The sequence below is a fragment of the Eurosta solidaginis genome, chromosome 3, assembly GCF_040869045.1.
Source record: "Eurosta solidaginis isolate ZX-2024a chromosome 3, ASM4086904v1, whole genome shotgun sequence".
Classification (NCBI taxonomy): domain Eukaryota; kingdom Metazoa; phylum Arthropoda; class Insecta; order Diptera; family Tephritidae; genus Eurosta; species Eurosta solidaginis.
The window spans coordinates 234,874,714-235,018,892 of NC_090321.1; positions in this window are offsets into that span (position 1 = coordinate 234,874,714).

Here is a 144,179-nt window from a genome sequence, read left to right on the forward strand (position 1 = left end):
TCATTGACGAAATTACTCCAAGCGAATTTTTGACGCTTCTTAGTAGTGAGTGCGTAGTACATTTTACTTGCGCTATTGAGTGAAACGACTTTTGTGTGTCAGGCACGAGTTTGGTGTTATTGGCGCTACTGGCAGTGATGACACTGAGCTGTTGACGGTAGCGCTGATAGTTCAGATTTTGAATCAGAGAAAGAATTGATGACCCGTGTGAATTATTATGGTTTTGGCCGTGTATATTATTATGGTGTATTTGTATATTTTAGATTTAATGCACAATTAATATTTGTGTGTTTGAGCGGCCAAATAATAACAGTAGTATTGCTAAAGTGCTGCTTAGTTGATGGAATGTCGCTAATTTCTTAGCGATGATCAGCAGATTGTCAATATTTCGTTCAACGGACGCGCGAAATTGCCACATCTGCTCAAATTTTCCAAAGATTTTCCATTCTTGATTTAACTTAAGCTGTTATGCCAATATTTTTCAGCCAGCTTTTTTAAAAAGGTAATTTTTCCAAAAGCAAAATAAATTACAGAAAAGATTACAGGGTTAAACAGCCCTAAAAATTCAGCTATGTTGGTTATACACAGAAATACAACAGAGGGTTGTGTCTCCGCTTTTCGCAAGCGATGAGATTCACCACGCGTGACACGTGATTCACCACGTCCAAATATCACAATCCACGGATAGGTACCGGCGTGTTTGTATGGGACTTAGGCTGTTATGCCAAAGTAAATACAAATCTTTACCGATAACTGTGTTATCGATTAATTTATCGAATTCTAACAAAGTAATATTGCATTGTCATCGGAGTTATACATGTGTGCAAAATTTCAGCTCAATCGGACACCGGGAAGTGTATCAAATTTAACTTGCAAGATTCCATTACATACAACAAAAGTGAAAGTAAATAAAAGCTTATAAAAAAGCAAATAAAATGTGCATTTAATACATCATAAACAAAAGATTATTAAGGCTTATTTCATTTCACAGTATAATATTAATTTATGGTAACAAAAACTCCTCATATGTGAAGACGTTACTTATTGCGATTAAAGTAATCTTTTAAAAATAAAATACAGTTCAAATTTTTCGGGCTTACTCTCTTTTTTTTCTTTATGAAACTTGAGACCGAAAAAGCTCTTTCACTCAATGTGCTAGTAGCACTTATTGTCAGTAATGCGTTATACAATTTTTCAAGATTTCCAAAATACCTTTGCCGCACTTTTTCGCTGAATGAATTGGATTTTGAATATCGCGAATGGTCTTAGCCAACTCACTCTTTAAATCATTTTCTGAATCCGACGCACTTAGCTCTGTACTGGAATCAGATGTGTCAACTTGATTCTTCCCAAACAAACGATCATACAATGCTACAGCGTATATTTTTGTTTCACTTTGAGAAGCGTAATCTGAAAAGGAACCATGAACGGGAAATTAGCCAGATTTTAATTACAAAATCAATTTTTGGAGAACATGAATTTAACTTTATTGCGATAAACTTTCAGAGGCCTTTATAGTCTTTCTGAAAAACCGGTTAACCGAAGAAAAAAAAAACGGATTATTCGATATTCAAAATTAGGATAAACAGGCCAGAAAATTAAGAAAAAACCGGCTTAAAACCGGTTCGACTAAACTGGGTCGATCACCCTAATATGTATATGTAGATGTGCTTATTTAACTCTTGCAATGGCGATTAGGTCATGCTTAGTAGTGCGACACATCATGGAAATCTGACCTCTAACCTCAGCAACAACCGAATAAATGACTTGCGTGTGTGCTCTTTTTTTTTGGTATTGCTATAGAAACCAAGCACACAGAAAACTGTCTGTATAAGGACATACATATATACATAGTATAAAATAATTAAAATTTACATATACATATGTAAGCACTTACATGTCCAAGCACATTCGTCGTATGCTTTGAAGTTATTCCTGGGAAAAGAATCAAAAAGCAGGTTAAATTATGTCTAACTTGACACCAATGCCCAGTATGAGGGTGCCTGTACTAAGGCTGCAACAAATGCAGATGTTTGCACATGTGTTGCTGTGTTATGTCCGTACGTATACACACGTATCTATACATCAGCGAACAGAAAAAGAGCAGTGGCGATTTTTATCAGAATTCGTCAATTAATTCATCCTCCTTTTTTGTATTACTAAACGTGGAGCGCCTTTATTGATTTTAATGTAAGAAAACAATTTTTTTTTTGTTTTTTATTTCCGATAATTTAAAAAATATTCTTCATGAATTTTGTTACTGAAACTATAAAAAGCCAATCTCAAACACGTTTTCAAAAAAATTCGAAAATTCTAATAAAAATTTTACGAAAGTTTCGAACTTTTTTTTAGTTTTTAAATTTTTTTTGAGTATAAAACTTCTTAAAATTCGTTTTGAATTCTTAAAGAAATTTTTTCGAAGGGTGTCGTAGATATTCCTTCGTCGCATAATTTTATTTTTTATCTAGAAGAAAATCTAAAACACCGTTCGGGAAGAAGTTGTCAAAATTCAACGCCGATTTTGAGAGACTTATAACTTGCACTTTGACAAACTAAAGTTGATTGTGCTTCAAAATTGCTTACTCGAAAAAATTGGAAAACTGTAAATAAAAAGTTCGAAATTTTCTTACAATTTTTCCTGTTTTCGAATTTTTCGAAAGTTTTTTTTGTTTTTTTTTTTAAACGGTTTTATTTAGGTTGACTTGACAGGCTGTTTGGACAGCACTTAGGACCTACCTAATTAGTTTCTAACTTGCAGTATTATTATTACTTCATGTAGGTAGTGTTTTCAATAAAACTGTTTCACTTAAAAAATTTTTTTTTTAATTATCAAAAGAAGAATAATACATTTGAAATTTATTAAAAACTGCCACTGCTATATACGTATGCGCTGCTGTATATATGTTAGTATGTGTAGCCTTTACTAACACCATAATTAAGAACACTCGTGATATTTTCAATTTGCTTGCTGGTAAGTTACTTACTGTATCTCAGGCAAGGTGGTTAATTTTGCAGAGATTTGAACGTAAAGTTAAGGGTAAGTTAAGCAAAACCCCATTTTCTCGAATTCACATACTTTGCACATAAAATTCGAAACTAACATTTAGCTTACACCTGACTTCACAAGGATAAGAAGCTGAGGCATAACCAACTTCAAACTAAAATAGAATTTTGTAACGAATGTTAGCAGCACTGAGCGATGCTATCATCTCTAAGCCGATGCTAAGCAGTGACGTGAATTCACATCCATAGAACAATCATTATGTATCTACATAAACGAAACAATAATTGCGTCTACACATATGTACCATGTACGTATACGAGCAGCGGAGAGTCAATGCACAAACACATGCATATATCTGAGATACTCCTATAAGTATGCAATGAGAAAAACTATAAAATTGTGCAATTGTAGTTACAGCTGAGAAGTTTGAGAACTGCTGGACTAGTAAATTCTGGAAGCGCCTAGAAGATGCGAAGGTTGAAATCAAAGAGTATAAACGGCGGCAATTGTAGAGGCGCTGGAATTCAGTTTGATTTGAGTTTCGATTAAGACGATATCTAGCGAGCAATAGCAGTATTATTTTGAAATTCAGTTTGATTTGAGCTATCAATCAGTTTGGTTATTAAACAAGCTATTCGTTGCACAGTTTGAGTGTTATTGTGAAATACTTTAATAAAGGCCATTTTGCATTATTCAATATTGGATTTATTTATTCAACAGTTTAGTGATACGAACTTAGAAAAAAGGCAAATAAGAGGATTTGCAAGTAAATTCGTTACAATATTGTATAATAGTAAACCCAACAAACGCTGTTCTGCCCGTATAAAGATTTATTTATGTGTATTATTTTATGAGGTTGTTATAGGTCTCTTTCTCTCCTGTCATCTCCAGCTCACTCACTCTCCTCTGCCCACTCTCTTTCCTCGATCCTCCATCTACATTTCTCTATATCCACTTATCTTCCTACTTCTTCGTCTCTTTCTCACCCTTTCTATTTATATCTGTCTCGATCTATCTTTCCAACTTCCTCTCGTACTCACTCCTTTTATCCCTTCTAGTGCCATATTTTGCTGTTTTTCTCTTTCTCCTTTACTTTCTCTCGATTTCTTTATAGAAATTTCTAGCCACCCCTCTACCAAAAAAAATAAGCAGATTTCTTTGTTTAAACTCGCTTATATGGGTCCTTTGTCCACTACCTGGAAAAATTGTGTGGGGGAAAGAATATAGCAAGCTGCGCAATCACGTTCTAAATATATTTTATTTTTTTTGGAGTTGATTGGTTTTGTTTCATTTCCCCAAAAACTTAGCTATGGTTGCCTCAGCAACTTTCTTGGAAACTTGAAAAATATCACTTAGTGGCGTCGTAGGACTTACAGAAAATTTTGTCTTTACACATCAGCATAAAAGTGTGTATTAAATATCTTGTAGCACTCAGCCCTCCATAGTAAATTAAGATATACACTTAGATATAAACACTCGAAATGCTAATACGTCTGTTTACAACTTTTTACAGAAAAGTATGTTTCACAATATGAATTTATGTGAATTTAATCGATTTTGTTGCTTTACAGCGAACAAACACAAAAACTGTTTTTTTTTCTATATCATTTTTGCTTAAAAAAATTTGATAACATGTATCTGCATATGATAATTTAGCGCATTCTATTGTAAGCCAGAAATAGGTTAAAAATTAATTCCTGATTTTTTTTGTCATGCGCGTTATAATGCTCTAACTAAACTCTTCTTTGAATTTACGGTTCATTGTACTATTTAATTCAAAATGTTTATATGTGATGTGGTGGAATCCTTCCGCTGAACGCGTGTTTCAATGTTTGGTTCTCAGCGAACAAACACTGAAACTCCTTTTTTTTTTTGTTTTTAATCTAACTTTAATACCATGAAATGATTTATTGATGCTTGGTCTTTTATTTTTTGTTGGCGAAACTATTTGCTGCAGAAATTAGAAAGTGTTAAGCGAATTGAGATTAACACATTATTGCCCCAAAATTTAATACGCTGCGAAACTGCATACTCAGAAAAATATATGCAAATGTGTTTCAACAAAAACAACATAAAAAACAGTTAGCTGTTAACAAAACATTCAAACACACATTGAAGGAGAGCGCTCCACCACATTACAAACATAAATGTTGAATTAAATCAAATAGTGAAAATTTGCTTGTAAGTCCACCTAGGTTGGGTTTGGTTGCACTGGCGGGTATATGAGAGATAGCGGTTATGCACCATTTATTTACTAGCGGCATAGTGCTAAAATTCGGGACATTATATATTTCTTGCGTTTTTATACACCCTGTAGAAACTTTTTAGTTTATATAGTAATTACAGCATTCGAACAACCTAGTATGCTAAGCTTCAGTTTTGATTTGAAACTTTCTTTCATTAATTAAAGTTAAGTGTTTTTCTATGCATATATGAAAGGAGTTTGGGCAAACCATAAGAGTGGTCTGAGGTTTTGATGGGTCATCAGCAGAATCAAATTTTACTTACTATCCACTAAATGGAAACTAAACAAGTTTTATGAGTGTGAAAAACTCATATCCTAAATAAATTTCACATTGCATTAAATATAAATTCATTCGAACTGACGAAATGGGAAAAAACCGCAAATTTGCTTTGAGTTTCAGTTATTTTCATTTGACCGCTGGTGTAAGGCAGTGGTGAAACAAGAGAGGGTTGCAAAATAAAGTTTATTAAAGAAGAATCTTAAAATAAAAATTTACACAAAACATTTTAGTTAATTAAATCTAAGTTCGAAATTAAAGTTTTGCTTTCCTGAATGTACCTGCAATAGAAAATAAGAAGAAAAATTGCAACATTCAAAATTTTATGCATTTTGTATCAAAAAGTTGCAGTTGCATTTGCGCAATTTAAAAGCACACACACATGCAAAGTAAAGGCAATCGTTAGATTGCGCCATTAAATCTCAACTCACTAAAACACTGATAGCAAATTGTATTATAAATCTGAAATTGGCACGCGATCAAGATTAACCCCTACGGCATATGTACAGCATATTCTACAAAAAAGCTAATAAATAACAACAATAACATGTGTAAACAAGCTAATGCCGAAACATACTATCGACGAAACTTCTATTTCGCCCATTGCAGCATTATGTTACGGTAAAAGTTTGATGAAGATATTCTGACGAGTTTTGAAGGGTTCCTGATAATTATGCACCATCTGCTAACGTTCGAATAGCTGAATTGTCGAATAAATAACTCCAATATACAGTGTTGCAAAATTGTCTTTATTTAGACTACTTTGGGAGTAGTAATTCACAATTATACTTCATAACTAATAGCGTTTTAAATCAAAACTGATTAGTTATTCCTCAGCTTGCGCTGATATTATACTCTGTGTTGCTTCGTTCGCATATTTTACCTAAGGTATACACTTTTCACGAAGATGGAACAGTTGTATCGCATACTTTGTTATTTAGCTATGTGCGTGCGTATGTGTGAGTAAGAACTTCGTCTCTTAGCTGATTAATACATATGTATTTATGTGTATGTGAGATAATTTCTTTGCTTTAAGCTGCTAGTTATGTGTGTGGAATGTTCTTCGTTGCCTTGTACATAATTGTGGCTGCTTGCCGTTTTTGTTATTGTGATTATTTACTAACACCATAGTGATGTCAACATTCGCCACATTATTTTAAAGATATGAAGAAAGTATTTAAGGAATATGTTAAACAAAATTGGAAAATTGTACATAAAACTTATGATCCCGCACATTACTCTGAATTCCAATATCATTTGAAGAAGTATAACTGCTTGAACAAGTTTTATACAAAAGTCATATTTAGGGTTGTGAAAAGAGCATAGTTTTAAAATCGAAGGCATTTTAACGCTTCATAATTTCTAAAAAGGTTTCCACGAAAGTTCCAAATAGTGTATTCCTTGACAAAACTTTTGCAAATAGTTCAGTACATTCTGCTTATTTATTTGCAGATTTTTTTTTTTTTTTTGCTTAAACTTTAAAACTAATCCCTTCCTTGATTGAACTTTTACTTTTTTGAAAAATTCGCCATTAAATTTTGTATTGTTGTTTGTATCCTTTTGGTTGTTGTCAATGGCATTAATAAACACAAACCCTCAACGAAAACTGACTCAGATGGCGTCTCAGTCATTTTGTTAACAAACTGTTTGTGTTTGGCTAACCCTCTTACAATTTTTTTCAATATCTATCCAGCGAATGGTCTTTTCGTGGATGACTTGGAAATTTATAAAGATTTCTCCTTTCTTTAGGAGTGGAAACAGAAACGGTGTCCGCAATTATCGACCAATTTCAAAGCTCTCTTCTGTCTCCAAATTTTTTAAAATAATTGTTAATAACAAATTTTATATTGCGATTAGAGCATAATCGCTATAAACAACTACTTTCCAAATCGTTCTGCGTAAGCAGTTTATCCGTTTTAGCGCATTTTGTGTTTCCAGTTTCCAAAATTAATTCCAAGTTGATACAATTTATATTGACTTCTCGAAGCCATTCGACAAAGTGTCGCACGGGATTCTTTTGTCTCAGCTTGAAGCCTTGGGTTTTTACTCCACGTTCTTAAAGTAGATCAAGTCTTACTTATCCACCAGACACTGCGTCGTAAACGTTGATCTGCTCACATTTCGATAGGTGTAAATTTTATGTAAAAACAAGTAAGGACGGGACTGCCGAAGACTTCATACCTTTCATGAATGGGGCTGAACAATAATCTTATCCCGTTCGTTATCTCCAAATAATTGGATGTATAAGATAAGAAATATATATTGAACAGATGTACATACCTAAATGATTTTTAAGATAAATATAAAATAAAAAATGGCAAAAAAACCCCTTATCTGAACGATCGGTTGTATGGGATACATACTATATATAGCTCCGATCGAAATGATTTGTACAGGAAATCTTCTATGATATATTAGAATATATATCACCAAGTTTCACGTTTTTATATTGGACACTAAGGGAGAAATGGCCTAAAATCTTTCTATCTGAATGATCGGTTGTATGGGATAGGTATATACTATATACATATAGCTCCGATCAAAGGGATTTTTTCAGTAAATCTTCTATGATATATTAGAATAAATATCACCAAGTTTAACGTTTTTATATTGGAAATTAAGGGAGAAGTTGCCAAAAATCTTTCCACCTGAACGATCGGTTGTATGGGATATATACTATATATATATAGCTCCGATCCAAGTGATTTTTTCAGAAAATCTTCTATTATATATTAAAATATATATCACCGAGTTTCACTTTCTACTTTCTAAATTACGGGAGAAATGGCCAAAAATCTCTATCTGAACGATCGGTTGTATGGGATATAACTATATATATCTCCGATCAAAGTAATTTTTTCAGGATATTATCTATGATATATTAGAATATATATCACCGAGTTTCACTATTATACTTTCTAAATTGCGGCAGGAATGACCAAAATCGTCTTATCTGAACGATCGGTTGTATGGGAGATATATGTTATAGTGGTCCGAACCTACCCGATCCGACAAATGTCTAATATAATACAAAAATACATCCTTGTGCCGAATTTCATTGAGATATCTCAAAATTTGAGAGACTAGTTTGCGTTCAAATAGACAGACGGACAGACGGACGGACGGATAGACGGACGGACGGACAGACGGACATGGCTATATCAAATCAGTTCGTCCCCCTGATTAATTCGGTATACTTAATGGTGAGTCTATCTTCTATATTTCTCAACGTTACAAACATCGGACCAAAGTTAACATACCATTTCGTGTTCATGAAAGGTATAATGAATATTTTCGTCGGGTTGCACGTGATTGCGAGGAACACTCGATCATACTTCCGAGGAACACTCGATCATACTTGGGCGTGATACCAGTCCACGTGTGGAGTTCTGCTGCCTATTGATCGTCCAAGTATGATCGAGTGTTCCTCGGAATCCCCCTCTTTGTAATTCACTTCCAAATTTTCTTCAAATAAGGAATAACTTAGTTTGTGTGAGGTTAAACTAGTGAGGGCTTTACATTACTGAATGTGCCTAAAATGTTACTAGAAATTTGCTCAACGAACAATATCAAAAAACAGCGCCTATGTTATAAAACACTTCAAAAACATTAGAAGCTTTCTAATTTTTTACATAATATGGTATTGAAATTATTTTGGCGTATATTTGCGACGTCGTCAAATACAATTTTTCGTCGTTAATGTGTTCTGGCCTTAAACATAACTAGAATTTGGCGATTCCTCTTTAGCGAGGTCTTTTTGTTTTCCATTGCACGTTTTTATATTATTCTCCCACTAAGTGTCGCTGCTGCAATCAGCACAACAACAACTTTTGTGATTTGCAAAAAATTTTAGTTTTGTCACAGTGTCCATCGTGTTTTCTCCTTGTTTACATATAATATGTTTTGTATTTTTCTTAGCTTTTATTTACGCAATTGTTTCTAGTATTTTTATTTTACAGTTGGACAACGCTCTGCTCACGTAGTTGTTATTATGTTGGAACAAACTGTAGCAAAATGGCGTCTGAAAGTCATTTGAAATACAAAAGAAGGATGTTAAAGTGTGTGTAAGCTTTAAGCGCCCGGTTATTTTATTACAACCGGTTACCTTCTTGGAACCAATTACTTATATAAACCACTTACTTCATGCAAGCCGATTTGTCTCTTTTTAGCACCAGCTACTTTTTTGGAATTGATTATTTTAATTAAACCGGTTATTTTAATAGACTACTTTATTAGAATCGCCTTTATATTGGATCAAGCTAATCTTCTAGACTCGCTTTTTATTGAATTCGGTTACTGTGTTAAAACCAATTTAGTTTCAATCCGGTTACTTCATTTGTAAAGGATTGCTTTATTGAAAGCGATTGCTTATAGGACACCGACATTTTTTTTGATGTGGTTGCTTTACCGAATGCGGAATCCGATATTTTATCGTAACCCGATTCTTTACCGAGCCCCTTCTTTATCAAAACTCGATACTATGGCGGATTTGATTTTTTTGTGGAAAACTATTAATCATGGGAACCTGATCCTTTATCGAAAACCGATATCTTATCGGGTCGGTCCTTATATATCGGCTTATTGATACTTGCAAAACTGGTTGGTTCTTTAAATTACGCGGTTTTAAGAAATTTATGTCAGGTTTTTTTCTTTATGGACTTGATTTACTGACGTTGTTTGATAGGTGTTGGTGTTGTTTTAGCTGTGCTTCGCCCCATCCAATAGGTGCGACCACTCACTAACTGTCATCAATGGGCTCTAACCATAGTCCGAGGAAACTTGCAGTTTCGGGTCGTTGGTTAAACATTGCAATTGAAAAAACAGTTGGTGTCATGTGGGAACACATTACAAGCGGGACATACATTGCGCTTTTTAGCGTTGATTCTGGAATAGTAAGAAATTAACCTATTAAATTATCCAGATCGAAATTGGGCTAAAGTGACGTGCGTCTCTCTGAGGAGTTTGCTTTATTCAATTGCGAATTAAGGGCGTTTGTCTTTAAGAATGGGGCTCACCGGGTAATCCCTGCCATAATGGTTCGATGTTTTTTATGGATGTTTCTGAGAGGCTTATCATGCTCCTCTTTTTTCATATGCCTGAATTCTTAAGTGCCGGATTTCTTCATAGTGCTTAGGGAGATTATTTCTTAAATTAAATTCCTGGGAAGCGGGTCCCCTTCAATCGGATGTCTGAGATGCTCAGATTTCTGGGGTTTCAGCAGAAACTGTTAGTTCAGCATTTCATTTCTCTCCTTTATAGGAAGTTTTATCGCCTCGCTGTGTGGGTGATATTTTTTGCACATAATAAGACATCGCTTGGCAGTTCTTAACGTATTGTTTTGACAGGCCTTCAGTGTCATCCAGAAAACAAGCGATCGGCCAATTACCTGAAAGGTGGTTATGTGCTTTTCTTTATCTTTGCCCGAAGTGTTTAGGGCAAGAAGCTTGAGAATATGATTGCGGCTTGATCCTGATCGAACGTTACACCCAGTTTTTTTGGACGCAGGATAGTCGGTAGCGTAGTGCGATCGACGTTGGTGCCCACATACACCATTTGCTTTGTGTATGTTGTTCATAAAGTCGCCGATGATTTTGTTGCTGAAAATGTCCGTTTTCGCGAGGTTAACAAACTGGAAATACTAGGGAGATGACATAGCTCATCGAAGGATGGGCCGGAACCTGATGCCATTTTCGTGCACTCATCGGTTTAGGACACAATCATAATTCCTCTTGGTGGGGAAGGGAGTTGCGATATGTAAAAGTTGAACAAAAGTGCGTCCAAAATACCATCCTGAGGAACCCCTTGTTTAATTTTTCTGGACTTATATATTACGTTTCTGAACTACTGACGACTACGGCCGAAAACACAGATAATTTGCAGTTTATCTTTTGAGACTCGCAGGAAGGGTGGACCCCTCCAAGTCTTGCATTATCTTGCCTTGGTTGACTGTTTCAACGACTTTTGATAAGTCTAGCGCTATGAATACTGCACTATGGCGGAGTTATTGATTCATCTCACAATTAATCGGTATGTTGATGGCATTTTGCGCGGTGCTGGTGCTCTGTAATTTACATTGTTTGGCATCACTTTTTGGAGTTTTAGTTTTGTAAGAGGGCTGCGATTTTTTCGAATATTTTCCTTTTAAATATAAACCTAGTAGATTCTTACACAATATATACAATTTCGTTAGCTAAGGAATAATTTCTGTATTTTGGATATTTTAAGAACCATTTTTAGCTTAACCATTGCCATACAAAGCAAGTTACCTTTTTTCAAAGAAACCAAACAGATCATTCCTTGCACGTTATTATATTTTGAACCAACTTGTGGTCAGCTTATTGTTAAGCATATTTACGATCAAATTCAATCAACACTCTGCTTTCAACACTTCGCTTTCAATGACCACCACTTAAGCTTACTTAAATACCTTAACATCAAAATCTAACAGCAGCTAAAATACAACAATTTAATCATCCCTGCAAGACAATGTACATAAGTACATAAGTGCAATAAACAAAAGCCAAGTTATTGCCACACAATTGTTGCTACAATCAACATTTACGCTTATCTTCAACTTCATCGCTCAACTTGAGTTGCGAAACTCAAGCAGATTCAATTGAAGACAGTAACGATGCTTAGAACTTCTTAAGCTTACTACTTGAGCACATCTTGAAAGAGAGTGTTATGCTGGCGATTAGCTTTCGTTTGCTTGCACTACAGCCAACGGACGTTAAATGCATTTTGATAGGTCGCATGCCACAGAGCTTTCACGTGAGCGTGAACAAATGAAAAGAAGCAAAACAAAAGCAACGAATTGACAGATGAGAATAAATTGAGAGAGGTAGATGAATAAATAGCAAGTTTCTAGCAAAGCCAAGTAGATTGCAATTGACCAGATTTTTTGCAGCCTCTTTATTTACAGTACTACTATGGTGGTAGAATTTCGTAATTATATATGTGTGAGTAATGTCGTATGCTCTCCTTGCAGCTGTATATGTGTGTGTGTGTAATTTCGTATGCAATCTTTGTTGATGTGTCCATGTGTAGCTGTATACTGTCCCACCTGCTTACATTGCTGTTATGGTTGCGCAGCATTTATTGACTACCGCTATATTGATGTACATGTATTGCTTATGATCGCCTAATTGCACTCCAGCTAAGTCTTTTTCAATTCAAATGCTTTTCCAAATGAACCACCCTTCTTATTTTTCATAGTTTCCTAGTTTTTTGTTTGCAGTAGACGAATTTTGCAATTCGTTTTACAACTTTGTATGGACCTTACCAGCTACACGGAAATTTTGTTGAATAGCCTATCTGCTGGCGAGGGTTATATGCCAGCACCAAATTTCTCTCCAATATATTTTCAGAAGTTTTGTTCCTCTCGTACTTGTGTTACATTCTTTTTGCGAAGCTCTTTCATTTTGTGGGATGAGTTCATATGGGTTTGTCAAATCCGGAGTTTATCTCCAAGGTGCATTCTGTTTTGGTTTGTTTATTCCATTTTCCATCAATCTTTGCCCGGTCTTCTGCCTTCCACTTTGGTGCGGTTTTGTCGAATCTCCGCCAAAAGTTTTACTGCTAAGCTCCCTAGAATAGGTGCAGTCTTTTTTATATCACATAATTCTTATTTGCATGTCGATATTGATGCCTTCGTCTACTAAGAAATCCACTTCCAATATGATTTCACCAACAATATTTGCCACTATAAAATTGTGTTTAGCTGGGACCTTCGCAACAACGACTTCAAATGTCACTCCTCCATTGACTTGGTTGTACTCCCCAGTGACCGCACGCAATATTGGTGCATGTTATGTCTTTACTTTCCTGTTGACCATATCAGATCGGATTACGGAATAAGATCCACTCGTGCCTACATTCAGTAAATGCTCCTATCTATCGACATATAGCTCGACATTGAGACTGCTCGATTTTCCCCCAACTTGTGATACGGAAATAAAAATGTAAGGCGCGATAACTTTTATTTTAAGAGATTTTAGGCCGAGCTTCTCTTCCACTTTGCGTCGTGCTCCTCTTAATTTCTCCTTCAAATTGGCGGGACGGGACCAATTTTTTTATGCCAACCCCGAACGGCATCTGCAAGCCAGATGAGTTTTCACTGAGAGCTTTGCATGGCAGAAATACGCTCGAAGTGCTTGCCAAACACTGCCGAGGGGCGACCGCGCTTAGAATAATTGTCTCCTAATTGAAAAAAACTTGTTTCTAAAATTGTGGTGTTGCTTTACCCGGGCGTGAACCCAGGATCTTCGGTGTGGCGGGCGGATGGCTGTCACACACCACGGCGGCTGCCGAGATGATACAGAGACATCAAAAGCAGGAGCCAGTTCTCGATCCTTGAATTTGGCTCGTCTTCTTTAAATTTTTAGTCAACATTTAACAGATATGATAACGTTAACCAATAAATGTTGAGCATATTGCCCTAAAAAACTCCCAAAAATTCTTAAAAACGAATAAAAAATGAGATTGATTTAACGCCGTAGAAACGCTTACTTTAAGCTAGACAAGTAATTTTCTCAAAAACTAAGATGTTTTTTCCTTTGTTATAGAAATAATTTTCTTAAAAATGGAGAAAATTGTATAATACTAAGTACAAAATAAAATTGTGCAACTCTCACGGCCGTGAATTTCCAGTCGAGGTCCGCAACTTTACATTCGGGTAAAGAGATATTCAATCAAGTATTCTTGATTGAAAAAGTAATTAGGAATTTTTTTCTTAAATTAATGAATATTTTTTACTCAGCTGAGAATAACTCACAGAGTATATTAATTTTGTTCGCATAACGGTACCCCGCAAGGGCATAAATTAATCGAGATAGATATAGAGTTCTATATACATATAAATGTTGTGGGCGAAAAAAGAAATTCATTTAGCCATGTCCGTCCGTCTGTCCGCAAACACGACAACTTGAGTAAATTTTGAGGTATTTTAATGAAATTTGGTTTGTATGTTCCTGAATACTCATCTCAGATCGCTATTTAAAATGAACGAAATCGGACTATAACCGCGCCCACTTTTTCGATATGGAAAAATCGAAAAAGTGCGATAATTCATTACCAAAGACGGATAAAGTGATGAAGCTTGTAGGTGAATTGACTTTATGACGCAGAATAGAAAATTAGTAAAATTTTGGACAATAGTTGTGGCAACGCCCACTTTTAAAGGAAGGTAATTTAAAAGTTTTGCAAGCTGTAATTTGGCAGCTGAGTATGTAATGTTCGGTTACACCTGGACTTAGCCTTCCTTACTTGTTTAAGGAGATATTTTTTTCAAATTTTAAGTAAGTGTATTTTCTGAGTGTACGATCGTTAAAGTTTTATATTTTCGGTACTTTTTTTTTATATAGCTGCCTTAAACCTAAAACCTAACAAAGTGTGTTAATTGAAAATTGGCACCATTTACTGTTGCGCACTCTTACACCTTTATATGAGGCACACATATAGGGCTGGCATAAATAAATGCACAACATCACCTTTCAAACTAAATAATTGACATGTATGTTTGTTTAAAGGTGTGATCAGTTTATACTTATATTTAAGAATTCATGAGCTTAACACCGGCTTATAATAATTGAATTTCAATTATTATGTTTTCTAAGAGAAACTGAAAAGAAAAAAACATTTACTGGCATATTGCGATGGACCCATTTCGAAAACCGCCAACGTGATCATCATCAGGCAATTTTGTAATGTTATCAAAGGTTTTACCGGGATTCGAACCGTGAATCACATGGTGAAACTGCAGTAGCCTTTAACCACTGGGCCATCCTGCTGGTATTTAATATATAGAGACAAAATATATAGAGACAAAATGTCTCAATTGTGTTGCTAGTGTAGAAATAAGAAAAACTGAATTAAGCATGAAAACAAATACCAGCAGGATGGCCTAGTGGTTAAAGGCTACTGCAGTTTCACCATGTGATTCACGGTTCGAATCCCGGTGAAACCTTTGATAACATTACAAAATTGCCTGATGATGATTACGTTGGCGGTTTTCGAAATGGGTCCATCGCAATATGCCAGTAAATGTTTTTTTCTTTTCAGTTTCTCTTAGAAAACATAATAATTGAAATTCAATTATTATAAGCCGGTGTTAAGCTCATGAATTCTTAAATAATTGACAGTTGACATTTTGTGTAGCGCCACTATTGATGATGGCGTGACGTCGGTAGCGCCCAACGTTGTGCTTTAACAAATTGACAGCAGCAAAACAGCAGCAACCGTATAAAAGTGTTACAAGTTGCTGCAACTGCTTTGAAAATTGCCCAACAAATTTCGTTAGTGATGCATTTGTTGGCTTTATTTTACTTTTTAGTGTGCCAGTGTTGCATTTCTTACAATAAGTACCAAATAATGGAAGTGTTGCAAAGTTGATGCTGCGGGCCTTTTTTTGTTTTGCCCCCGCTTTGTTCGATTCGCAGATTATAAATGCTGAAAACATAATGGAAAGCAATTTGTTTTGAGTGTGCAACAACAAATGTAATATAAAAGTAATTTTTTTCTCTAGTTATGCCGATTTTAAATTATATAAGGAGGGTGTTTGCCAAATAGTCAAAGTGTTTTATTGCCGCTGCATCACATAAACACAATTTTTGTTACATTTGTTAGACATGAGCGATTGACCGGCTAGATGCTTTTTACCGTTGCTTCGGTAGCTACGCCGTCCACCGCTATCTCGCGATAACATAGTCCAGTTTGAAACACCAAATGATATCAAGTCCTCCTTCACCTCTCTCTCCCAGCTCGGTGGCGGACTTCACCGTCCTTTGGTCCCAAATACTGATGCGGATGCGAATACTTTTGGATAGAGGCAAGAGAGTGGACCTTGCTATAAATGAAATAATACGAAGTACCTGCTGTAATCGAAGAAAGGATTGCTTCAATTACGCTTTCGCAGCCAAGTTCGTATTGGCGGATATGAATTCGAGACCTCGATGGCCTTTGTCTGGCTGAGAACCAGTGTTAACAACGAAAACAATATCAGCTAATAAATCAAACACTTGCCAATAAGTTCCACTTATAACTGATCAAGCAATTGAAAAGCAAAGTGACCTCAAATAACTCACAAGACGCTTTTATAATATCATTTCCGATGTATGGCTCGGAATCATGGATGGTGTCGAGAGAATATGAAATGGCTTTTGGAGTGTTCGTGAGATAAGTTCGGAGAGAGAATTATGATCCGGGATGCCGATGGTAAGGACCAAAGTATAAGCTTTACGCAGATTTGAAGATAGTGCAGCGAGTTAAAGCTCAAAGGTTTCAATGGCTAGGTCATGTTATCGAGTGAACAAATACGCTCCTGCCAAGAAAGCATTTCAATCGATTATATTTGTGTTTGGATGTAATTATTACGTAAATTTAGTCTTCACGAGTCCAGATCAACGGCTCCAGATAGATCATGCACTTGTTGAGCGCCTCCATCGATTGTCGGGTTTACGCAGCAGCAAAACAAATGTTTCCAAAATAGCTTCCTTTGTCAGCATGTTGTTCAGCTTCAGGTCCGGGAACCTATCCTAACAAAACTTGGTTTTTGGCTCTCAGATCATTTGGCACTCCAATGTATTCATACACTAGTTTTGTGCAAGACTGCAAAGCACGTAAGGCTTTCTGGATGTCTAACATAATGAAGATATTCCTTGAGAATAAGCCCCTTCGTCGACATTCTATGCCGAAAACTTATATTGCATATATTTTTTCCTGGAAAATAGTCGGATACCATCCCATTGGTATCGATTTCTTGAAGTTGCTTTTGCTCTGATATTTGGCCCTCCATTTTAAAAAAAGGCGTAAATCTTTTTATGATTTTTTGGGTCAAATTTAATATTCGAAATCGAAATGAAAGCAAATTTAGCTTCATGACAATGGGACTAAAATCAGAAGAGAAACTCTTCACGACACAGGTATAATATTCGTAGAAAGAGAACAACTTTTTTTAAGACTTGTACCATGTAATACATACCTACCAGCAAACTCGGTAGCCTTGTCCTTCACAAAAATTTAATTGTCCACATTTAATAAAATATACTTCTGCCTGTCCTTATAACTCACTTTCGCTTCCACTTCTTCTTTATCTTCCAATTTGTCTTCGGTCTGATTTGTGCCCTTATCCCATTCCATCTATCTCACTACCACTACTAGTATCACTACCAGTACCACAACCACTAGCACCACCACTACTACCACAACCACTACCGCTATCACTACCACTACCACAACTACTACCAAAACCACTTAATTGCCCACATTTAATAAATTATCCTTTTGCCTGTCCTTATAACTCTCTTCCCCTTCAACTTCTTCTCTATCTTCCAATTTGTCTTCGGTACGATTTGTGCCCTTATCCAATTCCGTCTATCCCACTACCACTACCAGTATCACCAACACTACCACAACCATTTAATTGCCCACATTTAATAAATTATCCTTCTGCCTGTCCTTATAACTCTCTTCCCCTTCTACTTCTTCTCTATCTTCCAATGTGTCTTCGGTCTGATTTGTGCCTTTATCCTATTCCATCTATCTCACTACCACTACCAGTATCGCTACCAGTACCACAACCACTAGCACCATCACTACTACCACTACCACTACCGCTCTCACTACCACTACCACTACCAAAACCACTTAATTGCACACATTTAATAAATTATCCTTCTGCCTGTCCTTATAACTCTCTTCTCCTTCAACTTCTTCTTTATCTTCCAATTAGTCTTCAGTACGATTGGTGCCCTTATTCCATTCTGTCTATCCCACTACCAGTATCGCTACCAGTATCACTACCAGTACCGCAGCCACTAGCACCAGCACTACTACCACAACCACTACCACTATCACTACAACTACCACTACCACAACCACTACCAAAACCACTATCATCATTACTACCACAACTACTACAACAACCACTCCCACCACCACTACTATCACAACCACCACCACTACTGCCACAACCACTACCACTACTACTACCACTAATACTACCAGTACCACTGCCGCTCCCACACCAACTCTCACTTCTATTCCCATTCTTGTTCTTACTAACCATAATGTGCGACTGCCGTGCCAAAGTTATATTAGCATATTTGTTTTCTAACTGTTCTGGGTCTCTGCTCAGAAGTGTTAGGAATTTTCTATTGAATTCATGTGGACGTTCAACAATTTTGCCGCTTAACAATATTACAGATTAACGACTCGCAACAGCAACTAGCAAATGCTTATGGTTACATGTGAAGCTTTAACATTTCCCTATACATGTTCACCTACACGCACTCATATATATGCATGTGTGCGTATTTTTGCCTAAACCCATTCAAATTTTATGTATTTTCTAAAACATCGCGTTGATTATTACTTCTTCTGTATTAGCGCAACTTCCAATTTTGGTATGTACAAAGATATGTAACCAAATGTGTATGCAATGTAAATACATATCTCTGGTTGGATACAGGTAAGCAAGTTAATTGGTGTTTCAAAGTTGTCATTTTGCGGCTGAATACCACAGTATGCTTACACCTACATATGCACCGGCAATTGCAGCTTATTTAAGGACATGTGTGAATCGGCTGTTGACCACCAGTAGAATGGCTGATTGCCTCATTCGTGGTTTGGCGGCTTGTCGCCTGTTTTGAAACAGCGATTGACTGATAGTTTTGCAAAGCTGAGTGTTTGCCGCTATTGATGTTGTCAGCGGCTTCTTTTGTCGTTTCGTGTTGCATTGCTTCAGTTAGTGTGTGTATGTATAAGTTTAGGTAGCGGCGTGTTAGTTATGATTTTAATGGGTATTACATATAACGTATATTGTATGATTGTAATATGTCAGTATCAGTCATTTTAATTATGAGTTTTAGTGATTTATCTTATTTGAACTCGTTTCATGTTAGAATGAAATTTTGATATTTAAGTTGAATTTAAGAGATAATTAACGAACAGAAAATTGATTTAAAATTTTGAAACTTAAATATTAAATCTAACAAGTAAGGAAGGTTAAGTTCGGGTGTAACATACTCAGTTGAGAGCTATGTTGACAAAATAAGGGAAAATATCCATGTAGGAAAATGAACCGAGGGTAACACTGGAATGTGTTTGTATGACATGTGTATCAAATGACAGGCATTAAAGAGTATTTTATGGGGGAGTGGGCCATAGTTCTATAGGTGGACGCCATTTAGGGATATCGCAATAAAGGTGGATCAGGGTTGACTCTAGAATTTCTTTGTACGATATGCGTATCAAATGAAAGGTGTTAATGAGTATTTTAAAACGGAGTGATCCTTAGTTCCATAGGTGGACGCCGTTTCGAGATATCGCAATAAAGGTGGACCAGGGGTGACCATAGAATTTGTTTGTACGATAGGGGTATCAAATGAAAGGGGTTAATGAGTATTTTAAAAGGGAGTTTGCCTTAGTTATATAGGTGGACGCCTTTTGAGATATCGCCATAAAGGTGTACCAGGGGTGACTATAAAATGCGTTTGTACAATATGGGTATCAAACGAACGGTGTTAATGAGTAATTTAAAAGGGAGTGATCCTTAGTTCCATAGGTTTCGAGATATCGCCATAAAGGTGGACCAGGGGTGACCCTAGAATTTGTTTGTACGATATGGGTATCAAGTGAAAGGGGTTAATGACGCCTTTTCGAGATATCGTCATAAAGGTGGACCAGGGGTGACTATAGAATTTGTTTGTACGATATGGGTATCAAATTAAAGGGGTTAATGAGTATTTTAAAAGGGAGTGGGCCTTAGTTCTATAGTTGGACGCCTTTTCGAGATATTGCCATAAAGGTGGACCAGGGTGACCCAGAACATCTTCTGTTGGATACCGCTAATTTATTTATATATGTAATACCACGAACAGTATTCCTGCCAAGATTTCAAGGGTTTTTTATTTCGCCCTGCAGAACTTCTTCTTTTTCTTCTACTTAATATGGTAGGTGTCACACCCATTTTACAAAGTGTTTTTCTAAAGTTATATTGTGCGTCAATAAACCAATCCAATTACCATGTTTCATCCCTTTTTTTCGTATTTGGTATAGAATTATGGATTTTTTTCATTTTTCGTAATTTTCGATATCGAAAAACTATGCGTGGTCATAGTCGGATGTCGGCCATTTTTTATACCAATCCAAAGTGAGTTCGGATAAGTACGTGAACTGAGTTTAGTAAAGATATATCGATTTTTGCTCAAGTTATCGTGTTAACGACCGAGCGGAAGGACAAACGGTCGACTGTGTATAAAAAATGGGCGTGGCTTCAACCGATTCCGCCCTTTTCCACAGAAAACAGTTATCGTCTAAGAATCTAAGCCCCTACCAAATTTCACAAGGATTGGTAAATTTTTGTTCGACTTATGGCATTAAAAGTATCCTAGACAAATTAAATGAAAAAGGGCGGAGATACGCCCATTTTGGAATTTTCTTTTATTTTTGTATTTTGTTGCACCATATTATTACTGGAGTTGAATGTTGACATAATTGACTTATATACTGTAAAGATATTAAATTTTTTGGTAAAATTTTACTTAAAAAAATATTTTTTTTTTTTAAGTGGGCGTGGTCGTTCTCCGATTTTACTAATTTTTATTAAGCATACATATAGTAATAGGAGTAACGTTCCTGCCAAATTTCATCATGATATCTTCAACGACTGCCAAATTACATCTTGCAAAATTTTAAATTACCTTCTTTTAAAAGTGGGCGGTGGCACGCCCATTTTCCAAAATTTTACTAATTTTCTATTATGCGTCATAAGTTCAACTCACTTACCCAGTTTCATCGCTTTATCCGTCTTTCGTAATGAATTATCGCACTTTTTTGGTTTTTCGAAATTTTCGATATCGAAAAAGTGGGCGTGGTTATAGTCCTATATCGTTCATTTTAAATAGCGATCTGAGATGAGTGCTCAGGAACCTACGTACCAAATTTCATCAAGATACCTCAAAATTTACTCAAGTTATCGTGTTAACGGACGGACGGACGAACGGTCGGACATGGCTCAATCAAATTTTTTTTCGATCCTGATGATTTTGATATATGGAAGTCTATATCTATCTCTATTCCTTTATACCTGTACAACCAACCGTTATCCAATCAAAGTTAATATACTCTGTGACCTCTGCTCAGCTGAGTATTAAAATAATGTAATCTGTAAAATTGGCCTAAAAACACAGATCTGTAAACAAAACTAAAAGTGTATGGAATAAAACTTCTATAGACTGACTTAAGTAGGCGCTTTGGCAGAGTCGCTTTGCTTTGACACTTTGTTAACATTGAAACACCTTGACACATTATTGGCGCGATTTACCTCAGACGTGATTTATGCCCAGCTTCTCTTGCAATTTTTGTCATGCTCCTTTTTTAATTTTCCCTACAAATAGGCGGGACCGGAAAAACATTGTTTTATTCCGACTCCGTACGTAGCTGCAAGACAGTCGGACATTGACTGAGAAGCTTTTCACTCTTCTTAGAAAACTTCTGATTGAAAACTTTTTTTCAAGTTTTTGATGCTGCTTTGCCCGAAACTTGAACCCAGGCCCTTCGCCACCACAATGCCCAAAAATTATATGGATTTAATTGCTTATATCTTTCAAGTAAGCAATTCAAGAACAACTAACGATATAGAGTTTTTTCTTAAAAAATAGAATAAACTGCCCTTCGTTTATTTTGCTAAATCTTCAAATTTTTTTTGTTTAAGGAGCTAAGAGGATTTTGGACATCTATTTTGGGTCAAAAGTAGCAGGATCAAACCCTTAAAAGGCGCAAAAAGCTTACATGAAGGCCAGGTCAACAGAAACCGCTCTCCGTGAGCTCCTAAGTACTGCAGAAAAGTCAATCCAAACATTACACACTAGCTGCCTTCCTAGACATAGAGTATGTATTCAATAATATAGAAATTATGCGTACATAATCAATGCTGGTAAACAGAACTATAGGGAAAGATATGAACTCGATGACATCGACAAACGACTCGATGACAACGACAACGACGAAAAATGGGAAGAGGAACACCCCTTTACTGAGGGTGTAGTACTGAAAAAGATACTACTCGAGCTTGAAAATAATGGCGTAAAGGTAGGAGCATATGAGAACGAAGATGTTGTCGCGGTCTCGGAAGCTCTTCCCGCAACATTAAGCGAAATCCTACAGGGCACGCTTAGCAGGCTACATACCAGGGTACCATCGAGCGGTCACAATGTTTACCCAAGCAAGACGGAATTGATAAACTTCAGCAACAGAACCAAAATATCACAATATTGCCTGCCTTCACTAAACGGCACAGAGCTCTCATTGTTAACAGGGGTTAAGTACTTGAAGACGAAAAAGAAAACAAGCTATACTAAATATTGAGAGAAGCGTAGAAAAGGCGTACATTGCCTACTACTAGTGTAAGAGATAAGTTAACATAAACTGTGGCCTACGTACAAAATTAACGATGCGACTTTACACAGTAGTCACCAATCTCTCCAGCGAATGTTCAGCCCCGGGCATATATATGGTACCGAACTCTATGCAGTTTCGTGCTCTCCGATCTAAGAGAGGCTTCATAATGCTCCATGAATGACATCAACAACTTTTTCGAACTAAGAAAATACTTAGAGTAAAAACAAGCTGATTATGCAGTAATTTAATATACATGACAACTAATTTATTCCAAGAGGAAGTGCACCAAAATGGCACTTAGAGCGCTATTTGAGCCCGGTCTAGCCGCCGGCCAGGCGGCAGAGGAAACAATCAACCAACTAACTATCACAGTAGTGGATTTTTCATAGATGTGCTTAAAGTCGTGTGCTCTTATTCACTAAGTTAACTCGTTCATTTGTATATGTGAAAAATAAGAATGTTTGATTGAAAAAATTAAGAAAAAATTTTCCTTAGTTATTGAAAATTTGTATACAAAAATTAGAAATTTTTTCTCATTTAATTAAAATTTTCTTCAATTTGAAGACAGTTTTAAAAAAATGTCTGCCGTATTTAATTAACGCGACAATTTCATATGTATTTTTATTATTTATTTTTTTCTGTTATTGATATAAGCATTGTGGATTCATACAGGTGAAAAATCTTTCTATCCATTGCGATACGTACCTATCAAATGATAGCTGACAGGGAGAACGGCTATAGCAAATGGTTAGATAATGTAAGAAAGGTTTGTTTTTTGCTCGCGGTTAATAAATTGAAGTGCCATGAATTGCCCATTCGTATTTCAAATCAACTTTTCTTTTAATTTGTATACAGAAAATCAGACTATATATTAAAATTAATTTCTAAAATCTAGTTAACAGATTAAATGGAAACAGCCAGTTAACCAAACATTTTAAAATATGCAAATAATGCAAAATACCAGTGGTCTACAAAAATGTTTGAAAAACACTATTGAGCAAATTATTTAAGTAATCGAATAGCGATTGAACAGGTGATCGAGGCTGTTTACTATTGTGAACTTTTTTATCAAACATTCGCCACTTGTATGAATTCACAATGGATATAAGAGAAAAATTACAAATTACATTTGCACACATGTTTCTTAATTTCACTTCTTAATCAGTTAGCTTTTCAGGAGCTGAGTTTTGAACCCGAATTCTTCATAGCAGTGTAAAGGCATCCACTCTCTATCCACTCAGCCATAATTTGCAATTTGTCTCTAGTTCTTGTTGTTTTTTCCTTTTCATACATAATTACGTACATATATGCCCTATGTTTTTAATCCAAATTGTGTGGAATAATTTTAGGCTCGTTCAACGGAACTTGATCAGTAGCATTGGAATATCGAGCAGTGAGTGCCCTGTTGCTCTGTTCTGTTATATCAATATTATTTTTAAGTATTTGATTGGCGGCCACCGTGGTGTGATGGTAGCGTGATCCGCCTACCACACCGTATGCCCTGGGTTCGAACCCCGGGCAAAGCAACATCAAAATTTTAGAAATAAGGTTTTTAAATTAGAAGAAATTTTTTCTAAGCGGGGTCGCCCCTCGGCAGTGTTTGGCAAGCGCTCCGGGTGTATTTCTGCCATGAAAAGCTGTCAGTGAAAACTCGTCTGCCTTGCAGATGCCGTTCGGGGTCGACATAAAACATGTAGGTCCCGTCCGGCCAATTTGTAGGGAAAATCAAGAGGAGCACGACGCAAATTGGAAGAGAAGCTCGGCCTTAGATCTCTTCGGAGGTTATCGCGCCTTACATTTATTTTTTTTTTTATTTGATTAGCGACACAAGCTCATATTGATTTATATAATTTTTATACTCAGTTGAGCAGAGCTCACAGAGTATATAAAGTTTGATTGGATAACGGTTGGTTGTATAGGTATAAAGGAATCGAGATAGATATAGACTTCCATATATCAAAGTCATCAGGATCGAAAAAAAATTGATTGAGCCATGTCCGTCCGTTAACACGATAACTTGAGTACATTTTGAGGTATCTTGATTAAATTTGGTATGTAGGCTCCTGAGCACTCATCTCAGTTAGCTGTTTAAAATGAACGATATCGGACTATAACCACGCCCACTTTTTCGATATCGAAAATTTCGAAAAATCGAAAAAGTGCTATAATTCATTACCAAAGACAGATAAAGCGATGAAACTTGGTAGGTGGGTTGAACTTATGACGGAGAATAGAAAATTAGTAAAATTTTGGACAATGGGCGTGGCACCGCCCACTTTTAAAAGAAGGTAATTTAAAACTTTTGCAAGGTGTAATTTGGCAGTCGTTGAAGATACCATGATGAAATTTGGCAGGAACATTACTCTTATTACTATATGTATGATTAATAAAAATTAGCAAAATCGAAGAAGGACCACGCCCACTTTAAAAAAAATTTTTTTTTTTAAATAAAATTTTTACAAAAAATTTAATATCTTAACAGTTTATAAGCAAATTATGTCAACATTCAACTCCAGTAATGATATTGTGCAACAAAATACAAAAATAAAAGAAAATTTCAAAATGGGCGTGGCTCCGCCCTTTTTCATTTAATTTGCCTAGTATACTTTTAATGCCATAAGTCGAACAAAAATTTACCAATCCTTTTGAGATTTGGTAGGGGCATAGATTTTATGACGATAACTGTTTTCTGTGAAAATGGGCGAAATCGGTTGAAGCCACGCCCAGTTTTTATACACAGTCGTCCGCCTGTCCTTCCGCATGGCCCTTAACACGATAACTTGAGCAAAAATCGACATATCTTTACTGATCTTAGTTCACGTACTTATCTGAACTCACTTTATCTTGGTATAAAAAATGAACGAAATCCGACTATGACCTTGCCCACTTTTTCGATATCGAAAATTACGAAAAATGAAAAAAATGCCATAATTCTATACCAAATACGAAAAAAGGGATAAAACATGGTAACTGGATTGGTTTATTGACGCGAAATATAACTTTAGAAAAAACTTTGTAAAATGGTTGTGACACCTACCATATTAAGTAGAAGAAAATGAAAAAGTTCTGCAGTGCGAAATAAAAAACTCTTGAAATCTTGGCAGGTATTACATATATAAATAAATTAGCGGTATCCAACAGATGATGTTCTGGGTCACCCTGGTCCACATTTTCATCTGGAAAACGCCTTCACATATACAACTACCACCACTCCCTTTTAAAACTCTCATTAATACCTTTAATTTGATACCAATATCGTACAAACATATTCTAGAGTCACCCCTGGTCCACCTTTATGGCCATATCTCGAAAAGGCGTCCACCTATAGAACTAAGCCCCAAGCCCTTTTAAAATACTCATTAACACCTTACGTTTGATACCCATATCGCACAAACATATTCTAGAGTCACTCCTGGTCCACCTTTATGGCGATATCTCGAAAAAGCGACCACCTATAGAACTAAAACCCACTCCCTTTTATAAATACTCATTAACACCTTTCTTTTGATACCCATATTGTACAAACGCATTCTAGAGTCAGCCCTGGTCCACCTTTATGGCGATATCTCTGAAAAGGCGACCACCTATACAACTACCACCACTCCCTGTTAAAACCCTCATTAATACCTTTAATTTGATACCCATATCGTGCAAACAAATTCTAGAATCAACCCTGATCCACCTTTATGGCGATATCCCTAAATGGCGTCCACCTATTTAAATATGGCCCAATCCCTCATAAAATACTCTTTAGTGCCTTTCATTTGATAGACATGTCATACAAACACATTCCAGGGTTTCCCTCGATTCATTTTCCTACATGGTTATTTTCCCTTATGTTGTCACCATAGCTCTCAACTGAGTATGTAATGTTCGAGTACACCCGAACTTAACCTTCCTTACTTGTTTTTTCTATTATTGATATTAGAGAAAATAACATTTTGCTTGTTTTTTGTTTTACCCATTTTGGATAAGTGATTTTTTTAAGTGTTTATCTTTTACGTTTTTGTAAATTTTTACAGCTACATATATGTAGTTATATTTTTTATAGAAATAAATCGAAATCCGATAAAATTATATGCAAATAGAACGAAATAAAGAAAAGGTAATTTTTTATCAACTTTTGAGTTTTTTTTAACAAAATTTTATAGCAAACTCACAATTAAACTCATTCAGCCCCAAGCATAACAGCATATGTTTACATTCACGCCATGAGTAAGCATAACCAATTTTCTTTGTCATTTATGATTCTGGCAAGTACATACATACATACATTCCTATGTACTGAAGTACGAGCATGATTCAATAAGTCACAGAAGTTAACATACAAAATTGAAATAATATGCGCATTAATAAATTGTAAAATATATATGTATTTATTTGTGTATTTATTTATGCAAGTGTATGTATATGTTTTGTATAACGTCGTCTTCAAAACGCTTATCAAAATAGAGCACTTGGTTTCAAACTTTATTTGAGTTTCTACTAAAAATCTTCATGGTTACTTATGACTTCTCTCAGCATTGCGAAAAGACACAATCATCTGAAATTCACATAGTAGGGGGACTCATTAAAGCATATAAACTTATAAGGTGTAAAATTATATCCATTTCCACACGCTGTTATATGAACGCACCTATTAATATTCTTGATAAACTTAATTGTCGATCAGCTGTATCATTCCCAAAAAAATTACTTGATTGTTATACAAATTAAAAAATGCCAAGATTAAGTGAAAAATCAAAACTAAAACGTCTTTACTAAGATATTCTTGTAAATGACTTGCTGATGGGTCCTATTAAGGTGGCAGACACCCTATAGCAAACAACAATATTATATATTAAATAATTTATACCTCATTTATTGGCAATTTAATACCACAAAATAAAATTTAAAGCTGCGTCCGGTTCACAAAATGCTTACGTATATAGCATATATTGTTGTCTGAAAAAATCATAGAGATCGGTGGTATATATATTATATACTTCATATAAACTGTAATTTTTGCCCCTTTTTTACTGCTAGAAGCTTCAAAATTCATCAAATTTCATAAAATAGTTACGTTTACGTCATATATTGTTGAAATACGTGATTCGTAGTCATAGATTTTACACGCAGGCCACAAAAAACCTGAAACTTTGCATCCTCACACAAAGTACCTACCTATTTTTTATTTTATATTTATCTTAAAAATCGTTAAGGTATGTAGATCTGTTCACTATATATTTCTTATCTTATACATCCGATTATTCGGAGATTACGAACGGGATAAGATTATTGTTCAGCCCCATTCATGAAAGGTATGAAGTCTTCGGCACAGCCGAAGACAGTCCCCTTCTTACTTGTTTTTTTTTTTTTAATAAAATAGAAACATTTGAGAGCATAGAAATTGGAAACTTATTTTTCTCGGCACATCCTAAAGCACATATGTACATACATATGTACCCGTTATCAGAAATCCTGCGCGCAAGCGGGAAAATACAAATACGAAATATGTACAAACTTGTCTCTGATTCTCGAAAGAAAGAAGACCGACATGTATTTTATAAACCGTTATAGTTGCAAACATCATCAACACAAAAACAATCAACATATTGATTCAACTAAATTTACGCATTACTTAAATCATTGTATGCGCGCTGACATGTACATTGTACATGTGTACATATGTATGTATGTATGTTCATACGTGTTTTCGCGAAGCGCCTGCTGGCATCAGACTTAAGGGCCCATTACTGATACTTAGCATAGACTTGACTTGACTTGGCGTAAAATTGGCAATATGGCACCGATTATACTCCACTTAGCGCATACACTCGGGCATCATAATCAATAAATGTCAATGTGTATGTCAAAATGAAATGGAAACAAACAAATGGCATCTCAAAATGTAAACGTCACTTAGAACTTACATAGAAAATCAAAATTCAACAGACTTCTAAGTCAAGTTAAGTGTTGCTAAGTTTTGAGTAATCAGTAACATGCAACTCACTGATTTTCAAAAGTTATAATTTATGTTTATTAGGGTCGGCAAAATATAAAATTTAATTTTTCCTTTTGGTATAGTGAAAATATTTTTCAGGACAACGAAACATTTAGGCAATCAATAAGGTATAAATTATTGTAATCGTTAAGGAGATGTACGTCGTGTTGTCACGCAGTCTCTGCTGGCTTGAGTCTAAGCTAGCAGACACTCCCGTTTCTCGGAACCGGACGCAGCCTTAAATGTTTTTTGCGGTATTAAATTGCCAATAAATGTAATATCAGATATTCAAGTCGTTCGGAAGTCGTAGGTCGTGTTTTCACGAAGTGTCTGCTGGCTTGAGTCTTAAGCTAGCAGACACTCAAGTTTCTCGGAACCGGACGCAGCTTTAAATTTGTTTGTGGTATTAAATTGCCAATAAATGTAATATCAAGTATTCAAGTCGTTCGGAAGTCGTAGGTCGTGTTTTCACGAAGTGTCTGCTGGCTTGAGTCTTAAGCTAGCAGACACTCCCGTTTCTGATGTTGGAGATTTCTGATGAAAATGCCTGCTGCAATATCTGCAAGGTTGAATTCCTTTCAGTTTACCGCGTTTACACCATAAAATGTGCGCGTAAATTTATACAAATTGTGTAAATGATTTTTCATACAAAATTTGACAGCTCCTTTACGCACTAGATACATTTATACGTTTACACACTTTATAAGGCATTTATAAGGTTAAATGAGTCCCCCTAGTATCTTTTTACATGTAAGTATTTAGATGTTAGATTTAAGTAAGATTCGTTGAATAATTTTGTAAACGATCAAGCAACAAACAGCTGCTTGAATGTCAGTAGGTGAGAAGTAATTTGCAGTCAAGTTAATAAACAAATATATTTAAATAATTTATTTTGAGTTTGTAAGTCTGACAAAAACCACATTTTGCATGTAAATTTAAGCATGTTTTGCATGTCATCTACATATTTTACAAGCAATGATAGTTTATCCAAAAAACGTATAGTGTTGTCTCTGTGATTGGGTGTCTTTCCTTGTAAATAAATACACGCATTCATATGGAAATGTTTGTGATTTTTCTTTTTTTTTCTAAAGCATTAAGATTAGTTTTTTGTAACCTTAACTTCTCTTACCATAATTTTTTTGTTGTACTAAATACCGTTTTTTAATTTCTTAATTCATTCAACAGATTAATTCACATGCCCTACTAGAGTGTGTGGTTACGTTCAAGCACCCAAAGTATGCATATATATGTGTATGTTTGTATGACTTAATGTATATATTTCTTAAAGTGTTTGTAACAAAAATAATACATTTGCATTTTAATCCAAAGTGTATCTGTGTTTTAACACAAACACATTTATAACTCGACGCATCGATTTCGTGATGACTTTTTTATCTTTAGAATAGCAATAAGGTGATTGGTATTGTGGTCTTGTGATTTTGTTTTTTGGGTCATGTGCTTTTGGAGTCTGGATGTTTAGAAGAAAATGGTACTTTGTATTGAGATAGTAAGTTATTCTTGATATAATTTCTATTTCTCTGTTTAATCGTATGTCTTAGTATTTTTATCGCGTTATATGCTATCTTAAATTAAGCTAATTTATGTTGTTGTCCGTTTTCATGTTATTCCAGGATATGTTTTCTTATGTTATTTTTTTCTACATCAAATGTTGTTGCTGTAGCGACAAAGACAATCCCCTAATGTAACAGGCACCATTAGGGTACAATACTGACCATCAGGCCATCCCGCTTGCCATCTCTTACTTCTATGAGAAACTTGGCGTAACCTGAAACAGAATTCGTCAAAGGCATACCTGCCGCGGGTGTATTCTAAGCCACCTAACCCGCTGGGGGACACTTTTTTATACTCACAGTGCTTTGCACATATCTTCACCAAATTTGGTACACGAGCTTATCTGGACCCAGAATAGATTGGTATTGAAAATGAGCGAAATCGGATGATAACCACGCCCACTTTTTATATATATAACATTTTGGAAAACACAAAAAACCTGATAATTTAGTAAATAATACACATAGAATGTTGAAATTTGACGTGTGGACTGATATTGAGACTCCTGATAAACATTTGAAACAATTTTTTAAAATGGGGGTGGCACCGCCCACTTATGATAAAATCAATTTTACAAATATTATTAATCATAAATCAAAAATCGTTAAATCTATCGTAACAAAATTCGGCAGAGAGGTTGCCGTTACTATAAGGAATGCTTTGAAGAACGAAATCGGTTAAGGACCACGCCCACTTTTATATAAAAGATTTTTAAAAGGGTCGCGACGAATAAAATAAGCTATATCTTTGCAAAAAAGAGCTTTATATCAATGGCATTTCATTTCCCAAGCGTACTTATAATAAACTACAAATTTTAAAATATGGGCGTGGCACCGCCTCTTTTATAACTAAGCAATTTTCTATGTTTCGGGAGCCATAACTCGAAGAAAAAGTAACGGATCGTAATAAAATTTGGTACACAAATTTTCCGTATGACAGGAAATATTTCTAGTAAAAGTGGACGGGTTCGGGTAAAGACCACGGCAGCTTAGGCATAAAACAAATTTAAAAGGGTCGTAGACTAGAATAATAAGCTACAACTTAGCAAAAAATAGTTTTGAATCAATGATATTTCACTTATCAAGTTTTACTGTAATAGGAAATGGGGAGACATTTTTCTTTTAAACGGGCGGTGCCACGTGTGATGTAGAAAAGTAATTTAGCTGAAATGAAATGTACAATTGCTTGGTTTTTTTTGTTTTTCGTGGAAGGAATGCACTGACCGGGATATTTAAGCCTCACTGCGTGACTCTCCAAGTGTAGGAATCCCTTCTTCCATGAAGACCTACCCACTAAAACCTAACCTCCCACGGCCCGCGGAAATCCTCGCACCTGGGCCCGCGTTTAGCATTACTTCGGGTACGAGTGCGCGCGCGCTACGTGAGCTCTATGGCTACTCTCATGCTAATGTGCTAGGTATCCGTCTTCTCGTTGACTGACAAGTATATGCCTCTCATATGTGCTGACCGTATTCCATCTGTATCTTCGACAGGTCATGTTATTGATGACACTGCCCGGGGATAGGTCGCCAAGTACCTCTTCTACCCTCTTTCGCTGATCGGAGAAGTGCCTGCATTCGAAGAAGGTGTGGCGTACATAGTCTATTTTCCCACAGTACAGGCAGCTCGGGTTATCAACCTTTCCCATTCAGTGAAGGTATTTGCGGAATTAACCGTGACCCGTTAGAAACTGGATCAGGTAAAAGTCTATCTCTCCGTGTGGTCGCTTCAACCATGGCTTCAGTTCAGGGGTTAGTTCCCTAGTCCACTTTCCTAAGATACTGTTGCTCCACTGATCTTGCCAGCGTCGGATCGATTCTTCTCGCGCCTGCATGGCAACAGCAGCTCTACTTGCTTGCGATCCGTTGTCGTATATTGCTTTTCTTTCCTCAGCAAGAAGATTTATCGGTATGGTTCCTGTAACGACCAGGACAGCTTCAGCCGATACCGTGCGGTAAGCCAAAGATATTAGCAGCGTCCCTCTGCGTGGACCGAGGTGAGGGCGACTCGGTCCTTTCGGTATTTCATTGCGTTCGCCCAGATTCCTGCACCATATAAGAGTATAGAATCCGAGGCTGATGCAAGCAACTTCCTTGTGCATGGTTTTGAGCCACCTGTGTTTGCCATTAATCTACTCAAATTCGGTATTGTGCGCGCAGCTCTTTCGCAGGCTCCTCTTATGTGATCCGAGAAGTTGAGTTTGCTGTCTAACCTCGCTACCAATATTTCGTTGAAGCGAGTGTATCTATTGGCTGGTCCCCAACCATCATGTTCCTGGTAGTGGGAATACGTCTCTTTGTGAGGACGACGATCTCCGTTTTTGCCGTTGCTAACTGGAGACCGTGCTCAGCCATCCACCTATTTACATTTCGCATGACTTGGTTTAATTTTAGCTGTACCAGCTCGCATCTTGGTGCTGTTATCACAACTGCCACGTTGTCTGCAAAATCAACGAGGAAGGTGCTTTTTGGCATGTCTAATCGAAGAAGACTGTCGTAAGTTATATTCCAGAGATCGGGACCTAGTACCGAACCCTGGGCTGCTCCACCTGTTATTTTTACCTTTTTTTGACCGTGAGTGGTTTCATATATTAGATACCTGTCTCTTAAGTAGTCCCTTAAAATTTCTAAGAAATACTGCTGGAGGATACTAGGTCAAGTCATGTTATGTTAAGTTATGTTGTGTTGTGTTTTGTTAGTTCATGTTTTTTATGTTATGTTATATTATGTTTGGTTATGCTTTGTAATGTTATATTAACTTAGGTTGAGTTATGTGTTATTTAAAGTTGTCTTATGTCAGATTAAGTTGTTTTATTTTATGTTATGTTACATTAAAACGAAACTTTGCAATTAAGAACATTGTTGAAATGTAATCACATAATATCACACAAAATTAAAATAATACAGCATAACTGACAATACAAAACATAACGTTACAAACCATAACATAACATGAAGAAACAAAATATAACATAACATACACAACATGACAAAACATAACATACCATTACATATTATAACTTAACATAACACAACATAACATAACATAACACTACATACCATAACATAACATGTTAACATAGTATACATAAATCTAAATTACGTGTTGTGGGCTTATCCCAAACTTCGTACATGAAAAGTGGCAAATAATTTGACCTCTTTCACATACATTTTCTAACTTTCTAAAACACATGTAAAAATATTTTTAGCAAAGTTAAGCTGCTGCACTATATATACAATGTAAGTACCTATGCACATACATATCTAAATACCCAACTTGATTCAAATATCTGATTGGTTGACAGCAATTTGAGCGAAACACAAGTAGCACAAGCAAAAAATCCCTGTACAAACTCACATATATACATACATGGTATGTTTGTATGCATGTAGTCTAAAATCGTTAACAACTGTAACAACAAAAAGTGGAAACCCACTCAATTTCAACATAACAAACAGAACTCAATTTAATTTGATGACAAACTGTAAATGAATTGTGTTGATTTTTGTGATTGATATCCGTTGTCTCATACTGAGCTGACACTTACCGTATATGTGTATGAATGTATGTAGTACATATGAGTATACAACATACAAGTCATATGTATATAAAAACTTTTTGTATCGCTGAGAGTCATATAAATCTGTATTGCATGTATTACATATACTTACATAATGTTAAAAAAAAAGTGCGTGTTGATCTAGGTTTAAATTTTTGTGCTGTATTTTATTTGAATTTGAGCAAACGAAAAAATATGTAGGTTTAGTAAATAAATAAGGTTATCCAACATGTCAAGTAATAACCATTTGAAGAAGCAGTCTGTAAATTTACTTAATTACGGAGATTCCAATTAATTTGCCCGCGTTTATTTCTAAGTAGAGAGGGAAACTCCAAGTAAAACTTGTCGATAAACAAAAACGTGGGGAAAAAATGTTAACTTTAAATCTGCAAAGCATAGCAAAGATTGAAGTCAAAGTATAGAAAATATTAAGCCTTAAGCGCTGTAATGCAGAAAGAAGATAGCATTAGTGGCACAAGAAGTAAAAACGAAAAGGTTAATAACCTAAAGGGGGTAACAATAAAACTCCAGCTTACTTGGTGATACTAAAAGAGCCAATGCTGAGACTACGGTTTTCACCGAAAAGAAGATGACCGAAGTTGCGAAGAAGTGCCTTACTGTGGCACTAGTAGATTGCAGCAACTCCATTGTGCATATGTCTGTCGATAGATGGAGTTCCGTAGGAAGGGAGCTGACGCATAATATGATCAAAATGATGAATAATGAGCTGAATAAAGCTCTACCAGCCTTCGAAACATTTGGATGGTAAAATAGGGTTGAACTGATGACCTGTATCAAAAAAGCGACTAGATCTTCAAAGAGAAGAAGGCACAGACTGATGGTGGTGGATGGAGCACTGATTCCCACGATACCAACGGCCAATGTGGTGAAGTCGGAGGATACACGAAACATGCTGCGGCGTTAAATTTGAATATACCAACACGGGGTTGGATTGTGCTTCATATACAGTAATAATATAGAATTCTCTCTATGTTTCGTCCATATAATATCAAAATATTACTCTGCCAAAATAAAAAGTACCACAAACAAAAATTAAAAATAACTTTTAACCACAACATCTAGCCGACCGAGAAATTTCTCAATATTGCTTAAACGGTCCTATGTGAGAGATATGTATGAAAGTGTAATTTATGATGGCGTTCTGAGAGATTTTGGGAAAAATTTTCAAACATTGCCCATATATAACAAAACATCCAAAATAATATATCTCAATCGTAGACCATACAAAGGTTTATTATAACCACAATGATTTCAGTCACATTATCACATAAAAAATAAAATAAACTAAAATTAAATTAATTAACTAAAATAAATGAAAATGAAAATAAACTAAAAAAATGAAATAAATTAAAGTAACATTAAACAAAAAAAAATAAAAATAAAAAATTAAAATAAAATGAAAAAAAAAATGTAATAAAATAAAAAAGAAAATTAAACAAAATTCGAATAAAAAAATTAAGAAATATAAAATAATACAAAATAAAATAGATAAAAAATTAAATGAAATGAAATAGAATAAATGAATTCCGGGTTCTTATTCGAGCTCAAGGCCTGTAATAACAATTTTTATGATAATTATTGTTTGTATAATGTTCTATAATTGGACAATTAGACCCCGAAATCCTTATGACCAATAAAATTAAATCTACATACAATAAAATCAATAATACAAAAAAATCAATACAATAAAATAACAAAAAATAAAATGAAAACAAAAATTTATAAAATAAAAAAATAAAATAAAGAACAAAAGAAAATAAAATAAATTAAAAAAGAAAACAATCTAAAGTTAAATAAAAAAAATGTTTAAAACTAAAATAATGTAAAATAAAATAAAGCAATATAAAAGAAATTAATATAAAGTGAAATAAAACAAATTAAAATAAAACAAATTTAAAAAAATCAAACAAAAAAAAAAATAAGAAAAAAGAATATAATTAAAAATGTGCATACTCACATTTTAAAATAATCATAACAAACATCACGCTTTGAATATTTTCACTTTTCGATAGATATCATTATGTTTAATAGCATATCTACACCTGAAAAGATTTATTAAATCTCATATTTTATCCTGCACTATCTCCGTTATAGTTTTATTTAACGTTTTAGTTTTTTTTTAATGGGGCCACAGGCACAGTTTTAACTTTTGTGAAGTTTTTCAGCCACAAAAAAAATTGCGTTTTCGAATAAAACACACATATTTTCCATGTTTCGCAAAGCAAAAATATGTTTGAGTATTCAATTTTTATACATTTTTTATTTTACTCATTAATTTTACTCAATAAAAATCAATGAAAATCTTCAAAAACCATCTGTCATCCATGAATTTAAAAACTGTTCCTACCTTAAAATATTTTCCTATCAAAAAATTATATGACACATGAGTTTTAGGTTGCCATACCAGAAATATTGCAATGACTGGACAAATAATTGAAGCTTTAATGAAGATTTAACTTAAATCTTTTTTGTTTCGAGATTAAATTGTGTATGATAAAACTTGCAAGATTTAACGCTTAATCCCTTCAGATGCCTAAATCTCGAATAAAGCTCCAAGTGGAGATTTGCAATAAGACTTTAGAACATAACGCAAAGCAACTATTTCTGATGCCTTTATAAATTCTGCAGCGTACATTCATGTAGCTCATGCACCTTTACTTCACATTTACCTCGTTGTAAAACTATCATGTGTTTTGAACTATTACATTTCCAAACTTTTCATTCCAGCTATCGTGTTATATGTTTCACCATTACTTCACATGGCTTTCACTAGCAATTTGTCGAATAAATTTACAATTCATTCGACTGTCACCCAGTTTGATTTTTTTAAGTCATATTTTTTTCTATTTGCTTGCATTTTCTGCAATCCATTACTATCAATAGTATAATTGACAAGAACTGTTTAGTAGCTGCAAATAAAAGAGAACATTCAGCAGTATATAGAAGAATGTTTTCCTACTTTCATTTATACGAAGAGATAGTGCTTGCATTTTAATTTTGTCTAGTTTCACATTTTTGTACCGCACATGCAGTTACATATATGTATGTTGGTATATGATAACCTACACAAAATGTGAAATATGTACATACATCAGCGTACAATAAGAGTGATAAACATACATACGTAAGGAAACATGCATATGAGTTTGTTTGTAAGAAATAAAATGCTAAAAAAATTTATGAAGAGTTTTTGGTGGCAAACGAACTTTGAAAACTGACGAAAATTTTGCAAAACTAAGTAGTACACATGTCACTTACTTACCTGTTTCACGTTCAAATTCCTGAAATTCAGTTGAACATAAAAAGCTTTCAACTCAGATATGCAATTTGTAAAATAGGTGTAACGTGCAGTGAATTTTTTGATGTGAAATACTACTTACGTGTGTACATATACATATATGTGAAAATTAGTTTCAATGTAAATGTATTTGCTTGTTTACAAAAATTTGGAAATACCATAGAAAAGTGTTAAACTGTAGTGAAATTTTAGTTGCAAACAATTAAAACGCAACTTTTAATTTAACTCTTTTGGAAAATTCTGTGCAAAGTAAAAGTTGGTCATACGCCATGGCGCTCTGATGTTGTTATCGAATAACTTTGCATACACTCGACGGTATGTAAGGTTTGAGCAGAATAATGAAAATGTAGTCTGAGTCTGTATAAAAGCACTTCTATTCACGTATTATTTTAAAACTGTTTGATGTGTGAACGATAACGATTTGTTATCGATCAGTTATCGCTTTCTTATCAATGGGATATGGGGGTGTAATACATTTCTTATCTACTCGTTATCGGTATGTAATCAACGGGGTAAAGACGAGACATCAATGTGTTAACATAGTGTTATAAACTTGCTTTAAATAAAAATTTTTATCGATAAATTATCGATTCCTTGTTGACGACTTATCGGGTTTCAATCGAAAACTTATCGATTTAATACTTTGGAAATTATCAAAATATTATCAAAAGATTATCGATTTTTGTCGGCGTGTTAGATTTGCTACTGGAAAGTTATCGATTTGTTTTCCAAAAAGTAATGATTTGGTATCGAAAAATTTCAGAATTATCATCCTTTACTTATATAAAAGTAATAGGCGTGTTATCGTAAGTTTAACGTTTTTTTATCGAAAAGTTATTGATTTGTTCCAGCTTTCCTATTATCCTTTTTATAAAAATTTAAATCTGATTTACGTACTTACTTCAATAGTGTTAAGCCGTTTTAACGGTTTTAGCCGTTACGAGTTTTGGGCTCCAAATACCCTAGATTCCGACTGGTGTTCCCCTGCGGGTAAGGCGTTGTAGAATATGACCGATGTAGGTATACTAGTTGTAAAAGGCAACTATAATACGATAACTATATACTCCAGGGTTTTAATCGAAAGGGAGTAATGTGGATACTTGTATTACTTGCGCTACCCTACCACGGTCCATAAAAACTGTACCGCGGGGAGCAGAAAGGGCCACTTGTGACCTATATATAATTTATAACATTATGCTTGTATACAGGTTTCATCTCCTGTCTTTGGGATTGGCCCCCTAGTGAGACACTCACTTCCGCTACGTTTTGTGTGACAATTAAGCATACTTAACTAAGCCATAAATTCTCTTCGCCGCTGAAGTCTCTTTAGCTTTCGAAGTTAAAAATAAAGCTATCTCTTCAGTGTAATGCCATATCTTAGCTGGAAAGTCTTTACTTGTCTATAAACTTGACATGCTTGGCTTTCAATCTAGCCTCACTCGTTAGATTTCGTTCCATCTCTGCGGCAGAACACATAGAGAAATCTTTAAAAATATGTTTTCTAGTATCAATAATTTTCCCTACGTTGTTTCTCAATCCAGCTATCTTGATGCGATTCGGTTTTTGCTCTTTATAAACGATATCTCTGCAAATATAAAATATTTTAAAATCTCTAGGTATGCTGATGATGTAAGTCTTTTGATGACTTACGCGGCGCTTAAAGAACGTTCTTTAATTAAGACGGATTTAGGAGAAAAAATGTACTGCAGTTTTAACTCTCATATAAATGTTACTGTGAATAAAGCTACAGTTGTTTTAGCATTGGTGAGAAGGTGGTCAAAATAGTTTAGCGACCCTTACATTACGAAATTTCTCCTCACAACATTGGTTGGACCGATATTGGAGTATGGATCAATAATCTGGAACCCGTGTTTTCAAGTCCATACAATTATGCTCGGATCAATACAAAAACAGTTTTCAATATTTGCCTTAAGGAATTTTCAATGGAGCCCCTTTCATAATATTCCATCTTATAATAATCGGTTAAAACTAGAGCTTACGATTTCTTCTCGAACACAAGCGAGATTTTCGAGACCCGAGAAATCGAGAATTCGATTTCTCGCCAGATTCTCGCGTCTCGAAGTATTCGTAAATCTCGCGAGATTCTCGACATAAATTTAATTGCTGTATGGACAGTATTTATATACTTGGTTTTTTTTTACTTGTGAATTTTTTGTTGATTATACTGATTTCCAATTACATTTAACTCAAAACATATTTATTATACATATAATTTTGTTCAGAATATTTTATTTTTTAACATTTCGGTGTTTTTAGTTGTGGTTTTGTGGAAATTTTCGCTTGTGCTCCAGAATAAATCATAAGCTCTATACAAAACAGCCGATGAATCGATTAAATTGAATGTCGAGAAGCTCGTGAGCCTTACGTGCCTTATGAGTAATTCGAGGTTCGAGAATCTCGCGAGAAGGCGAGACTCGCGAGAAATCTCTTCTCGAACAAGTTCGAGAAATCGTAAGCTCTAGTTAAAACTTATCAATCATCCAACTCTTTCTAGTCGAAGGGAAGTGCTTGGCGTAGTATTAATGAAAAAACTACTGAATGGATCGATTGTATGACTATTTATTCTGAGTGAAGGGAACTTTAGTGTTACCTCTCGCCCCTTACATTTTTATTTTATTATTATATATTTTTTAATAGTTAATGTTGTATGTGTATGTTTCTATACTATAACTTAAGTTTAACACTCGCTTGGTGATATTTCTCCTATAGCCGAGTAGTTTTAGATCTCGACGCATAGCAAACCACTGGACTGGAAAAAAATTAACAGTAATAGCCTGGTTACATTGGGCCTCTTGAGGACCGACTTAACGTCCAGTACACACATATATATATATACTATATTTTTTACTACAAATTGTGGGAAATGTTTTTAGAGCTCTTCAACGGAACTTGTTCACATTGATTTTATGTATTTAATATAATTATTATTTTTTTTTTTTTTTGAAAATTATTTATCATGGAAGCTTAATATATCCCAGAAAAAAATATGTACTTAACATTTTATACTAAGTTTATTTATTGAGTATGCGCTTATTTGATTAAGAAAGATAAGGGTAATCTTGTTGCTGATTAAAAACTGTTTATCTAAAACACCAAAATTATAACTACATTCTTACAACTTACAAATTCGCAACAAAACTAAACACTAAAATTGTATCAAAATTTCAAAATATTTGTTATAAAAAAATAAATTTCACTTTTTATCTTAAATCGCATTTTTCTGCTTCTTCTTATTTATATGCGTCAACCACTGCCATCAAAATTCTGTGGCATTAAGTTCCATAAGCCGCAAACTTTTGCCGCTTTAAAAGTTGGCAATAGTGTCAAAAAGTTGCTTTCAAGACAACACTATAACTAAAGTGTTTCGCAAACTACCCCTGCAAAAATCGTTGAACCATGTGGTCCACTGGAGTACTTACCATTGTACTCCACTGTAATGCAGCAATGGACCAACTCACATTTCTACACGAACATATTGTAGGCCGATGATTGCTCGTTTTTAACGATTGTAATCACTACACGATGTTTATTGGACTGTGGGTACTCCACGGATTACTCTGATGTAATGCGGAGCTGGAGTATATGGTCCCGTCCTAGGACATCGCAATGTTAATTGGACCATATTTTTTGTATGAATTGTGGTTAATTTTGGAGCACTCGCTTGGTCCATAGCGAGTACTCCATACATGCATGCATGGAGTACTCGCGATTTTTGCAGGGACATAGCAGAAGCTTAAAACAAAAAATAAATAAATAAAATTCGCACATGCACATAAGACACAAAAACAACACTGGAGCTGTAAGTCACGCGATTGTTTGTGGGCACGTATGTGTGCTCAAATATGTAGAGTAATTCTCAGTTTTTGGAAGGGAAAACTAATGCAAAGTATTAAGTATGAGTATACGCTTCCATATGAGATCGCATGTGTAGTACAAACATGCAAACTGATATATATATGTATATAGGAAAGTTTCTTGCTATATACCCTGCAAAAAATAGTAGGACTAATCCCTACAGAGAGCGGTCTCCGATTGATCTCTTTTTTCTACATTGGGACATAATTGATCCACTCTACTCCATTTTGGGTGCAGTTGGGATTAGACAGGTTGAAATTTATGTAGCCCATTTGAAGAAACATAAAAAAAGCGGCAACGAAGTGAGTTAATTAAAAAGCATTATTGGTAATTGATTTTAATTATTTATGAAAAATTCGGAGCCCTATAACGAACCTGAATTATTTGGACAATATGTTCTATTTTCGTCGACCCATATCTCTTGGAATGAGTTGGCGACTTTATAATTTTTTATATAAGTGTATCTAGAACTTTTTTGCACGTTTTAATATTGCCTTTAAAATGTACATAACCTCGTATCATACGAAAATTAACACTTTTTTTATTAGAAAAGAGATTAATCTCCATTCGTTCCCATGTGGGTACAAAGGGCAATGGTCCTATCATTCCCGTTCGGGAATAACTGGGTATAATTGGTCTCCTCGTAGGACACGCTCAAACAAAAGGGAACAGTTCAACGCGAACAAAGAGATCAAAACTGGAAATAGTCGCATAATCCTTTGCGACTCATCATGGACTCAACCTAGACTAATCGTATTTTTTGCAGGGTATATGTGCTTGTTAATCTGCTCCAAGTCATAATGCACCTTACGACATAAATCCCTTTTGTGTTTTACTTATGTTAGTTAGATAGTTCAAAAATCAAGGCACATATTGGCGAGAGTATGCATACGGATATGAAAAATGTTGCAGTTTCATATGTTATGAGAAAATATAGAAATACTTAAATATTTTCGTATAGTATATAAGCATTTTTATGTATTTTGGAAAAAAATAAATAAAAGCCATTTTTACTACAAAGAACCGATTAACTGCCATCTCCTTATCATTAACTGAAGATAGGCCATCTAATTGATGCACATTGAAACGTTTTTCCGTCATTTTTGAAAGAAAAAAGAACCTGGAGACGTCTGAAACTCGAAAACAAATGTAGGGCGCAATAACCTCCGAAGACATTTTCGGCCGAGCTTCTCTTCGAATTTGCGTCGTGCTCCTTTTAGTTTTGCTTACAAATTGGCGGGACGGGACCAACTTGTTTTCTGCCGACTCCGAACGGCATCTGCAAGGCAGATAAGTTTTCACTAAGAAGCTTTTCAATGGCAGAAATACACTCGGAGGGCTTGCCAAACATTGTCGAGGAGCGAGCCCGCTTAGAAAAATGTTCTTGTAATTGAAAAACTTATTCCAAAAATTTTGGTGTTGCTTTGCCAGGGGCGTGAAACCAGGATCTTCGGTGTGGTAGGCGGAGCACGCTACCACACACCACGGCGGCCGCCAAGTTTGAAAAAGGATGACGGAAATTCGTAAAAAATATCGATTTGTTATTGATGTATTATGAGTTTGTTATCAACGTGCTATCGATTTATTATCGGAGCGTTTTCATTTTTTCATTAGCGTATTATCGATTTGTAATCGAAAATTTATGGAGGTTTTTCAAAATTTTGTAGATTTTTTATCGAAAATTAATCGATTTTCTATCAAAAAGTTATAGATCTGTTACCGAAAGGTTATCGATTTTTTATGTGTAATACCAAATTTTTATCGAAAATTTATTTTGTTTTTTATTAAGAAGTTTTCGACTTCGAATTAACCATTTTTACAGTCAAATCAACAACAAAAAAGTTCATAAAATTTAAGTCTTAGCTCTCTTAAAAGAAGTAATAAAAGCAAATGAAAAAGTTGCTTCCAAGGATTTTGATGTTGCTTTTTCCTGATCTTGATCACAAGATTTTCAGTGTGGTCCTTCCATCACACTACGGCGGGCGTCCGTATTTTATAAGCTTTTATTTACTTTCACTTTTGTTGTCTGTAATGGAATCTTGCAAGTTAAATTTGATACACTTCCCGGTGTCCGATTGAGCTGAAATTTTGCACACATGTATAACTCCGATGACAATGCAATTTTACTTTGTTAGAATTCGATAAATTAATCGATGACACAGTTATCGGTAAAGATTTGTATTTACTTTGGCATAACAGCCTAAGTCCCATACAAACCCGCCGGTACCTATCCGTGGATTGTGATATTTGGTCGTGGTGAATCACGCGTGTCACGCGTGGTGAATCTCAACGCTTGCGAAAAGCAGAGACACAACCCTCTGTTGTATTTTTTTCTGTGTATAACCAAAATAGCTGAATTTTTAAGGCTGTTTAACTCTGTAATCTTTTCTGTAATTTATTTTGCTTTTGGAAAAATTACCTATTTGAAAAAAGCTGGCTGAAAAATATTGGCATAACAGCTTAAGTTAAATCAAGAATGGAAAATCTTGGAAAATTTGAGCAGATGTGGCAATTTCGCGCGTCCGTTGAACGAAATATTGACAATCTGCTAGGAAATTAGCGACATTCCATCAACTAAGCAGCACTTTAGCAATACTACTGCTATTATTTGGCCGCTCAAACACACAAATATTAATTGTGCATTAAATCTAAAATATACAAATACACCATAATAATTTACACGGCCAAAGCCATAATAATTTACACGGGTCATCAATTCTTTCTCTGATTCAAAATCTGAACTACCAGCGCTACCGTCAACAGCTCAGCGTCATCATTGCCAGAAGCGCCAATAACACCAAACTCGTGCCTGACACACAAAAGTCGTTTCACTCAATAGCGCAAGTAAAATGTACTACGCACTCACTACTAAGTAGCGTCAAAAATTCGCTTTGAGTCATTTCGTCAATGAGCTACCATTGAGCTGGCACCGCATTGGCGCTGGCGCTATGCAATTTACATCACTAAAATTGCGCGAATGCCCAGGCTCATGACTTTGTTAATCCAGATGGTGAAAACAAACACTCAAAGGAATGCAACCTTGCAAACAACAGCCGTCATTTTCAAAGTGTAAAAATTCTGTGATACAACGAACGCTAACGCGGTTAGGCTCTTATCGGTAAGTGTTGCATACTTTTCTGCGCACTTGATTTTGTTTTACAGATTTTTGGCGATGGAATTTTAGCTAAGCGAAAGTTGGAATATTAGCCGTGTTTTTTTATACACGCGTATAGGTTTACGTTTGCGCGTGAAAAAAAACGCCTATCCTCGCTTACATAATGCTTACGAGACCCATCTAGCGGCAGTGGTTAAACAACTAGCTACAGCGTGTACCTAAAAGCGGAGACACGACCCTCTGTTGTATGCCTGTGTATAACATATAGCTAAATCAGTTGCGATGAATTGTGGACACACATAGAATACATAGAATTAGTGTAGGGGGTGAAACAAAAACACATATTTCAGTTACAGCTGCGTATAATGCGTATTGAAATTTATTAGTACACATTTTATGCGCAGCAATTTTGCTTCGTATTTCAATGACAAATTTCACACGAAAACAAACCAAACACGAGAATAGTTCGTGAGAGACCGTTTTAGCTTGTATCCATATGCATCATAGCTTATACTTACACAATAATTTTTGTATGTCAACGAATAGATCAGGCTAGCTGCGCTTGGTTGTTTTATACGTACTCATACTCAAATTGCTGCGGATATATTAGAGTATCAAAAAAGTTACCTGATGCCGATCTCTGCCACAGAGAAAATTTGTTGGTTATGAATGTGGATTTTTTCTGATTTATTATTAGTATTTATGACCCAATGCCAAGGTGAGCACGTGCCGAGGGCTGAATGATATGAGGGTGTATAAAAATTTCATACCGCTAACGTTGCGCCTCAGGGTACCAGGGCGAACCCTGTTGTACTGAAGCCCTTATCCCTCTACAATGGACCTCGGGGGGGATGGACCGTTTTTGTCCTATACTCGTGGGAACAAAATGAACAAAAAGAAAGAAACTATTACACAAAGAAAACGACGTTTAGAGAAGCGGAAATTTAAGCGGCAGGAGAAGATTGCTAATGAAAGCGATGCCCACAAGCGGCAACGCTTAGAAAAGATAAGTTTAGCAGTCGGAAAGCATAGAGAAAATGAGTCACCAGAACAACGCACAAATAGGCAAGATACGGATAGAATACGTCATCAAGAGGGAAGGAAAAATGAGTTACAAGAAGAACACTTGGTCAGACTCGAAAGGAACACAATTAACAGGTAAGTACGTCAGTTAACGCAAACGGGAGAGGAACGCATGGTAAAAAATGTTCAACGTGGTAGCGTTAAATACTTTAATAACTCGATAAATACATTTTGCGATACAGTGTGTAATATTTGCACGAAGAGATGTTATCCCCAACAAGTGACCAAATATAAAATTAGTGCCACATCTCCTTCTTATCTTCCACGAGAATTGCGCGAGAAGAAAGAATTGTTACTGTGTTGCCGATGTAAAAATCACGTAAGTAAAAGCAACACGTCCGTATCTCCTTCTAGGGCATACTGGAACAGCATGGAACCTGGGCATATTCCAGAAGTTATACTACGATTGTCGCAAACTGAAAAGCGCCTTATTTCTCGAATAATACCGTTTTTAAAAATTATAAAGCTTGACGGTTTATTTGGACAATATGGATTTCGTGGCCAGGCAGTTCTTTTTGCTCAAGATCTTTTCGAGGTTACCGAAAAACTTCCACATATGTTGCCTAGATCTGTGGATAAATGTGGAATTATAATTGTTACAGAGCATTTGGAGAATTTTAATATTACTCGTGAGTTCTCAGTTTCTCGCGATAATGTGTTCGAGGCTCTGACATGGTTGGTGGCTAATAATCCCTTGTACAAAGATGTCCTTATAGACAACAACGCAAACCTATCGACCGACGATCTGATTTTAGTTTTCGAAAACGCTTGTTCTACATCGCAAACTGTTTTTCAAAGCGCGGTCCCTAGCAATAAGGACTTTATACAAATTAATGACGTTTCTCGTATATTACAGGCATCATGGCATCAAGGAAATGTTGAAGTTTTTACATCGGGATATGCTGGCCTGCAATGCTGTGCTATGGCAATGAGTAATATTATAAGAGTATCCATTACTCCACCTCAGCAGTGGAGCAAAAATACTCTTGATCAAAACATGGTAGAAGGAGATTCACTGTATGTCAAACTGCGATCATTAAATGTTGAAAATCCTGCAGGTATCCAAATCCAAGAAGCCGGTTATTTAGAAATAAGGCATTTCAATTTAGTTAAAGCTAAATTGGAAATATTTGGCTGTGCCTTTGCTTTAGAATATGAGAGTGACAGTTCTTTGTTCGGGAGTTTACGAGATTCGATTAATCGCAACAATATGGTCTGCCTTTAAAAGATGCTATGTGCAGGCTATTCTTGACACATAAAACAGGTATATTTATAGCTGCCGGAAAATCATTTGGGATTATTTGTTATGATCGAAAGTTCTATTTAACTGATTCTCATTCGTGTGGCTCAAGAGGGGCTAGAGCTAATGATGGGAAAGCATGCGTGATTGAATGCACAACAGTCGATGAGTTAGTTCGTTTATGTAAACGAGCTACTACATCGAAAAATGTCCCATACACTTTGACATATGTTGCAGTGACAACTATACCCATCATCAGTCCAAATCACGCACCGATAAGCACGCCGCATTTACCAAAATTAACAACTAATGAAAATATATCCAATAGCACTGCAATCAACGATGCGTATCTACCTGTACAAACTTCTTTCATGGGTCCGATTGATTGTCATCAACCGGAAGTTGAAGATGAGCTCGAATTATCTGGCAATATCAATAAAATCATACGCAAAACGAAAGACAATATTGTTAACGTAAACCACGAACGGAAAGTGGAAGAATTATCTTGGTTTTACCTATTCCCCTACGGTGTCAATGGATTAAATGAAGAGACGAGGCAAGTTCTAATATGTCCTCTTGATTACTATCAGTACCGCATTCTTAGCGATGATACTCGATTTCAGAGGAATGATTATTTGTTCTACGCCTTATCAATGTTTGAATTTTATAGAATCAAATCTACGATTGCTGCTTGTGGAAAAAAAATTCAAGGACATAATTGTATGGTTGAGGATGTACATTTATATTTAAAAAAATTGAGAGGCTCTGCTTCTTACTGGCGAGCAGCACTGAATGATCTCGTAGCACAAATCAGGTGTCTTGGACCACCGACGTATTTTCTAACTTTCAGCTGCAACGATTTGAATTGGATTGACATGAGAAAGGCACTTTTGATTGCTGACGGGAGACCAAATGAAGATCGTACCGGCCTTAACATATTGGAAGTACAAAAATTTATTGAATCATATCCAGTTATTGTAAGCCGGCATTTTATGGTAAGAGTTCATGCACTTTTAACGTTTTTAACATATTCTCGCGAGGTATTCGGCGGCCAAATGAAAGATTTCTGGTGGCGCATTGAATATCAGAATCGCGGGAGCCCACATTTACATATGGTAATATGGATCGAAAATTACCCATCTTTTGAAACTGAAGAAGGCATTCGTCTCCTTGACCAAGTTGTATCCTGCCAATTGCCACCAGAAAATACTGATCTTTATGAATTGGTTAAAAAAAATCAAATTCACCGTCATACCCATACCTGTCAAAAGAACAACACCAATACTTGCCGGTTCGGATTTCCCCGACAAGAATCCGATGAAACTCGGATAATTGATCAAACTTCTGATGAATACCTCCGGAATGGTGGTAGAATTTGTATTCTAAGGCGACGCCTGGAGGATAGATGGGTTAATAATTATAATCCAACTTTACTAAAGGTTTGGAATGGGAATATAGATTTGCAACCATGTGGCTCAAATGAAGCAATAGCATATTATGTTGCGAAATATATCTCTAAATCTGAACCAAACGCATTAGATTCAAGTCTGGCCCAGGCAGTGCGAAACATACAACGTGAAGAAAGTGACAAATCCCGAAAACTCTTTAAGGTTTGTATGCGAATTATGCAAGAGCGACAAATCTCTGCTTGTGAGTCCGCATTTAGACTGTGTCATCTAAATCTATGCGATAGCTCAAGGAAATGTATTTTCTTAAACACTCGTAAGCCGGAAGTCAGATACCGAGTATTAAAATTTGATGACGACGGACAAGCAACGGGATATTGCAATAATATCTTTGACAGGTACGAAATACGTCCACACGAACACCCAGAATTCGACTTTATTAAGATGAGTTTGCTAGAATTCGCAATGTTATTTGAGCCTTATTACATAAAAAAACCTACAACGTGAACAACCATGAATCCGTAGATGATCACCAATCTCAAGAAAAGACCACCAGAAGACGACTTATCACATTGCCCGATAATAGTAAACTTGTAGTTCGAAATATTCCAGCCATAGTACGAGTTCCATACTTTGTAGCAGCGACAGACCCCGAGAGCTATTATTATAGTCTTTTGCTACAATACATGTCGTATCGTAATGAATGTGAGCTACTGGAAGAATACGACTCCGCTCAGGAAGCATTCCTAGCAAAAGAAGAATTCCTCCGCCAAACCAACGAGCGTATGCAACTTTTTAGAGAACGAGACCGACAGCTAGAAAACGCGTTTAACCAAGTTCACGCATTTCACATTCTCTGTGAAGAAAATTTACAACCTAACGACGAACCCATTGATGAAATCGAAGCCCCTGAAAAATGTATGGCTGATGAGGAGTTCAGTACGTGTTGCAGAGCTATAAAAACTAAATAAACTTCAGGCAGAAGTATTTCGGTTTGTGACACGAAATATTCAAGAGCAGATTCATGGAGACGACAACAGACTAAGGCTCTTCATTACAGGGAACGCGGGAACTGGTAAAACATTTTTGTTTAAATTGCTGAAAAATCAAGCCAACCGTTGCCATGCCAAGACTGTCGTTAAAGTGTGCGCTCTAACAGGAGTCGCAGCGCGTTTGATTGGAGGCTCTACACTTCATACTGCACTAAAGTTACCTGTGCAAAAAGATGGAAAAATATCCCAAATGCCTATGCTGACGGGAAACTTTCTCAGATTAGTGCGGTTGCAGTGGAAAGATATACAATTTATATTTATTGACGAAATATCAATGGTGCCGTATGAGATGCTTTGCATGATCGAATCCAGATTAAAACAGCTTAAGAACAGTGAAGAAATGTTCGGTGGTCTTAATGTGCTCTTGTTCGGCGATCTAATGCAACTACCTCCGGTACAAGGAAACCAAGTATTCGATCAACCAGGAAGAATGGTTCCAGCGACACATTTATGGCGCCTGTTCTCTTTAATAGAGCTAAAAGAGAACATGAGACAAAAGGGTTGCGATAAGTTTGTGAATATATTGAACGCTTTGAGAGTAGGTGAGATGACTACCGAACACTTTTCTGATCTTATGCAGAAATTACTTGTAAATAGTTCTGGAGAGTTCTCCATTGAAAACGCTCTACGAATTTACACAACGAATCAGCAAGTCAATAAACACAATACAGCCGTTCTCGAACATTTTAGGAAGAAAAATATAGAAATATTTAAAATAACAGCCCAAGATCAATTAATTGATGGAACAAAAACAATGATCAGATTGATGTTAATAATATAATACACTCAGACGTTAACAAAACAGGAGGTCTTCCAAAAGAACTAGAAATATTTGTTGGTGCTAAAGTTATGTTGAGAACGTTGACGTTGCTAAGGGACTTGTAAATGGAGCAATAGGTCACATTACTGAAATTATGTGGCCATATTACAGATGTGCTCAACTGTACCATAACGATATACCATCGGTTCGCTTAGACTTTGGTAACGATGGCGTTCATATAATACAGCCTAAATCAGTTCAATTTCCTTCTAAATTTAATCATGGCACAGTTGAAAGAAGAATGCTCCCGATTGTCTTGTCGTGGGCTTCAACTGTGCACAAAATGCAGGGAACTACTGTAGATCATGCTGTTATTTATCTAGGCTGCAAATTATTTGCTGCTGGTCAAGCTTATGTGGCTTTAAGCCGAGCTAGGTCTTTATCAGTTATTCGAATCGAAGAACTTGACTGTTCAAAGTTGACTTCGAAGAAACCCTCTAATGTTGATGCATTAAAAGAAATGGATAGAATGAGAAACGTTACAAATAACTAAGTAAAGTTTACGTAACTTATTTAAACAATATTTTACCCTACTAAAAATTAAAATAAAATTAAAGAAAAAAAAGCTTTTTTAGAAATAAGCTTTTATTATTTTGGTTAATAAAATTAACTAAAAAGTAAACAATAAATTGACTCTAAAGAAATATAACACTTTATAAGTTCATTGTAAGCTTAAACGATAATTAGGCTTTTTCGTCTGCGACAAAAAAATTCTATATTGTACATAATTATATATTTTTAACATTAAAACTTTACACCTAAATTATTAAATCTTACAGTTTATATCACAGTCCAAATTGTTCTAATAAAAAACGTGTTAAATTTTGATGGAATAATTAAGAACATTTAGGATCTCATTTTCTTGCTATCGCAATGTAACACGCTTTTATTAGAACAATTAGGACTTTGATATAAACTGTAAGATTTAATAATTTAGGTGTAAAGTTTTAATGTTAAAAATATATAATTATGTACAATATAGAATTTTTTTGTCGCAGACGAAAAAGCCTAATTATCGTTTAAGCTTACAATGAACTTATAAAGTGTTATATTTCTTTAGAGTCAATTTATTGTTTCCTTTTTAGTTAATTTTATTAACCAAAATAATAAAAGCTTATTTCTAAAAAAGTTTTTTTTTCTTTAATTTTTTTTGTGTAAACTTACAATTATTAATGTCAATCAATCTGTAGAATGGTAGTCATAACAACAATGTAATGAGCGCCGTCAGGTAAGTTTCTCTTTAAAACTAGCTTATACATTTAAATATTGTTGACAGTTGTTCGCTGCTGAAATAACCAATGAATGAAATCAGTACTTAAAAAAAAAAATCAGTTATATTGATTGAGAATCAGGTATTTTTGCAGAGTATTTTTAACTTGAGACCAACAGTTTTTATCACGGACGCCGTGGTGTGGTGGTAGCGTGCTCCGCCTACCACAGCTAAGATCGTGGGTTCAACTCCCGGTTAAGCCAACATCGAAGGCTTAGAAATGAAGTTTTCAAGTAGAAGAAAAAAAAATTGTCTAAGGGGGTCGCCCTCGGCTGTGATTTAGCAAACACTCCGATTATATTTCTGCCTTGAAAAGCTTTTCAGTGAAAATTCATCTGCCTTATAAATGCCGTTCGAAGTCTGCATAAAATATGTAGATTCCGTTCAGCCAATTTTTTGGAAAAATTAAAAAAGAGTACGACGTAAATTAGAAGAGAAGCTCGGCCTTATATCTCTTCAAAGGTTATCGCGCGTTGAATTTATTTATTTATTTAAAATAATTTTACAAGTTTTGGAAACCTGGATTGTTGATTTTACAAAGCCTAACTTGTTTCGGTGTAGTCAATTTAAAAACATAATTTTTTTTAGACATACAGATGTATGTTTCCATATCGAGCTTCACAAGTACTTGTTAAACAAGCTTTTTTATCAAAGCTTTTTTGGTAAAATCACTTTAAAAGACACCAACAACAAAAAAAAAAAAAAAAAAAAAAAAAACAATCAAAATATGCTGCTATGGATTAACTTACTGACATGACATTTTTTATAAACTGAATTTTTAACAAATTACATTTAATAATTTGCTCACATCAAATGGGTCATAGCGCAATAGCAAAAGTGCATACCTGAGCAAATATAACCGGATATGCAATTGGAAATTTATTGATTATATATAAAAGTCATATATGCATTGCAAGGTAACACATGGAAGTACTCTCAAGTACGTATATAATTACATACATTGAAACATATATGTTAATGTATGTGTGTACATACATGTGCTGGTTATTACATCAAAAGCTACAAAGCCTGCTATATTTGTTGATATCAGGCGCATATTCGTCATTTGGACGGTCATCAATATCGGCATCCTGTAGCATTGACATTGCATATCCGGTCCACCTAGATATATGTATGTGTTTGTATGCATGTATGAAGGTAGAAGTAGATATTTATTTGTATGCTACAACAGCTTTTATTGCGCAATTGTAAGCGTTCTCATATATGCACTACCTTTTTATGTCAGTTTGTGTTTTTGTTGGGTGAATGCTACTACAACTGATGTACAGGGAATTTTTTAAATTGATCGATTACTTTAATAAAAATATGTAAATATTTACTTGAAAAAGAATAAATAAGTAAAGTTCTTAAATGGAAAGGATATCAGACAGAAAAGCCAACGAAAGGTACATTGTAGTATTCAAGTAAACAAAATGGCATTTTAGGGGGAATAAGTAAGATTGATCTGGGTGGTCCTGGTAAGGACCTAACATAAAGTCTATAGTTTTGCCTGAAGTTTGCTCAGCGTGGAAAGAACTGAAAACTCTTATCATAAACCAGGACCTCTTTTATAAAAAAACACCTTCCTTTTGACAAGTACTGGAACCTTTCTAGACCTATGGTACTTGCTGCTTCAAGATCAGATAGCTTATTATACATGTAGTCTTTTTGAAGTATTTGTTTATTTGCGTATATTCGTATAAACATGCATCGCCTCGTGTACCATTTGGGCGCCCTTACACCATCCTTCCACCTCCATTGTGGCTCTAAGAGACCCATCGAAATGCAGGTAGGGCACCAGGTAGTCTGTCCGTCCAGTGTTTGTTGGCGCTATATCACTATGGCCGTATGGTCTGCCCACAAGCTGCCCGAGGCAATGAGTGCCGTTGCAGTGTTAACGCTATATTCTACGTCACCAGGTCAAAAGGTGGAATGTGCAGAATGTCATACAGTGCAGCCGCCGGTGTTCTTTTCAGAGGTTACGTTAGGGAGAATTAGTTAAAACTTTTTACTTATCTCAAAAATAAGATCGGTTCATTTGTCCACTTTTGGCTGGTATATTAACTCGGTTTGATTATCAAAAACTAATATAATAAGTATACCGAAATGATAAGGATGACGAGCTGAATCGATTTAATTTGATCATCGCTCTTTCTCATAAGAAGAAGATATGCCAGCTCATTCACGTAAAGGTGGACTCATCATATTATTTATCATGTCACCGTTGCCCACACGTAACGCATTAATGGACTGTGATCAAATTTTGGCTGGAGTTATATAGTATATTTTTAGACAATTGTGGGACTACTTCAAGCTAGTTCGTGAATAATTCGGTATAACTTCTTTTATTTCGATGCAATTTTGAGGCGAATTCAGGATCACTATTTCGGTATCATTACGACACTATTTCGGAACCAACTTGGAATAATTTCAGATTCAGCTCACGACTATTTTAGCATCATTTCCAGACAAGTACTTCGTAGTCATTTTAGGCTCATTATAACATCACTTCTGAATTATTTTCGAAATCATTTCGATACTAATTCGGGAATAAATCAGAACATTTTCAGGGTCATTTCGCTACTAATTAAGGATTATGCAGAATTGCCATTTTTTTTGAATATTATGTGATCTCTTTGGGACTATTCCCGGAATCATTTCGGACTATTTCGGGACCAATTTGGAACAATGTCAGTGTCACTTTGCGAATATTATAGAAACATTTCGAGAAAAATTCGAAACTATTTTAGTACAATTATAGGATCTCTCATTTATCATTTTTTAAATCATATCAACACTGTTTCGGGACTAACTAGGAACATTTTAAGGGTCATTTCGCGACTATTACAGAAACACCTCGGAACTATTTTTGAAATCATTTCGAGATTATTTCGGGACCGTGACAATGTCAGGATCACTCCATTATTATTTTAAATATCATTTCGTGACAACTTCCAGACTATTTCTGGACTGTTAGAATAATTTTGAGACTATTTCGGAGCAATTTAGACCAATTTCAATGCCACTTCGCAACTTTTCAGGGATCATTTCGAGATTATTTCGAAATGATTTCGAAACTACTTGAGTACCAACTCAGAACAATTTCATGGTCACTTCACGATTATTCTAGATGTCATTTCGGAACAAATTTACATAGTTTCATGATTATTTGTAAACCATTTGGAGAGGACTCGGAAATAACTTTAGCCATAAAATTTTTGAAAAATTCGGGAACATTTTGTGAATATTTAGGGAAAGTTTGAGATAAAAAAGCTGTCAACATAACTTTATAAGTGTTTCACTTGACCGATAAGTTGAAAAATTATCGTAAGCTAAGCAGTTTTAGACCTCGACGCTTAAAAAGTGCCGACCTTTCAAAAACAGGTATCCGGATGCGCTTCAAATGTTAGTTCGATGGAATGTGGTCAGAAATCCGTTGGGTATTATAAGGACACAATAAGCATAGTATCTCACCCACCACATACCAAATCTGTGATTTTCTGGAATACCATAGCAGTAAAAGTGGTGAGGTGAAACGGCTGCACTTAAATGCAAAGTATGTATAGAAACACAGTGTTGGGCCCACTTGCAGAATTGCAAGTTATCATTTTAGCTCAAAGTTAACGTGACACAAGGGGTTAAACTCATACACTTTTCACAATTTTTTTAAATCAAAAAAAAACAAATAAAAAATAACTTTCTGTTCTACAAGTGGGCATAAAAGGTTTGAAACAAACCTTATAATACCTTAATTTAATCAAACAAAATCCAAAAAATCAAAACGACTTTTGAGAAAATTATAACTTTTGTCAGATTTAATTGATTGGACTACAAAACCGCATACTCAAAAAATAAATTCAGAAAAGTCTAAGTAAAAAAAGTAAAAAAAAAAAAAAAAAAAAAAAAAAAAAGCAAAAAAAAAAAAGAGTCGGAAGTGTTTGTGAGTTTGTTTGGCATAGTTTCAGTTCCAAAATTCACAGAAGAAGAATTAATTTAACGAAATTTTATAAAATTTGCACCTGCTCTCGCTGCTGTATGTATGTACATATGTCATCCCGATGCCCATAGTTATATATATAAGTGCAATTTTTCTTATCATCCATTTTATAACAAAATCTATTTTAATTAAACATATGCCACATAAATTTTTGTTTTTCAACATTTTGTTTTCTTTCACCTCAAAATGCAAGTGCGATAAAAAAGAAACAAAAAAACGAAAGTGTATGAGTTTTTCATTATTTTGTTTATCACATATTGCAATTGCAAGAAACTAGAAAAAAGTGGAAGCAAAATAGTAAAAAGAATTATGTGTTGAAAAATACAAAAAAAAAATTCTACATAACAAAGTACGTTTGAGTATAAATCAAGTCACCGCTTTTGTGCTCACATTTGAGATCCTCTCTCACTGCAGGAATGCGTGGAGTTTTTACGAAGTTTTGCGCAGAATTTTTCTATGTAAATTTTTTTGCTTACTTAGAAATATTTGCTTTTGTTTGTTAGTTTTGTATCTTGGTTTGCTTTTTTAATTTCTATTTATGTTTTCTATTGTTAGCACTTTTTTGCTTCAACTCGTTTGAATTTGCTGCGAACTGGACTATTGTCGTTTTGAACAAGACAAAATTCACTAGAGATAAAGTTGAATACATTGCAAAGAGCATATTGGAGAGAATAAATCCCTGATTTTCCAATGATTATCTACCTTGCAAATTTAATATCGAATAATTTCAAGAAAATGCACGAGCACTTGGAAAACTTTAGAGCCAATGCAAAAAATGCCTTTTAATAAAACAAAAAAAAAAAAAAAAAAAAAAGAGTTTATATAAAGTAAGGTTCGAATAAGACTATAAATATTAATCTTTTTAAAAAATAAGGGTAAGAATATATTATGATCTAGAACTTTCATTCACTGCACGTGATCGACTGCGCATATATATTAGCACTCCTTTTAGATATGAGTTTTTAAAATTTTTTTGATATTTAACTGTGAAATATTTACTTCTGTTCTGCATTAAAAAAAATAATATTGATTCCTTTCCAAGACAACAAAGATTGTTGAAAAAATTTGACATTTTCAAAAAATAAAAGGTTTGCCTGTTTGTTCGTCGCGAACCAAATAATTAAGATCTCTTTTAGCGCAAGCATTCCACCTAATCACATACATGTGCGGAGTTAGTTCGAATGATGAATAAAATAATTTAAAAAAATGTTTCACGTTAAACGGTTTTATTGAAAACAATACTTACCTAAAGTAATAATAATACTAAAAGCTAGAAAATAATTAGGCAGGTCCTAGGTACTAGTCATCACACTCCTCATCAATCTAGGGCAGTGATCAGACAATTTAATAAAAGCGTTGGGCGCGTGAAATTTCTAAAAATGTGAGGCGTAGCAAAAACTGATTAAGGTTCAGTTGGTCTTACTTATGACTATCGATAGAAATTTTCCGCGTCCAACGCTTTTATTTAATTGTCTGATGAACGCCCTAGATGGATGAGGAGTGTGATGACTAGTACCTAGGACCTACCTAATTATTATAACTTCACGTAAGTATTGTTTTCAATAAAACCGTTTAACTTAAAAAAATTTTTTAATTATTTTATTTTCAAGTTTTTAGTCTTTATTTAATTGTCCATTATCTCTCAATCTATTTAGTTCATTTGGTGACTCATTATAACAAGGACTCTTTACTGACAATTTGTTACAATCTAAGTCCTCAATACATAATCCTTCCAAAGACTTTACTCGAATCTGCGCCACGTATGCTTGTCTCTGTCGAACTCCAAAATATTTTGATGTCACTTCTACCGGACTGTATGTAATATTTGTTCCAAATATGAGCCAAATCGGAGATCATAGGTCGCTTTCTATTCATGTATGTATTATGTGGTCCAAATATGGATCAAATCGTTACACCCGAACTTAGCCTTCCTTACTTGTTTTACTTGCTTATTTACAGTCGATATTTGTGCATTTGTAGTTAGTACAGGGGTTTTTATACTCAGCGTGCCTTGCACACAGATTATATTAACTTTGATTGGATAACGGTTGGTAGTACAGGTATAAAGGAATCTAGATAGATATAGACTTCTATATATAAAAATCATCAGTATCGAAAAATTATTTGATTGAGCCATGTCCGTCCGTCCATCTGTCCATTAACACGAAAACTTGAGTAAATTTTGAGGTATCTTGAGTAATCTGGTATGTAGGTTCCCGGGCACTCAACTCAGATCGCTATATAAAATGAACGATATCGGACTATAACCACGTCCACTTTTTCGATATCTAAAATTTCGAAAAACCTAAAAAGTGCGATAATTCATCACCAAAGACGGATAAAGCGATGAAACTTGGTAGGTGAGTTGAACTTATGACGCAGAATAGAAAATTTGTAAAATCTTGGACAATGGGCGTGGCACCGCTCACTTTTGAAAGAAGATAATTTGAAAGTTTTGCAAGCCGTAATTTGGCAGTCGATGAAGATATTATGATGAAGTTTCGAAGGAACTTTACTCCTATTCCTATATGTGTCCTAAATAAAAATTAGTAAAATCAGATGACGAACACGCCCACTTAAAAAAAAATGTTTAAGTCAAATTATAACAAAAAATGTAATATCTTTACAGTGTATAAGTGAATTATGTCAACATTCAACTGCAGTAATGATAAGAATGAAAAGAAAATTTCAAAATGGCCGTGGCTCCGCCCCTTTTCATTTAATTACTCTAGAATACTTTTCATGCCATAAGTCGGAAAAAAATTTACCAATCCTTGTCAAATTTGGTAGCGGCATAGATTCTATGACGATAAGAGTTTTCTGTGAAAATGGACGAAATCGGTTCAAGCCACGCCTAGTTTTTATACACAGTCGACCGCCTGTCCTTCCGCCCGGCCCTTAACACGATAACTTGAGCAAAACTCGATATATCTTTATTAAACTTAGTTTACGTATTTATCTGAACTCACTTTATCTTGGTATAAAATGGCCGAAATCCGACTATGACCACGCCCACTCTTTCGATATCGAAAATTACGAAAAATAAAAAAAAATGTCATAATTCTATACCAAATATCAAAAAAGGGATGAAACATGGTAATTGGATTGGTTTACTGACGCAAAATATAACTTTAGAAAAAACTTGGTAAAATGGGTGTGACACCTACCATATTAAGTAGAATAAAATGAAAAAGTTCTGCAGGGCGAAATCAAAAGCCCTTGGAATCTTGGCAGGAATACTGTTCGTGGTATTACATATTGTAAATTAACGGTACCCAACAGATGACGCCCTGGGTCACCCTGGTCCACATTTTGGTCGATATCTCGAATACGCTTTCACATATACAACTGAGGGCCCTCTCTCATTAATACCTTTAATTTGATACCCATATCATACAAACACATTCTAGAGTAAACCCTGGTCCACCTTTATGGCAGTATCCCAAAATGGCGTCCACCTATAGAACTATGGCCCACTCCGCTTTAAAATACTCTTTAATACTTTCCATTTGATACCCATGTCATACAAACACATTCCAGGGTTACCCTAGGTTCATTTTCCTACATGGTGATTTTCCCTTATTTTGTGTCCAAAGCTCTCAGTTGAGTATGTAATGTTCGGTTACACTCGAACTTAGCCTTCCTTACTTCTTTTTTCTTATTATTGCATTGCTTCGAGTTCTGAACTATATTCCAAGTTTCAAGCTTGTAGCTTATCGGAAAGTTACTTAAATTTCAATTACAAAATTCATTCACAACGGCCGTGCCTGTCAAGTCAAGCCAAATAAAACTGTTTAAAAATGCAGACAAACAGGCAGCAAATTACAGGCATAAAGTGCCGTCGAGCCTATCTTCACTCTCTTCCCCCTGTGAAGCTTTCATGACAGCATATTGTCTAAAATGATCACTAAATATTTTGTACAAACTCTCTCCTGCAGGAACACATCTTCTAGCTTAGGCCTTATCTAATTCGGGACCCTACACTTACAACTGAACAAGACCATATCCCTTTACTCCGCGTTGGCGCTCAACTCAACATAAGATGCGCAGGTATGTTTGATCAAAGAGCGCCCACAGAAAAGGTTACAAGCCCCTGACCTGCGGTGTACCCCTGTCCACTAATTTCATGGCCTCATACAACTCTCATCGTGAAGTAATCTTCCTGTAATTTAACATGCAGCCAATCCATGTGCTTATGGCTTGACGTTCTTTAATGTAGTTAAGACCATCCATGATCGCCCATTTAGAATATGTACTGTTGAAAGACCGGTAATGTCTAAGAAGACTCCAATTGCATACGCATTGTATTCCTTGGCTTTATCCATGTTTATTACCACCTCTACCGACTTGCCTTTGGTGTACGTATGCTGTGTTGCGGAGATCAGTTTTTCTTCCACGTTGTATTTTATATACACATCTATCAGCTTCGCAAAAGTTTTGAGCAGAAATGATGTTAAGCTGATGGATGTGTAGTCTTGAGAATACATATAATTGATATTACCCTCATTTGGTAGGGAAATGACACGAGCAGCTCTCGAAGAGTTGGGTACATAATTTAGTCTCATCCTCCCTTCGCGCTGTCTCGCTGGAGCACTCGATGTTCGCAAAGAAAATGTTCAATGAAAGTCAATAGCCCAATTGATAAAATTATGGCATAACTGCTTTCCGTTCTGAACAGAACAATATGTCTCAACAATTTTTCAAAATATTCGAAAAGCTGAAAGCGTCTTGCACCTGAAATAACACAAAAATTTTGGATGCAATTTAAACTTCTTACTTTATCTGACAATGCCCTTTTTTCCGACCAAAAACAAAAAACCAAAACATGTCTAACATGATCACATTACCATAATCGCTTTCGGTTACATCAAAAAAATTTGTGCGAACCAAAAAAAAAAAAAAAAAATTAACAGACAAAGACAGCACAAACCCATTTTCGCATTAATACTTTAATGAGTAAATAAAAAAAAAACGCGTTAAAGTTGCCTATTAACATCCGCCATTAAAATATTTACTCATTTCACATTTTAGCTTCACATAACTGTCTTTGGAAATATTTACCGTTATGGTAGCTTAGCTTAAAGTACTTCTGTTTTGACCTTAACCCTTAGGCTACTTCAATTTAATTTATGTGACCCAATATGTTAATTTTAAACGCATCATAAAATAAAAACGTAAATTATGACCCTAAGATTATTCGTTGAAGCATCCTTTAACTGAATCCTTACTAAATTGTGCTATTCGGTGAAATACATAAATTTTTTTTTTTTATGTTTTAATTATGCTACTTAAAACGTATTTAGATCACCAATACTGTTTATTATGCAATAAAAGGGGTGAGAATGGTCGGTACAGAAATCAACAAAATTAGTGTGAAAAGGTATTAAAATGGTAGTAAAAAGCCTATTTACAAGAAAAGGCATTCAAAAATAAAGACCCCATCAAAAAGAAGTAGAAAAACATTGAAGCGAAGGAAAATTTTAAGGTACGCTGTGAAAATTGTACGAGCTTTGAGTTGAGCTTATTAACGACTTGAAAAACAATTTGGTCAAAACCATGTGACAGGTTTCTTTCGTAGTGTGTACGCGTTGTTAAGCGTACAGTACTATGAAATAAAGGGTTAACATCTAGAGTTCTATAAAGTGAATGGGACGTTTGAAATATGTTACGAGAAATAACATCCATTAATCGCATGCGATAAGCGTTGTATTAACACTGACTTTTTAAATACCAATTCTTCTAAGCAAATAAACTTTAAATTATACTTTTGTTCTGTATCAAAAAATGTGTTTTTTTTTTGTTTGTTCGCTGTGAACCAACCGTTTAGGAACGCTTACAGCGACAGCATTTCACTTTGTCGCATAAATACATATGGAATTTAACAATATGGCGAAAGAAGCCAGCAACAACTTTCAATGTATGTTAATATCGTATCGAAATCCTGGTTATTATGGACCTTCTGCTAACGTTCGAATCGCTGAAATGTCGAATAAATAACTCCAATATTCAGTATTGCAATCTGGTCTTTATTTAGATTACTTTGGGAGTACTTCACAATTATAATTCACTTCTCAACTAATATCGTGTTTAAATCAAACTGAATACTGATTGCTCAGCTTCCGTTGCCTTTATGCTCTCGGGTTTCTCATTCACCCATTTCTCCTAAGGTCTAGTCATTTCGCGAACAGTTCGAGAACAATTGTATCTCATACTTAGTTACCAGCTATATACATGTATACTTGTAGTTTATGTTTTTCTTATAGCCACATGCGTGTATATGTGTGAGTAACTACTTCGGCTGATGACTACATGTGTGTGTCTGAGATATCTTTTCGTTGTCTTGTACATAAGTCTTGCCGCTTGCTGTGTTTTGTTGTTGCGATTAGTTACAAACAGCATAGTGATGCTAATATTCGACAAAATAATGCTTTTTCATTAGTATTTTAGCAATATATTATATAAATGAAACAGTTGAAAAAGAAAAGAAAAAAGCAGAGGCGAGAGGTTTGAGCTGGTAGCCAAAAGGAATAACGCCCGCAAATTATATTAAAAACTCGGTAGCGGACAGAAACTCCTGTTGAAGAGAAAACGGCGGTCCGGTAACCCATGTTCAGAGAGTATGCAGATTAAAGAGGGAACACTTCTCTTTGCTATTGAATAGAGAAAGTGATAAAAGGCCCAGCAAGATGACTAACCCAAGCAAACCATCGATGTTGATGGAATAAATGCTCCTCCACCCGACTATGATGAAGAAAGAATAGCGATAACCAGATTAGAACAACAAAGCCCCGCGTGCTCATGGATTAGCTTCTATGCAAAATATGGTCGAACGAGTTCAAGGCCGACGATTGGAATCTAAGTGCTTTTTACAAAGTCCACAAGAAAGTGAATCCGCGCCAACTAATGCGAGATTAGCCTACTAAGTATCGCATAATTGTGTTGAAGATCGCAGCCTTCCTTTTATCGGCTGATTTGACCTTAACAGTGCCAAATTTTCACTATGCGCCATATCTTGGATAAAACCGGCAAAAAAATGATTGACACACATAACCTCTTTTTCTATTTTAAAGCTGCCTCCGAGGGCACGAAAAAGAGCTGCTTATGTTTGAATTTGGTTTTCTTAAAAAACTTAAACGGCTGCTCTAAACCACTCGAGCAACGCCATTAGCTCAGTCAGAATTGGAAAGGATCTCTCCGAGCCGTTCGAAAATAAACGAAGTTTCAGCCAAAAGATTGGCTTCATGGCGAATGAAAACAAAACGAAGTACTTGCTGGCATGAAACAAAGAGTCAATGCATGTTCGCCCTGGGAACCACACCCCTGTGGACAATCATAATTTCGAAATAGTAAAAGACCTAGTTTATTTGGGGATCAATGTTACAAATAACAACATCAGCTTTGAAATCAAGCGAAAAATAACTCTTGCTAGTAAATGCTACTTTCGCCTGAGTAAGGAATTGAAAAGTCAAGTCCTCTCTGGACAAACGAAGATCATGCTCTACAAGTCACTTATCGTACCCGTCCTGCTTTATAGTCCAGAAGCGTAAACCATACCAACATCAGATGGGTTTGTTCTTGGAGTGCTCGAGAGATTCATGGGCCTCTACTCGTCGGCAACGGGGAGTGCCGAAGAAAGATTAATAATGAGCTCTGCAAGCTCTACGCATACATCAACAAAGTCGAGCGAGTAACGACGCAGCGGCTACGCTGGCTAAGTTATGTGAATGAAATATGATGTTGCGTTCAAAAAAGTATTGTGAGCGGAACCAGCCTATGGAAACAGTGGAAGAAGTGGGCACCCTCTCCGCTAAAAGGACCAGTTGAAAAGCGATTTAAGTTCACTTGGTGTGACCAATTGTCGCCAGTTATCCCAACGAAGAAGTAGAGCAAGAGCCCGTGACTGCCAGAACTTCGCCATTTTATAAAAGTTGAAATTTCGTCAGTGCATATTTCCAACTGAAGCAGGATCGTTGGTCTGTTATAAAACTTGAGTCATAGTGGCTTTAACAGATATCGTGCAAAAATTTTGCAAGAAAATAGACCTTTCTTTCGTCATTTTATAAAGACTGATTTTCATATATGGTCTTCGTCACGATACAAGAAGCCACTAGCCTCATTGCGAGCCACTTTCCATTGTGGCTTTGATTAGCCAGACACTTTTAATCCTTCTAAACTTCAAAGAAGATCGAAGCAATTTTGTACTGAAATTCGAATACAAAATCTTAAAAAAAAAACCTTTGAAATTTTGTTTGCCGTAAAAAACTTTCAGCTTATGAAAAAATATTTAGTCACGGGCTCTTAGATTAAAGCGTTTGCCGCGCCTTTTTCGACGACCACAATTTGCATGCTTGTTATTTTTTTTAAGCTATATGTATCTATAAATTTCCATACAATTTTTCTATAAAATTTTAAACCTTAATTTGATACGAAATATTTTAGTCACCGGCCAGTACCATTTACACCAAAAATGACTGTACATTTTTCCCACCTGTGCCCGTATATTTTCTTCATATGCATGGCTTGGAGTAGAAAAACATTTTGTTTTTGTCGTTTTTCAAAACGCTTTTACTCTCACTTTCATCTGGATTTGCAATGCACAAATGACAACCTAATTAAGTCAAAATACCTTTTGGGAATTATATGTCCCAACACGCGTATCGCGGCTCCTTTCAGATTTATTTTATTTTTTACATCTTAGACAGTTTTGAAAGTACACGAATAACAATTTTTTATTACTATTACCTTTATATTAAGTCGCTTTCATGTTTGTCCCCTCATTTCCATACGAATTTTTGACCCACGGAAAAGTCTTTTTCGGTAACTTCCCGTTGAGCTAGACACTTGATACTTAGAGCATAGTTCAGATCTGGGAGACATTACATTGCAAGTGAAAAAAAATCCGCTAGGTGGCGCACGGATCGAGATATACAGAAAATGAATTTTAAAATGGAAATTTTGCGAACAACTTTTAACTAACTTGTCGGTGATCCAGAGACTAGAAACTTAGCACATAGTTTGCGAGTCGATGGCACTACAATTCGCGGAAAACAAAATGCCGCCAGGTGGAAGACGAATCGAGATAAACGAAAATCCCTGAAAATCCTTGAAAAAACCCAGGGAATCTTGCGATCGATTTCTAAGTAACTTCCCGGTGAGCTAGAGACTTGAAACTTGGGCTGTGAGTCAGAACTCGGTGACAGTGCAATATTTTATCAAAAAAAATTCCATTAGGTGGCGCATGGATCGAGATATTAGGAAAATTTATTTTAATTTAGGAATATTTCAATCCATTTTTTACTAACTTCCCGGTTACCTAGAGACTTGTCACTTAGCACATAGTTCGAGACCCGATAACAATACAATTTATAGAAAACAATGTTACGCTAGGTGGCGGGTTAATTGAGATAACTATAAATACCTGAAAAATGAGGGGAATATTGCGATCGATTTTTGAGTAACTTCCCGGTGAGCTGGAGATAAGAAACTTGAGCCGTGAGTCAGAACCCGGTGACAATGCAATATTTTATCACAAAAAATTCGCTAGGTGGCGCATGGATCGAGATATTAAGAAAATTAGTTTTGATTTGGTAATTTTTCAATCCATTTTTAACTAACTTCCCCGTGACTTAGAGACTTGAAACTTGGCACACAGTTCGAGGCTTTGTGACACTAAAATTTGTAGAAAAAAAAATTCCGCTAGGTGGCGTGCTAATTGCGATAACTACAAATCCCTGAAAAACGTGGGGAATCTTGCGATCGATTTTTGAGTAACTTTCCGGTGAGCTAGAGACATGAAACTTGGGCCGTGAGTCAGAACCCGGTGACAATGCAATATTTGATCAAAAAAACTTCGCTAGGTGGCGCATGGATCGAAATATTAAGAAAATTAATTTTGATTTGGGAATCTTTCACTCCATTTTTAACTAATTTCCCCGTGACCTAGAGACTTGAAACTTGGCACATAGTTTGCTAGTCGATTGGCACTACAATTCGTGGAAAACAAAATGCCGCCAGGTGGCAGACGAATCGAGATAAACGAAAATCCCTGAAAAAAACGCAGGGAATCTTGCGATAGATTTTTAAGTAACTTTCCGGTGAGCTAGAGACATGAAACTTGGGCCGTGAGTCCGAACCCGGTGACAATGCAATAGCTGATCAAAAAAACTTCGCTAGGTGGCGCATGGATCGAAATATTAAGAAAATTAATTTTGATTTGGGAATCTTTCAATCCCTTTTTAACTAAATTCCCGGTTACCTAGAGACTTGAAACTTGGCACACAGTTCGAGGCTTGGTGACACTACAATTTATAGAAAACAAAGTTCCGCTAGGTGGCGTGCTAATTGAGATAACTACAAATCCCTGAAAAACGTGGGGAATCTTGCGATCGATTTTTGAGTAACTTTCCGATGAGCTAGAGACCCGGAGCTTGGGCCGTGAGTCAGAACCCGGTGGCAATACAATATTTGATCAAAAAATTTCTCTAGGTGGCGCATGGATCGAGATATTAAGAGAATTAATTTTGATTTGGGAATCTTTCAATCCATTTTTAACTAACTTCCCGGTTACGTAGAGACTTGAAACTTGGCACTTAGTTAGAGGCCTGGTGGCAATACAACTTATAGAAAACAAAGTTCCGCTAGGTGACGCGCTAGTCAAGATAACTGCAAATGCTTTAAAAACGGGGGGGAATCTTGCGATCGATTTTTAAGTAACTTTCCAGTGAGCTAGAGACATAAAACTTGGGCCGTAAGTCAGAACCCGGCGGCAATACAATACTTGATTAAAAAAAAATCTCTAGGTGGCGCATGGATCGAGATATTAAGAGAATTAATTTTGATTTGGGAATCTTTCAATCCATTTTGAACTAAATTCCCGGTTACCTAGAGACTTGAAACTTGGCACTTAGTTAGAGGCCTGGTGACAATACAACTTATAGAAAACAAAGTTCCGCTGGTGACGCGCTAGTCAAGATAACTGCAAATCCTTTAAAAACGGGGGGGAACTTGCGATAGATTTTTAAGTAACTTTCAGGTGAGCTAGAGACATGAAACTTGGGCCGTGAGTCAGAACCCGGTGGCAATACAATATTTGATCAAAAAATTTCGCTAGGTGGAGCATGGATCGAAATATTAAGAAAATTAATTTTGATTCGGGAATCTTTCAATCCATTTTTAACTAACTTCGCCGTGACCTAGAGACTTGAAACTTGGCACACAGTTCGAGGCTTGGTGACACTACAATTTGTAGAAAACAAAGTTCCGCTAGGTCGCGTGCTAATTGAGATAACTACAAATCCCTGAAAAACTTGGGGAATCTGGCGATCGATTTTTAGTAACTTTCCGGTGAGCTAGAGACGTGGAGCTTGGGCCGTGAGTCAGAACCCGGCTGCAATACAATATCTGATTAAAAAAAAATCTCTAGGTGGCGCATGGATCGAGATATTAAGAGAATTAATTTTGATTTGGGAATCTCTCAATCCATTTTTAACTAACTTCCCGGTTACCTAGAGACTTGAAACTAGGCACTTAGTTAGAGGCCTGGTGACAATACAACCTATAGAAAACAAAGTTCCGCTAGGTGACGCGCTAGCCAAGATAACTGCAAATCCTTTAAAAATGGGGGGAATAATGCGATCGATTTTTAAGTAACTTCCCGGTGAGCTAGAGACCTGAAACTTGGGCCTTGAGTCAGAACCCGGTGGCAATACAATATTTGATCAAAAAACTTTCGCTAGGTGGCGCATGGATCGAGATATTAAGAGAATTAATTTTGATTTGGGAATCTTTCAATCCATTTTGAACTAAATTCCCGGTTACCTAGAGACTTGAAACTTAGCACTTAGTTAGAGGCCTGGTGACAATACAACATATAGAAAACAAATTTCCGCTAGGTGGCGCGCTAGGCAAGATAACTGCAAATCCTTGAAAAACGAGGGGAATCTTGCAATAGATTTTTAAGTAACTTCCCGGTGAGCTAGAGACTTGAAATTTGGTGAGTCAGAACCTAAAATTCCAAATGCCTTTTTGTAGGCAGCACTAAAAAAGTGAAAATAAAAAATATAAATGGACCAAAAAATAGAAGACAATTTTCCTTTAATACAGACATAATCTTATTGAATTTTGACTAAAAAACTTTAAAAATAGCTCTTGTAAAAGAATTTTGAGATTTAAAATTACAAAGGTAGAACGCGTGCTTAAATTTTAAATAATCAATTAGTTAATCCCAAGTACATGGTTTGACGCAAATTGAAAGACTTCGCTCCACCTTTATAGTTTTTAGTCCCAAAATTCTTTTACAAGAGCTCTTGTTAAAGTTTTTTAGTCAAAATTCAACAAGATTATGTCTGTATTAAAGGAAAAATTGCCTTCTATTTTTTGGTCCATTTATATAAAAGTAGTCCTTAAAATTTTTTTATCATCTTTTTATTTTTCAACAACACATACTTTCAGCACAAGTAGCTGTTGTAAAAACCCAATCCAACGAAAGATTGCGTTTATTTTTTTAAGTATTTTATAGTGACGCAGAGCCGCCACAATTCGTTTATTTACTCACTTATCCATTCTTCGACTTATTTTCCCTCTCCAAACCTTAGTTCCTTCGTTTTTACTTTTTAAGTTACCTTATTTTCTCTTTACCTGGTCCTTTCAATGACCCCTCGTAAGTATTTTCTTTATAGCTGCAGCGGAACTGAAATTTACAACTAAATTATAAACTCACCATGCGTCGGCATTTCCCAAATCAATATTCGCATCCTGAAGCATCAAAGTATTCAAACCACTTTGTTGGTTGTTATTTGCTCTTTAATACCTTCACTTGCTTTTGTTGTTTAAATTTTATTTTATTATAAAGGTAAATAAAGGTTGTGCGTTATTGGCGTCTCTTTTGTAGGGACAAGGTGGCAGTTTCACACTCAAAGATTTATGCCTTTTTATGTGAAATCTGTTTTGTATTACGTGGGTGTGTTCATGTGAGATCAATTGCGGATGGTAAAAATTAATGTCGTGTAATAAGCAGCAGCGACCTAGAAAGTAGCAGTGACGATTTTTATCAAATTTTCTTTTATTTAATTCTTATTTTCCTTAACTTCGATAAATAAAACATTTACATGAGTTGTGTTATTAAAACTATGAAACTTATCTCACAAGCCATATATACTTTTTTTTAACCCAAATTGTGTGGAATATTTTTAGGCACGTTCAGCAAAACTCGATTAGTACCATTGTTAAATTTTTCAAGTTCTGTCGCATCTCAAAATATTCTACAAAATTTGGGCTTAAAACATATCGCACTACTTAACAATGCAATGTTTGTTATCAGTTTTGTCGAACGCGCCTGAAAATATTCGACATAATTAGGATGTATTATAAAAATTTACCAATTGTGTACGAAATGAATAGCAACAAAAAAGGCAGCCGGGCATTCGTATGGCTGAGTCGGTAGAGTCATCTGTATTTCGGAAATGGGAAAATGAATTTTAGAAAAGGGAAAATGTTGTTTAGAAATGGGCAAATGTATATGAGAAAAGGGCAGATGTATTTAAGAAATTGGAAAATTCATTTGAGTAAAGGGCGAATGTAATTGAGAAATGGGCAGATGAATTTCAGGAATAAATAAATGAATTTGTGAAAAAGGAAAATGGATTTAAGAAAAGGGCATATGTATTTGAGAAATTGGCAAATGAACTTGAGAAAAGGGTAAATGTGTTTGAGAAATGGGGAAATATGCATGAAATATGACAAATTAATTTGAGAACAGGGCAAATGTATGTGAGAAATGGGCAAATGTATGTGGGTAAAGGGCAAATGTATTTAAGAAATTGTGAAATTCATTTGAGTAAAGAGCGAATGTAATTGAGAAATGGGCAGATGAATTTCAGGAAAGAACAAATGAATTTGAGAAGCAGGAAAATGTATTTAAGAAAAGGGCATATGCATTTGAGAAATGGGCAAATGAACTTGAGAAAAGGGTAAATGTGTTTGAGAAATGGGTAAATATGCCCGAAATATGACAAATGAATTTGAGAACAGGGCAATTGTATGTGAGAAAAGGGCAAATGTATTTAAGAAATTTATTTGAGAAAAGGGTGAATGTATTTGAGAAATGGGCAGATGAATTTCAGGAATGAACAAATAAGTTTGAGAAAACGGAAAATGTATTTAAGAAAGGGGAATATGTATTCGAGAAATGGGCAAATGAACTTGAGAAAAGGGTAAATGTGTTTGAGAAATGCGGATATATACATGAAAAATGGCAAATGAATTTGAGAACAGGACAAATGTATGTGAAAAACGGACACATGTATGTGAGAAAAGGGCAAATGTATGTGGAAAACATATTTTATTAATATTTTGGATACTTTTTCTGATGCACATTCCCCCTTTTCTGAAAGATCATGACATTAAAGAAGAAAATTGTAATAGAGACCAATAATTCCTTATAAGAAAGCGGCGGCAAACATTTGAACTCAAAAGGAACCCGGTTGCGCCTGAAATGAAATTGAAAGTTGACTTGATATCAAACATACAGCGTTGGAACACCAAATGTGCAGAACCAACAAAATCTATTTTGTACAAGCATACGACTTGTTTGGTAATTTGGTGTGGCTCCTTTGCTCAGACTCGTAGCGCTATTTTGATACAACTTTAATTCCTGTCGAACTGTCGAGAAAAGATTTTCAAAGAAATTTAATTCTACTTACTTTGGAAGCGCGCTGGATAGTTACACACAGTTGCTGTATCGTTCCCTACACTCATGAAAGATTGCAGCTGTGACATCAGGTATTATGTTACAGTTCCATTCATCCCACGCCAACCCCGTTTGTGCAGCCCCTTCAAGTACAGTAACTTACATAAATATATCCATTCAAGTAATTTTAAAAACTATTTAAGTTCGTTTTTTGTTGTATGGAAGCTTAATGCTCTAAGAAAATCTATACAGTTTTAAATGCTCCACCTATTCTTAGATTTGCCGAGTCTGTGCTGAGAGATAGGATCCTTGATGATTCCAGAGAGGGTGAAAGTGGCTCTCTCGATCCACATCGTGCTTACTCATCGAACATCTGGTTTCCCCATATGCTACGATGACACCGCACCCAAGCCATTAAGGTATCTTGGATCTGTTTGTAAAAACTGAGTTGCCGAATATATGAGTGCCCCCTCCATCTTTAGTTTACTTCCAAAATTTTAAAAGGGATGACGAAGAATTGTTTCAATATACATACATTAAAATAAGCCCTTTGCATTTTTCAAAAACCTAATAAGTCGATTTTGACGTTGCTTAACCAACGAAAATATGTATTCTTGCAAAAAGTAGAGCTCGCCGAATGCTTGTGCTGTTGGGTGAGAATATATTGATACTGCAAATGACAAAGATTCATCTTACTATCGATGGCAGAAGAAGTGCTGCATTTTCTGACAAGTAAACAAAATTTCATGGTTTCCATATTTTCACACTCAATCAAGGATCGGGTGCAATTTTTTAACCAACCGACCTTTAACACATTCAGCTACAGGCATTTGGGGACATTTTTTCTCATCATGCAAGTACTGGATATTTTCTTTATGCCACGCTTTTTCTGAAAAACCAAAAAAAAGTGGGGGTATGTAAATGGAATATAAAAATTTTAAACGAGTTAAAGGGTACATATGTATGTAGTTGAGTACAGCAGGGAAGAGAAAAATTGCAGTGGCAGTTTTTATCAAATTTCGTAAGTGAAATGCTTCTTTTTTTGTTTTCGATATTTTAGGAAAAACATTTATAAATTTTTTATTCAATTCAGGCAAACCAATTTCAGAACATTTTTCAAAAAAAATAAAAATTTTTAAATTTGAGGAAAAAATCTGAAAACTGAAAACTTTTCAAAAATTAATGCGAGTTTTGAAAGGCCTATAACCTGTAGTTTGCTAGATTTAAATTGACTGAGCTACAAAACTGCATATTCAAAAAATTCAGAGGATTCAAAATAATAAGTTCGAAATTTTTCGAAAACGAAATTGCAAAAAAAAAATGCCACTGCTCTTTTTTTTTTGTTCGCTGCTGTATGTACGTACATGTGTAATGAGATTGTAGCCAGATGAAACTACGAATTGCAACAGCAGCGCTCGAAACGCCATTGGATGCTCGCAAAGCCTTTGTTTGAGTGGCAATAAATTTACAGTGCGTAGCTCGAATTTCACGCGTAAAGCACTATAAAGTTCGTCCGCATGGAAGCATTACTTAAAGGCGGGGAGAGATGGGGACTTTTGAAAAAAACCGTAAAAAATAGCTCAAAACAGAAGAAAGACATGCCCCAAAAAAGTTGCATGCAAAAAGCAACTGAAATGACTAGCCAAAGTGAAAAAAAAATTTAAGGAGAAAAAATCAGAACAAAAAGAAGTCGTAGTTGCAAAAAATATAGCAAACGAAATAAATTACCAAACGAGAGCGTGAAAAATGTAAAAAAAAAGGAAAATCTGCATAGCATGTTTAATGGTTGTTTCAGTGTAGTCGTTCCTCAGGGTTGCACATAGAAAATAAAAAGCCAAAAAGCATAAACAATGTAAAGCAACACTCAAATTTACAAGCCATAAAGTACAGAGCACGCGTATGAGCAGACAAAAGAAATACGAAAAAAAACGTGATAATTTTTTTTTTTAATAAAAATGGTACATCACAAAACTTGTGCTTGAAGGACGTACCAGGCTGGTTGGTTGATTGTACCATCTAGCTAGACGTTTGATCAAGGAAGTACCTACTTTTTATTTGCTTTAACATTTTTTTAACTCTTGTTATCAAACAAGTTGGCTTGAAAAAGTCACAAAAGTCAATGAGTCGCAATTCATCAGGCAAAGTAAACATCGTACAGGGAAACGGACGCTGTAACGCTGATATGAATATGTGTTTACAAGGTGTGGCAATTAAACTTATCAACAAAAAACAAGAAAATAAAGTTTTAGCAAAAATTTCACTATCAACCTTCACAATAGTATCCCTCTAAATCTACAAAACGATTCTCATCATTGGAAGCACCCTTGGTAGTCCTCGAAATAATCCCGTTTAGTACCATGGTTACAGTTTGTTGAACCTCTTGTACGCTGTCAAGGTGTGTTCCCTTGATATGCAACTTCATTACAAAAGGGCGCAGGGTGGCGTATCGGGGTTTAAGGTTGGGTGAGACAATGTTGAGATGCCTTTTTTCGCCAACTACTCTTGCACAATAAATAAAGAATAGACCGTTCATTGCCTTGATCTAGACATCCTTGTCTACTTCGGGGCGCACACGAAAAATAGTTCCTGCAGTCTCTCCAAAACTTAAAAAAAAAAAAACAATTCACTAGTCACTATCCGCAATGCGGAAATGTATTCATCATGAATGATACCGTGGATATCGAGAAAAGTAATCAATATTGCTTTCAGATGTGACCTAGCCATCCTTTCTTTCGTTGGCCGCTCTCCACCCGTTTCCATCCATTGTTGACTTTGTTTACTCATCTCAGGGTTATACTTAACTATACAAGCACAACACGTTGCTTGTAAAACTCTTTCACTAGACCCCTAAAAAATTAATTGCAAAAAATACGCCTAAAACACAAACCAAACGTGCTATCTACTTCAATTTTGAACTCTAACTAAAAGTACTGTTCCTCTTTCCTTCCTATTCCATCCAATTTTTTAATTATAACTAAATTCCCGGAACTTAATTGGCACACCTCGTATATTGGAGAAGTTCGCACATAGATTCCTGTATATATGTACATAGATGAATTCATATGGCAAGTGTGAATTTTCAACTTTTCTTTACAGTCGCACACCTAGCAAAAAAAATATTGCCTTCTTCTTAAAACAAACCTTAAAAAACAACAATGCATAAACCAAGGGAATGTGGATGCTACCAGAAACCCTGCCATTAATGGCATGAAATATCTGTTTAAAGTTTTCAAGCATGTGTGTACTTACTTACATATATTGTTCAAGGATCAGTTTCAGTTTTCAGTACAACAATATATATATATATATATATGGCATTGTATACCTTATATAAGGCTTAATATTTTACACTGTGACCACTTTTATTCTATGTTATGTGAGGTCTTTATTGACTGGCAAGTTTAATATACGCCGGCCGCCTTGGTGTGATGGTAGCATGCTCCGCCTACCACACCGAAGATCCTGGATTCTCGCCCCGGGCAAGGCAACATCACAATTTTAGAAACAAGTTTTTTGAATTAGAAGAAAATTTTTCTAAACGGGGTCGGCCCTCGGCAAGCACTCCGAGTGTGTTTCTGGCATGAAAAGCTCTCAGCGAAAACTCATCTGCCTTGCCGTTCGGAGTCGGCATAAAAACAAGTAGGTCCCGTCCCGGCAATTTGTAGGAAAAATTAAAAGGAGCACGACGCAAATCGGAAGAGAAGCTCGGCCTTAAATGTCTTAGGAGATTATCGCGCCTTACATTTATTTATTTATTTAAGTTTAATATATATGGGGCTTTATACATATTACTTACTTACTTAATTGGCGCTTAACCGTCTAAATGGTTATGGCCGTCCAACAAGGCGCGCCAGTCGCTCCTTCGCTCCGCAAACCGGCGCCAATTGGTCACACCAAGGGAGTGTAAATCGTTTTCCACCTGGTCCTTCCAACGGAGTGGGGCCGCTCTCTACCTCTGCTTCAACAGGCGGGTTCCAATAGAAACACTTCCTTGGCCAGAGCATCGTCTTTCATTCGCATAACATGGCCCAGCCAGCGCAGACGCTGCGTTTTAATTGCTGGACTATGTTGATGTCTGCGTATAGCTCGTACAGCTCATCATTAAATCTTCTTCGGTACTCGCCATCGCCAACGCGTAGAGGTCCATAAATCTTTCGAAGAACTTTTCTCTCGAACACTCCCAAAGCCGCTTCATCTGCTGTTGTCATGGTCCATGCTTCTGTCCCATATAGCAGGACGGGTACGATAAGTGACTTGTAGAGTATGATTTTGATTCGCCGAGAGAGGCCTTTACTTTTCAATTGCCTACCTAGTCCAAACTAGCATTTATTGGCAAGATTGATTCTTCGCTGGATTTCAGTGCTGATGTTGTTGCTAGTGTTGATGCTGGTTCCCAACTAAACGAAGTCTTTTACTATTTCGAAATTATGGCTGCCAACAGTAGCGTGGTTGCCAAGGCGCATATGCGCTGACTCTTTGACCGATGACAGCAGGTACTTCGTTTTGTCCTCATTCACCATCAAACCCATCTTTACTGCTTCTTTTTCCAGTTTGGAGTAAGCAGAACTAACAGCGCGGGTGTTTAATGATAATTTAGCACAGGTTAATTAAATTTATTACACTTGTTATACTCAGTTGAGCAGAGCTCACAGAGTATATTAAGTTTGATTGGATAACGGTTGGTTGTACATATATAAAGGAATCGAGATAGATATAGACTTCCATATATCAAAATAATCAGGATCGAAAAAAAATTTGATTGAGCCATGTCCGTCCGTCCGTCCGTCCGTCCGTCCGTCCGTCCGTCCGTCCGTCCGTCCGTTAACACGATAACTTGAGTAAATTTTGAGGTAACTTGATGAAATTTGGTACGTAGGTTCCTGAGCACTCATCTCAGATCGCTATTTAAAATGAACGATATCGGACTATAACCACGCCCACTTTTTCGATATCGAAAATTTCATAAAACCAAAAAAGTGCGATAATTCATTACCAAAGACAGATAAAGCGACGAAACTTGGTAGATGAGTTGGATTTATGACGCAGAATAGAAAATTAGTAAAATTTTGGACAATGGGCGTGGCACCGCCCACTTTTAAAAGAAGGTAATTTATAACTTTTGCAAGCTGTAATTTGTCAGTCGTTGGAGATATCACGATGAAATTTGGCAGGGACGTTACTCCTATTTCTATATGTACGCCTAACAAAAATTAGCAAAATCGGAGAAGGACCACGCCCACTTTAAAAAAAAAAATTTTTTAAAGTAAAATTTTAACAAAACATTTAATATCTTTACAGTATATAAGTAAATTATGTCAACATTCAACTCCAGTAATGACATGGTGCAACAAAATACAAAAATAAAAGAAAATTTCAAAATGGACGTGGCTCCGCCCTTTTTCATTTAATTTGTCTAGGACACTTTTAACGCCATAAGTCGAACAAAAATTAACCAATCCTTTTGAAATTTGGTAGGGGCATAGATTTTATGATGTTAACTGTTTTCTGTGAAAACAGGCGAATTCGGTTGATGCCACGCCCAGTTTTTATACACAGTCGTCCGTCTGTCCTTCCGCATGGCCGTTAACACGATAACTTGAGTAAATTTTGAGGTAACTTGATGAAATTTGGTATGTAGGTTCCTGAGCACTCATCTCAGATCACTATTTAAAATCAACAATATCGGACTATAACCACGTCCACTTTTTCGATATCGAAAATTTCGTAAAACCGAAAAAGTGCGATAATTCATTACCAAAGACAGATAAAGCGACGAAACTTGGTAGATGAGTTGAATTTATGACGCAGAATAGAAAATTAGTAAAGTTTTGGACAATGGGCGTGGCACCGCCCACTTTTAAAAGAAGGTAATTTAAAACTTTTGCAAGCTGTAATTTGTCAGTCGTTGAAGATATCATGATGAAATTTGGCAGGGACGTTACTCCTATTACTATATGTACGCCTAATAAAAATTTGCAAAATCGGAGAAGGACCACGCCCACTTTAAAAAAAAATTTTTTTAAAGTAAAATTTTAACAAAAAAATTAATATCTTTACAGTATATAAGTAAATTATGTCAACATTCAACTCCAGTAATGACATGGTGCAATAAAACACAAAAATAAAAGAAAATTTCAAAATGGGTGTGGCTCCGCCCTTTTTCATTTAATTTGTCTAGGATACTTTTAACGCCATAAGTCGAACAAAAATTAACCAATCCTTTTGAAATTTGGTAGGTGCATAGATTTTATGATGTTAACTGTTTTCTGTGAAAACGGTCGAACTCGGTTTATGCCACGCCCAGTTTTTATACACAGTCATTCGTCTGTCCTTGCGCATGGCCGTTAACACGATAACTTGAGCAAAAATCGATATATCTTTACTAAACTCAGTTCACGTACTTATCTGAACTCACTTTATCTTGGTATGAAAAATGAAAGAAATCCGACTATGACCACGCCCACTTTTTCGATATCGAAAATTACGAAAAATGAAAAAAATGCCATAATTCTATACCAAATACGAAAAAAGGGATGAAACATAGTGAGGTAATTGGATTGGTTTATTGACACGAAATATAACTTTAGAAAAAACTTTATAAAATGGTTGTGACACCTACCATATTAAGTAGAAGAAAATGAAAAAGTTCCGCAGGGCGAAATAAAAAACCCTTAAAATCTTGGCAGGTATTACATATATAAATAAATTAGCTGTATCCAACAGAAGATGTTTGTGTCACAGGTCCACATTTTGGTCGCGATCTGGAAAACGCCTTCACATATACAACTACCACCACTCCCTTTTAAAACTCTCATTAATACCTTTAATTTGATACCCATATCGTACAAACACATTCTAGAGTCACCCTGGTCCACCTTTATGGAAATATTTCGAAACGGCGTCCACCTATAGAACTAAGGTCCACTCCCTATTAAAATACTCATTAACACCTTTCTTTTGATACCCATATTGTACAAACGCATTCTAGAGTCACCCCTGGTCCACCTTTATGGCGATATTTCGAAACGGCGTCCACCTATAGAACTAAGGCCCACTCCCTTTTAAAATACTCATTAACACCATTCGTTTGATGCCCATGTTGTACAAACAAATTCTAGGGTCACCCCTGGTCCACCTTTGTGGCGATATCTCGAAACGGCGTCCACCTATGGAACTAAGGATAACTCCCTTTTAAAATACTCATTAACACCTTTCATTTGATACCCATATCGTACAAACAAATTCTAGGGTCACCCCTGGTCCACCTTTATGGCCATATCTCGAAAAGGCGACCACCTATACAACTACCACCTCTCCCTTTTAAAACCCTCATTAATACCTTTAATTTGATACCCATATCGTACAAACAAATTCTAGGGTCACACCTGGTCCACCTTTATGGCGTTATCTCGAAACGATGTCCACCTCTGGAACTAAGCATCACTCCCTTTTAAAATACTCATTAACACCTTTCTTTTGATACCCATATTGTACAAACAAAGTCTAGGGTCACCCCTGGTCCACCTTTATGGCGATATCTCGAAACGGCGTCCACCTATGGAACTAAGGATTACTCCCTTTTAAAATACTCATTAACATCTTTCGTTTGATACCCGTATTGTACAAACGCATTCTAGGGTCACACCTGGTCCATCTTTATGGCGATATCTCGAAACGGCGTCCACCTGTGGAACTAAGCATCACTCCCTTTTAAACTACTCATTAACACCTTTCTTTTGATGCCAATATTGTACAAACAAATTCTAGGGTCACACCTGGTCCACCTTTGTGGCGATATCTCGAAACGGCGTCTACCTGTGGAACTAAGGATTACTCCCTTTTAAAATACTCATTAACACCTTTCATTTGATACCCATATCGTACAAACGCATTCTAGATTCACCCCTGCTCCACCTTTATGGCGATATCTCGAAAAGGCGACCACCTATACAACTACCACCACTCCCTTTTAAAACCCTCCTTAATACCTTTAATTTGATACCCATATCGTACAAACAAATTCTAGGGTCACACCTGGTCCACCTTTATGGCGATATCTCGAAACGGCGTCCACCTGTGGAACTAAGCATCACTCGCTTTTAAAATACTCATTAACACCTTTCTTTTGATACCCATATTGTACAAACAAGTTCTAGGGTCACCCCTGGTCCACCTTTATGGCGATATCTCGAAACGGCGTCCACCTATTGAACTAAGGATTACTCCCTTTTAAAATACTCATTAACACCTTTCATTTGATACCCATATCGTACAAAGGCATTCTAGAGTCACCCCTGGTCCACCTTTATGGCGATATCTCGAAAAGGCGACCACCTATACAACTACCACCACTCCCTTTTAAAACCCTCCTTAATACCTTTAATTTGATACCCATATCGTACAAACAAATTCTAGGGTCACACCTGGTCCACCTTTATGGCGATATCTCGAAACGGCGTCCACCTGTGGAACTAAGCATCACTCGCTTTTAAAATACTCATTAACACCTTTCTTTTGGTACCCATATTGTACAAACAAGTTCTAGGGTCACCCCTGATCCACCTTTATGGCGATATCTCGAAACGGCGTCCACCTATTGAACTAAGGATTACTCCCTTTTAAAATACTCATTAACACATTTCATTTGATACCCATATCGTACAAACGCATTCTAGAGTCAACCTGATCCACCTTTATGGCTATATCCCTAAATGGCGTGCACCTATAGAACTATGGCCCACTCCCTCATAAAATACTCTTTAAAGCCTTTCATTTGATACGCATGTCATACAAACACATTCCAGGGTTTCCCTCGGTTCATTTTCCTACATGGTTATTTTCCCTTATGTTGTCACCATAGCTCTCAACTGAGTATGTAATGTTCGGTTACACCCGAACTTAACCTTCCTTACTTGTTTTTTTAAAAATATCGATGGTTGGGCTGGCTTAAACTTAAGTTACCCCAACCCATATGCACAATCAAAAAACGAGGTCGTATTGATTAGAGCATATTTAATGATAATTTAATTAGGGTTAATTAAATTTATTACACTTGGTTTTAAAAAAATATCGAAAAACGAATTCTCCCTGTCAGCTTTATTTGACGGGTAGGTACGGCAATGGCGGAATAGAAAGATTTTTCATTTGTATAAATTCACAATGTCTTAAACTCCCCAGCCAGCATTTTTTGAAAATTTTGATAAAAAAATATTCAAATATCATACCCCAAGATGATTAAAAACGTTCAAATTTAAAAGCATTTTCTGTTCGAAAATTAACGTATCGTCGGGAGAAAAATGTACCATAAATATGATTATTCTTGAATAATCATTTATGATTCATATTTCGAAACACTTTTTATTCATCTTTTTATCATACTTGATATTACTGGAAGATTGTACTTTACTTCTTTTGGAATAACATTTGATTACTTTTCACAGTCATTTTTTGATCACATTTAAGAACAATTTTCAATCATATTATATGATGGTTTGGAATCATTTGTGAATAAGATTGTGATTCATTTTTCCATCATATTTAATACATAACTAAATACTATATAAAGATCATATTTCATCAGGGGGTGAAAGCATCTGGAAGCTCGGAAGTAAGATTTTTGAACCGCAGGTAGTAATTAACTTGACCGTTGTACAACACACGACTACAACATCCAACATCATCTATGATCATCATCTTAGATCATGGTAACGATGTCACTTTAAAAATCACGATTTTACTAAGTCTCATATAATTCTTTAAATATAACTAGATGTTTTCGACAATCATAGCTCATGGAGGATGTTGAAGCCGCATCCAGGCGTGTCGATCAAGCTTAACTTACCAGCGGTTAAACAGCTTACAACTTCCGTACATCGGTTCAATCCAGTATGTCTTTTCTGGGAAGCCGCATCTAGAGAAATGATAGAAGACATCTTAGGTTAGCAGCAGCACTTACATATATTACTTTTAGTCTTGAATATGTGTTGTATATTTGTAATTTTTTTTGGATTTTATGATTCAAAAATTGTGAGCTAATGAAGAAAAATCAAATCTTCAATGAGAAGTATAGTTTTAACAAGTAAAAAATTCATCATTTATTCTAGAAAGGTAGTCTGCAAATATTAATAAAGTTGATTGAAAAATGATTTTAAATTTTTGATCACCGAAGTTAAAGAAATTCAATTCAAAAATGATTCCAAATTGTGATTGAAAAATTGTTCTCAGTTATTGACCATCAAAAGCAAACAAGTTTTATTATTCTCTATGTTCATTTTTATAAAATCTTAAAATTTATTCATCAAAGTTATTCGAAAATTATTTCAAAAAGTGATCGAAAAATGATTTTTAGTTTTTGATCATTAAAGGTAATCTTATTTTATTATTTATTTTGTTCAACTGTATGAAAACTCAGTATTTATTCGCAAGGAGTAGTCAAATTGTATTGATATGAAGGAAAGTTCAAAAATTTATCATCTAAATGCTGTGTGGGTCAACATGTTTGACAATATTTTAAAATAACTAGGGTCTCGTCCCTACAATCCAGTTTAAAAAACGACATTGATGGTTTGTCTTCTTTTTCAGTTAAAAAATGTAGTAGTGCGCTTTTCGTGGCGTTGTGCCATATCTTAAATGGATCATTGTGCACTGTCGTTTCAATTGATCAATTGGCTTGTATTACTCCAATCTTCAAGTCTGAAAATAAAACCGAGGTAGCAAACTACAAGCTAATCTCTAAATATCAACCCGTTCGAAACTTTTTGAGAAAGTAGTAAAGGAAAAGTTGACATTTGCTCTTAAAGGAACAATCGATCTATGTCAGCATGAGTTTGTTGCTTGTCGTTCAACAGTGAAAACCTTGGCTGTTTTTTCTCGATTCTGTGCTTCCGCGTTAAAGGATGGGAATACGTTATATCTTTATGTCATGGTTACAGTCATATTTGACAAATAGATTCGTATTTGTTGAAATCGAGAATATGGGGTACTATGAGTTCTTAGCAACTTCTGGGTTGCCACAAGTTAGTTTTCTCGGATCAATCTTATTTGTTATTTTTATCAATGGTGCCAGCTTATATTTAAAGCACTAAATTATTTACTTTTTGCCGATGATTTAAAACTGTTGATCACCTCTGTATCAGATGCACTACGCTTGCAGAAAGATTTGGATGATCTTAAAGTGAGGGCTCTTAATAATCACATGCGACTTAAATGCTGTCATATCACGTTTTCTAGATCCACTAATGCGCTTTTGTCAACATACTCTATCGCTCAAACATATCTTGCCTCGGTCAAAGAATTTCGTGATCTTAGTGTAATTTTCGACTCTTCTTTCACTTTCGTTAACGATGGTAACTATCTCATACCAAAAGAGTATGCTAACTTAGCTTTTTACGGCGTAATGCGAAGGATTTTAAGGACCCATACACTAGGAGTATATTGTATAATTCTTTAGTGCAATGTGTCATATAAAATCTCATCTTCACCACACACTCTGCAAGAAATGAAAGAGTTCAACGTTAGTTCATTCGATTTGCCCTCCTACTCCTCCATTTTGTTAATCCCCTGCCTCCTTACACAAACAGGTGCATGCTTATTAACATTTTGCCACTGTATGTCAGACGTTCGGTTTATCATTTAATGTTTATTTATGATATTATCTCTGGTACCATTGATTGCTCTGCACTGCCTGGGCAGTTAAATTGTCATGTTCCTAGGAGATCTCTATGCTCCCATAGTATATTGTAACGAATTATGAAAAATTTTCCTGATAATTATGCACCTTTTACTAACGTTCGAATTGCTAAACTGTCGAGTAAATAACTCCAATATTCAGTATTCCAAAATGGTCTTTATTTAGACTACTTTGGGAGCAGTCCTTCACAATTACAATTATACTTCACTAATAGCGGATTTAAATCAAACTGACTGATTATCGCTTGCACCGCGCTGCTTTTGTATACTCAGTTAGCCTCGTTCACGTTTTGATTATACAGTTTGTAACCCAATCAATATTAGTCTAACAAAGTACAAGTAATAGGTGCTTCAAATTTGCATTAATTTTTCTTAATTTTTTCCAATGGATTTTTCAGATTTTCTTCCATATAGAAAAAAAAAATGTTCCCACTTTTTATGAAGGAAAATATAAAACGCCCTTAGGAACAAAAATTGTCAACAATCCATGATAATTTTGAGATAACTATTATTTGTGTATCGTTGGAATAAAACTGACTGGGTTACAAAGAGATTAATAAAACTCCAAAAAAAAGTTCGAAGTTTTCTTAAGTATTTTCTAATTTAAATTTTTAATTTTTCTAAACAAATTTTGAGAAGGGCTGGAAACGTTTCAGTTGGCAAGTTTATAGAAACATTTTTCCAAATTATCTTATAGAAAACAAGTTAATCTGTCTAAGTTCGGGTGTAACCGAACATTATTTACTCAGCGTGGGCTTCAATTGTAGATTTCATTTCAAATAAATTGCTTTTCTACATAACACGTGGCACCGCCCGTTTAAAAGAAAAAGGTCTCCCCATTTCCTCTTACAGTAAAACTTGATAAGTGAAATATCATTGTTTCAAAACTATTTTTTGCTAAGTTGTAGCTTATTATTCTAGTCGACGACCCTTTTAAACTTGTATTCTATCTAAGTTGCCGTGGTCTTTAACCGATCCCGTCCATTTTTTCTAGAAACATTTCCTGCTTTAGCAGAAATTTGTGTGCCCAATTTTAATACGATCCGTTAATTTTTCTTCGAGTTATGGCTCCCGAAACATAGAAAATTGCTTAGTCATAAAAGGGGCGGTCCCACGCCCATTTTTTTAAATTTGAAATTTTTCCTATTTATTGTTATAAATACACTTGGGAAATGGAATACCATTGATATAAAGCTCTTTATGCAAAGATATAGCTTATTTTTTCGTCCACGACCCGTTTAAAAATCTTTTATATAAAAGTGGGCGTGACCCTTAACCGATTTCGTTCTTCAAAGCATTCCTTATAGTAAAGGCAACCTCTCTGCCAAATTTTGTTACGATAGGTTTAACGATTATTGATTTATGATTAATAATATTTGTAAAATTGATTTTATCACAAGTGGGCGGCGCCACGCCCATTTTAAAAAAAGTTTTCAAATTTTTATCAACAGTCTCAATATCAAGTCACACGTCAAAGTTCAACATTCTAGATGTATTATTTACTAAATAATCAGGTTTTTGTGTTTTCCAAAATGTTATACATATAAAAAGTGGGCGTGGTTATCATCCGATTTCGCTCATTTTCAATACCAATCTATTCTGGGTCCTGATAAGCTCGTGTATCAAATTTGGTGAAGATATCTCAATATTTACTCAAGTTATCGTGTTAACGGGCCGACGGATGGACGGACGGACGGACGGACATGGCTCAATCAAAATCTGTTTCGATACTGATGATTTTGATATATGGAAGTCTATATCTATCACGATTCCTTTATACCTGTACAACCAACCGTTATCCAATCAAAGTTAATATACTCTGTCTGCAAAGCACGCTGAGTATAAAAATATAGTTTAAGGCTGTGTGCGAGTTGACCTAAATTTCTACCTAAATAGGGGAAAAACCTAAATCACTGGAAACTGTCGGTAAGGCAATGCAAAATAAAAATTTAGAATTTTATGAGCATACTTTTCAACCTAAATTCGAATTTCAAATTTCAAAAACAAAAATATTGATTTTTCAATATTGTATATGCAAATAAATGGCTCTTGTCCATTCAATTTAAGTAAATCATAGATCATAGAGCGATGATCCCTGCTGCAATTAAGGTCCGATCGATTGTACGCGATGGTGAGCTCAAATTTATTCAAGCTGATGTTGGCGTCACAAGAATTGGATCCTTCTCAAATATGGACCACAATCTGAACAAGTTTTTCAACCAAGTGCACTAATTGGCCGAAAGAAGTTATTGGAGGCCCACCAACATCACATTATTGAATTCGAGATTGTGGAAAAGGTCATTGTGCATGTGCTGCCTATGTCCGGAAAAAAGCCTTATAAAACGGAGCCATTGCATTTTCTTGTACTGCTATCTTGGGATAGGTACTAACCGCCGACCCTAATTGACCTCTGTTCTTTTTAAGCATGAAAACGCGTCAAAAGTACCAAATTTCCCGTATTGTTATTGTTTTCTTAGCAGAAATGAACAAATTAAGTTTGCAAATCAACTCGCACGGTTTTGACCGCTTTTTCTAAATTGTTGCAGTGCTGGAAAGTTCCAGTGGAATATTAGTTTAGGTACCTAAAATTTAGGCGAACACGCACCCAGCCTAAATTACGAAATTTTACAGAACTTTCCACTGCTATTTGTTTATTCGCTGTTGTATTTATCTCATCTGTATTTATCATATCTAAAAACATTAGATGAAGAACAGGAAGTATTTTCAAGAAATTCTCTTGAATTCCCAAATATTCAATAATTAGATTTATTTTTAGCATTTCTATAGCAAAAGTGCATATTTTTTAACTTGCCATTTTATTTTCTTTTCATTGCAGGTACGAAAGTTTTTTACAATTTAAACATGTGCCACAACATTTTGGTTATTCCAGAAAATATAAGGTAGTATCCACATTTAACGTTCTTGGGCCAAATTTTTAATAATAAGTAGTTAAGACAGTCTTAAATTTTTCTTGAGAGGTTCAACATCACTCAAAAGATATTTAGAAAAATTTGGTTTGTGAATCTTGAGACGAGCCATATCGAAGGTAAACCGAAATCGTATCAAATAAATGCACTTTTGAAAATATATGTCGAGTCCTAATTTGTTTTGAAATCAAAACACTGGAACCCGCTTCAATAAGTCTAGAAAAAAAAACCCAAAATTGTATACCAAGTTGGTTGTGTGTTTCAGAAGACGATCTCTTATATCAGGCATAGTACTTATTACAAAATTTTCCGTTGCTCGGCATGCAAATCTTAAATTACAACAAAAGTTACTCTATATATATATGTATATACATTTATTGTCATAACTACCCTATAATTTCAGCGATATGTACTGCGTCGTCTTCTTTCTTTCGTTTTTCTGCATTCCAACTCGCCATTTAAGCCTTTATTCTATCACCTCCCTCCACACACAAGTAAACTCCTTAGAACCATGGTGGAATAACCAGTTGTAGTAAGCCCTTAATGGTCTTGCTGTAAACAAACTATTTGAACTCACATCATATCCAGTCCAGAACTCTCCATTGATCAGCGTTACCGCAGACTTTCGAGGAATATTTTTGTCATTCCTGCAAACAAGAACACCAAAACTGTTGTATTTTACGACCGGAATGGCTGAAAAAAGCGCTGGGAAGAATTGGGGAAAGCGCGCTGGACCTTCACGTTAGTTCGGAATATAGAGGAATAGTATGAACGAAAGCACGGTGAACCTAACTACCAGCTCACAAAGATATTGAGTGGACGCGGCGCTTTCGAGGAGTATTTCTCTCCCCACTGTCCCACCGAATTAGAAAACGCCACACACCGTAATGTTTCATTGCCCCTGTTTTCTCAGTCAGAGGAACCTTCCGTAAGCAATTTACTTCTCATAATGTGGAGGAAAATATATTGCTAGATTGCTGTGTGCAAAATTGCTTTTCTAGTTATGGCGCGATTGATGCATGCTGAGAGAGAGCACAAAGAAATGCGCAAGCGAAGCAATGGCGATTAAGTCGCCTTTCCCCCTTGTGACGTTATACTAAACAAAATGTTATTCAAAAAAATAAAATCTGACTTCAATACGCCTTCAGAAACTTGGTAGACGGACAGAACAAATCCTGAAAATAAAAATAAGCTAGACAGATATCACAAATATAACAAAAAATAAAGAAATAAAAGAGGAGGGTCAAAAACAATACACAAAACAGAGCAAATAAATGAAACATAAAAGGACCACCTTTGCCAGAGTCAATGAAATGCACATTTCTGGGATTAGAAATAAAAGTTTGCAAATAAAAAAATTTAAAGAAAAAATTAAAAAAGCAATTAAATGAAGAAACAGCATCAAATTTAAATTACATTGGCAACAATAAATGAGTAAATCCCACGTATAAAATGAAGGAAGCTTCTTAATTAAAAGCAGATATTAGCAATTGTAATCCAGCGTAACCGATGAAACGGAAATAAATGAAAATAACACGGCGCGCGGTTATGCAACGAAGGCCGCAAAAGCCCGTAGGATAAGCACACGAAATGACTTGAAACAAAAAATAAATATCACATAAAAAAATCAAAGGTAAAATGAGATTAGCAAAGACATGCTGTGATACAACGGCATACACACAAAAAAAGTCTTGCTTATTTCTTATACCTTTTATGAAAATGAAATGGTTCATTAAATTTGTCATGCATCTTGAAATTGTAATTCCTTAAAAGAGAAGTAATAGACTCGAAATGATCAGAATGATGAGCTGAGTTGATTTTTCCGTCTGTCTGTCTGTGTGAACGTAAACTAGTTCCTCAATTTTTGAGATATCTTGATGAAATTTGGTGAGCTGGTATATTTGAGTTTTTGATTGATCAGAACCGACCGGATCGGACCACTATAGATTTTTTTAAAAAATTGGTTTTTCCTTTAATTAATCATTTAAACAGCTAGAAGATTAAAATTTTAGAGAACGATTACATATAAGGCATACATTGTTACCTGAAAAAATTGTCAAGATCGCTGATACATATAATATATGTACTATATCCACACAATTGATTGTTCAGGTAAGAGGTTTAAAGTAATTTCTTCAAGCCCATAGAAGCTTCAAGTTTTTGCAGATGCTCACAAATATAACGTAAGTATATTATTTTCTGAAAAAATCTTAATAATCGGTCATATATATAATATATATCCCACACAACCGACTGTTCAGATAAAAGGTTTAATGTTATTTCGTCCCCATTTTAATAGCTAGAAATTTCATAGAATGTTTACATACATATAAACCATACATTGTGGTATGAAAAAATCGTTAAGATTGGTCTTATATACATATAATATGTATGTATGGGATCAACTGATTGTTCTCATTTTATGAATTTTTTTTATTTTCAATACATTATTGTTCAGCTCCATTCATGGCAGGTATAAGGTCTTCGGTAAAGCCGAAGACAGTTCCGTCCTTTCGTGTTTTCATACAGATTCATTAAAATGAAAAAAAAAAAATAATAATAATTACACAAAGTACAAAATGGGCTGTCGGAACAATTGTTAATTAACACAATTGACATTTGCTTTAATGCGAATAAGTTTAAAAATGTGAAAGCACAGTAACTGAGCAAGAGAATGTGACGAGCGAAATGAAGTATTGAAAAGAGTAAGCAATTATATGAAAATCCGCAAAAGTTTAAACAAAAAAAACTGAAACTGTGAAGTGCAGTGCAAGAAATAGGCCATAGCAAGTTATTCAATGGGAAGATACAAAAAACATTTCCTTAAAAACATATTTAAGGGGTATGCGGTAAAAGGGGTAGGAAGATAAAAGAGTAAAGATAATTAAATATTAGATTAAATAAAGGTAAAATGCAAAATTGTAAAGCAAGTGTGTGAGAGGGGCAAACGTTGAGCTTGCTAAGCTCGATAAAGGCGCATGGAAGAAGGGTAAAGATAAAGCTTTAATCACAAAAGGATAAAACGTGATTTGTAATTTTTTTTTACAAATTAATTTTATTTGAATAGAAAAAGGGATTTATCCATTTTTAATTTAATAGAAATTAATATATAGTATGGGATGTGAAGAAGAAAATATGGAGTCAGAATTTAAAAAATTTTAAACTATTAATAACACTTTGCATGACAATCCCAACTTTCTAACGTGAAAAGACTGCCTATTGTGTACGGATCAGAGACAGTCACTATATTCTCTCTACACCTATGTAGTGTTCAAAGGGACTTCTTTTTAAACGGTTTTATTTAGCTTGAGTTGACAGGCCGCATGGCCGCATGCACGGCTGCACGGCCGTTGTGAACGAATCTTGTAATTGAAATTTAAGTAACTTCCCGATAAGCTACAAGCATGAAACTTGGAATATAGTTCAGAACACGATGACAATGCAATAATAAGAAAAAATCGCCGCTAGGTGGCGCATGGATCGAAATTTTTACAAAAATCGTATTTGTGGCCCGATTTGGCTCATATTTGGAACACATAATACATACATGAATAGAAAGCGACCTATGAAAAAAAATCGCCGCTAAGTGGCGCATGGATCGAGATATTCGCAAAAATCGTATTTTTGGGCCGATTTGGCTCATATTTGGAACAGTTAATACATACAAGAATAGAAATCGACCTGTGAAATAAAATCGCCGCTAGGTGGCGTATGGATCTAGATATTCGCAAAAATCGTTTTTGTGGCCCGATTTTGCCCATATTTGGAACACATAATACATAGATACATGAACAGAAAGCGACCTATGATGCGTCATATTTGGAACAAATATTGCATACAGTCCGGTAGAAGTGACATCAAAATATTTTGGAGTTGGAGGAGGGACAAGCATACGTGGCGCAGAGTCGAGTAAGGTCTTTGGAAGGATTATGTATTGAGGACTTAGGTTGTAACAAGTTGTCAGGAAAGAGTCCCTGTAATAATGAGTCACTAAATGAACTAAATAGAATGAGAAATAATAGGCAATTAAATAAAGACTAAAAACTTGAAAATAAAATAATTAAAAACAATTTTTTAAGTTAAACGGTTTTATTGAAAACAATACTTACATGAAATAATAATAATACGAAAAGCTAGAAAATAATTAGGTGGGTCCTAGGTACTAGTCATCACACTCCTTATCAATCTAGGGCGTTGATCAGACAATTAAATAAAAGCGTTGGACGCGTCATATTTCTACTGATAGTCATATATAAGACCAACTGAACCTTAATCAGGTTATGCTACGCCTCACATTTTAAGAAATTTCACGCGCCCAACGCTTTTATTTAATTGTCTGATCAACGCCATAGATTGATAAGGAGTGTGATGACTAGTACCTAGGACCTACCTAATTATTTTCTAGCTTTTCGTATTATTATTACTTCATGTAAGTATTGTTTTCAATAAAACCGTTTAACTTAAAAAATTTTTTTAAATTATTTTTTTATTCAATCATCTAAAAGCTCTTGCAAATTATCTTGATGCACTTTCGAAAGAAAGTATACTAGCAGCTGCAGAGAATTCTGCATAATATTGATAAATGATATCCCATAACCAAAAGGGCTTGATTACTAAGTTCTTACTCATAAAGTTCGATGTGTAAACATACAGCTGTACGTCTAGAAAAGTGATGATTTTTCGATAAAAATCAACTAAACTTTGATAACATTAATATTTCGACAATAAATCGAAATAATCGATAGAAATTTTGATAATGTATGAAAGACTGTGCAAGGCAAATTCCCACACTTACATTCAGATCTAAATTAAAAAATATGACAAAAAATGAAATAAAGTATGTGATATGTTTGATGATCCAAATATAAATATAATTAATATTATAAAAGAAAATCAAAATAAAACAAGTAAGGAAGGCTAAGTACGGGTGTAACCGAACATTATATACCCAGCGTGAGCTTCAATTGTACATTTCATTTCAGATAAATTACTTTTCTACATAACATGTGGCACCGCCCGTTTAAAAAAAAAATAAAAATGTATCCCCATTTTCTCTTACAATAAAACTTGATAAGTGAAATATCATCGATTCAAAACTATTTTTTGCTCAGTTATAGCCTATTATTCTAGTCTACGACCCTTTTAAATTTGTTTTATCTAAAAGTGGGGGTGGTCTTCAAACTATCCCGTCCATTTTTACTAGAAATATTTTCTGCTATAAGGAAAATATGTGTACACAATTTCATTAAGATCCGTTAATTTTTCTTCGAGTTATGGCTCGCGAAACACAGAAAATTGCTTAGTCGTAAAAGGGGCGGAGCCACACCCATTTTCAAAAATGATTGGTGTTATCATTCAATTTAGAAAGTAAAATTCTATTGATACAAAGCTCTTTTTCGCTAAGATATAGCTTATTATTTTCATCTACGACCCTTTTAAAAATCTTTTATATAAAAGTGGGCGTGGTCGTTAACCGATCTCTTCCATTTTTTCTAGAAATATTTCCTGCTATAGGGAAAATTTGTCTACCCAACTTTACTACGATCCTTTAATTTTTCTTCGAGTTATGGCTCCCGAAACACAGAAAATTGCTTAGTCGTAAAAGGGGCGGTGCCACGCCCATTTTTTAAATTTGAAGTTTTTCCTATTTATTGTTATAAAACACTTTGGAAATGAAATACCATTGATATAAAGCTCTTTTTTGCAAAGATATAGCTTATTTTATTCGTCAACGACCCTTTTAAAAATCTTTTATATAAAAGTGGGCGTGGTCCATAACCAATTTCGTTAATTTTTCTTCAAAGCATTCTTTATAGTAAAGGCAACCTTTCTGCCGAATTATGTTACGATAGGTTTAACGGTTTTTGATTTATGATTAATATTATTTGTAAAATTGATTTTATCACAAGTGGGCGGTGCCACGACCGTTTTAAAAGAATTTTAAAAATTTTTACAAGAGTCTCAATATCAGTCCACATGCCAAATTTCAACATTCTCGGTGTATTATTTACTAAATTATCAGGTTTTTTGTGTTTTCCAAAATTTTATATATATAAAAAGTGGGCGTGGTTATCATCCGATTTCGCTCATTTTCAATACCAAATTTGGTGAAGATATCTCAATATTTACTCAAGTTATCGTGCTAACGGACGGACGGACGGACGTACGGACGGACATGGCTCAATCAAATTTTTTTCGATACTGATGATTTTGATATATGGAAGTCTATATCTATCTCGATTCCTTTATACCTGTACAGCCAACCGTTATCCAATCAAAGTTAATATACTCTGTGTGCAAAGTACGCTGAGTATAATTAACAGTCTTATAGTTTTAAATTTTAAAGCCTAGAAATATCGTCACTCCAAAGATAACTTACTTGCAGACATTTTCATATAGGCCCGCTTGTGATTAAATTTAAAAGGAAAAAAAATACATTTTGACGCGCCTGCTAAATAAAATCGTTCCGATATTGAACAGCATTCAATTTGTCTTTGAGAGCATTCTGAACTTTCAATCGCTTGGCCCATTTGTTTGTTCTTTTTGTTTGTTTGAACGCACACCCGTTAACGTCTGTGTGATGGGCCAGTAATTGACATGGTGTCAGTGGTCAACAACTTTACATTGAACAACAACGCCGCAAGCGATCCATGTTTATACATATGTGTAATACAAACACATACAAATATTCAGCTGTTATGTGCAAGCAACAACTGAACTTACCTTACAAGCTCATAAATAGTAGAGATACCAAAGGATCTACATTTTTTTCGCTTTCTCTTTTATTTACATTTTCACTTTTTATGGCTGCATTTTACCATCTACGATGTATATTTGTAGTGAATTTGTTCGCTGTTATGTATACAACGGATTTTTCTTTGTTTTTTGTTCATTCGTTTTGGATTCAAATTTTCATCTGTACAAAAGAGTAAACACATTCACACTCACACCATCGCAATAGCACACCAAATCATAGTTGTAGTTGTAGTGGTAAAATTGTGCCGCTAAGGATATTCGCGTCTGTGCAGATTTGTATTAGTGTTTGTTTATGTATATGTAAATATGCTCACTGATTGCCATATGTATATATTTTCTTCTTTTATTTTTGTTGTAATTGTAATAGTTATTGGTTGACCGTATCGGTCAATTTTAAACCGCAAATGTTCGAATGCTTCGTTAGCTCGAATGTTGCATGTTCCAAGCACTTACATACACCAACGATGGGGGATTTATAAAAGTTCGTTTGGTTGGCGACTGTTGAAAAAAATATTTCTTAATTATTTTGCGAGGACATTTAAGGTTGAGGAATGTTCAGTTAAGAGAAAAAAATACCAAAAAATAAGAGAGAGTTCAATCACTACCGAAATTCGCTATCTGAATCTTATCACGGCGCAAACTAAATTTTACCCGGAGATTTCAATGACGTTAACTATGAAGAAGAGAGCATTTCACGTTTGGTACGATACAAACCGTATGAATTTGCATAGTTTTCATGGAATGCCCCCACGAAAGTTTCGATGAAACCGAACTTCAATTAGCCCCTCCTAAATGTAAATAGTTACACATCCGCTCCGTCAAAAAGCATGTTTTGCTCTTTGCCCACTTGGTCCTCTAACTAACAACATAGATATTCACATATGCATCTGCATATGTTTGTTTGTGAGTGTGCACCTCCGTTGGTTCATGATTCTGTCCCAAGCAATTTATATTTTCATTTACAAAAAAATCATGAAAACGTATATATTGCTATTTGTAACTCCAATTATTCGTCTATTGGGTAGCGAGGTGCTTTAGAGACAAATTCACTGTGAACTCGCCAATATACAGCAGCAAATACGAAAATTGCACTGGCAATTTTAATAAATTTCGTCAATTAAACTATTTTTTTTTTAATTCCGATAGTTTGAGGGAAACCGTCTATGAATTTCTCTACTGCTACTATGCATAATTATCTCAAAAACGTTTTCGAAAAAAAAGAGAATGTTAAAAAATGTTATGAAAATTTCTTACTTCTTACTTACTTACTTAAGTTTTTTCGGATTTTTTTGGGTATATATAGTTTTGTAGCCCAATCAATTTCAGACTACCAACATACAATTTACAGGTCTCTTAATATTCGCATTGCTTTTTGAAAAATTTTTTTCCCAACCGTATTTCAGATTTTCCATCATACGAAATGTGAATTTTTTTTCTGCATAAAAGAAGCTCTCAAATTCCCTTCGAAAAAAATCAATACAAGTTTTGACTATAACTTTTACATTGTTGAAATAAAATTTATTGGGCTACAAAACTGCTTACATAAAATATTCAGAGAACTTCAAATAAAACGATCGAAAATTTCGAAAATTTTTCCTTGAATTTATGAATTTTCTCGAAAACGCTTTTGATGTCGGTTTGCATAGTTTCAATTACAGAAAGCATAGAAGGTTTTGCTCAGATATGTAAAATTAAACAAGAAATTTTATTGAAATAATCCAAAAGAAAATTGTCATTGCTATTTTTTGGCTCGCTAGTGTAAGTACATAAATATTGGCAAATTTTGACAAATCGGCAATATCGCTAAAATTTTGTTATTTCTTGTTATGACCGTTGTTGTTGGTTTTTGCCCGCCCAGATTCCCTCTATTCGCGTGAATAGCTAAGCTAGTAGAAATGCGAAAGCAAAAATAATTACGGAATTGTTTGCTTTTTTCTGAATGTGACTAACTTTAGTTTCTATGCGAATCATTTAGTAAAAGTGCACAAATTAATATGCGAATGTTGCCTAAGTTGAATAAATAATTTCAAAGAAACCGTTTGTGCTTGAAACTTGAAATTTGCTCGGGATATCTGTTGAACTAGATGCGGATACAAAGGAAACAAGATATTCGCTTTAGGGCGAATATAAGTAAACACTTTTATAACTTGCTACTTTTTGTGTGTTTATTTTGATAAAGCTCTTCAAAGATGCTCAAACCTGGTTTGCTTCAAAAACAAATAACCCCAGAAAACCGATTTTTTCTACAGTCAAGTCTCACAAAATTTGTTTTTGTTAAATTGACACATTTATTAAAGCTTATCAATCACTACTTTGTCATTTCCTATTCGATTTGCCACAGTTTTGTCATTGATGAATTGTTAAAATTTTTTAATTGTTGTTAATTCTGCCCAGTTATCGGAATTTTTTCTTTCATTTTCTGTTTACCATTCACCATCTTGTTATTGTTGTCACAACTTCATTATTTTTATTGCAGAATTTACAATTTGTTATCGCTGAATTTTCAAAATTTGGTATTTTTCGTATTGTCAAGGATTTGTCATGGCTGTGTTGCCATAATTTTGTCATTGCTGAACCGTAACTATTTTTTCATTGCTAAACAGTCGAAATTTCTACATTCTCTTTGCATAATTTGTCATTTACTATAGCTAAACATTTACAACTTTGTCTTTCCCGAATTTTCAAGAAATTATCATTGTTAACTTGTCACAATTTTGTCACAGCTGAACTTTCAAAATTTCAATGTTTTTCATTACCGAATTTTTGATCGTCGAATAATCACGATTTCGTCTTTTCCGGAATGTGAAGGAACTCTTATTGCTTCATGGTCAAAACTACGACTATGTGATTTCCGAGCTTTCACAACTTTGTCATTGCTGAATTGCCACAAATTAACATCCCTTTTTGTCGTAATTCTGTCAAAAGTGATTCTTCGCACTTGTTTAAAAAAGTTCACCCCGATTATAAAAGTAAATTCGGTTTTTGAATGTGCTCATTTAATAGTAAAGCCTTCTCATGAATAAGGATATATTTGGCATCCTTGTCAATTTGTTATTACTTCCTTTAACGATGCCGCACTATCAATAATTTAAAATTTTGGTATTTTGCCGTAAATTATGCGCTTATTAGTTTCGAAGAGAAAAAATTTGCCGCCTTTTTCTAATACTTTCGTCTGTAACTTTAAATATCGTAGGACAACACTACCCACTCACTAGAGTACGGCGGCCGTCATAACAAATGATAAGCTTTATTATTTCCGTTCTTCCACTACGCTCCGCCCCTTCTGTAAACACTTTTTAATAAACATTATGATCACTCACTCGATCACTCCTTTTTAAATAAATGCATAATTTTTGACGACGGGTATTTTGCGTTTTAACGAATGTTGCGATAAAATTAGTTGCATTGTTCAAACGTCAGCCAAACAAACCAATACACCAGTAACCAACAGTCAGCAACAATATACAAAATATTTCATTTATTTCTCTAGTTAACCATCTCTCCATTTGTGTAACTTGCACCCAATTGCTTTAACCGCTTAGCCGCTTGTTTGCCTGTCAACAACTTGACAACGATCTGAGGCTTACCAGTCAACACCTTCCACCAGCACATTTCCACGAGTTAAATCATACGTGTACAATTTACATACATATGTATGTATTGATATCAGTTTATTGTTGTTTATTTCTGCATACATGTAGCACTTACATTCAGGGCTGCCGGATTTGGTACTTTCGTACCAAAACTGGTACTTTAAAAACGATTTGGTACGTTTGTACGTTGGATTTGATTTTGCTACTTTTTCCTAGAAAGCGATTATTTACTTATTTGAATCTATTTTTTCATATACTACTTTTGTTAATCAAAGAAGTACTAAAGTGTTACCACATTTAAATCGACCACACTGTCAAAGTTATCACAAAGCCATTGATGTTCGAAAACCTCGACTCTCAGTGCGAACTGCGCATCTCTACAATTGTTTTTAACTACGCAATAAATAAGCGTCTGTAGAAATCAGCAAGCATTTTGTAGAAATCTAGTGATGGAATTGACTAAGTTTATTTTTAATTTGTTATCTTTGCTGCATAGCTCTACAGCTGCAGAAAGAAAGTTTTCATCGCTTAACCTTTTAAAACAAAACTTAGAAATAGTTTAGGAGTTAAGACCATGCACAATATTATGGTTTTTAAGGAGTTAGTTAGAAATGATATGCATTATGTATAGTCTGCTGAAAGAGACTATACACATATAGAATAGTTAGTTCATGCTACAAGAAAAAAACATGAAAATATCTGATATATGTAAGAAAATGTTAATTTTTGAAGTCAGTATTGAAATTATAGTTCGTTTTAGTTTTTGCGTTTCAAGCTTTAATATGCTAAATCATTTTTCTTTAAATTATATATACATATATTTAATTTTAAGATGTATATGTTTTGTTTCTTTATTGAAAATAATAAATGATAAAGAAACCATTTGTCTTTTGTTACTGCGAAAAATTTTTTTTGGTACTCTCAAAAGACTTTGGTACGTTTTTTGGTACGAAAAAAAATATGTGAGTGGCAGTCCTGCTTACATTGGTTTTGGCGCCATAAAGTAGGCTTTAGATTTCTAAACAACAAATACTAATAATGAGTTAGTGTTATTTAAGCAAAAGCAAGCCCACAAATGTGTTTTGCTTAACCCAAAGGGCAGCGCGATTTCTGTTGGTTTGTCGTTTGTAATAAAATATTCGTATTTAGAAATGTAAACGTTTTGCACATATGTGTTCAAATGCCAAATCGGCTTAACGTGAACCTGCATATGTTGCAACAATAGTTGTCAATATTTCTACCACTCAATGCGCTCAATGTAGGTATCTTTTGTGCAAGTGTGTTGTTACAAACAATTTTTGTGTTCAGAACTTTTTTCATTCGTTGCTATTACTCCCTGGATATGAGGAAATTATGTTGGTAAAAAATAAATGCAAACAGTCGTACTTTTTTTCTTACAAGGGTATTAAGCGCAATAGTTTAAGAATATTCCGTTTATTTGAAAAATAACAAAAATATTTATTTATAAAACAGATTAAACGTTCAATTTTATATCATCGTGCGCACCCTATGCATGTAGTTCTGGGCTTTTTGTACGCCTTACAATATGCAAAACTTAAATTTATTAGCGCCTTTCATCATACTTTTCAGGAATATTCTCTTTAGCTTTAATTTTATAACATGGGCTGAATACTTCAACAAGTTGCTCACGTTAATATTTCTCAAGGAAAAAAATATATCTGTAAGAGTACAGGATGCTGTGTTTTAATAAAATTTTCAGCATTCTTTGATACTCTTGTACGATTTAATCTTGGCAACAAAGATAAATATTTTATTTTCACCATACGCACCATATGTTTGTAGTGCTAAGCTTTAGAAACTACTAAAAGTATGCAACATATAGAGCTAATATCACATTTCTATTCATTTTTATTTTTATTATTTAAAATAGTCTAGCTGTGATTTTACAATATGTGCTCAACTACTACACACTCTGCTGATTTTACACTTTTGCTAGGAAAAGTGAATGCCAGGAAGAGTACAGTGTGATGCATATTAAACAAATTTTAATTCAAATTGCTTTTAGGATGAAAGATGATGTTTGCTGAGCTACTTACAACTTGTTTATATTAATTACTTTGATAAACAAGCACGTTCTAATATTCGCTAGTAAAAAGCATACACAAAAACGTTTCCACTTCAATGCTGGAGCATACAAATTTATTATGTCATACCTTTTACATAACACTACTGTAGCATTTTTCAAGTGCAATAAAGATTTTTGTTCACTATACACACCCTATGCTTGCGGAATTAATCTTTATGAACTCCTAAAAGTATGCAACTTTATAAACTCTTTTTTTCTCCTAATCATTTCAGTAAAATTCTGTAGCTATAATTAAAGCATCGAATCCCGAAAATCGTTTGCAATCCCGAGATTTCAGGATTTGAAAATGACAATACCGGGACTGCGTGTTTTTAAGTATCATCCAAAGACCGTTACCCTTATTTTTTTTTTTCAAAACTAATTACTTAACGCATACAATTTTCAGTAGTTTAACAAAAATCCTTAACACGGTTATCTGTATCTCCCCTTTGACACATGGCAAGAAAAGAAAGGCCAAGAAAAGTATAGAATCCTGCGAATGATGAAATATAATAGTTTTTAGCAGCGTTCAAGCTTAAAGAACGAATACAGGGTCAAGTCATTGTAAAATCCCTTATGATAAGAATAGTTTTAAAGCTGACTATGTCGTCGTATTTAAAAATAGCAAAGTAGGACTGTTACAACATCGTAAACCTTTTGAACATAAGAAATGTTTTTGTAGAGCGACCAGCAAGAAATATTCAAATCTTAACAAAAGGTTAAAACTTGCTAAAGCGAAATGCTTTAAAATATTTTATACCAAAATTTTCATAACAAATCCAAGATTAAGTCATACAGCTTAAAGGAAATTGAAGTTTTCTTATTCTTACGTCACTTGGTGCGAATGACAACACTTCCACAGAAATTTTTCAAATTGACTCAATAAATTCCAGCAAAATATTTGTATAAATATATAATAAGTAAATTCATATTGCACTTTACCATTCACCATTTACATAGTATTACATACTGGTTTAGCATACTTATGGGCGCTTATCAAAGTGACAACCATAAATAAATGCACTATACCTACAACAACTGTATCATCACCATCAGCCCAGAGTCCCAAAGTCACTGTGAGCCAACAACACACACAATTAACACAGCCGACTTTGCATTCATTGAGCAAGTGATTATTATTCGATTGCAGTTGAAAGTTGGGAATAAAGAGAAATTTCAGCACTACTTATTTATGAATATATCATGCATTATATATACACCCAGATAAATATTTGAACGCCCACAAAATGCATAACTGTGGACAATAAGAAAATGAATGCAAAAACTAACATAAAGCAAAGGCGAAAAAAATATGAATGCTGGAGTAAAAGTTGAAGACAATGAATATATACATAAATATATATATACATATGTACATATGTGGGGCATTCTATGCGAACTTATCCCACTAATTGATTTTGCATCACCGATTTCGCTGAAGCGCTCGAAGCGGTATGAAAACGTTACCAAAAACGTAGTACGAAAAAAAGGTAGTATGAACAAATAACACGCTTGAAAAGAGTTATACGTAAAAAGGAGTAGATAGGATAAAATTTAAAAACCGCGCAGTAAAAATGTAATATTTGACTTCGATTATATTAAGACGCACAAAAGCGATTTGTTGTGGCTTTTAATGCCCCCTTAACAATGCCAAAATAAAGTTGTAATTAAAGTTGTTTAGCTCTAGAGTTTACATATTTATGTAAAACCAGAATTGAAGTAGGAATAATGAAGACAAACAAAAAACCGCTGTGGTGGCTGAATGGTTATAGCAGCGGCGCCTAAACGTTGCCGATGAAGGAATTTAGCAGGTCCCGAAATAGATCTATACAACGAGCTTTGGCAGTTGTCTAAATTTTTTCTTTCTTCTATTCTAATTTAAAAATTTTTTCAATTAAGAAAAAATATATTATAACAATAATAATGATAAAAAATTATTGTTAGGCCTTGAGCTCGATTCGAACCCGCGATCTTAAAATCAGTAGGCCGATATAACAACAAAAATTGTTAATACATCCCAGAGCACGGGGAAAAAAGTGTCAATAAAGTATGACACTATGGCAGCATTGCCAACAAACAAGTCCAATTTTCACAGCTATTCTGCAACAGATGTCGCAGTGGTGTGAATATCAGTTGGCACGAACCAGAATAGAAGTAGGAATAATGAAGACAAACAAAAAACCGCTGTGGTGGCTGAATGGTTATAGCAGCGGCGCCTAAACGTTGCCGATGAAGGAATTTAGCAGTTCCCGAAATGGATCTATACAACGAGCTTTGGCAGTTGTCTAAATTTTTTCTTTCTTCTATTCTAATTTAAAAATTTTTTCAATTAAGAAAAAATATATTATAACAATAATAATGATAAAATAATTATTGTTAGGCCTTGAGCTCGATTCACACTCGCGATTTATGTAAAATTTGATTTTTATCAAAGAAGCTCAACTTCGTAGAAGAATTTTTGCGAAGATTATTTAAGATTACGACTTTAGAGATTTGACTTTTTGATTCTGACATTCTCACTTTAGCGGCCAACCCGACGTCAGCCTTCCGGATTCGTATGTATATCACAAATCGTCGGAACAATCGAAGAACTAGTTCTTGAGTCCTAGTCTGCACGTGCCTTGAGTTTGAGTGCTCATTATTCAAACCGCGCTTTGCCTTTCTTATCTTTTCTAATTTCATATCCTCATGTAGAGCTTTATGCAGAGAGTCTTTATGAAATTTACCCAGCAGTCGACAGTAAAAACTAGACCTTTTCCGAATAAGGTTAGAGCCAAATCCATCTTCAAATACAAAATATTGAGTTACAGTGAATTTGATACCTGGAATTGCCATTATTTGGGTCAGTTTGTAACCGAGTTCATAACAATCGGCTTTTTATATACTCGGAATCGCAGTTCATTTGTATGAAGGCCATTGTATGTATATATTTATGTAAGTAAGTTGTTGTTGCAAACTGCATAGCCAACAATGAAAATGCTGTTATAAATCCACTTAATGCACTCGACCATGTAAATGGCCATAAAATCAAATACATATGCAAATGTGCTTTGGTATTTATGCAGTTATGGAGTTAAAATTTATATTAGGGTGATACAGAAAATTGCTTTTTCTAATTTCCAAATAGGAGTCTGTCGAAATGTGAGCATAATTCAGTAAAAAAAACAAGTAAGGAAAGCTAAGTTCGGGTGCAACCGTTCATTAAATATTCAGCTGAGAGCTTTGGAGACAAAATAAGGGAAAATCACAATTTAGGAAAATTACCCTAGGGTCACCCTGGAATGTGTTTGTATGACATGGGTATCAAATGGAAGGTATTAAAGAATACTTTAAAAGGGAGTGGGCCATAGTTCTGTAGGTGGGTGCCATTTCGGGATATCGCCATAAAGGTGGACCAGGGGTGACTCTAGAATGTGTTTGTACGATATGGGTATCAAATGAAATGTGTTAATGAGTATTTTAAAATGGAGTGGGCCTTAGTTCAATAGGTGGACGTCTTTTCGCGATATCGCCATAAAGGTGGAGTGTTGTAGTTGTATATGTGAAGGTGTTTTCGAGATACCAACCAAAATGTGGACCAGGGTGACCCAGAACATCATCTGTCGGGTACCGCTAATTTATTTATATATGTAAGTAGCTTATACCCGTGGTTTTCACTCCACGTTGCTATAAAAAATATGGAAAATAAATAAAGCACCTTTAAAATACTTCTTGTTTCACATTTATATATATCACATGTATATATATTTATTATTTGTGTTAACAGTTTCTGATGAATAGTTAAATACTGTAATTATCTAAAAAAATAAATAATGTAATTATATGAATGACGTTAGCTACTATGCTTATAACTGAAGACCACCTTGACTGATGTCGATGATTCACACCAATTGTTAACGATTATGACCAAAAGAATGAATCAGAAAAAAAATATCATAAATTAGCGAACATACTAAAAGGAAACTTAATTTAAAAGAAATGATTTCAATTTCTGTTGACAATGAACACATTAGAGTTTAGCGAATCCAAGTTTCAGTTCTCCTAGCTTTCATGATGACAATCAATAAATCATAGAACCAATCGTTGAGTGTGGTCTGAATATGGGAAATTAATGTTTTTCGCACGGTCAACTATATTGCTCATGTTCTTATAGCTTCAAACGAACACATTCGGAAACTTGAATTGTACATTTGTATATTGGCTAGAAAATGTCTTGGTTCAGCTATTGAACTAGAAATTAGTGTTGCTAATGGTTCTGGTGGGCATTGCATTTCCTCTAGCCGAAATTTCCTGAGGCGCAACACATTCCAGGCGTTTCGCTTTTAAATTTTAGTGCACAGCAAAATGGACATACATTTTTCATAATGCCAATTACCACAAATTTATGCAAACTATAATCGATATCGGTGTTATATTGAAATACGGCACCACTCAAAGGATATCAATGTTGCGTCGACCTGGACGTGACCTCGCATACCGTTCCCTGTCAATGGCATTGTGATGTACCCGTTGTTCGTCTGATCGACGTTCTCTTTCGTTGGACCTATTTTGTGTTCTCCGCGATCGTGCTACTTGCCTTGGAAGGCTTTTTGTAATTAACACCACTTTTCACGAAAACTAACAGCCCAAAACTTAAAAAAAAAAGATTGGTCCAATAAATACTCTTTGTTATCACACCACTTTTCACTAACAGAATCTCGTTTGTAGCAGCACAAAACTTTAAGAGTGACCTCGTAAACAAATTCTATATTTTTTCACTACAATAAACACTTTTGTAGAAGCAGGAAAACATAAAGAGTGACTTCGTGAAATATATTTTATTTGCTATTGCAAAAAGTAAAGCGCAATTAAAAATTTGTAATTTTAAATATTCCTATGTACATATGTGTGTATGTCTTTGAATTAGTTTTCTTAATTTGAAATAGCAGGCGGTTAACTGCTGAACAGATAGAACTGAAAATATATTTGTTCAATAGGGAAATGGATAGGGATGGGTATAGGGACTTACCTTATATATCGCCTTACCAATTTTCAGTAGTCTAACATTAATACTTCCATAGATATTGAGTATGAAAGATCCCACTTGTATGGGAGGTGCCACGCCCCTTTTCCGATTTCAAAAGCGGATAGGTATAGGGATAGGGACTTACCTTACATAACGCCTTACCAAATTTCAGTAGTCCAGCATTAATACTTCCAAAGATATTGAGAATGAAAAATCACATTTGTATGGGATGTGCCACGCCCCTCTTCCGATTTCAAAAAAAAGCACTTACCCACATTGTTGGAACTTAAAGCATTTGACTGCATCATTATTCTTCTGCTGCGTACCCTTTAATGCTTCCAAAATTGTGTCTACCCACTCTGATCTTTCTACTTCCACACGATGAGCCTTGTATGCTGGTTTACTCAATAGAGAGGCAGTTTCATGAGTCAATGCATGTGATACCGTTTCTGCGAATGTGGGTTTTGGGTTTGCATATGTCGCTCGCTTCATTTCAACATATCGTATTCCATTGATAAAAAAACTGAATTTTTACCCTTTCGGTGTATTCCACGGTTCGGTCCACATTTGCCAAATGCGCCAACCTTTCAACATCCGAAGCAAACTCCTGCAAAAGTCTCATTATCTTTTTGGTAACGGTTTTGCAATTCTATTTGGTGTATTTGCTTCCTGTGTTCTATTCCGTATCGCCTTTCTAGAGCGCCCATCAATGTTTCGTAATTGTTTCGTTCTCCCTCTGGAAAAGATGAAGTTTGTACCTTGGTATTGCTTGCTGGAACAGCTGGGTGATTTAATTTTACCTCCTGTATACGCTTTTTCCTCAAACTGCGTTATTTTTTCGTCCATATGCGCTTCGAGTTTTGATGATATACGCGCCTCCTGTGATTCGAGTTGTACTGTTATGTGTGCCTCTTGATCTTTCAGTTGTCTTCCCATCTTTGATGTTATGCGTGTCTTCTGCGATTCCAGTTGAGATGCCATATATGTGTTCTGTTCTTCCAGTTGAGATGACACTTGTATTTACTGGGTTTCAACGTTGGATGTTATACGGTTCTCCTGGAATTCTAGTTGTGTTTCCATTTTGTATGTTATACGCGTCTCCTGTGATTCCAGCTGAGATGCCATTGTCGATGTTTGAGCAGATATTGCAGCCAAAATCATGTTCAAGTCTGTGCTAGTAACTGTTTGCGATGTTTCGTTTTTCTCTTCAAATTTTGTCGTTGCCTCGTCCGCATCAGGAAGAAAGACATTATCGTCCCCGTTAATTGCTTCCAACTCCATAGCGTCTCGTAGCCGTGCCTGAAGTTCGAGTTTATTGCCGGTTGTATTCAATCCATTGCTCTCCAACTCCTCTTCAGTTGCTGGATCCTCAATTCACTCAACTTTGCCATGTCCAAGTTGTATTCGCAATCTTCGGAATTTATTCAACAATTCCTCTTCTGACACCAATTGTAACGAATTTAGTGTAATTCTGCTTATTTGCAACCTTCTACTAACATTCCTATCGATAAGCTGTTGAATAAATAACTCCAATATTCAATAATGCAAAATGGTCTTTATGAAAGTACTTCACAATAACACTGATACTTCACAACCAATAGCTAGCTTAAATCAAACTGATTGGTCGTGCCTCAGATGGTGCTGCTTTTATACTCTTCGATTTCCTCGTTAGCATAGTTCTAGGCGTTTCTATGTCTAGAATTTACTAGTTCGCTGAAGATTGCATACTTTTGTGAGTATCTCAAAAATATGCATGTGTATGTGTGAGAACTACTTTGCTGACGATTACATACTTTTGTGAGTAACTCTCCGCTGCTGTATGTACATACGTATAGACATAATAATTGATTTATTTACGTAAATACAAGTGACAGCTTAGTATCGGCTTAGAGATGATAGTATCCCTTAGTGTCGCTAATATTCGTCACAATATGTTATTTAACAGTTAATAATAACCTAACATTTTTTACATTAAATTAAATAATTTGATTATTTTCAACCTTTAATATGAAAAAGACAAGTTGGATTTAATTGAATTAAATTTATATATTTGTTTTATGTATAAACCAAAAACTATCATTTAATTTCAATAATTAAAATAAACGTCAATTGGGCTTAATAAAATATTTATATTAGTTTTATATTTGTTTTAATAAATTAACTAATCATACAATTAAAAAATAATTAAGCAATTAATTAATAATTTGAGCATGAGAAAAAATAACAACCTATCACCAAAGAAGCAATGAATGATAAACAATTGCTTGAAGACCAAAAAAATATAATTTATAATGATAAAAATTTAAAACCCTTAACGAAAAGTTGATTATTTAAATTTGAGTATTTTCAAATGTTCAGTGTTAATTCTGTAAAAAAGGTGTGAGCACCAAGTACTCGTGAAGTTCGATTTGAAAACGTGCAGGCATAAAGTAATTGTTTTAAGTTAACAAGAGCTCGGCCAGAGGTAGAATAAAACCACAACGAATGTGCCTTGACCAAAAAGAAATACATGGTATCGGGCTTTTTGGAAAGAGTTTCGTCGGCTTCTTAATGGTAAGAGGCGATACTGAAAATTTATTGTTTTATTATTAATAGTGAATTATCATCGCCTAGTTTTCGATTTGCTATCAGCTTACTATCAATTGGTTATTTCCTTGTCATCGTCTTCTTATTTATCTCCTATCGGCTTCCTATAGATGAGTCGCACATGTATTTTAAATTGAACTTTTGTTGGTTTCTTATTTGTATTGACATAAACAATACGATAAAAAATTGGTAAAACTTTCAAACTTTCAATAACAATTCGAAACATTCTTGATAGTAAAATAGATAGTCGATACGTTTTTGATAACAAAATCGATAACTTTTCGAGCCGATAACAAATAGGGACCTTTCCAATAACATATTTGTATTTTACCAAAGGCAAATTGATATTCTTTTGATTACATATTGATTAGTTTTCGCTGCTTAATCGATAGTTTTTTGATAACTTACTACTAACTCGCGAATAAAAATCAATTTTATTTAATTTCATCAAATTTGTTTTATTCTATTTTATTTTACATAGTCATTTTTGTTGTATTTTGTTTTATTTTATTTTATGTTAATTTATTACGCAAATTTTTTTTATATTTTTTGCTTTTATTTAATTTTTTTAAAGTTATTTTCTTATTAGCTTATTTTATTTTGCTTTATTTTATTTTATTATATTTTAATTTATTTTATCTTATTTCAATGCATTTCATTTATTTTATTTTATTTTACTTCATAATTTACTTTATTTTATTTTATTTCATTTTATTTTATTTTATATTATTTTATTTTATTTTATTTTTTTGTTTCTACTTAATTCAATTTTGATTGATTGAAAAATTGTATTTTAGTGTAATATGTATTTTGTTTTTCATTTTGTTAGCACTTTATAACAACATGTACTTAAATCTAACCTTACAATGTACAAAGTTGTTACAACCAACAAATTCTTATAAAGGAATAAATTTCAACTTAAACCTGAACCCTAACCACGTGCTTTCTTTTTTGTAAACACTCTCAGACTCTTTTTCTCCAACAAAACAGCAGTGTATACATATCTTCGTGCACTGGGATGCATACAAATCGTGTATATGCTCAGAGACTTCAATTTATATATAGGTGACATGTTGTGTGATTTTGCTAACCGTGACCGTTACTCTTTCATCCTATACTACGCCCGCATTTACATTCTACATACATATATCCGCCATATTGCGTACACCTTACAAAGGTTACGCTTAAACTCACGCTTACAGCTTATGCTTACATTCAGGACTCCCCCATACTGTGAGCAAATATGTTTACGATTCAAAAAACCACATTGCTTAAGAAATGTACACTCTAATGAAAATCCAAAAAAATACTACCATAGCAAAGTTTTAATGCAATTCACAGAAACATGTATTTATACAGCATTTATATGTCTTATATGCCAAAATTATGGGAGAAATCATTTGCAATTCGTATTTGCTGCTTTCAACATCAGCAGTTTCCTTTTTACTACATAATTCAGCTCCGTTGGCCCTTAGCTTACGTTGCCCAAGCATAACTATTAATACTCATACACAAATACAGACGTATTTTTGTACCAATTTAAGAGGAAATTTCAATGCATATTATTTTCTAAGCCGCATTGTATTACGCCCATAGGCCAGCACCCACTAAAGGGTCAATTGGTATTACTTTGCACGCTGCTGAGTGTGTGTATGTGTGCGTTCTACAGCTGTTGTTTGCGTTCCTAGTGCATTTATTGTTACTGTTGTTGTTGTTGATATTTTTTAGTAAGTACGTTATCACTGTCAGTATCATGACATATAAATTGTAGTTTTTGTACGAAAAGCGTTTAAGGTTATGTGCAGATACTTTAAATACGAAAAGTTTAATCAGGAGATGGGCACGTGGGACATTCCACTATTGCTTACTAGATGAATGTTATGTTATGTGGCACTGTTTTTGTTAAAGAATTATTATTTGTGCTAGTTGCGTTTTTAATTGTTGATGTGTAAACATCTTTGCTGACAGTATACGGGAATTTTGAATATAAGCGCATGGTGTAAGGTGTAAGTGGTAAACGTAAGCGTATTTTTTGTTACTGGTATTCTAAATGGGTGATATATGCATATACATTTGGTAATAAAAATGCAAGCGTAGTGTGTGCTTTTGAACTGATGAATATAAGCTTAAATGTAGTCATTGCACTACATGGAATGAAACAGAATGAATAGAAGAGCTATCGATTTGGTGGAATGGTAACGAAGTGTTGTGTTTTTTTATCGATGACCAAGGTTGCTCTCGTAGACGATTTATTATGGAAATTTGAAGAATTATCTATATCTTATAAAAAAATTTATCGATTTATTATCGAAATATCACGGGGTATTCATCGAAAAGTCATCTTTATGTTATCAAAAATGTATCGGAAAGTTATCGATTTGTTGTTGATATATTGCCAATTTGCTACAGGGTTTTAATCGAAAAGTTATTGATTTGTTATCGGCGTGTTAACGTTATATTATCATCGTATTATTGATTTGCCACCGGAGTGATCGAAATTTATCGATTTTCTATCAAAAATTTATTGATTTTTTAGCGAAAAGTTATCGATTTTCTGTCAAAAATTTTCGATTTATTATCGTAGTTTTACCAATTTGTTATCGTCTTATCGATGAATCTTCTGCAAACCGTCGAAAACGATGAAAGCATCTGTATAAAATCGATGAGTTCTGTAAACCGTCGATAACAATCCGATCAGAACCCTATAAGAAGCCGATGACGTGGCAAAAACAAGATAATAACATTGAAAGCATTGTCGCTTATTGTTCATTCTTTGACATTGTTACTAAAACATAGATTTTTCTCGAAATTTTCGTACATTCACACCTCACCGGAATCGGAAAGTATAGAAAATTTTAACGTAGACCAAAAGTTCACTGAACATCTAGAATGTGATCAAATCAACAAATAAGACATATGTTTATAGATATCGAAAAAATCTCTAGGGCCAACAAAAATCCTTTGAGGCTAGGTTTTTCAGTGCGAGTGCAAACTACAAGAAAATTTGAGCGCAATTTAACTTTGTATAGCCAAAGCAACAGTAAAAAAAAATCTTAGTAAAAGCACACAAAGGCCGTGTTAAGTTCGAGTTAAATAAAACAGTTCACTATGTGGAGAAGAGGATAAATTAGTTAATTGTTGTTGGAATTTTAAGATAAAACTGCCAAATTACTACCAGAAGTCGTAGCAAAGGAACCGATATAATTCGTTAGAGCTCACTCTCAATGTTTTTTTGATCGACCACTGCTTATAAGCGCTAGTCCATTACGAATGCTGCACCGAGCTGTGGGAGGGTTCTCTTACTTTCTCTGATCTGTATACTTCGGCAATCTTCTTCTCTAATTGAGTTAAATTTCCATTCCATCACTGAATTCGTTGACTTGCCGCTAATTTTGCTCGCCGAGACCGACGCAATGCTTGTAGCGCTTTTGTCTTCGCTTGATTGTGACTTTCTTAATCCCCTCCTCTCTGCAACGCATGGTTTCGGTAATGTTGCGTTAAAAGACATGCAGATAAACCATTTGGCTGCAAATAATCCAATAGAGGCGGTGCGCATAACACCCTGTTTAGGGTGGTTGGCAGTTCTTGGTGCCTACCCTAATAAAGCCTTGAGTAACCTATTGATAATAATATATGAAAAAATAATATTTAAGCAAGTTGAAGTCCAATTTATTATGTAATTTGAAGAAATGAAGATTAACGGCTGAGAGTCGACTTATAATTGATAACTAGGAAGCCTCTGAAAGCCTCGAGGCCTGCGGTTTTTCATTTTATTTGTTTTTTCCCAGATTTGCTACAAATTTAAACTACTGGGCCTTTAAGGTGAACTTTCATACAAAGTGAAACAAATTTGGTAGTGAACAGTTTTCAAAGTTTTTCAATTAGGAAATTCTCAATATTTCGTGGTTCACATTTTGTATGAGCAGCTGTAAACTTTCTATAAGAGCGAAGTGTTTACCTCTTTTTGACATAATTTACAGTTTGTTTTAAAAAACAGTGTTGTAAGTCCCACTAAACTTTATTCAAACGCATTCCACTTTGTCCAACCACCAACAGCAACGCCTACTTACATACAATTACAAAAATGTGAACCATTATAGTCTAGAATGAATCTTATTTTCATCCGCTGTATCCTTTGAATTGTCTGCATAGCACGTTGCATTATGTTTGAGTTAGTAGGCGTTTAGGCGCCTAAATGCATACTACACTATTTGATTTGTTGTTCTATGTTTACAGTTGGCATTTAACATGCAATTTACACAATTTTGTTTTAAGCCTACGAAACATTCCCAGTCCCCTTTCGATTTGCATTCAAAATTGTGTTTGTCTTTGTAGCAAACTCAGTCAGGGTGTTTGATAGTTATTCGTTTCTGTTTTATGTGTCAGCTGAGGATAATTGGTTAAAGCATTTATTTGCGCCACCCATTTGCTCTGGTAAGCCTGAATACATTAAGCATTTAGCGACAGCAAATTACGCATTAAGATTTCGCAAAATTCTATCTAGGTCAAACGAAGCCCCAAGTAGCATAAAGAAGTCTAATATCTCCGTCTACAGTCAGGAAACTTTGGAGGTGTTGGTGGAGACACACTTCTTGGGATGCGCGGCTGCGACAAGCATTACTATACCAAAAGATCGTGCCTGTTCTTCGGATAGCGACGTCACAAATATTTTAGATCAGGATAAAATTCTATGGGCTATAAAATCATTTGAACTTTTGAAACGGAGTGATACCAACCACGTTGCAAGCCGCTTGTGGCACATTGATATTCCTTCTGCATGTTATCTTTTCAAGATGCCTTTTTTGAGGTATGGATGATGATGGCAGGAAAACTAAAGCACTCGCAAGCCAAGGACTATAGGCCAAGAAGAATTTATTCTTAAAACACTGGAGAGACTTATAGACCTGCGTATAAAGACAACGACCGATATTGACCACTTCACTGCCGTTTTTGACTTCCAGGTGTAGAACATAAGTTACCCTTTAAGGGAGGTATGGGAAGAAGGTATAGATAGTGGTAAGGCATTACAATGTACACCTAAGGCTCGCAGAGGGAAAGGAAACTGGAGCTGGAATTTGCTCAAAGCGTATGCAGGTAAATCAGTCATACTGACATCCTGACTCATAAGGTGTCTTCCAGCCAAAGGTATATTGTCTTAGGGCGAGCAGACAGCCTGCTCCATGCATCTTAGGAGCATTAAAATGTAAACGTGATAAAGTCGGATATCGTGCGGTCGAGCTTCCTTTGTGTCCATAAGGCCTTGCTTTGTTGGATCCCAGGGCACTGCGATGTTGAAAGGAATGAACTTTTAGATGAGATGTCCAGGAAGGGTTGCAAAATAGACATCAGCGAGGTAGACATCTCCGTACAATTATCACTGGGTTATATTCTGAGGAAAATCGAAGAACATAGAATTAGGGTATTGGACTTGCTGTGGACAAACCGAATGATTGCGAGGTCTAGTTTCCTTCTCAAGCTAAACAAATATGCAGTAAGAATACAAACGAGTGCCATCACAGGTCTTTGTGCTATTTCACCAATGCTCCTTTGTTGACGCATACCAAGAAGTTCCCTCTACAGAAGTGGTGAGGATGAAGAGGAGTCAGTTCACCACTATCTCTGCCGTTGTCCAGGATGGCAAATATGGCGACTTGGATTTTTGGGCGCACGGTTTTTCGACAGTGTGGCAGAGGTTGGGAACGTGGATCTTTCACTTCTTTTTATGTACGTCATAGAAAGTCAATGGTTCTTTGGCAACCATTAGGAAGTAGTCTGATTACACGAATGCACAAAAAAGGACAAAAATTTCTTCGAGTGAAGGTGTGGGAAACTCCTACGTACGCCCTCTTAAGTTAACCTTGAGTTTAGATAGATGATTACGAGAGTCGATCAAAAAATATTTGATCCAATTATAGATTTTATTGTAAAAATGGTAAGTCGGAATGGAACGTCTATAATATTGCCCATACATACGTGAATATAGGGTGAAGAAAGCATAAAGTGTTTATTCTCTGTTATTTACCACATATTGTAATTAGTGCCTTAGAAATAACACCCTTTTGACATATTATAATGAATTTATAAAAGAAAATTTGTTCAAATCAACAAAGATTACAAGTGTATTCTCTACTTTACTTATACGCATGTGTAAACAAACAAACACTAATAAGTTAATATACAACAAATTTAACTAGTTGCTATCAGCTAGCAAACACACGTTCTTATAAATATTTTAGTATACAACGCGTCAAAAAAATAACTGCAGGTCTCAGAAATTACTATTTGTTGCGTGGCTCAAGCTGGTTACTGCCGTATTGAAATAAATTTCAGATATTTTTGGGGTTCTGAAGGTGTGACGATGATTGGCCGTTAGGGAAGATTGAACTTGGTGTTCAATAAAGATCTCACATAGAGTCATAAGACCACCATAATTTTTACAGAATTTGTTTGACGATCACATGAAAACCCCTAATGGGGCACCAGGACTTACGTTAAAGAATAATTCAGTATGCTCTGCAAACACTAGAAACTTTCTAGGACCTAGCTTAATTGCTGCTTCAAGATCTGGCAACTCTACCGCCTCTAGTAGGTGAAGCCTTGACCTCACCAGCGCAAGACACGAACACAGAATGAACGTGCTCAGCCATTTCTTCCTGCAGCTCGAACTTTATATATCTGCTTTTACTAACGAGGCCTAACTTATCAGCATTTGGCGATAGAAGGCAGTGTCCAGTTAGCATGCCCATCGTGAGCCTTAAGTCTTCTCTCTTTAGAGATATGAGCATCTTTGTGAATCTTACGTCGTATGAATTGCACATGACCCTAGAAATTTTTGCAGCCCAGCGCTTCTGTCCACTGTCCTTTTCTGCTTGATGGATCATAAGCAACTCCTGTCTTCATTTGATTTCTACCAAATGTATTGGGAGCTTACCGTTACACTCTTCTCCTTCCTGATGAAGTACTGTTTGAGATTATTGCCTTGATCACTGCCTTACAATCGATATATTTAATGACGCGACTGCAGTTTAGGAAAGCTTATTCCAATATTTCTGCTGCCTTCCTTACGGCTACAATTGCAGTGATCTGGCAGCATGTAGGATTGTCTTGCGTTACCCCGTATCCAGATGCTCAGACATGTTTTGCGGAAGCGATCTATGAGAGAGCTAATTGTTCGTAGACATCTACCGCTTGTGATGACTGAAACGTCAATTGGTTGATGATTAGCGTCTACAGATTTAATAATACTCCTTTCTGCGGTGTTCCTCTGTTTAGGCATTTCGTGGCTCGCACGAACACCATTGAGACGTGATCATTCTGCAGCTTAACATGAAGCTGATCCAATTAGTAAAGGCCGGATGTTCTTCAATCGAGTTGACACTCTCGATGATTTCTCGTCTCGAAGCATTATTCAAGGCCCAGGAAATGCCCATAGAAATGCCTGGGGCATATTCACGACCGCCCTGTGCAATGCTGTACTAACTGACATTCTTTTGGTCTAAGCTTGTTCTGCTAAAGAGAGTAACTCCTTCATATTCGAGTTAATGTGTACAATCTCTTTAAGGTTTCGTGAAGAAAATATGTGAAACTGAACTTGGCAATAGTTAGTATCGTCCATTTTATTCTGGTACTGCAAGGATATCATCTCGTGATGGGAAGTAGGACCTCAAGGGACTCTTCACTGCCGTCCGAGCATTCTCCGTCGTTCCTCTTTATTACTCCCTGAACTGTATCTTCCTTAGATAGAACTTTTCTTAATCTTGCCGTTTCGCTGGATCATTCTATGTCAGCACAGAAGTTTTTCCATGAAACCCTCTTTGACTTGCTGATTTCACGTTTGTATATCTTCTCTATATTATTTCTAGCACTTCTCGCGTTTCGCAACTTTTGTCAGGTAAAAAAATTTTTATACCTGCTCTCAAAGACGACTTAGCTCTTAATTTCATCCATCTTTATTTAATAGCTACTTTGCTTTTCCCTCTATTTTGTGCAGTTCTCAGCGTTATTTACAAAAAATTGTTGCACTCCTCCACCTCCTCTACGGTGCTAGCCTCGTTTGGTTGCCCCAGTCTTTCTGCTGCTAGATTTTCTACCAGTCCGTCGTCCTAGGGTTTCTTAAAGTTTTCCCTTCTCTACCCTCTTTAGAGAAATGCTGAATATGTATATTCATTTTCTGAACAGGGTGGGCTTTCAAGGACTCTCCATCCAAATCCTGATATATCATGCCCACAGACCAATGTGATATCAATCACATTATATGATGCCGAACATAGGAAGGAACGTTTCCCCATTTATCCACTTGTAGACCACTTTGTAGTATATAACAATGATTGTTTGTATTGTCCATCACGTAATGGGTATGACGTTCAAAAAACTTGATTTCTCAATATATTTTTAAAAATATACTACTTTCCTTTCGACCAGGAAAGCAAAGAGACAAAATATGAATTGGTTCATATAGCTTAAAATTATCACTACAATTTTATAATTTTTATGTCATTTCATCTTTTTGCGGATACTTGAACTGACTGCTCACTTACATATTTATGACTAGAAATAAAATGTAGTTATAGCTTCACCGCTATGTGTACTTACAACAACTATCATTTACTAGCAAGCTCTTTGGGTTAGCCAGACATTATCGATTCCATGGCATCTAATAACAATTTTGTAATGTTTACTAAAAGGCAGTCATACGTACGCATACATACATATACATAACCGCTAAAGATATATATTTGTAATCAAGACATACATGTATATATTAGTACATACTTATGTGCACATCAGTGGGTTAAGACCTCTTATCTTTTGTGCAACTCAAGATATTCATTGAATATGTTCAGTCAAGCTTTTGCCTTATGAGTTCGCATGAAAGGGAATACGCAAAACATACACACATATGTATATGACGTACATATAATCGCATGACATAAATATTTGTACATATGTATGTTTTGCTTACGATATATAAAATTTTGTTGCCAACCAAAATCCACAAAAAATATGTCTCCACTTATCATTGAGGTAAAGAATTTTTTGCTCATTTCTTACAATGTGATTTTATGGACAAACGACTGTTTGCCTTTCAGCTTTAAGTATATAAAACCGGTTTTAAATTTTAAATCATTGCCACACTAAGCTAGAGCTATTTATTACATATCTTAATCTGCACTGTTTAAAAAAGGATACGTTTAAGGATACTATGAAAAATCGATTATCGATAAACGACAATCCACAAGTAGCTAACTGGAAAGGAACCGGAGAGCAAAGCGATGTAAATTTACTATCGATAACAAAGGTTGTTGAGTGGTTATAGGTTTGCTTTAGAAAATAAATCAATTTATTATCGACAAACTATCGCTTATTTATACAAAAATTAGCGACTTGTTGTCGGAGTGTTACCACTTTGTGACGTGTTTACGATTTATCATCGAAAAATTATTGATTTTTTATAGCAAAGTTATAGATTTGTTTTTATAAAAAATTTACCGATTACTTATCGAAAAGTTATAAATTTTTTATTGGAAGTTTATCGATTTCTTATCAAGAGTTAGTTATTTTATTATTTATTGAAAGTTATCGAATACTTATAAAAATGAAATCGATTTATAATTAGAGTATTTCAATTTTTTTTGGGGATATCATCCGTTTGTTATCGAACAGTTATCGATTAATTTATCTGTGTGCTATCAAAAATATATCGAATTTCATAGAAAAATTTTAGATTTTGTATCATAAAATTACCGATATTTAATGGAAAGTTTTGAATTTTGTATAGTAAAAAATTTGAGGGGGTGTGCAGAGTATCAACGATAAGCCTGAATACTACCCTGAATACGTTTGTAACACTACAACAATCGTAGGAGTGCGGGTTCAAATCCCACTCCCGGCAGAAAAGGATTTGAAGAGATTTACAAGGTATAATTGAAACAGCTGTCGCCTTGTCCGTCCCGATGTCACTTTGTTTAAATTTCCCCCAAATTATTAAATAAATTATAAATTAAAAATTGCTTCAAATAAATGTTTTCATACATTTAAAGCAATAAGGGCAACCATACACACCAACATACCAACGGCTAGCAACTTCAACAAGGCTTAAGGTCTTGGGACAGCTTGAGTGGTGGCCGTATGACCATAGCAGCATAGCGCCATTGAATATAGGACCTGAGCTTCGAAAGAGATCTTGGCATCACAATGAAACATAAGGGTTGGCGCAAGGGTGCGGAAATGACTGAACATACTAAACGCGTGTATACCGATGATTCCAGATCAACGAAAGGGGTCGGGTTTGCTATTTACTGTGTCGATCCCGAAATAAGTAGATCCTACAGGCTGTCAGATCACTGCAGCGTCTTTCAGGTGGAAATTGTAGCTGTGGATGCAGGATGCAGAAGATTTCTGGAAGAAGTGTGCTTAAGCTGCACACGCACAAATATATAGATTGATAGTCAGGTGGTGATCGAAGCAATAAGTAATCTCGAAAGTACTTCATTAAGAAGTGTCCTGGTACCTAATTGTGCTTTTTCTGTTTGCTCGTCGAAAAAAACGTTTGGTAGCACTATGGACTCATTCAGTATATAAGTCCTCATGAACCGGCCAGTTCAACCTAACCGAACCTAACCTTAACTGCTCCGGTTAGTAGTTATTCGAGGTTACGATTCAGACACAAATTGAATAAAAAACTAAAATTAATACGGGCTATATTGAAGGTTGCTGTGAACAGTACTTTATCTATAGCAAAAAGAAAAATAAATTTATTTTTTGGTCAACTTCTGCAATATACAGAGTCGTATATGTATATACTCGCCCGCATAAAAATGACTAGCCAATTTGCATTTGACTGCTTGCAATTTTCTGAAGCAATACAGATAGAGATACACCATCTACTATTCGTAAATATACAATACACTCATGTTCCTTAAATTTATGCATATTTCAAGTAACTCATGTGGTGTGAGGAAGTGACACATATCTAGATTTTGACTATCTTGCTGGCACTTTGCATCAATTACTAGGTTTGAAGGTAATTTTTACAAGCAACACTCATAGATCTGACTAGTTATCATTTATGTATGTACATTAGACTGGGTCTATTTATTAACCGATATCGCGCCATCGATTTTTCGATAGGAATTGGGCTCAGGAAAAAAAGTTCCACCACGCATATCCAAAAAAAATAAATTTCGAGCCTGCGAAATTTAATTTTTGGACTTTTTTCGACTTTGATTTTTAAGGTTTTTTCATGACCTACTAAAAAAAATTTTCACTGTATTGTAAAATTCACATGTATACCCTGTCCGACCCAAAACTGTGCGCTAAAAATGTTGTCGATAACAGCTTTTTGAAAAACAAAAATAAATATATTTTCAAAAAAAAATATTTTTTTAAAAAACTGTTTCGCCAACGTTTTTAGCGGACAGTTTTGGGTCGGACAGGGTATACATATGAAAATTTTTTTAGTAGGTCATAAAAAATGAAAATCGAAAAGAAGGAAAAAAAAATGAAATTTCGCAGGCTCGAAATTTATCTTTTTGGGTATGCGTAGTGGAACTTTTTTTTCCTGAGCACAAATCCTATCGAAAAATCGATGGCGCGATATCGGTTAACTTTCGTCCATACAAATCAACCCACCCTGATGTACATATCTGGATATTATCAGCTTTAACGTGCAATTTGTAATGACGAAATCAGACAGATATATGCCAAAAATACGTTTCAGACATACTTATGAACGATGCGTTTCTGGTATCTTTTGCAATCTATCAGCTGCACTAATCACGCCTCAGCTCATGCTTGCTTTACTTTAACTATATTTCAATTACAATTTGTTGCATTTTCAACACTCCAAAAGGAAAAGTTTGCCAAGTCGTACAAAGGTTTGCTGCTTTTCCGTTTCTTCCTTTTTTGCTCTTTCTTAACATCTCTCTGTTTGCATTGTTTTGCATTTATCTCATTTACTTTACAACTTGCTCTTAAGTGCCTATATACATATGTACTACCAATGTACATACACACACTAACCCACATACTCGCGTATGCTTTTAAAATGAATTTGTACATATTCATCATCATCATTTCTTTTTACGGTTTGTCTGTTGAAAATCTTTTAATGCTAGGCAGCTTATATAGCTGATATCCTTTACATACATCCTTGTCCTCAATGACCCAATTAAATTTGGATTGCACTAACATACCTTATCTGTACATTTTTTCAAATTCAAATGAAATTTCAAAGTTATCTTTTGCTTTCATTTCACAAGCAATTATTAGTACTGTGAAAGTGCAGTTGCTTTGCGCCTGAAAGTAGGCCATATAATGGTAAGAATGTGAATGTGAGTGTATTAAATATTAAGTGTAGAAATCCTGTAAGCGCAATTGCATACAGAAATAGAATAAATATTTTATAAAGGGTATTTTAATTTAAGTTCGATTACAATTTCAATTAGCTAAACAGCATGGTAGAAGGCAATTGTGCAAAGAGGTATTTTCATATGATTATTTTCGTTGAAGTGGGTTTTCAGCAAGTTAAATGCTTGTGATCAAAGCAAGAATTTCAAAATATTTTAAAATTAAACTGAAAGCTGATTTTATGTGTAGGAATTGATGGAAAAACCAATTCGAGGATAATGAAAATTTTTTGCATACTTTCAGGCGCAGTTTTTTTTTTTTAGTAAAACGTTACATACTTTAAGGGGAATTATTTCTTATTACTTTTTCTGAGTGTGTTATGTGTCAAATAATTTAGAGTATTTATATTTTCAAATATGAACAAACAATATTTTTATATTTTCAAATACTAATAAGATAGCAAAATGCATAAGGCTCGCTCTCCAAAATTTTTCTAAAGTTTGCCAAATTTAAAATCGTCCCAAATATGTTGCTATAAGACTTTTGAAGCGCTCATAATAAATAATTCAATATAGATATTGATGTTCTTCTATCATCATTTTAAAAACAATTCTCAAACATCACCCCAAAATGATCCTTTCTCTAAACTGTTCATAGCTCCCCTCAAGTACCAGTCGTGTTTTTAAGTGTCCTTACAATCTGTACAGCTCTATGAAAATTAAACTGTATGTTTTTTTCTCATTTTAAAATTCTTATGTCAGATTCATGACAGATGTTTGTATGTATGTAACTCTTTTATACCAAAAAAAAAAAAATTACCTATAAAAACATGTACCCGTATTTTTAGGTGGTGCGGATATCTTTGCGTTTAATTGGGTAATTTTTATAAAAACGACGTGCATATTCCTCTAATAGTATAAATAAACAAGTTTCAGGGCCTTTATGTTTTAAATTGTTGGCCCGATGAAATCTCAAATAGACTGAATATGTCTACAGAGTTCTGGTAATTAAATTGTATAGCACTGAAATAAATACAGAAATATTTAAAATTTCAAGAGATATTTTTTAACAGAAATCCCGCTGGAGCTACGTGGAAAAAACGTTTGTTTGGAAACGGCTTTTTAATGAAGACTTTTCTTTCCCACCTTCTGCTGTATAAATTCAATTATTGTCCCTCAAAATGGATAAGTCATCTTAACAATCAATTACAGAGCAAGTAAATTTAGCAAGGATACTATGCTCCTTCATTCAGCTACTAAAACCTAACTCACTCAACAAGAGTTTATTTACTACTGGAAAGAATATCGACTTTTGGCTTTACTTAATTTAATTAGTGGGCGATTGTTTTCATATTAGAGCTTCTTAAAATATAACTTTCTTAGACGTCAATAATTATAATTAATATCGTGGGCCATCTGACTCTTACGCCTTTATGCTGAAAGCACGAGGGGCAGTCATAGCCAGGAAGCATATACAAAGTAACAGCAGGAAATTTTTGAACATATATATAAGAGTGGCCAGAATGTGCATTTTTTTAAATCAAAGGCAACTGTGAATGTGCCTTCTCAGTCGCAGACATTTATATCCATGACTGTGACCGAGAAGTGATGGAAGATCAAAATGAGCACCTTTGCAGTTTGCAAACAGTTTGATATATATCTCGCAACGCTTTCGCTATATCCTTTCATCTTTAATAAATTTCCAACTTAAAATTTATCTCTTAACAAAAAAAGGCGTAAGTACCACGTACTTGCGAAATTCAGTGCGGGAACATACAGGTCTACGTTAAGAAATTTTAAGAATAAAATGAACAAGGGCTTGCCCTGGGGTTGAGGTTTAACCATCATAGAGTCAACTTCACTTTAATTTCGGGTTTCATGAGAAAAGCTTCAGATGAAACGCTACCAACCGATATCGACAGGTTATTACTTAATTTTTTTTAGGGTTTGCTTTAGTGTTATTATTATAATTGAGCTAATTCCTAATCGGCTTTTTTGGTTTCTAATCGATAATTAAATGGTAACAATTAAATAAGAAATTGTTGATACACCGATAACAAATCCATAAATTTTCAATGGCAAATCGATAGTTTTTTATAATAAACCAATAAATCGTCGATAACAAAACGACTACAAATCTTTTAAATTTTGATGAGATGCCGATATCATTGTCGATTTGCAAAGCTTTAACAGATATATCTATAGCTTTTTTATAAATAATCGATTAATTTCCAATAAATTTTTGATAAATAAAAAAAAAAATAAGCCGATAAAATATCGACAAATTTTGTTTAAGAAATCTATAAATTTTTCATAATCAGTCTATCAATCTTCGATAACAAAAAGGCCAATATATCTCTCTATACGTTTTTGATGACATACCCAAGGTAAAATTGATAAATATTCGAAAGCAAGCCTGTGAAATTGTTTAACATATCGATAACTTTTCGATAAATATTCGATAAACTTTCGATACTAAATCGATAAAAAATGAATAGATTTTTGGTAACGCGTTGATAACCATTTTATAACAAACCAATAACTTTTCGATGGCGAATTGACAATTTTTGAATAACAACCGATGACAAATTAACAATACTCCAATAAAAATCGGCCACTTCTAATATTAAATCGATAGCATCTCGATAACAATTCGATGACTTTTAAAGCAATTATCGATACATTTTTCGATCACAGATCGATATTTTTTCGATAAAAAACTAATAAGTCATCGATAAAAAACGATAACTTAACGTTTGTTACCGACAGCAAATTCGTAATTAATCGACGACTCGTCTATACCTGGTCATTAACACATCTATAACATACACCTATACTCACCCTATACAAACATTCTGTATTTCCCCTTATATCGAAGTGATTCCAAACATTATTTTATCTTACATTCTTGATTCCCTCATACATCAAAAAGTTTCCGCGTCGGTAACTATGGAGCTAACTCTATCGCTGTTAAAATTTGCGTATTTTTTTGGGTCCCCTTAAATCCCTATTTAACTGTGTATCTGTATATGTGCGCTTTTCAAGTCTACTAATGAAAGTTGCTGGCTCACAAACATATTAAAGCTTATTTAATGCATCAACTTAGGGCTTCTATTCAAAGAAAATGACAAACAAAAAAATAAAGACAGAAAAACCTCTCCTAGCGGACCTCTCTATAGGGCGCACACGTTTCTTGACCGGAGAGGTTTTCATGCACCAAGCTTTAGGCAAAATTTGTATAACAAATTTCCATCCGTGAGGTGGACACTCTCCAGGTCAGATGCCGATCCAGATATTTGCTATAAAATGGGATGAAAAACCTCTACGGAGAGATGCGAAACTCATATCGGTGGATATAGGGACCTGTTTTCATAACAAATCAATCAAAAATCGCTATTGAACGGGTGTGAGCTCCTCGTAAGCGGACAAAGTGGTTGGGTACATACGTACGTATTTGCCAAATGAAAAAATTAATAAATATGTATGTAGTTTAAGAACTGCCATAGTGGGATGCACATAGCACGAAGTGTTAATTGGATAAACCTTCAGGTTTAAAAAGCTCAATACAGCATATCACTTTTATTTAAATTAAAAGTAAGGCTTCCGGATTACGAATTTGATTCACATAAATTGAATGGTCTACAATGTCACCAGAAATTTATTCAACGACCGAACTGAAGATTTCCATCAAGAACCATGACCTACGATATATCTACGTACTGCTAGAATGTACTAATAGTTTCCTAGGTCCCATCTCGCTAGCTTTTTTTAGACCTAAAAGTTTGATTTGACATGATTTTGTTGCTCGTTGCTCATGTGCAGCTGTTGTATACTTTCCTCCGTCATCAACCTTTTCACAACCATATATGCCCGTATGATCATGGCCCTATAACAATGCTGAAATTCTCCCTGTTCCAATACTTCCAAGTGCTTATTTGCACTTCTTGTCATTGTGCTATGCGAGTAAATCGCCTTAATGACGACCTGGTTGTCAAAACAAAAGTTTACGCGACTGCCTATTGCGCGTTTTCTTCCAATATCTCTGCTAATTTGGTTATTGCTTCGTATTCCACCAGAAATAACTTCAGTAATCTGCCAGCTTGTACGATCTTCTTATTTCCGGATCGGCACAGTACACCATAGACCATATCGGTTCAATTGGTTTGGTTCTTATGGCTTACACGTGTATCGAATATTCAGATAGTTTCACGCCCTTCACACTTCCACCACTACTAGGGTTCTGTTATCTCCACCGGAGCACAGACTTACATCCTTTTAAGGTGGTGTAGTATGAAAATGTGTCTTTAAAATATAAGCTCTTATTCTATCAAATAATTAATCAATTTTAAAATCGCTACCTACTCCCTTGAGCGGACTCTTCTCTTGGGCCGACCAAAAATTGCTCACGGTAAATGTGCGCCCAAGGGAGGTTTCACCGTACTCATACTCAAACGCAAGCGACATACGTACTCATATAGGCGCTCGCATACACATAAACACACTTTATAACAAACATTACAAAGTGTCAACTGAAATGCTAAAGAAAGTATGTAAAAGTATATATAAACATAGCTTCGCTTAAACCGTAACAGTTAAAGAAGAAGAACAAGAATAAAATAGGCACTTGCGTAAGTGGTTAAATGTAAGTTTGACGAAACAGTAAAGTGAAAACGAAAAGCAATCATTGAAGATGACAAGAAAAAAATAAATAAAATAAATGCGTACACAGTATAAATATATTCATATACATATATACATATGTATATATTTTGCAAAGAAGGAAGTGTAATGCAGTTGCTTATATACGCTGATCAAAAGTAAATGCGCCAAAAGTGGAATGTAATGTACGCATTAATTCCTCATTTAAATTCAGCAACGCGTACAAAGCATTAGTTTTATTCGGTTCATACAAGTATACAAGCATTTTACTATCTCTGTAAGTGTGTGTTGGTGTGTGTATGTGTGTGTGGAGTTACGTGCAATGAAATATATTTGCAACCCTCCTAGAAGCGAAGCTTTTTTTCTTACTTTCGTATGAAACACTCAAGCTTAAAGCATATACTTAAAAGCAGACAAAGCCATCTATTTGGTTGTCAGTGAGGTTGGCATGTGCCATACATAAATTCTTGTATGCATGTATGTATGTATGTATTAGGTAATTTCAAGTCTCGTTGCATAGTTTGTAGTTTCACCAACATCAATTTGCTGGTTGTATTATCCATTACTTTTTTTCTACGCTTATATTTTTTTCATTGTATTTTTATACCTTTCATGAACATGAAATTGTATATTAACTTTGGTCCGATGTTTGTACCGTTGAGAAATATAGAAGATAGGCTCTCCATTAAGTATACCGAATTGATCAGAGCGACGAACTGAGTTGATAAAGCCATGTCCGTCTGTCCGTCCGTTCGTCTGTCTGTTTGAACGCAAACTAGTCCCTCAAATTTTGAGATATCTCAATGAAATTTGGCACAAGGATGTATTTTTGTATTATATTAGACATTTGTCGGATCCGGTAGGATCGGACCACTATAACATATATCTCCCATACAACCGATCGTTCAGATAAGACGATTTTGGTCATTCCTGCGCAATTTAGAAAGTATAAACGTGAAACTCGGTGATATATATTCTAATATATCATAGAAGATATCCTGAAAAAATCACTTTGATCGGAGCTATATATAGTTATATCCCATACAACCGATCGTTCAGATAGAAAGATTTTTGGCCATTTCTCCCTTAATTTAGAAAGTATAAACGTGAAACTTGGTGATATATATTTTAATATATCACGGGAGATTTTCTGAAAAAATCACTTTGATCGGAGCTATATATAGTTATATCCCATACAACCGATCGTTCAGATAGAAAGATTTTTGGCAATTTCTCCCTTAATTTAGAAAGTATAAACGTGAAACTCGGTGATATATATTTCAATATATCATAGAAGATTTCCTGCAAAAATCACTTTGATATGTATATAGTATATACCTATCCCATATAACAGATCGTTCATGTAGAAAGATTTTTGGCCATTTCTCCCTTAGTTTCCAATATAAAAACGTGAAACTTGGTGATATATATGTATTCTAATATATGATAGAAGATTTCCTGCAAAAATCACTTCGATCGGAGCTATATATAATATATATCCCATACAACCGATTGTTCAGATAAGGGGGTTTTTTGCCATTTTTTTGTATTTATCTTAAAATCGTTCACTATATATTTCTTATCTTATACAGCGCATTATTTGGAGATTACAAATGGGATAAGATTATTGTTCAGCCCCATTCATGAAAGGTATGAAGTATTCGGCACAGCCGAAGACAGTCTCGACCTTACTTGTTTTTATTATTTCCTGCTTTGTTCAAAAGTGGCATACTTTCTGACACATTTTAACTCAAGTACTATTTTTCGATTACTTGAAAGCAAATTGTGGTTTATGTATATTTGAATTACAGAGAAGATATGATAACACTTGCGTAGATAATGGCGTTGAAGAGGTGTGTAATGATTTGTTTACATTTTCGTTTTGTCTCCTCCTGACAGTAAGAAAAATAGCATTGGTGCTTTTTGACACATTGGGTAGTTGATGGGTTATTGAAATATTAAAATAAAATTAAAGAAAAAAAAACTTTTTTAAAAATAAGCTTTTATTATTTTGGTTAATAAAATTAACTAAAAAGTAAACAATAAATTGACTCTAAAGAAATATAACACTTTATAAGTTCATTGTAAGCTTAAACGATAATTAGGCTTTTTCGTCTGCGACAAAAAAATTCTATATTGTACATAATTATATATTTTTAACATTAAAACTTTACACCTAAATTATTAAATCTTACAGTTTATATCACAGTCCTAATTGTTCTAATAAAAAACGTGTTAAATTTTGATGGTATAATTAAGAACATTTAGGATCTCCTTTTCTTGCTATCGCAATGTAACACGCTTTTATTAGAACAATTAGGACTGTGATATAAACTGTAAGATTTAATAATTTAGGTGTAAAGTTTTAATGTTAAAAATATATAATTATGTACAATATAGAATTTTTTTGTCGCAGACGAAGAAGCCTAATTATCGTTTAAGCTTACAATGAACTTATAAAGTGTTATATTTCTTTAGAGTCAATTTATTGTTTACTTTTTAGTTAATTTTATTAACCAAAATAATAAAAGCTAATTTTTAAAAAAGTTTTTTTTTCTTTAATTTTATTTTTTACTTTTTAGTTCGTTTTATTAACAAGTAATAGAAGCTTGTTCTTATAAAAGCTTTAAATATAAGTATAGGGGGTGAAACAAAAACACATATATCAGTTACATCTGCGTATAATGCGTATTGGAATTTATTAGTACACATTTTATGCGCAGCAACTTCAGAGGTGTATTTAAAGTTTAAAGCATTGTAAATATAAGTATTGAAGTCATGAGCCTGGGCATTCGCGCAATTTTAGTGATGTAAATTGCATGGCGCCAGCGCCAATGCGGTGCCAGCTCAATGGTAGCTCATTGACGAAATTACTCCAAGCGAATTTTTGACGCTTCTTAGTAGTGAGTGCGTAGTACATTTTACTTGCGCTATTGAGTGAAACGACTTTTGTGTGTCAGGCACGAGTTTGGTGTTATTGGCGCTACTGGCAGTGATGACACTGAGCTGTTGACGGTAGCGCTGGTAGTTCAGATTTTGAATCAGAGAAAGAATTGATGACCCGTGTGAATTATTATGGCTTTGGCCGTGTAAATTATTATGGTGTATTTGTATATTTTAGATTTAATGCACAATTAATATTTGTGTGTTTGAGCGGCCAAATAATAACAGTAGTATTGCTAAAGTGCTGCTTAGTTGATGGAATGTCGCTAATTTCTTAGCGATGATCAGCAGATTGTCAATATTTCGTTCAGCGGACGCGCGAAATTGCCACATCTGCTCAAATTTTCCAAAGATTTTCCATTCTTGATTTAACTTAAGCTGTTATGCCAATATTTTTCAGCCAGCTTTTTTCAAATAGGTAATTTTTCCAAAAGCAAAATAAATTACAGAAAAGATTACAGGGTTAAACAGCCTTAAAAATTCAGCTATGTTGGTTATACACAGAAATACAACAGAGGGTTGTGTCTCCGCTTTTCGCAAGCGATGAGATTCACCACGCGTGACACGTGATTCACTACGTCCAAATATCACAATCCACGGATAGGTACCGGCGTGTTTGTATGGGACTTAGGCTGTTATGCCAAAGTAAATACAAATCTTTACCGATAACTGTGTTATCGATTAATTTATCGAATTCTAGCAAAGTAATATTGCATTGTCATCGGAGTTATACATGTGTGCAAAATTTCAGCTCAATCGGACACCGGGAACTGTGTATCAAATTTAACTTGCAAGATTCCATTACAGACAACAAAAGTGAAAGTAAATAAAAGCTTATAATTATAAAAAAAAGAGAGAAAAATCAAACTAAAATGTTCAAAAGAGGGAAATGCACTACGATACTAAGCATTTGAGAAATTGAGCAAATTTTTTTTTTACATTCATAAGAGTTCACATTTTATTTTGGTTCTTAATATGTTTAATCAGGAAGAGTTGATGAAAATGAAAATAGCTTTGGGTGTATGATCCGATTCGGTTGCACTGGCCGGTGCGTAAATACATACTGTTAGCAGATGTTTTTTTATCAGCCACTCTAAAGAACGCTATAACAAATCCGGACTTATGTTATAAAATAAATAAGTCCTCTTAACAAATAGTTGAAGCTTTTCCGGACCTATGGCACTCGCTTATTTAAAAGCAAAGCAAGGGTGTGTAAGTGTCTAGTAAGAATATCAGTCACTAGCAGCCCGTGTGCGACGTTGTTCACAGATTCGATTTTTACATTTTTTAAAGTTGCTTTACTATTAAATACACTATGTTTTGAAATAAGCAGAACGTGTTGGTTTCGGTATCCATTTAAATATGAATATTAATTTCCTTTATATTTGCATTCGATTATTAGAAAGGCGCATAACACTAAATTTCAAAGTACTTCAGAATATACTAGGTTTTATTATCCGAAGGCGGTAGTATAGCTTGATTCTGAGGGTTCCCAGTTCTGGACATTGCAACAGATAATTGCCCATATGTAAAACACTCTGCCCGTAAGTCAATACCAACATAGTTGAACGTTTGTCCTTGCGATTTGTTTATTGTCACTGCGAAGGAAACTTTCACTGGAAATTGCAATCGTTTATATTGGAAAGGCATATCGGTCTGAGGTATGTACGATGTTTCTCCTGCAGTTGGACCCGTAAGGATTGTTACCTCTAGGATGTTGTTATGCATTCGTTTTATTTGTAATATCGTCCCATTGCATAACATGGGTGGCTTTAAGTTACGCAGTAAAATAACTGGAATATTAGTTTTTAACTTTAATTTATGAGGGGGTAAGTCATAGGGATTAAAAGAATTTAAAAACTCAGTAGGGTAGTGTACGGCATCTTCTCTATTAAGGATAGAGTCAGTTGATAAATACTCTGTATTTCACTGGGAATTCAATCTATACTTATGTTGTTAATTTCGTCTACCGTTTTACTTCTTGATGAAACGATAGTCCTCTTGTATAGCCAGGCATATGGCTTACTGCAAAGATGTTCAATATTCGGGTAAATTTGCATTATTAATTTGTCCACGTTATGCACCACATTACACAAGCTTTGAATCAACAATAAAATAAACTTTTTGATTGGAAATTTTGCCATCTCCTTTGTCGAGTAAATCCTGGGGAAATGTACTAACATTTCCGTTCAGATGTGCTCTCATGTTTGTTCGCAGACACAATTTCTCTACGTGATTCCATAATAAAGTTGCCTTGAAGCATGATTTAACAATATCAGCTCGAGTTTCCTTCGCATCTACAGGCAAGGTCTGGCAAAAAGGATGTTAGATCTTATGTCTTATAATGTGCGATCTACTGCCCCAATATGCGCTCGATTGGTCATTGTAGACTCATCACACACTATCAGTACAGGTTCTTGTAAAATTTTGGCCAGTAACCCGTTCTTTCGAATAGAGCAAATCTGTTGTTCTTCGATGGCCACGCTTAGACGCAATTTAAAAGTGGAATGGGCTGTTCGACCAGCGGATAATAGAGTCGCTGCGATTCCCGATGACGCTACTTCCAGCGCCACGTGGCCTTTAGAACTGGCATAAGCCAGAAGAAGATTACGTAAAAAGGTCTTTCCGCAACCACCAGGAGCATCTAGGAAAAATGCTTGACCAGCTTTGTTATCTATGCTGTCGACAAATTTGCCATATGTTAGTTGCTGATCCGAAACCATTTTTGGTACATTAGTTGCAAGTTAGTCAATTAAAATGTTAACGTCGCATGGACGCCTCAATGTGGTCTCAAAAGGGCAGTCAGTCCGTTCAATATTCTTATTTGGAGAAGGCATCCCAAAACTCGATAACTGTTTTTCGCATAGTCCTATTACTTTGTCTTCTATGTCAATTAAACCTTAAAAAAAAGCAAAATAACTTACTTAAACCTTATCAAATTGTCGCTAATTGTTATCAAACCTTGGTTTACCAAATCTTCAGAAATTAGTAGATCGGGATCGTTATGCCTTCTGCGCTCACTGAAAAGAAAGTCTTCACAGAAGTGATTCCTGAATGTGTTCCATAGCAATTCAGCGTTTGAAGGCTGACCAAAAACTATTATAATGGAGAATAACTCTCTCAGCTTTGACGGTGAATGTAAAAGAGATGCCTCAGCTAATGCATGTTCCAATGATCGTCATTTTCCAAAAGGTTTAGCTCTCAGCAAGCGACTTGAAAAGTATTAAAAACTATACCATTTACAGTCCTTCAGCTTTCGAAAGAAGTGGGGCCCCGAATATTGTGTAGCAGTAAACGTATATAAAATCATTCAGTTTGATTGGGGTGGACATTATAAAATTTACCAAGTACCGAATCCTTTTTGATATCGGGGTTTCCCTCAACAGCAACTCCGCGCTTCCTTCTGGAAAACTTATGATTGCTCCACGTATAATAAGACAGCACTTCGTGATGAAGAATCGTTTTCGCAAATGAATCGGTGGCGCATAATACAAAAAACGCTATTAATGTAGTTTTATGCGAATTTTCAAGAACTTGGTGTACATTGTCTTCTGAAAAGTAAACTCGCTGTCCGTTCTCTAAATGCACTGCTAAGTGCACAACAGTTGGAAATCGCTCATGAATTGGAAAATCAAAAAAACGCCAAAAGGACTCCGAGGTGCTAATATAATAACCCTTGAGATATTTTTGAATTTCATCAGAATAGTTTTGAAAGAAAAATGTAGCCTGTTCTGTGCCCTTGTTGACATATTTGCATACGTATTTGATAGATTTAATGTTTACATCTCTTAACATCTCGATAGATGCCGCACCGTCAAACTTGATTACATACTTAATAGAAAAGTCAAGTAACATGGTTTGGTGAATATCCCGAAAACAGGGTTTCACATGGGACTAAGAACTACACCATTTTAAAGCACTCGTCAACACCTTTCATTTGATACCCATATTGTATGAACAAGTTATAAGGTTACCCTGGTCCATATTTTGTGGGATATCTCCAGTACCTTTCCGGATTCTTTTACTTTTTTTGGCCTATAACCATGTCGGGCTCCAGCAAAAACTACGTGCAAATTTTCATTTAATTCGATACCTGCCGTTTTGGAGCTTTGCGGTCCAGAAAAAACGGCTTTCAAAATATATATTACTATAGATAGATATAGATATAGAATACCTCGGCGACCGAGCTTTGCTCGGCAGTTTTTGAGTATGCCGCATAACATACTTTGTTCTACAATATGTCATCATCGTCGAATTATTAATTTCAAACATTTTTTTAGTTATACACAATGAAAGCCTCACAATTTTATTACATTCCAAAAACTTGTAAATTTCACAAATGACAACTATCAGTTAGTTTAATTAAATATCAACTTACTTCCCTAAGAGCCATCTGTTGGTAATTAGTTAAATGGTTAGATGTCGTTTTCAAATTGAACATATGCCTCTAGTGTTCAACGGTAGCAAATTACCATGGTGAGATATCTTTTTGCTATAGTGAGATATCTTTCTAATATCAATCTCTGAGAAATTCCAAATATTCATTTCATATTTGCCAAAAATATGCATTTAGATATATTTTGCTAGAATTTGTCACGGTGCCTTGATATTGAATTTAAATTTTATTAGCGTGTGTTAAATTAAGAAAATTAAGTCGAATCATGCGTAAGATTTTTTTACGAAGATTTTTAACTTTAATGTTTTCCTTTAAAGCTTTAATATAATACGAGTAAATATAGTACTATTTCGTCTAACTCCAACAACCCTAAATGGCAAGCCTACTCAAAAATGTCCCTATTGTAATGCGGAGTGAAATACCGTTCGTTTGATACCCATGTCGGCATATCTCATGCAATTTTTTAATTTCGAAAAGGTGGCAACCATGTGAAACATTCTGAGTGGCAGCACCTAGGTAGAAAGTCTTAGAAGGTGATACATTATCTCTGTGCCAAATTTCATTTGCATCGGTTGAGCCGTTCCCGATATCGTTCGGCTATACAAACATACAAATATACGAATACTATTTCGTCTAACTACCCCAACCCTAAATGGCAACCCTACTCAAAAATGTGTCTATTGTAATGCGGAATGAAATACATTTCGTTTGATACCCATGTCGGCATATCTCATGCAATTTTTTTAATTTCGAATAGGTGGCAACCATGTGAAACATTCTGAGTGGCAACACCTAGGTAGAAAGTCTTAGAAGGTTATACATTATCTCTGTGCCAAAAAATCATCATTTACACCGGATGAGCCGGTCCCGAGATCGTTCGGCTATACAAACATAAAAATATACGAATATACAAGAATTGGTCGTTTAAAGTTATAAGATAAGCATACAGTCCTTTCTTTTAAATGATAACAATAACTTTGTTGGCCCAAGGTTGTGAGACTTACACATGATGTTCGAAATTTACAGCCCCGCGCTTGGTTCCACACTTTTTCTGCTTGGTAAGTCATGTGCTTAAGGCTCACGATGGGTGTACTGACTGGACACTGCCTTCTGGCGTCACATGCTTATAAGTTAGGCCTCGTCAGTAACAGCAAGTGTAGGAAGTGTGAGCTGCAGGAAGAAACGGTTGAGCACATCCTGTGTTCATGCCCTGCGCTCGCCAGGTCAAGGCTCCAGCTATTAGGGGCGGCAGAGTTTCCGGATATTGAGGAAGCAATTAAGCTGGGCCCTAGAAAACTATTAGTATTTGCCAAGAGGACGGAGTTATTCTATAACATATGTCCTGGCACCTCATTAGTGTTCTTCCGTTTGGCCGCAAACACATTCTGGCAATACTCTGGACACATTCAGTCTATGCCATACTTGAAGGATCTGTGCAATTCTCAATCACCGCAATATACCGCAGACCCTAGCCCTTTCATTACTTTGGAACCATCGGTGTACACGGTCTGCCATTTGGACGCCCTTGTGCTAACCATCCACCTCGATTTTGGCTCTAAGTAGAGGTTGAAGCGCAAGAACGGAATAAGATAGTCTCTTTTTCCAGTAACTGATGATGCTTTACCACTATGGCCGTATGGTCTTCGCTCAACCTACCCCGAGGCACTGTGCCTCGTTGCAGTTATAAGGTGGAATTTGCTGGATGGCATACAGCATACGTAAGTTTGACAAGTCCATGTGCAATTGGTTGATAACCACAGTTCACATCAAATATGATAAGATACGCCATGCGACGTGACTCTATCCACAAATTTTGTAGCCTCATTTAAACGTAATGTGAAATAAACACGTAGCCGATTCCCCTGGACGTGTTTCAATATATATAAGACCGCCCATGATCGGCCGTTTAGAGACATTGTTGAGTTAATGAAAATAATTTTGGAAGTCCCACTAAGTTTTCTTGTCTAATTTATATCCCAATTTCAGAGAGGTAAGTTAAGGAAATACAAATATAATATCGATGCGAGTGGGTATTGGCCACTTAAAGCTGGAAGAAAGGAAACGTGAAAAGAAAAGGAAAAAATTAATATAAAGAGACGAAACAGAAGAGGAGCAACAGAAAAAACAATATAATAACCTTGTCGATAATGTGAATGATAAGAAAAAATCTTGTGGTTATTGTCACGGTTGCGCCGTTAAGATAAAGCTAGTAATTGATGAGTTATCGGTTTGCTTTAAGTGTATTATCGAGGTGATATAGACAAGTTATCCATTTTTAATGCAGTGTTATAAATTTTCTAGTGATAACCAAAGCTATCAGTGAGTTACTTATTGTTTATAGATTAGCAATCGGTGAGCTATCGATTCATTATTGAAACTTTTTCGTTTATAAAGTTAGTGATTCCTTAATGAAAAATTATCGATTAGTTGTCGGCTTTTTATTGAAAATTTATCGAGTTATTGTCAAAAATGTTTTGTTTTGATATTTAAAAGTTATCGATTTGCCAACAAATAAATTAACGACCAGCAAATAAAAGAACAAATAAAAAGTCGACACCTCGGCGACAATAAGCCGATAACATCTTCTTGATACTCACGATAACCAACACTTGATACTCATGCCTTGTTTCTAGCCTACTACGGTGTTGTGTGCTATTTATAGCTGTGAGTCTGCAATATTTAGTATCTCGCTGTTGCAAGCTCAATGCAAGCGAGCAACTCCAATTACGTGTCTATAGAAAGAGAAGCGAATGCGCGCTAATAGTCTGTCTTAAAGCTGACCTCAGTTTAAGTTTGACGCTGTTAATCGCTGCCTAAATAAATACTACACAACATTAGAAGTACTAACTGGGCACTGGTGAAAATGTAAAAAGTCTAGAAGCGTGTTATCGTCGGTGCTACAGGAGCTGCAAGGAAGATGGAGAGCAAAAATGTGCGAGGAAGCGCTTCCTGTGAGCTTTTTTTTCTACATTGTCTCCGCCAATATGTGGAGTATTACATCAAGAATTTGGTATACTTTCTCAGGTTATCAAAGTGCTTCGAAGAGCAAAGATAATGGTTTCACAACGGGTCTAATTGTCATTAGACTATGTGTGAACTCAAGCAGTCACTTCAACCTAACCTTAACTACGTTAGAGTACAAAAAATGCGATGTTATGCTACACTCACAACGCCATGGTGTGATGGTAGCATACTCCGCTATCCTCACCGTAGTGTCTGGGTTCACGCCCCGGGAAAAGCAGTATCAAAATTTTAGAAAAGAAGTTTTTTCAAGTTTCGCTCCTCGGCAGTATTTGGCAAGAACTCCGAGTGTATTTCTGCCATGAAAAGCTCTCAGTGAAAACTCATCTACTTTGCAGATGGCGTTCGGAGTCGGCATAAAAGCAAGTAGGTCCCGTCCAGCCAAATTTTTAGGAAAAATTAAAAAGAGCACGATGCAAATTGGAAGAGAAACTCGGCATATAATCTGTTAGGAGGCTATCGCGCCTTTCATTTTACCTTCACGAAACAAAATACATTATTTAAAAGAGCAACTGTTTCCCTTTTGAAACTCAAGACGAAGTTATATTTAAACAAATTTGTGGCATATTTTAGACAAATTAATCAGATAATATCCGCAAGTAGGTGGCTTCAGCCATGATGCAAATATTACAGGGTAAAAACAGTGAGAGTCAAAAGACGTTTAACAAATTTTTTTTAATTCTCACGACTTTCCTATTTTGTATTTAAATTTGATTTTGTTTTCATTACAAACAAATTTACATAAACAAAAATTACATTTTTATTTTATTATATTAAGTATTTTTACGTTAAGCTCAAATTTTTTTACGAGAACCTCCGAATTCTTAATAGTTGGTGTGTAATCGTTTTGGTGGGAAAGGCATCATAACGGTGGAAAAGTCATCAAAAACCACTATGGCCGCCGAGAAGAGAGAATGGATTTACCTTCCCATAATTTTATCATGGCTTCAGCATCCCCAGCATATTTGAAACATAATATTATAAATCTAATAAAATACAAAATTTTAGTTCAATATTCCTTTTTATTTGCATTGCAATTTATGATCCCAACAAATATGCAACGCGGTTTTTGTTTATTTCAAATTCTCATTTTTCCACCCGTTTTATATTCCTCCGCGTCAAAAAATAAGTACGCTTTACCATACTATCGTTTAATTGCTTGATTTCGTAAAAATTGTTAACAATAAACTCACTCTCAGTCATTTAATTATTCAATCATTCGCTCAATACGTTTATTGCTTATTGAACTTTTCATTGCAGTCGTTTAGTATTTTTCAAATACTTTTCTGCGCACAATATTCGTTTCGTACATTTTTATTTCCATTTAACCACAAAGTGTTAATACGAGTTACGGTTATATAAATGTAGACACCAACAACACAATAACAAAAATAACAAGTAAATGCAATAAAATAACACACCAACGCTACTTTTATTAGCAGCAAAGTGCAATAAAGCTCAAATTGGAAAAGAAAAAAAAACGAAGGTAATAAGATGTTTGTTTGTGTGTGTGTGAGTGTATATTAAGTTGAGAATGTATAGGTAAATGAATGCGGATGTGTGAGTAGAAAACTTTACGCACATTGCGCCAAAAACAAGAATTTACAATAACAAAATAGCATAGCACAGGGTCCGGTGAAATTTTTAAGGACGGCGTATAAAATATCCTATAAAAGAGAAGAGAAATGTTTTAAAACATTAAAAGCCAAGCAAAGAAAGCGTAACAAAATATAATAAAAAAAACCAAGTTTGGAAAAAAAATTTATTCAATAAAAGGTCAAGGAACCGCAGCAAAACAAATATATATCTATATGAACGTTTGGGTATGTGTGTGTTGGTGAAAAATCAAAGCAGCAAAAAGTGTGTGTGTGTTCGAAACTGTTCTTTATATAGTTGCAACATTGCATTTTTATTGCGATTTGTAGCGCTTCGTTGACCTACACAACCGAACATACAACCATACATATAAGCTACACATGCATATTTTGTATAACGCGTGTATGTACAAATGTTGTACTCTCATTTTAACTAGAAAAGTAACAACCTCAAAGGTCAACAAGCACGTTAAATGAATGCTATAAATTCTATTGAGAAAACTGTAGCTGTTTTCAATGTTTTATGCATTAGGCCGTATTAGAAGCTTAAATAACGCCTTCTTACTTACTCACTTAATACGCGTTACAACGGGTATGGCCGTTTAACACTGCGCGCCAGTCGCTTCTTAGCTGTGCTAAAAGACGCCAATTGATAACAATCAGGGATTTGAAATCGTTTTCCATCTGGATCTTCCAGTTGCCAATACGTAAAAGCCCTGAATCTTTATTTTATAACATCAGGTACTGTATTTCATCGTCGTTCACCATCAACCTCATCTTTTCCACTTCAAGTTTGGAGTAAGCAGAACTTACGGCGCGAGTGTTCAGGTTGATGATATCAATTTCGTCGACATACGCCAGTAATTGCACGCTCTTATAGAATATTGATCCAGAGGAGTTCAACTCTGCAGCTTGTATTATTTTCTCCACCATCAAATAAAATAACTCGCATGATGAGGACTCATTATGGCTGAAAGCTCATTAAGTTTCGAATGGCTCGAAAAGGTTATTCAAAATTCTGACTGAGCTGATGATGTTGATCAACGTCATTTTGCACAGCCATGTAAGTTTTGCGAGGAAACCAAATTCAGTCATAGCTGTGTTCAGTCAGCCCCTTTTCGTGCTGTCGAAATCAACGGAGAGGTGATATGCGCCAATTACTGTTTTGTGGGGTTTTCCAAAATTTGGCGCATAGCGAGCATCTGTTCGAGCTCTGAAGCCGCACGATAAAATCCAATCAGCCAATTCATGGTGGGCTTCAATGTTTCTCTCAATTTGCGGACGGAATATTTCCACTTTGCCGTTAATGCGGTTTATAGTGCATATGTGTGTGTAAATGTTGCTCACGATTTATGTAGGTCAGCAATTTATTGATGCCACAGGCAGCTCTTACTAGGCGACTATTTTTTACTTTAGGATGAACTGAAACTTTTAGGCTAATAAAATACAGTAACTGGTAACTAGAAAATGAAAAGAAATATGAAAATAAATGGTTTGTTAAGTGCGAGTGTACATGGTTAACTCCCAGAATAAATATGTGAACGATTGAATAAAAATTGAGCGTGCAGAAAATGAGGAGAAACGAGAACAAATAAATATGGTGAACTAGTATGGTGTACGAACATAAAAAGTAAAAGTTGAACTAATTCAAGTTTGTTGGTATTATTTAAATAAGTTCAGCTAAATCAATAACTCGTTTTAAAAAAATATACTTTACGACGGTTTAGAGTAAAATAAAAAATATTCCACACATGGCAGACGTCATTTTACTGGCGGGCGCCGTGATGTGATGGGAGCGTGCTTCGCCTACCACACCGAATATGCTGGGTGGACGCCCCGGGCAAAGCAACATCAAAATTTTAGAAACACATTTTTTCAATTAAAAGAAAATTTTTCTAAGGGGGGTCGCCCCTCGCCATGTTCGGCAAGCACTCCGAGTGCATTACTGCCATGAAAATCTTTTCAGTGACAACAATTCTGCCTTGTAGATGCTTTTCGGAGTCGGCGTAAAACATGTAGGTCCCGTCCTGCCAACTCGTAGGAAAAACTAAAAAAGGAGCATTACTCAATTTGGTAGAGAAGCTCGACCTAAAATCCCTTCGGAGGCTATCGCGCTTTACGTAATGACGTCTGCCAGTGTGGACTATTTTTTATATAACTTAAAACCATCTTAAGATATGTATACTATTTTAACCTGAGTCATTTATTTATGTTATTGATCTAGCTGAACACTCCGGCAAGTTTAAGAAAATATATTGAAATACTTTTTGATAACTTATCGATTACTTTTCTGTAAGTAACCAATTTATTTTTGATAAAAGAGCGATAAATTTTCAATTTCACTTCGAAACAGAATTTGTAACAAACCAATAATATTTTGAAAACTATCGATAACTTTTTGTTAATAAATCGGTTACTTTTCCACAAAAAATCGATAACTCATCGATAAGAGTCCGATTTAATTAAATTTGATTTAAGAAACGGGCGGGACCTACATGTTTTATGCCGACTCCGAAAGGCATCTGCAAGGCAGATGAGATTTTCAATGGGATCTTTTCATGGCAGAAATACACCCGGAGCGCTTGCCAAACACTGCCGAGGGGCGACCCCGCTTAGAAAAATCTTCTTCAATTTAAAAACCTTATTTCTAAAATTTTGATGTTGCTTTGCCCGGAGTGCGAACCCAGGGCATACGGTGTGGTAGGCGGAGCATGCTACCATCACACCATGTCTAAGCTTTGGGCAATTGAGGGCGAGCAGTTTAATAAGAGTTATAAATGAGTAATTTTATGTGCTTGTAAGCGTATGAGTCGTGGCACAGTGGCTGACGTACCCGACCAAACGCCCGGGGTTGCGGGTTCAACTCCCACCAAGCATTCCTTTTTTTAAATTTATAAATTATTATTATTAATGGACTGTATTGAGTTTATGGGGTTTTTGATTTAATGTATTCCATTTATTGAGTTGGGTAGTTTTAGTGTTATTGGTGTATTTAAGTCATGGGAGGATGCATAGCATCAGTACACCTTTTATTTATTTAATGTGGGGGCGAGCACTGGGGGGCTCTGAGGCTTCGCTCTACTGAGCCACCTCATCCTCTATTTGAAGAACCCTTTAAAATGTGATATGGAGGCGAGCACGGGACGGCTCTGAGGTATTGGCACCCCATTTTCTACAAGAAAAACCTCTATTTATTTAATTTGGGGCGAGAGTTGGGCACTCTGAGGTTTTGCTCTAATGAGCCACCTCATCTTCTATTTGAAGAACCCCTTCAAAGTGTGATATGGAGGCGAGCACTCGGCTCTGATGTATTAGCACACCATCCGAAGAACCTCGATTTTAATTAAAAAACTCAAACTATGTCTTTAGAATATTTCACTAACCAGTTGAGAATTACAAGCACACTCAATGGCTACTGAAGCAAACGAACGAAAAATGTTCATAGTTTAAGTCGCTTAAACATACTCCCCCCTTAGACGGCTTAGTCGTCTAATGAAACTTCCATACGAGCCAGTCATCCGGCTCGAAGGACCATGTCTAAGCTTTGGGCAATTGAGGGCGAGCAGTTTAATAAGAGTTATAAATGAGTAATTTTATGTGCTTGTAAGCGTATGAGTCGTGGCACAGTGGCTGACGTACCCGACCAAACGCCCGGGGTTGCGGGTTCAACTCCCACCAAGCATTCCTTTTTTTAAATTTATAAATTATTATTATTAATGGACTGTATTGAGTTTATGGGGTTTTTGATTTAATATATTCCATTTATTGAGTTGGGTAGTTTTAGTGTTATTGGTGTATTTAAGTCATGGGAGGATGCATAGCATCAGTACACCTTTTATTTATTTAATGTGGGGGCGAGCACTGGGGGGCTCTGAGGCTTCGCTCTACTGAGCCACCTCATCCTCTATTTGAAGAACCCTTTAAAATGTGATATGGAGGCGAGCACGGGACGGCTCTGAGGTATTGGCACCCCATTTTCTACAAGAAAAACCTCTATTTATTTAATTTGGGGCGAGAGTTGGGCACTCTGAGGTTTTGCTCTAATGAGCCACCTCATCTTCTATTTGAAGAACCCCTTCAAAGTGTGATATGGAGGCGAGCACTCGGCTCTGATGTATTAGCACACCATCCGAAGAACCTCGATTTTAATTAAAAAACTCAAACTATGTCTTTAGAATATTTCACTAACCAGTTGAGAATTACAAACACACTCAATGGCTACTGAAGCAAACGAACGAAAAATGTTCATAGTTTAAGTCGCTTAAACACACCACTCTGTTTTATTTTATTTTATTTTATTTTATTTTAATTTATTTTACTTTATTTTATTTTATTTTATTTTTTTTATTTTACTTCATTTTCTTTTTTTATTTTTTTTTTTATTTTATTTCGTTTTATTTTATTTTAATTCATTTTATTTTATTTTAATTTTATTTTATTTTATTTGAATCTAGTTTATTTTAATTTATTTTATTTTATTTCGTTTTATTTTATTTTAATTCATTTTATTTGATTTTATTTTATTTTATTTTATTTTATTTATTTTATTTTATTTGAATCTAGTTTATTTTAGTTTATTTTTTTTTATTTTATTTTATTTTGTTTTATTTTATTTTATTTTATAATACTTTATTTTATTTAACTTAATTTTATTTTATTTTTCTTTGTTTGCACTTTGTTATGCATTTGATATAGATATAATCAAATAATTTACAAAGATGTTACAACCAACAAAACGCAAAAAAGAAAAAAAAATTCAAATCAAGCACGTCCGTTTGTAACACTTCAACCATGGTAGGAGTGCGGTTTTAAATCCCACTCCCGGGAGAAAAGGCTTTGAAGAGATTTATAAGGTATAATCGAAAGAGCTGTCGCCTTGTCCGTCCTGATGTCACGTTATATACATTTTTCCAAAATTATTAAATAAAAGATTACGTGGTTTGATAAAACCTAAATTTAGATTTCATTAATTATAATTTGTTTCTCATGCGCAGTTCAACTTTCTTGTATTACTTGTGTGAGTCGTTTGAAAAGCCTTTAATTTTTATGTTTAAAGTGTTTCAACTTGTTATGATGCTGTTATCGGAGCTGAAGTAAAATTTATGTAGAAGCCTACAAAGAATGAGAGAAAAGCCCGCATCTGAACGCAAAACAAATATTCAATTAATTAATGTCACTCATACGCCGTGTACCTTCAAAGGCGCTTATACGCCAACTACTGCCGAACATCATACCATATAAGCTGTACGAAGAGTACTGTTGTTAACATTTATTTGTGAGTCAAAAGTTTTGTTACACTTACATTGTATTATATGTATTTAGTATTTGCTTTATTTTGTTTTTTTTTTCGTTTCAACATTTTTGTAGCTTCTCTTGTTTGTCTTCATTAAGAAGTTTCACTTTATTTATTTTCAAAGAATTTTATAAGTTGTCTAGTGACTTTTTCTTCTTTTTTTCATTCATTAATACTATAAGTTTATGATATCATATTTATCTGTGATTTATGGGCATAAATATTTTTTTTTGTATTTTTTTTTTTTTAGGGATGTATGTATATGAATTCTTTTGATTTTGTTTACAAGTCACTGTTGTTGGGTGTGTCTGGTTTGATAAGTTGAATGCGTTCGTTTGTACGAACTGAGTTTTCGAAAAATTCTTGATATAAAAAAACTTCTAGGTGTAAAAAAACAATAACTTAGGCATTTCGTATCCTTACTGGGGGAAACATACATATCGTCGCTGAACTCACAAAAAACAGTTATGTATTCTTCAGTAACTGTTCAGGAGAACAAAAAACTTATTTCTGGTGTCCATTTGCAAAATTTTGCAAATGTCGTATTTTTGAAATATTTTATGGAAAGTATGTTATTGATGTGTGAAAGAAAAAATCATGTTTTTTAACCCATTACGACGTGATAAATATTTGCGCCGCTTTAAAGCACATAGCTGCTTTCAAACATGATTAAAATTTGCTTTTGGTGGTAGGAAAATGTATGAAATTTGTGCCGTATTTCCTCATAATGCTTACGGAGATGACCTCTTAAGCCCCTGGGAGGTGTAGCTTCATCAATCAGATGTCTGTTGGGATGCCCAGGTTTCTGGGTATTCAACAGAAACTGTTTGTTTAGCATTTCATTTCTCTCCCTAATGGGGAGTACTCTCGCCTAATTGTGTACGTGGTGTTCTGGGGACATAAGAAGACAGCCCGTAGTGGTTCTGAGGGTAGTGATTTAGCAGACCTGTATTTTATTCAAGTGAGTAACCTTTAGGCTTGGCGACCATATCGGGGACGCGTAGCATGCAATCAGCCGACCAATTGCTTTGTAAGTAGTAATGAACGTTCTTTTGTCTTTACCCGAAGCGCTGCCGGAAAGAGATTTGAGGATTTTATTACGGCTCTGGGTTTTCGGTATAATTGCGGTTTTATGCTCTCCAAAATGTAGATCCTGATCGAACGTCACACCCAAGATTTTAGGGTGTAAGACAGTCGATAGCGTGATGCCGATATCGGGATCAAATAGATTATATTGTGCTGAGTGGTGGGTGATTAACACGAGGCCGCCTCCATTTCCACTCTCGCATTCTCTTCTGTTGTCGCTATGTCCAGAGCAGGTCTGCAGAGCAGATCTTGCTATGTGTTTGGTTTCTTGGATCGCTGCAATGCGGATGTTATGCCGCTTCATGAAATCAACTATTTCCGTGATCTTTCCAGTTAAGCCATTACTGTTTAACTGCAGAATTCTGTGTTGCTGTGGCCTGCTGAGCAGCGGGTCAGCCAAAAGGTAGTGGTGGCGATAAAGCGCAGACTACGGGACGCCTTTGGTCGTAAACAGCAAGGAGCCACAAAAGATTTATAAAAGCTACGACGACTTCGGGTTTTGAGGTCTAGCCCAGAACATCCTGTCCGATGCAACCATCCCTTGCACTTGACACACTGACAAGAGTGTGACCGTCCTAAAAAGATTATTTTCCGGCAAACGCAGCAAAACCATTTATCCGGAACGGGGTCAGGTACAGGTTCCGGATTGGGTTCGCTACCCTCCCGGGGCAGGAGAATATGGCGTAGTCCCGCTGCAAGGATTTGCTGGGAGGATGACAATTTGTGGGAGGGATGCAACAAATTAAATGGGGTTACACTGAAATAACAGCCCTTGGTCGGGAAAAATACCGAGTTGCTCCGGCTCATAGAACCGGCTGCCTTGGGAAGCAAGATGGTTTGTAATTATTTTTTACATTGAAATTAAAGCACTTTCGACAGCGATTAAAAAAATTTTACGCAAGTAAGTACATAACCGTTTTTCAGAGTACTTCTAGGACTGTGACCCCATAGCTATTTTCGGTCACTTCTAAACCAAAAGAGAAATAAAAATAAAAAATGGCATATGCAGAAATGTGGGCTCTATATAATGATAATGAAATATGTAATTAAAAAAATTTTGACAAAAAAACACATAACTGTTTTCGTTAGCGCAGCGACGATATGTACTTTAGAACTACAAAAACTTTACAGATTATATGGAACTACAGTCCGGGGAGATTGTTTTATGGGACTTCCAGCCAAAAGTATTTTTAAATGAAGAAGTGTGAAGTCGCAGACTTTCACTGGGGTGACGACACTTTATTAATTTCTGTCTTTTAATCAGTTATCGATGCCAAAAGATTTGTATCGGTCAAGCTCGATATCTGTCGAATTTTTTCTACCAATACTACTTTATGCATGATGGTCTTTTACTACTATAACAGTGTAAGGCAAAGGAATTTAGAGCTGTACCGCTGAGGAGATTAGGACTAAACTTTTCCCCCATTTTGCAGCATACTACTCTTTTACGTATAAAATTTTCAACAAGTGAACACTACGAGATGTCGACTGTGTTTATTCATATTTGTAAGCGTAAGCGTAGTCTATGTAAGTTATACGCTATATAGGGATATCTGTAGAAAGTAAATGCAGGCGTAATGCGTAATCGTAGGCGTGGCGTGTGTTATTGGTATACTGTATCGATTAGTAAAGAATGACAGAGTAAATGTTGTCACTACGCTGCAGCTTTATGTTGTTTTTGTTGTTGTATTAAGGATAAAACATTCGCCGAAATTTTTGGAGAATGTTATCGATGTTGATGGTCCTTTGTCGGGTAGAGATCCGGTACGTTCCGGTAACAAGCACCATTAAAGTACTAGCCTGACTATCTCGGGAAAAATTAATATGACCACATTAAACCTTATAAGCCATCCCGCCCCCTTGCTCCATGAGGAATCTGGGGTCGCCAAAGTCTTGCCTGCTAAATATGGGTATTATATATTCATATTTTTAACAGGATTCCCATGACGTTGGTATAAAGCTTTGTATTGCTCTTAAAAAACCCTTGAATCCCAATGGGAGCATGGTACGTGGTAGAATTGATATAAGCGAAATCACATATCAACTTGACGGAAACACCTCACCTATATATAAATTAAAGTCTCTGAGCATGTACACAATTTTTGTGCGTGCAATTGGTCGAAGAGATGCATACAATGCATTTTGTTGAAGATATAGAGTCTGAGATATAATGGAAAACAAAGGAAAATACGTAATTTTTGTTACTGATACACAAAGTGTTTAGAAAAGCAAAGCACGTGGTTATGTATTCAGGTTTAAGTTTGATAGTAGAACTTCACAATGTATTGGCGTACTTTACTTAAAGCGTGTTAAAATTAAACTGATTTACTATCGCTTGGAATGCGCCGCTTGTGTACCATCAGTTGCTTCGTTCGCCAATTCCTTCCAGAGTCTAGGCTTTTCGCGAACAACTTATTAAATTAAAACACAAATGCTTGCAATTATTTTCATTGCCATAAATGTTTTTTACAAATCTGACAGCAAACATAATGCCAAGAATATTTCCATAATATTTAATACAGACACACAAGCAAAGTAAGCATACACAGATATATTAGAAACTCGCAATAATACGAACATTTCTCCTCGTTTATGCTTAAATGATACAGATTGTGTAGTCACTTTATCGCTTTTATAATCATAGTGCATAAAGTGATGCTTCATCCTCATGAATACACACTCACACGTAGGCATATAATGTTACCAGAACCGGATTACCCCTTAGAAAAAGAAATCAATCCAGAGCACACACGAATAATGTTTATAAACCAGAGATCTCAAATAACAGTTCCCTTAATAGATATTTTTAATGAAAACAATTATTTAATAACCACTTTTTAAATAGCTGTTAAGAACGTGTGCTGCGGACTGCGGTTTTGCACAGAAAAAGACTGTTTTTTAAGCAAAATAAAACGAACGGAGAAAACCGATTGCCGGAAATACGTAAATCACGTTCTGCTTCAACGTACATATGTTAGCTTTCAGAGTTGCTGTAAACGAATAGAATACCATTTGATTTTTTATGGGCTTTCGTAAATTCGGTATACATTTTTTGATTCGTGAACAAATGAAAAGAAAAAGAAGGAAAAGAAAATACAAAGTTGCCTCACCGAAAAGGTATCGAAAAATATCGACATGTTTTCGAAAAAAAAAATCTTTTATCGAGAAATAACGATTTGATATCGATAGCTTTTAAATAGAAAATCGATATTTTTTCGCTAACTTATCGGTCTTTGTCGAAAAGAAATCAATGTTTTTCGATAACTTTTCGAAAACCAATCGACATTTTTTCAGTAACACATCGAAATTTTTATTGCTAATTAATCAATTCTTGTCGAAAACAACTCAACATTTTTTCCATTAAAAATCGATAACTTTTCGATAGTAAAACGGTAACACGTTGATAAATCACGATTGATAAACCAACAACTCTTCGGGAATAGCTGTTATTAATAGCAAGCCGTAAACTCGTCGATAAAAAACCGATAAACAACCGATAACAGTCCGCTTATTTTAAATTTTAAATAAGTCCTAAGTGTTACCATAAATACCACGACGTAGTCGCTAACAGTGTCCTGTAACTATTTCGAAATGTCCCCGAAACGATACTTAGGTGATTCCATAGTATCATAATAATCCCGAAATAGTCCTAAAATGATGCCGAATTAAGCGTTCAACTAATCCCTTTTCCCTAACATATTTTCGAATAGATCTGGAAATAGTGCCTAAACAAACAGAAAGTTATCTCAAAATAGTCGGGGAATGACGTCAAAATAAAAAAAAAAAAAAAAAAATATTCGCGAAATGATCCAAAATTTTTCCCCGCACAATTTTTGGTAACCCATTATTTGCGATCCTAATCGCAGATGAGAGATTTATCATTCCCGAACCCGATTTCGTTCGCAAAGTAACAGCTCTGAAAAATCTTAGGCAATAAATTACAATGAACGACCTCAAAGATAATGAGAAAATTTTTGAAAAAAGAATCACAGAGAAAGCCTATTTGTTCTGGATATCCGTTGTTATCCGTGTTAAACTGAGCTAACTTTTGAGGTTAACCGTTAAATGCAATCTCTGCTAAAATATCTCAGCAAGCGCTCAGATAAATTGCAACGAAATACCAATTCAAGAGCTGTCTGAATAATAGCGCTATGTCTAATACCTGACAAAACCGATTTCATCAGCTTTACTAAGATAAATTATTAAAATGTTGTTATTGTTATAATTACTTTGGGTTACCTTATGATGTTGGTAATTTATGACACTTATCATATTTTTACTTTTGCTTTACCTTCATC